Genomic DNA, 142,217 nt, shown 5'->3' on the forward strand with positions numbered 1-142,217 from the left:
TGGCATGCCTTTCTTTGGGTTGGGAAAGTTTTCTTCTATGATCTTGTTGAATATATTTTCTGTATCTTTGAGTTGGGTTTCTTCACTTTCTTCTATACCTATTATTCTAAGGTTTGGCCTTTTCATAGTGTCCCATATTTCCTGGATATTTTGTGTCAGAGATTTGTTGGACTTAAGATTTTCTTTGGTCGATGAATCTCCAAATTTCTCCTGGTGTATTTTCAATCTGAGATTTTCTCGTCTATCTCTTGTATTCTTTTGGTTATGCTTGCATCTGTAGTTCCTGATCATTTACCCACCTTTCCTATTTCCAGTATTCCCTCAGACTGTGTGTGTGTGTGTGTTTTTTTTTTTTATTGTCTCCATTTCAGCTTTCAAACCTTGCACTGTTTGAATTGTTTCTTGCAATTTTTGGTTTGTCTTTTCTTCCATTTCTTAAAGGATTTCCTCTCTTAAGGTCTCTATCATCTTCATGAAGTTGTTTTTAGGGTCATTCTCTTCTGCTTCATCTGTGTTGGGATGTTCAGGTCTGGTGTGGAGTTCCTAGACTCTGGGGGCATCATATTGATATTTCTGTTGTTGACTGTGTTCTTATACTGTTGTCTACCCATCTCTTCTTCCAGTGTGTACTGGTAGGGTCTCTCCCTCTCCTGGTGGGTACGGGACCAAGGTTCTGGTAGGTACAAGTATGTCCAATATTTTCATGGCTCTCCTCTTCCAGTGGGTGGAGGTGGAACTACGGCACTGGCAGACTCAGGACAGGCTGGTCGGTTGGGATAGGTTACCCTGTGCATGCATAGGCTCTAGGCCTCAGGAGGCTCTGACCAGGGCCCCAGAAGGCAGGCCGGAAAACAGGCACAAGCTTACTTCCTATTGTGATTGGAGGTGGGACTAGGATGCTGGCAGACTCTAGATAGGCCAGTCCACCAGGATGCCTAGCACATGCTGCCCAGCACATGGTCTCCAGTCCTCAGGAGGCTCTGAGCATGGCATCAGAAGCTGGGCTTGTGGTGAATATGCATTTTTTAAATATGGTTTTGTCATGGAATATCTTTCTTGTTTTCTTCATCTATAGTGATTAAAAGCTTTGCTGGGCTGGCATCCATGGTCTTTTAGTGTTTGTAGAACATTTATCCAGAACCTTCTGGCTTTCAGAGTTTCCTTGGAGAAGTCAGGTATAATTCTGATAGGTCTGCCTTTATATGTTAATTGGCCTTTTCCCTTTACAACTCTTAATATTCTTTCTTTATTCTGTATGTTTGGTGTTTTGATTATTAAGTGGCAAGGAAACTTTTTTTTTCTCCAGTGTTCTATAAGCTTCTTGTACTTTCATTAGCATATCCTTCTTTAGGTTGACAAAGTTTTCATCTATGATTTTGTTGAATATGGTTTCTGTGCCTTTGAGCTGGGCTTATTTGCCTTTTTCTATACCTGTTACTCTTAGGTTTGGTCTGTTCATGGTGTCTCACATTTCGTGGATGTTTTATGTTAAGGATTTGTTGGATTTAAGATTTTCTTTGGTCGATGCATCTATTTCCTCTGGTGTATCTTCAGTACCTGAGAGTCTCTCTTCGATCTCTTGTATTCTGTTGGTTATGCTTGCATCTGTAGTTCCTGATTGTTTACCCAGATTTTCTATTTCCAGCATTCCCTCAGTTTGTGTTTTCTTTATTGCCTCTATTTTAGTTTTCAAGTCTTGAACTGTTTGAACTATTTCCTTTACCCATTTGATTGTTTTTTATTTCTTTCTTGGCTTTCCTTGCTTTCTTTAAGAGGTTTGTTGATTTCTTGCATTTTTGATTTGTCTTTTCAACTCCATTTCTTCCATTTTTTTTTTTTTTTTTTTTTTTTTTTTTTGCCTTTTCTTCCATTCCTTTAAGGGATTTTCTCATTTCCTCTTTAAGGGCCTCTATCATCTTCATAAAGTTATTTTTAAGGTAATTCTTTGCTGCTTCATCTGCATTGGGATGTTCAGGTTTTATGTTCTTGAATGTGTTCTTATACTGTCATCTTCCCATCTCTTCTTCCAGTGGGTGCAGGTGGGGCCTCTCCTGGTGGGTGTGGGGACAAGGCTCTGATGGCAGCAGATGCTGGATGGTTTGGGCTGCCCCCAGGTCTCTGGCATAAATGGAATTCTTAATTGGTAGTTCAGAGGTTCAGTCCATCATGGTGGGGAGCATGGTGGTGTGCAGGCAGGCATGGCGTTGGAGAAATAGCCAAGTGTCCTACATCTGGGTTTCCCTGGCTACTCAGTCTCCTTCCATGTGGTTTCAGTGTCCCCCTGGTTGCTTTGACCGGTGGCACATGCCATTAATCCCAGAATTTAGGAGCCGAAGCAGGTGGATTTGTATGAGTTCAAGGCCAGTGTGGCCTACATAGTGAGTTCCAGGACCACATAGATAGACCCTGTTTCAAACAAACAAAAAACAAAACAAAAACATAAAAACAAAATCTTTGTGCAGGGATGGAGCAGGGATGGGTGGGGGTGGGGTGGGGGAAATTGGCTCTTCAGGGAAAAGTGCTTGCTCTCCAAGTATGATGATCTGAGTTTGAAACCCTAGAACCCGAGCAAACCTGGCCATGAACACAGCAAGTCTGTAACCCCAGCAAAGCTGGCTATGGCCAAGTCTGTAACCCCAGCAACTCCTACAGTGAGATGAGAAGAAGCAAAAACAGGATTGTCGCTCCCTGAAACATGCAAGCCAGCTAGCCTGCTGTATGCATCAGCAAAACATGCCAGGCAGAAGGTGAAGGCTGGCACCTAAGGCTCTCCTCTGCCCCTACACATGTGCTGTGGCACATTCCCACAGTTTTACAGGAATATGTATACACAGACACATACACTCAAAGTTTTTTTTTTAAATAATAAAAAATAAAATCCTTTTGCCAAACACTTCTAATTGTTCTTAGTGGAATGCTAGTGGTAGCCAAGCATAGCAGTAATCCCACAGTTTGGTAAATGAAACTATAGTTCAAGGTCATTTTCCACACCACAAGTTCAAAGCCAGCCTGGGCTACAAGAGACTCTCTGTAAAAGAGAGAAGAAAGAGAGAGGGGGAGGGAGGAGGAGAATGATAGAATAAAATAAGAAGATTAATGCAAAGATGCAAAACTTTTGCCTCCCATTTCTGGGAGTTGAACCTTATGTCTCCTGAGGCAGACTTGGATTTTCAATACCCTGTGGAATGTTTTCTAAATGTCCTACCAGTTTCTCACTCTCAGTGTGTCCACACCGAGCTCTTTATCTGCCTCATCTCCTGCCCTAAACAACCCAACCTGTTTCCCCTGTTGTGTCATGGTTTTCCAAGCTGGAAACCTTACCTGTGAATATTTCTGCCTCCCTTCTTTCCACTTACTACATACCACCGCATAGCATTCTCTACATTGCCTCCATTTTTATCCTCCCATGTGAGCACACTGCCATTCCCTGGAATGTCAGCCTAGGCCCACTCACCTCTGTCCTAAAACCCTGGGGCAGTCTTCCACTCAGCTTTCAGAACTCTCCCTGGCTTACACTGGGAAGCTGTAGATAACTCTTCCAAATCATTGCCGGCTGATAGCCTCCTCACAGCCTCCTCACAGCCTCCTCAAGGCCTCCTCACAGCCTCCTCAAGGCCTCCTCACGGCCTCCTCACGGCCTCCTCACGGCCTCCTCACGGCCTCCTCAAGGCCTCCTCAAGGCCTCCTCACGGCCTCCTCACGGCCTCCACAAGGCCTCCTCACGGCCTCCTCACGGTCTCCTCAAGGCCTCCTCAAGGCCTCCTCACGGTCTCCTCAAGGCCTCCTCAAGGCCTCCTCACAGCCTCCTCAAGGCCTCCTCACGGCCTCCTCAAGGCCTCCTCACGGCCTCCTCACGGTCTCCTCAAGGCCTCCTCACGGCCTCCTCACGGCCTCCTCAAGGCCTCCTCACGGCCTCCACAAGGCCTCCTCACGGCCTCCTCACGGCCTCCTCACGGTCTCCTCAAGGCCTCCTCAAGGCCTCCTCAAGGCCTCCTCACGGCCTCCTCACGGCCTCCTCAAGGCCTCCTCACGGCCTCCTCACGGTCTCCTCAAGGCCTCCTCACGGCCTCCTCACGGCCTCCTCAAGGCCTCCTCACGGCCTCCTCAAGGCCTCCTCACAGTCTCCTCAAGGCCTCCTCACGGTCTCCTCAAGGCCTCCTCAAGGCCTCCTCACGGCCTCCTCACGGCCTCCTCAAGGCCTCCTCACAGCATCCTCACAGTCTCCTCACAGCCTCCTCACGGCCTCCTCACAGCATCCTCACAGCCTCCTCGCAGAGTAAGGGATACTGCTCAGCTGGGCACTCAGCCCTCCATCCCCTGTGTTACCTGGGTTGCTTTCTTCCCACAGTCTAACCAAATCACTTTCCTGAGCACTCCACAGTATCCTCTATTATTCTATCACAAAAGCATTTATCATGTTATCTTGCATGTGTGGAGGGAAGGCACACGCAGTGATGCCTGTGCTGGGTTCAAAGGACAAGTCGAGGGAGCTGGTTCTCTCCTTCCACCCTGCATGTCCTTGGGATGGATTTGATGGCAAGTACCTTTACCCAGGAAGCCATCTTACTGTCACTCTCTTAACTCATTTTCTGTGGTTGAGAACATCACTTAGAAGGTTTTAGGGGGGGGGGGACTCAGGATTCTGGTGGCTGAAACCCTAACAGAATGATATTGGTGTATGGCAAGGGCACCCTGGCTGTGTCATAACCATAACATGAAAGATGAGATCAAATAGTGAGTTAGAGGTCATGTGGTAAGAAAAGAAAACCACAAAGGAGGCAAGATTGTTCTTTTTGTTTGTTTTCTTTGATAACCTACTCTTAAGTGCAATACCTAACCACTCTCTAGGACCACCATCCCTCACCTTCTCCTCATCCCAGCACCTCACATCAGGTTCTACCTACTACAAGTTCTAGCATTTTCAGTGCCATCACCCCAGAACTAAAGTAGTGGTTTGCATAGCAACAGCTCCCTTAGGCTCATGTATTTGAATGCCTTGGGAATAGATGTGGCCTTGTTGGAGGAAGAGCATAACTGGGGATGGGCTTTGGGGTTTTAGAAGCCCAAGCCAGGTCCACAGTGTCTCTCTATTCCTGCTGCCTCAAAATCCAGAACTCTCAAACTACTTCTGCAGCACCATGTCTGCCTGTGTGCTGCCATGCTCCCTGCCAGGATGATAATGTACTAAACCTCTGAACTGTAAGCCTTCCCCATTTTCTTTATGAGTTGCCATAGTCATGGTGTCTCTTTACAGCAATAGAACACCAACTAAGACAACCATGCTTCCAGAACTAAGTCTCTGGGTTGCAAACCATAGCATCCTCTGTCTTTACCATTTATGGTTCTCTGCTGAGATTCATCTCAGTACTATTTTAGACATTCAATCAATTTTTGTATGTGTGCAACTCTCTCTCTCTCTCTCTCTCTCTCTCTCTCTCTCTCTCTCTGTGTGTGTGTGTGTGTGTGTGTGTGTAGGCTGGAGACTGATGTACGTGTCTTCTTCTATTGCTCTCCACCTTAATTTTTAAGATGTGGTCTCTCACTGAACCTGGCATTAACTTTGAGGTAGGCTGGCAAGACAGCAAGCCATAGAGTCAACCTGTCTCTTGTATGCCCATGCTGAGGTTCTACAGAGATGTGTGTTTCTGCAGCCAGATTTTTACACAGTGCTGGAGGTCACAGTCAGTGCTCACACTTATGCAGCATGCACTTTATCCATAAGACCATTGTAGGAACCCACTACATAGGAGGTGTAATGCTAGATCACTACATGAAAGGTATAATGCTTGACTTGAGAACACAAAAGAGACCAAGATGGCCATGGTCCTGGCTGGTCTAAAAAAAATCTAGTGAGTGGAAACACTAGAAAGGTATTTCTTTCCTTTATGAAACTTTTCAGGGCATTTGTTTGCTTGTTTTTTCAAGACAGGGTTTCCCAGTGTACATCGGGCTGTCCTGGAACCACTCTGTAGACCAAGCTGGCCTTGAACTCAGAGATCCACCTGCCTCTGCCTTCCAAAGGCTGGGATTAAAGGCACCTATCACCATGGCCATCATCAGGACTTCCATGCCAAACAGCCAGCCTCCTCCTGTCTTCTGACCACTGTCCTTGCCATCCCAGGCTACCCATCACCGCCAGCACCTAATGGTGATTTATGTCAACTTCTTTCTGCCTTTCTTTTGGCTAAGACCATTTCTTCTTTAAAGGGTAGGAACTGTATCATGATCACTCATTGTGGATCCTCCAGGAACCGTTGTAGCCCTCTGGGCTGGCCCCTGGGAATACAGAGGAGGAAAGGTCGCAGACAGGTCTACTGCTGTGGGGTGATGCTCTTGTTCACTGTAAAGATTTGTCACTCAAACTGGTTTAATAAAATGCTGATTGGCCAGTAGCCAGGCAGGAAATATAGGTGGGGCTACCAGACTAGGAGAATTCGGGAAGAGGAAAGGTAGAGATGCAGTTTCAGCCAGACGCAGAGGAAGCAAGATGAGAATGCCTCACTGAGAAAAGGTACCAAGCCACGTGGCTAAACATAGATAAGAATTATGGGTTAATTTAAGTTGTAAGAGTTTGTTATTAATAAGCCTGAGCATTAGGTCAAACAGTCTATAATTAATATAAGCCTCTGTGTGTTTATTTGGGAGTGAACGGCTGTAAGATCCAGTGGGGCAGAAATTTCTGTCTGCAGTCTATTTTCCTCTCAAGCCAGGCTCTTCACTGATATACTGGCCAGTACTTTCTTTCTCTACACCTTCCTTCTGGACCACACCAGAGCTCCCATTAACACTTAAATATTAAGTGTCACCAAAACCTCATGATTTGGCATGGTCTGCAGTTGATGGATCAAATCATGGGACTCTGACCTTCCCAATGGGTTAATTTGTTGACAAATCCACAACACAATGGCATTGTTGGTAGAAATGGGTCAGGGCCTGCCTCCCAAGAGCTGGGATTAAAGCTAAAATAGAGTAATATTTGTAATGGGTTAATTTTATATGTCAGCATGGTCAGCAACATTACTGGTCAAACACTATTCACTATTCTAGAAGTTTCAGTGAAGGTAGATGTGTATGAATAAAGCTGATCGCTGGAGGGCTTCATCCCATGGACCAAACATTAGCAGAAAAGACTGACTCTCAAGGCTGGGGCGATGGCTCAGCAGTTGTGGTTGTTTAAATGACATGCTGTGCCAATCTTTTTCTTTTGAGCCATCAATCAGCTCCCAAATCATGACACAGAGACTTATTATTAGTCATAAATGCTTGGCCTTAGCTTTTTATCAGACCAATCAGATGCCTTTGGCAGGCAAGGCAAAACAGCAACACATCTTTTCCTAAATAAACAAGTGCAGCATAAATAAAAGTAACACACCTTTACACAGTCAAGGTAATTTTCCACAGCATAAACAGATACATCTTTGCATAGCTAAATATTCCACAACAAGATGTTTCGCCATAATCTCAGGCATTTGAATATTTGGTCCCCAGTTAACGGCCCTGTTTGGGTATGCTCAGGAGGTGTGCCCTTGCTGGCATGTCACTGGCAGTAGGCTTTGAGGTTCCAAACCCTGTACACATTCGAGCCAGACAGAGTGAAGATGAGGACATGGGCACAAAGTCCCACCCAGCCAAGAAGCTTCTTGCAACTGATAGTTGCTGAGAGGGAAGTCACTTTTCTTTCATGAGTGATACTAGGTATGTTAGCCACACACACTCCAGGGCAGCCCCATGTTCAGGGGTGGCTGACCATCATCAAAGGGGCCCCATGTTCTTGGCAGCTGTCTTTTTGAGATATGGTCTCTCTACATGGCTGTGATGGTCCTGGAACTCAGGACCAGACTGGCCTCAAATTCACGGAGACCCACCTACCTCTACCTCCCAAGTGCTGAGATTAAAGGCATGTGATACCATGCTCAGGCCATTGACTTTTTTTTTTTTTTTAAAGAGAGTGAAGGAACAGGATGTTGAGTACTTGAGTAGGGGACCTGTCTGGGAGGAAGTAGGGGAGGAGAATAAATATGATGACCAAATTATATTGTATGACATTGTTGAAACTTGAATTAAAAAACATATTTTTAAAAATCTGTGGCCTCTTTGCTTGCTGCTCCAGGTGCCATGTGGTCTTGTCTATTGCCACACTTCCGTGATGTGATGGAGGTGGACTCCTACCTCTCTGGAACCCTAAGCCCTACTAAGCCCTTCCTTCTACAGGTTGCTCTTGGTCATGGTGTTTTAACAAAGCAATAGACACCCAACTAGGACAGTGGTTAGCACTTGCAGAGGACTTGGGTTTGGTCCTAACATCCACATAAGAGGCCCACAACCACCTGGAACTTTGGTTCCAGGGGAAATAATGCTGTCTTCTGGACTTTGCACCCATGTGGTACACATATTAACAAACACACATAAATTAATATAAATGAAAATTTAAAAGTAAGAGGAAAAACTGATGGCTCTTCTGAAAGAAGGCACCTGGAGGCAGGAACTGATGCAGAGGCCATGGGTGAGTGATGTTTAATGGCTTGTTCTTCATGGCTTTCTCAGCTTGCCTCCTTACAGCACCAAGGACCACCAGCCCAGGAGCAGCATCACCCTAGTGAGCTGGGCCCACCCACATCAACTGTCAATCAAGAAAATACACTACAGGCTTACAGGGGCCTCTCCCCTCTTCATAGTTCCATTCCCTGGGGACCCTGCCTACTTTTGTGTCAGCTGGCTATACCTAGAACACTCTCCACTGGGTCCCCAGTGACCACATCTGGCTGGGACTCAAGTAGGTAAATCACACTATCCTTCTTGTCCTTATGTATGAACTTTCCATTCTCACCTTCAGTCCAGTAACAACCTTCTTTTAGGCCCCTCCCCCTCCCCTCCTCATAGGCCACTCCCACTCTTATAGGCCCCTCCTCCACCTCAATTGCATTCAGTGGAAACCCCAACTCTTCCTTCAGACCAAGGGTCCCTCTAGCCTTTGCACCCCTGTCTCTCCAGACAATTTACTGCTTTACTGTACCCTACTTGAAGGATCTCCTCTTCCCACCCTTCTTCTCCCTGGGGTCCCTGCCTCTAGCTCTGTCCTCACCCATCTCGAAGTCTTTTCACCGAGCCAACCTCTATTCCTCTCTGCCACTTACAGACCTGCAGAGGCATTCCCAGGCAACCCACAGCCATCACACTTCCCTAAGATCCAGAAAGAAACTGAAAGGAAAGAATAGAACACCTACCCAAAAAAGTCACGACCAGACATCAACACCTAAAATCACCTCATCATCCCAACCTAGAAGCCTAGATACTAGCATAAATAATAATAATAATAATAATAATAATAATAATAATAAATGATCACTAACAGACAGGACAACACGTGTCCCCTAGAACCCAGTAGCCCTACTGAGTAGACCTGAGAAATGTAACATAACTGCAGCAAAGGAAGTGTAGAATATATTCAAGAGCCTTAGGAGGGGGTGAAGTCCGTGAAGACACAAACGGTGGGATGAAATGATGAAAGCAGCTCAAGACACGGCAGAAGAAACAATCCCTGAAGAAAACCCGAACAGATAAACTGGAAATATTTAAGAAGTCAAAAAATCCCAGAGGCAAGCCTCACCAATACATGAGATGGAAGAGAGAATCTCGGGCATTGAAGACATGATAGGAGAAATGGATACTTCCATCAAAGAAAATGCTAAATCTAAAAAAGTCCAGGCACAAAACATCCAGGAAATCTGGGGCACTAAGAAGACCAAATTTATGTATTATAGAAATAAAGGAAGGAGAAGAATCCCAGGTCAGAGGCACAGAAAATATTTTCAACAAAATCATGTCTTGGTCAATGTTCTATTGCTGTGAAGAGACACCATGACAGCAGCAACTCTTATAAAGGACAGCATTTACTTGGGGGCTTGCTTAGAGCTTCAGAAGTTTAGTCTATTGTTGTCAGGCCTGAATGGCACTTCCATCATGGAGTCGGTTATGCTAAGGTCTGAGGCCCTGTTCTCTTTCCCACTGATCTTAGTGAATGAGTTAAATCGTGGACTCATCCTGTTTTAAGGAGGTATAGTTGGCCCTGTGGACATTTGATTTTACTGAACTGATGCATAATTGGCCTTACAATTTAAGATGGAGAACCCCACTGTCAATCCAATCAGAATGAGAATTAAAGGCCCAGTTAGTGCTGATAGCAGAGCTGTTTGCCAGGGAGACTAAGAAACAGAGACTGGTACCAGTTATCTGACTTATATCTCTGTCTCCTTTTCTTTTTGAGGTTTCCTCCAGCCATAGCAAGCTTTTTTTTTTTTAATTACTTCTGATTGATTAACATAGAACAACAGGCTTCTTCCAAAACCATACATAGTTTCCTTTATCTCATGAGAAGTAAGTATAAATTCTTCTCCCTATATAGTACAGGGGTCAAGTGTCCAAGCATAACCAGCAACCCTGCCAATTTCTAGCTGGGAATCATTAACCCTATCGGCAGAGTCCCTTTCTGTAGCATAGAGTCTGATCCCCCAAGCTCTCATTGTTTCCCAAAGGCCAGAATCTTTTCAAAGGATTTTCCCGGGAAGCTTCAGTTTCAGAACCCCAATTTTTTTCAATGGAAACTCTCTTGTTCCTGGGAACTTGGGGACATGCAAAGAATTGTAAACTCTGTATTTCTATCTCACAAGATAGACTTCCATGTCTTTCCTTTCTCCAGGATAGACACTTAATGCAGGCATCAGTAAGCAAAGGTCAAGATGAGTATGAGTCTCTGGTTTGTAGCCACACTACCTAATACCTCCCCTGTATCTGTCTTCCTCGGTTCCCAGGTCCATGCCTGAGGGTGGCGGGTATTGGACCATGACCCTGTATTCACAGCAAACTTAAGACTCAGGAGGACGTAAAGGGCAAGGAGTGAAAGGGCCTGGGGCCTGATGGAACTTTAATTTTAATGGGTCCACAGTCTGGGAGAAAGTCCATTTGGCAGCTGCACTTGCGGCTCCTGCTTTCTTGATCTGGGTGTGTCAGATCCATGGTGTAAAGTTAGCTTCCTTCACTGCTACAATTGGAGAGGTAGAGGCACCTTGCAGGGCCTTTCCAGCTCAGTTCCAGCTCCCCTAGCCAACCTGCTTGACCCAGATGGTATCACTAACTCAAAGAAGGAAAACGAGTGATGCTTGGCTGGGTCACTCAGCCTGTATGGAGGACTAGAGAGGGCCTATGCTGACTTGAGAATGGAGTGACTAAAGAATCTGTCAACTGATGGGCGCTGAACCTGGGAAACAATCGGGGGTCTTCCAAGCACAGTCTCATAGGGGGTAAACCCTTCCCTGTATGGGGCTCAGGGTCCCCGAAGGAGACCTATCTGCCCTTCACTGGACTCTGGGACACAGTCGTTTGACCGCAAGCATTCTGGTGTTCCATGGTGGAGGACCTAAATGATGCAGGGTGTTGTGAGAATATGATCTTGACCCAGAGTTGACTTGGTTGTTTTGTTTGCTTGTTTGTTTTTCATTAGACTAGCAGTAGCTACCACATCTCTTAGACAGGTGGGCCATCCTGTGGCTACCAGATCCAATCATTTGGATAGCTATGGTATAGGGCATTTCCATGGGCCCAAAGTTTGGATTAAACCTTTTAAATAATGTCTTTTGTTTCCCGGGCAAACAGATAAAAAGGTTTTGAGACATCTGGAAAGTGCTAGGGCTGGAACTGAAGTCAGAACTTTTTATAAAGCCTCAAATGCCTTTTGTTTAGTCTCAGGTCAGGGTCTCCGTGTCCCCTCCTTTGCGTTGGTACATCGAGGCCTTGCTATTTCCACAAACTCTGGTATCCAGAGGCAGCAATCCCTAGCAGCACCTAGGAATGCTTGAACTTGTCTCTTAGTCTTTGGAGTTGGGATTTAAAGGTTGGCAGCAATCCTACTATGAAACAGGCTCATTTTGCCTCCCCTCAGCTGGTAGCCTCTGATGAACATAGTTGGGCTTTCCTGGCCGGCATTCTGTAGCCCAAGGTCTGTAGCTCTTGCAGCAATCCCTCCGTGGTCCTTTCATAATCTATTTTTCTAGGAAACCTCTGACAGAAGGGCAGAAGGACAGCATTTAATATCTTATCAAATGAGGTGGGAGACTTTTTAAAACTTTGGGGCAACCTGGCCCGTGTAAGTTGCCTACTGTAACGGCCCTCTGGGTCTGTCCATTTACACACAAAGATGGGTTGACTCTCGTCTGCCAATGGGAGGCTGAAGAATGCATCTTTTGGTCCATGACAGTATGCACCTGTTTTTATGGAAGAATCATGCTCATGAGAATCAGAGGTCCCAGGTTTCTTCACAGGCAGGAGAGGTGTATTTCACAGTGTTTGGCAGACACCAGGATGCCAGTCTCTCCAAGGCAAGCAACACGAACTGCAATGTTCACTTTTCGTATCCAGGTATTGTTTAATTCAGATGCGGGTAGCTGAACTGATTAGTTGAGCAATTATAGGAACGTGGGGTTAAGCCAGACCTGTAGGGATGGTTTCTGCCTAAAACCCTGGGAATCTTGCTGTCAATCTGAGAGCTAATCCAGTTCTGTCTTTGAACTGGGGACAGAACTTTGAGCTGGGAGATTTTCTTCCTACGGGGTGAGACACCAAAATTTTGCTGGGTATCTGTAAGCCTAATTTGTCCTATGTCAGAGAAGGTGATGATGACTTTCAGTTTATGCAAAAGGTCTTGTCCCAATCAGTTCTCTGTTGTTAAACACACTTTGAGTGTTCAGCAACACTAGCAACTCGGGACCTATGTACACCTTTAAAGTTTTCTAACTTTTACAACCCCCCCCCAATATCTGGGGCCAATTGGCTGGCAAAGGAAATATCTTTAGCAACTATCTTTAATCCTTCTAAAAAAGGACCTAGCAAAAACTGTTTAACGTCTCCTTGGTCAGTGTTGGACATAGTGAAAATCCATTCTGTTCAGGCTACATTGTCCAGCCATGACCCCCCCCCCCGCCTTGCCCTGGGGAGGTTTTTCTACTGTTTTCAGAGAATGATAGTTTTCAGTTTCCAATTACATGGATCATTGGTTGCAAAGGTGGCATAAATTACGAAAAAGGGAGTAAAGCTTCTCTCCCCCTTTCCCAGGGTTGCTTGAAGCGGGGAAGGAGGGGGGACAGAGAAACTCACTTCAGGTGAACTATTTCCCCTGTGTGCATTCTGGGATGTGGGAGGGGCTGGATGGGAGACCCAGCCCTTCCCCACCTCCACACAGGGACCACCCATAACTGTGAACAGGAGTCTAGCAACAAAAGAAGCAGGTGCTCCTGCTCCCAGAGTGGGAAGGTAGTAGAGGGTTTTGTTTGTTTGTTTGTTTGTTTTGTTTTTGTTTTTTGATTTTTGTTTCTCTGGGTAACATGGTAGAGCCAGAAAGATTTGTGTGCCCAACAAGAGGGGCACAGGTCTTAAGCCAGAGAAAGTCACTGGTCAATATAGAAGCAGAACTGACAGAAATATGTAGAAGCAGACACACAGTAAAGACAACCAAGGGTGTCCACCACACATTCATACACCTGTACAGGTTGGGGAATCTAGTGACATCTCACATGGGTCTGGGACCCTGGGTCCAAACAGAAGGCACTTTAACCAGACTTACCTCGGAGGTGACAGACTTCCTAATTGTTTCCTTTTAGGGTAGAAGTATTGTTTGGAAGTAGCAATTAATTGAGGGGAATATTGGAGACCTGGAACATCCCAGGTTGCACATTCCAGAGGAGTCCCTTGACCACCACATTCTTCCAGACTCTAAGAGGCTTTGAGATCCACCAGTGTCTTGGTGGGGCCTCCAGAAATGTTGTGGGATATCCATCATGGAAGACTGCTTGAACATGTATTTAGCCAATAGAAAGTCTTATTAGCCAGCTGGTGACTACAGTGGGTATTTGGGGTTGGATGTAGTCCCAAGCCTTTCTCAGACTTCCTCACCTCTCTCAGGGTGAGCTTTTAAGCACAAAAACTGTGTTCTGGGTTGACATACTTCAGTTAACAAGAACAGTTAGCCCAAGGTGGGACTATAGAAGCCAAATAAAACAGGTTAGTACATTTAGAGACTTTCCCAGAACTATGGACTTTGATGGATTAGACCTGTGTTTTAGTTTTGGCAGGTGGTGCTGTCTATGTGCTCAGTTTTACAGCATGAACACTTCAATTATGGAGTCAGATATGCTCAGGTCTATGGGCCTTCTGGTTCTGGGGCCCTGTTACAGTTCTATAAACTCTTTCTGGTGTCCCTGACTCTAAAGCCAGAACCATGTGGCTGAATCTGCCAAATTCTGTTGTTTTCTTGGGCTGGATCATGACTCCCTCAATCACGTCTCATGAGCATTCTGTTTTTGGTGGCTTCCTTCACTGCTTAAGCTTTTCTTTTATTCCCTTACACAGGTTGGAAGCTCAGCTGGGTGTGGTCTTGCCCTGAGCTCACTGCTCCCTTTATTACATTTAGCATTAGGCCTTTCTTTAAAACTTGTTATCCCCTTGGGTCCTGGTCTTAGCTCCATTCTACCTCCTGATGCTGCTGCCTATTCATGCTGAATGTTTTTGTATTTTTCTTTGCTCAGCTTGCTCCTTTTCAATATAGATCTGCCTAAGAGTGAACACTGATATCACACGGCACAGTCACTGCTAGGTTGCCTTGAAATCTTGCCTTCTAACATCATTAAGCCAAAATTCTCCACTTTAGCCTCAGACAGATCCTTTGGAAAAGAACAGAAAGCAGCCACATTCTTCTCCAAAATATTGCAAGAACAATCTCTAGGCCATTTGCTAATATCCGTCTCTGAAACCTCTTGACCTGGACCATCATAATTTACTTTGCTCTCAGCATCACTGTCTGTCTCCACACTCCTACTAGTATGGCCCCATTAAACCACACTTAAAGCACTCAGTTGCTTTCTTAATCCATCTTCCCAGGCTCCATATTTTGCCAAAAAGCAGCATGGTCAGGTCTGTCACAGAAATACCCCACTCCTAGTACCAACTTCTGTCCTGGTCAATGTTCTAATGCTGTGGAGACACCATGACCATGACAACTCTTATAAAGGAAAGCATTTAATTGGGGCTGGCTTAAAGTTTCAGAGGTTTAGTCACCACATCATAGAAGAAAATTTGCCTAACCTAAAGAAGGAGATGCCTATCAAGGTACGGGAAGCATACAGAACACCAAATAGATAGGAAAAGAAAATAAATTCCCCCAAACATATTATAATCAAAACACTAAGCATAGCCCGAATCCCAGCCTTTAATCCCAGCACTTGGGAGGCAGAGACAAGAGGATCTCTGTGAGTTCCAGGCCAGCCTGGCCTACAGAGAGAGTTCTAAGACAGGCTTCAAAGCAATACAGAGAAATCCTGTCTTGAAAAGAAATAGAAATAAATAAACACCAAAGGGAAAAAAACTAGGCATACAAAACAAAGAAAGAATGTATTTAAAGCCTCAAAGGAAAAAGACCCATTTTATTAACATCTGAAATCTCAATGGAGACTCTAAAAGCCAAAAGGACCTGGACAGATGTTTTATAAACTCTAAGAGACCACATATGCTAGCCAAGACTACTATATTGCCAGCAAAACTATCAATTACAGGAAACGGAGAAGAAAGACATTCCATGATAAAACCAAATTTAAGCAGTATCTGTCCACCAATCCAGCTCTTTAGAAGGCACTGGAAGGAAAACTTCAATCTACATCGGTTAACCACAACCAAGAAAATGCAAAGAATACATAATCCCAGACCAGCAAAAAGAGAGAGAAAACCCACACCACAACAACAAAATAATAGGAACCAATAAACACAGCTCATTGATTCTCAACAGCAATGGTCAAAATCCCTCCAATAAAAAAGACACAGACTGATAAAAAAACAGCATCCAACTTTCTGCTTCACCCAAGAAACCTACCTTTGCATCAAGGATAGACATCACCTCAGAGTAAGAGGATGGAAAAAGATATTCCAAGTAAATGGACCAAAGAAACAAGGTGGCATAGCCACTTTAATATCTGGCAGGATTAATTAGCCATTTTAATATCTGACTTCAAACCAAAACTAATCAGAAGAGATGGGGAAGGACACTATAATACCAAAGGAAAAATCCACCAAGACAATATTGCAATTCTAAACATCTATATACCCCCAAACATAAGGGTACCCAAGTTCATAAAATAAGCACTATGACAGATAAAATCACATATTTACGCTCACACAACGATAGTGGGAGACTTCAATGCCCCACTCTCATCAATAGGCAGTTCATCAAGGCAAAAACTACATGCTGCAATTAAATAATGCCATAAATCAAATGGACCTAGCAAACATTTACAGAACTTTTCACCCAAATACAAAGTAATATACCTTCTTCTCGGCAGATCATGAAACTTTCTCTAAGAGTGCTCAGACATGTTTTTTTGTTGTCGTTAGTTTTGTTTGTTTGTTTGTTTGTTTGTTTTGAGATAAGGTTTCTCTGTGTAACAGTCCTGCCTGTCCTGCAACTCACTTTGTATATCATGCTGGCCTCAAACTCACAGAAATCCTACCTCTGCCTCAAAAGTGCTGGAATTAAAGGCATGCGTCACCACTGCCCAGCCAGATGTGGGTTTAAATCAATAAAAATATTTTATTATCTGGCCAGCGACTATACTAGCTGTTTAGGATCCCAGTGTAGCCCTGAGCCTTTTTCTGGGTGAGCTTTTAAGCACAAAAACTATGTCCTGGGCTGACATACTTCAGTTCACAGAAACAGTTAGTCAGAAGAGGAAATGAAGAAGCTAAAAAAGGCAAGGTTAGGTCATCAGAGACTTTCCCAGAACTCTATTGGCTTTGATGGATCCGGCCTTTGTTTTAGTTTGGCAGGTGGTGCTGTCTATATGCTGATCTTTAAAGTTTGAGTCAGTTGTGGTATGGTCTGAGGCCCTGTTACAAACTGACCACTTACTTAGACACAAATGTCTCAACAGATCCAAGAATATTGAAATGACCTCCTGCATCCTCTCTGACCACCACAGATTAAAGCTGGAAATCAACAACAACACAAAATGTAAAAACTCATGGAAACTGAACAACTCACTGCCAAATGAAAAATGGATTAAGACAGAAATTTAGAAAGAAACTTAAAATCTTTTTAGAACCAAATGAAAATAAAAGCACAGAATACCCAAATGAAGGTGGTTCTAAGATGCAAGTTCATAGCACAAGTGTCTACATTAAAACAAAAACAAAAGCCAGAAGAGACCTTTATATTAACAACTTAGTGCACACCTGAAAGACCTAAACAAAATGAAGAAATAACACTCAAAAGGAGTAGATGGCAAAGAATAGTCAAATTCTGGGCTGAAATCAATATAAAACAGCTAGAAAAACAATTTACAATCAATGAAATGGAGTTGGTTTTTTGAGAAAGTCGGTGAAATTTATAAACCTTTAGCCAAATTAACTAAAAGATGGAGAGAAAAGATCCAAATTAATAAAATTAGAGACAAAAGAATATCAAAACAGACAATGAGGAACTATAGAAAGTAAGGACATACTTTAAAAATCTATATGCCACCACACTGGGAAACCTAAAATAAATAGATAATTTCTTTGATATATACCACCTACCAAAGTTAAATCAAGATCAGGTATGCTATTTAAACAGACTCATAACCCCAGTAAAATAGAAACAGTAATTATAAGTCCTCACCCAAGCCCCAAAAAAAGCCCAGGTCCAGATGGATTCAGTGCAGAATTCTACCAGAATGTCGAGGAAGAAATAACATCAACACTCTTCAAAAGAGAAAGAGAAGGATCATTGCCTTTTTCTTTCCTTTTTTAATAAGGCCATAATTATCCTGATACTTAACCACTCAAAGACCTAACCCAAAAAAAAAAAAAGATTATTAAGATTATTTCAGACCAGTCAAACCAATTTCCTTGATGATTATAGATCAAAAAGGGGGAGCTCATGGACCCCAATCTGATAGGTGGGAAACCAGCATAGGACCAACCCAGACCACCTGAAGGTGGGTGTTAGTTAGGAGGACTGGACAGTCTATGGACCTCTGGTAGTGGATCAGTATTTATCCCTAGTGTATGAATGGACTTTGGGAGCCCATTCCACATAGAAGGATACTGTCTCAGCCTAGACACATGGGGGAGAGCCTGGGCCCTGCTCCAAATGATATGGCAGACTTTGAAGATCCCCCCATGGAAGGCCTCACCCTCCCTGGGGAGCTGAAAGGAGATGAGATGGAAGGTGGGGGGGGGGCAGGGGAGGAAAGGAGGGAGAGAGAACTGGGATTGACATGTAAAACAAGCTTGTTTCAAATTTAAATGAAAAAAAAGGGAAGAAATGAAAAGACAAAAGAAAAGTTTTCTCAATAAAATTCTTGCAAACAAAATCCAAGAACACATCAAAAAGATCATCCACCACAACCAAGTAGGTTTCAACCCAATGACACAGGAACATTTCAACATCTGTATATCAACAAATGTAATCCATCATATAAACAGACTAAAGACAAAAACCACATGATCATTTCATAGGTGTAGAAAAGACCTTTGAAAGAAATCCAAAACCCTTCATGATAAAAGTCCTGGGAGACTAGGGATACAAGGGCCATACCTCAACATAATAAAGGTGATTTATAGCAAGCCCATAGCCAACATCAACTTAATACAGAGAGTCTCAAAGCTTTTCCCCTAAAATCAGAGACAAGACAGTGTCCACTCTCTCAACACCTATTCAACATAGTACTTGAAGTCTTAAAACATTAAGACATCTGAAAGAGATCAAGAGGATACAAATAAGAAAAGAAGAAGTTGGGTATCTTTATTTTCAGATATGATTGTATATAAAAGTGACCCTAAAAATTCCACCAGAAAACTTCTACAGTGAATGAACATTTTCAGCGAAGTAGCAGAATACAAAATTAGCACGCAAAAACTAAGAGCTTTCTTATTTACAAAACTCAAGTGGGCTGAAAAAGAAATCAGGGAAATAACCTTTCACAATGACTTAAAAAAATACATCCTGGGACAACTCTAACCAAGCAAATGAAAGACTTGTATAATAAAAATTTTAAGACATTCAAGAAAGCCGGGCGTTGGTGGTGTGCACCTTTAATCCCAGCACTCGGGGCAGAGGCAGGCAGATCTCTGTGAGTTTGAGACCAACCTGGTCTACAAGATCTAGTTCCAGGACAGTCTCCAAAGCTACACAGAGAAACCCTGTCTCGAAAACAAACAAACAAATAAAAAAAAAAAACCACATTGAAGAAGGTATCAGAAGATGGGAAGATCTCCCATGCTCACGGGATTAGTATGGTGGAAATGGTTATCCTACCAAAAGAGTCTACAGATTCAGTGCAATCCCCATCAAAATTCCAACACTATTCATCACTATTCATCTTGCGAAAACAATGTTCATCTTCATAAGGAAAAACAAGAAACCCAGGATAGGTAAAATAATCCTGAGTGATAAAAGAATTGCGGGAAGTGTTACCATCCCCAGTCTCAAGTTTTACTCCAAAGCTATAGTAATAAAAACAGTATGGTATTGGCCAGAAAAACCAGACAAGTTGATCAGTAAAGAACCAGAAGGGAGGGAAGAATCCCCCAAGGAGGTGAAAATAGAATATATAGAGAGAAACGGGGGGGGGGGGTGGAACAAAATTAAATGGAGTTGGGGAGGGTGGAGGAAATACAGGGAGGGACAGGTAACATCAAGGCCATTTGAGGGCAGTCGTATGGAAACCTACTACATTAGAAGCTTCTTCTTTTTTAAAATTTAGGTGTACATGTCTGCATGTGTATGTGCACATCTGGGCAGATGTTGGAGGAGGCCAGAAGAGGGTGTTAGATCCCCTAGTCATGGGGTTACAGGTGGTTGTGAGCCACCTGATGTGGGAACTGGGAATTGAACTCAGGTCCTCTATGAGAGCAGCAAGTGCTCTTAACCTCTGAGCCATTTCTCCAGCCCCCAGTAGAAGCTTCTTAAAATAGTATTCATTGCACTGGAAGGCACTTTGCACCCTGCCAGAGAAGAAAGGAAAACGCTGACCTAGCTGCAAACCCTTCTGTCTACAGTGGTGACCTGCCTGCACCATACATGGGTGCAATGGTGACATAGATGCTCTTGGAGTCACCAACCACCCACTCCATGAGATGGAACCCATGCTTGACACTGTGTAGGTGGCCAAGAACCTGAGACTGGATAGGCCATGGATGTAGACGAAAACCAAATACTATTGTTCTCCCAAAGCAATACAATGTATCCTAAGAACATTCTGCTGTACCCACACATCAGTGTCTCACTCAGCTATCATCAGAGAGGTATTCTCCTGCAGTAGATGGAACCTAATACAGAGACCCATATCTGCACAATGTGCAGATAATGAGAAACCTTTGAATACTCAGTCCTAATTGGAATGTCTCCAAGAAATTCCTTTCCTGGGGCTCAGGAACTCTGAGGAAAGGGAGGCACAAAGATTCTAAGAGCCAGAGGAGAGGGATGATACCAAAGAAAGTGTCTTCCAGGCATAACAGGATTGATGAAATACAAATTCACAGTCTGTGACAGTATGCATAGAGTTTTCATAGATCCAACCAGATGGGGTCCCAGCACTGAGATGTGGAAGTAGGCATGGCCAGCACAAGACAAACTCAAAGGTATCTCTGGAGATTTATTTATTTATTTATTTGTTTATTTATTTTTGGGTCTGTTATTACTTTGTTTGGGCTTTTTTAAAAAAATCTTAATGGTTTTTGCTTATATATTAATTAAGGTTTCCTTAATTTTTATGGGTTTTGTTTGTGTTTCTTATGCTCTTTCTTTCTTTTTGTTAGTCTGTTCATTTTGTTTTATCCTTGTTTGTCTTTATTTTCCTGTTTGTCTTCTTAAGAGTAAAAAGGGGTAGAGTTTGAAAGGTGGGGAGTACCTGGGAGATGAGGAAGAGGAGCCATTATCAGAGTATATTATATGAAAGTAAACTTATTATTTTGATTAAAAAATAAACTAACAGTCGGGTGGTGGTGCTCAGAAGGCAGAGGCAGTCAGATTTCCGTGAGTTTAAGGTCAGCCTAGTCTACAAAGAGAGTTCCAGGACAGTCTCCAAAGCTATAGAGAAACCCTATCTCAAAAAACCAATGGGAAAAAGAAAAAAGAAATTACTACAGACTTTTCTACAGGAAAATCTTCAGAGGCATTTCCTCAGTTATAAAATTAGCCTGCACCCTTTCATGGCATTCCCTGCCAGTTTTACAGGGATGTTCCAAAAGGGAAATACTTCATATGTCATTATCTTTTTAGTTTTTTGTTTTGTTTTGAAATCATCTGGCCTGACATCTGTCTTTGCTATGTAGACCAAGGTAGAAGGTAGCCTCAAACTTACATGTTCCTCCTTGTCTTAGTCAGGGTTTCTATTACTGTGATGAAACACCCTGACCAGAAAGCAAGTTGGGAAGGAAAGAGTTAAATGGCTTACACTTCCATATTGCTATTCAACATGGGGCAGGAATCAAACTGGGCAGGATCTCAAGCAGAGGAAATGGAGGGGTGCTGCTTACTGGCTTGCTCCCCATGGCTTGCTCAGCCTTCTTTCTTATAGAACCCAGGACCGCCTACTCAGGGATAGCACCATCAGTAATGGGCTGTGTCCTCTCCCATCAAGCACTAATTTATAAAACATGCCTTAGAGCTGTGTCTTATGGAGGAATCTTCTCAATTGTGTCCCTCTCTTTTCAGATGGCCCTAGCTTCTGCCTCTGGAATGCTGGCGTTACAGATGTGAATTAACTTTCCCCAAGCTTTTTTTTTTCTAAACTTTTCTTTAAAATTTTGTTCTTACATTTATCTGTGTGTACTGTGTCATGAGTGTGCAGATGCCCACATGTGATTATGCTGTGGTAGCCAACTCAAGTCATCGGGCCTGGCAGCCAACACCTTTACTAGCTGAGCCATCTTGCCAGCCTTCTAAATTTCTTACATGCCATACTTAAAATGGCTTTAGAAAGCGTGGGGATATAGTTCAGTGATAGAGGACTTGCCTAGGAAGTGTAAAACATCAGAAAGAGGTGTTTTATGTAGTTTTTAATAAAAACAAAACATCAAAGGCATGCGTATTAAAATACACAGAACTGGCGAGATGGCACACTGGCTAAAGGTGCTTGCCACCAAGACTGGTAACTTGAGCTCCATCCAAGGAATCCACATGTTAAAACTGCATCCCAACACGTTGGCCTTTGATCTACACAACACATTTTAAGTAACCATAATTTAAAAAAAAAAATAAAACACACATGGGGTTGGTTCTTGTTCGTTTCTTTTTAGGACGGTGGCAGTAAAAGAAAAACATACTTCTCTTGGCCTATGTATCCATAAAAATGTCAATAATCCAGGAGGGAGGCACTCTGGGATTCTTTTCCCTGCATTCCAGGAGAGGACACCGAGGTTCAGGAAGGCAAAGTGCTTGCGTCTCGGTCGTGTATTCGGGAAGAGCTAACATCAATGTGTCCCACGCCCCCTCGTGAGGTTGTCCCGGGGCCACTCCCGCACGGTAAATCCCAGCTTTTGATCCGGTGGCACTTCCGCTCGCTCCTCCCTCCGCTCCCAGTCACGAGTTGTCTTTAGGGCTCCGCCCCTTCGCCAGCTGATTGGGTACTTCCCATTCGCCGATTGGCTATTCCTTTTGCGGCTCGCCAATCCAACCGGATGTAGAAACAGGGCTTCCGCTTCCACCTTCTCCCTCCTCTCGCTCGTCCTCCGGTAGCAGCCGCTAGCAGTGTCCGCTGCCGGACGCGGTGTCGGCGGGTCGGTCGGTTGGCGTCGGCTTCGGTGTCACTGCGGTTGAGTTGGGCCGTCATGGCTGAGCTGGATCCATTCGGCGCTCCCGCCGGTGCGCCCGGTGGCCCCGCGCTGGGGAACGGGGTGGCGGGCGCCGGCGAGGAAGACCCGGCCGCGGCCTTCTTGGCGCAGCAGGAGAGTGAGATTGCGGGCATCGAGAACGACGAGGCCTTCGCCATCCTGGACGGCGGCGCCCCGGGGCCGCAGCCGCACGGCGAGCCACCGGGGGGTCCGGGTGAGAGGGTGACGGCGTTCGGGCGGGACGACTTGCGGGTACACTCGGGCCAGGGCGGGTCGGTGCGGTTCCCCGGGACTCGGCTTTCCGGCTGAAGCTGGAGATTACAGAGGAACGCAAAGAGGAAGCGAGACCCCGCTTGGGTCATGCACACACCTCCGCTGCTGCAAGGCTGCCGGCATTGGCGTGCCTGAGTGCAGGGGGGCCGGGACGGAGGGAGCGTAGAAGCAGTGACTGTTAGGATGCGGGCCCGTTCAGTCCAACTTTTCACTAAGCACTTGGTGCGCTGGGAACCTGGACTCGGAAGCCACCGCATTGGCGCAGTTTGGCCAGACTTACAGACATGTCTGAGTCCACCCAGAAAGAAGTGCTTATTGGAGAAAAGTAAGACACACATGCAAACAAAAATGGCAACACAGTTCAGAAGTTAAGGTATATAAAATGTTGGGTTGTGGGGAGAAAGGAAAACAAGGAACTCAGAAAAAACGGGCTAGCCGTGGAAAAAGAAACTGGCCTAGACGGATAGGTGTCACATTGTTGAGTGTATGGAGGCTAGGACTCCTGGCGCTTTTCTTTGAACAGCTCTGGAAGGAAGTGTAGATTCAGCAAAAGCCTGGGTTAGTCCGGACCTGTCAAAGAGGGGGAAAAAAAGATGAATGTAAAGTGCAATGTGGGTCTTTCCACAGCAAAACTCGAGCAAAAGAAAAGGCGCCCAGATAGAATGGCAATTTGGCTTTTGAATGCCATAATTGTGTGATGCTTAGGACTGTGGTGTGGGAGCAAAGATTGAGGGAAAAAGAGCCATTCAATAGCATAAGGAAGTAGGAAATTAGCTAGGGAAAAAAAATGACAGTGGCTTTTCATTTAAAAAAAAAAAAAAAAAATGGCTTGGCCTTAGGACCATGCACTGCGGTATTTGGGAGGCTGGTACCAGAGGTTCACCACCAGCCTCTGTGACATAGAGTAAACCCTCAATCAACAAAAAAAAAAAAAAAAAAAAAAAAAAAAAAAGCAACATAAAATGAAAATGTCATTCCCTGGGCAAGTAGGAATATCTGCTACACTCTTTGACTATGAAGCCAGGTAACAAATGCCAGCAAACACCACTGAGACAGGTGAGCGCTGCGGACCTAGGCTTTGGTACACCAGGTGGCACTCTTTGTAATTGAGGCACAGGAATCTCACTCAAATTACCATCCTAAGCAAGCAGGATATTTTGGGACAGAGGTGCCCCTAGTTTGGATCCTTTATTTTGTTTTTGTTTTCCCCTTAAAAACAGAACAGGACACTGCTATCTCCTGGACAAGCCAGCCCCAGTAGGAACATGTACTGGGCCCAGGTCTGCTATTTACAGCTAGCTGGTTAGAGCTGAAGCTGATTTTAAGTGGCAGGGGCTGTTTTCTCTGGGTGGGCTTTTGCTTTTGCTTGAGAACATTTACAATTTGCTTTTCGGCCCGCTCACTTCCTTCCCTCATTTAATAGAAAACAATTGTAGAGAGAGGCGTGACTTGATTAAGATAAAAGGCCGAGCCTCAAGTTTATCCTACTGCATTCTGTTGCAGATGTTTTAGCAGGGTGTGCCTGGGTGGAAGAAAAGCTCAGCTCGGTGGGTGTTTTGGGCAGGCAAGAACTGGGAGAAGTCAGACCTCTATCTAGTTAGAAGATTATAGTGATTCTACAGACAGTGTTGTATTCAGTGTCATCACAGTTGGATAACTTGACAGTGTCTGGCCTAGAGTAAGTGTTTAACAAGTAAATGGGCAAAAAGAGCCCTGCCTGTACAGAACACACAGCTTTTGGGGGTAGGCAGTTTGGGAAAATAAGGGGGGGGGTGACTAGAGCTGCACAACTGGGCAAAGGGAAGGAAAGTGGGGATTGCTGACTTAGTTCCTGGGAAAGACATTTTTATGAAGTAAGCATTTAATGACTTAATGCCAGATCCTGACAGTGTGTTGAGGTTGGTGATAGTGCAATCTCAGCACTTGCTTTGGGATTAGAGAAGTTAAATACTCAGTCGTGGTTGGGGTTTGGGGCTATCCTCTGCTGCTTGAGTGTGAACTTGGGTAATGTTTGTGATTACCATTACTACCCAGCCTGCTTTCTTCTCTACCAAAGGCCATGATATAAACTGCGTGGTATTTTAGGGTTATATTGTAAAGCGCTCACTGGTGTGTAGTGAGTGAACACTGAAGTCTAGCTACCATTCCTGGGAGTAGGAAGGCGTTACATAGACTTGAGTAGGCCGGAGCTCTGGAGACCTAAACTTCCTCCCTCTGGGGAAAATTCTCACAGGAGATGAGCACAGGTTAAACAGAAGGCTGGGCCAAGATGTAAGCTTAGAAGGAGGTGGCTGGGTGAAGGCACAGATGGTTAGGAAGGAGGCCGAACAAGTCCAAGTACTGAAAAGTCTTGGGGTGGGGTGGGGGGTGGCCTTCAGGAGAGGGATACAGAAGGGATAAGGAAGTACAGAGAGTGGTCACAAGGTACTGCGTTTCTCACAAGTTCTTTCTTGGAGATGAATTAATAGGATGTTTCCTGGAGGGAGATTAATTTTATTGGTAGAAGTGGAAAAGAGAATTATTTAATGATATTTAAATACAGTGTACATTTACTGCATGCCAAATACTCCTTATGCTTCTGGATCCATGGAGTAACTGCCAGCTAATCAGAAGCATCAACATATTATAGATGAGAACTGATGAGTGAACAAGTTAAGCAGTGTCCTAAGGTAGCAAGCTACTCAGTGGCTCGACTAGGATTCAACCTTGCTTCATGCTGATATATGTAAGTTAAAGGTGTTTTGCTCGATGGAAGCCTCACTCTGGCCCTTGATTCTTCTTTTTTTTTTTTTTTTTTTTTTTTTGAGGGGGGGAGTGGTTGTTTTGAGACAGGGTCTCCCTGTAGCCTGGGCTGACATGGAACTTGCTATGTAAATCAGGCTGGCTGGACTCAGTCTCCCAAGCCCTGCAATTAAAGTTATGTGTTGTTGTGTCTAGCTTGGCCCTTATTTGTTTGTGGACTGCTTAAGGTGCCTGAGAACGCTTTCTTCGGGATCGTTGGAGTTAGCAGAGCTGTCCAAAATCAAGGGCCTTAGATAAAATTTTTGTTGTTTCTATAGCAATAGATTGTCCTTTGACTTCTGCCATTTGATTGATGAAAGAATGCTAGAATAGAACTGGAGAGATGGCTCAGTGGTTAAGATCACTGACAGATCTTCCAAAGGCTTTGGACTCAGTTCCTAGCATCCATAGTGGCTGTAACTCCAGTTCCTGTGGGTCTGATTCTCTCTTCTGGCCTTCGTGGGCATTGCACACTTGGTCCACAGACATACATATAGGCAAAACACCCATAGCATAAATAAGTCTTCAAAAAAGAATCTCAGAAGAATAAATAATAAAGAGCTCAAAGCATGTGCCAGAGGGTCTGGGTAAATCCTCAGACCTAAAGGACAGGACACAAGCATTTCATGAGGCATGGAGTGTGCATTCCTCTGGTTTTATATATGGAATAATAGCCCTAGCCTGGAGTGTATTAACTGGCTACTGTGTTAGCTGTAATATATAACCATACTGTAGGACTGGCCAGGCTAGCCATGGGAGGCTCTCAGGTTTAAAACTGTCTCATTCTTCTACCTTACACAAAAATAATTCCAGGTGACTTAGAGAGACATTTTAAAACTACTAAAAGAGGGCTACAGAGATGGCTCAGAGGGTACAAGTCCTCTGCTGTCAAACCTGATGGCCTGAATAAATAAAGTATAATAGTTTTTAAGTACTAGAAGAAAAATACTTTTGTGGGATAGCCTGCAGCATAAAAGCCCATACAGAAGTCACAAAGGAAGACTTGGAAACATTTAGCTACAAACTAAGCTGTAGTTCTGAGTATCAAAGGACAAGTGGGGTGTTGGGATGTGACTGAGTTGCTAGAGTGCTTGTCTGTGGAAGTCCCCTGGGTTCTGTTCCCACTCCGTGTAGATGGAGTGTGGTGTGTGTGTCTGTGTTCCCAGCACCTGGGAGGCATAGTATTAGTTTAACATAATGTGTGAGGCTAGCCTGAGCTACATTGAAAACCTTTGTTGGTTGTTTTTTAAAAACTTAAAAACAAACAAACAAAATAGGGAGCTTGGGAGATGGCTCCGCTGGTAAAGTGCTTCTTGCACAAGCTTGAGAACCGAGTTCAAATCAGATCCCAAGTGCTCCTGTAAATCTGGCTGCTATGGTACATGCCTGTAATCCAGCCATTGTCTGCAGAAGAAAAGGTGGAGAGCCATTGGGGAAGGTACCCAGCAAGAACCTGTGACCTCCGCAGGCATGCACACCTACACTGGTACATAGGAGCCTGGGGAGGAAGGTGAACAAAAAGAGGAATACTTACAATGTAATAGAAAAGTTAGAGTCCAGAAGACAGTAAAATAGGCAAGTCTCAGTTCAGTAAAGAAAAACTAAAGTGTCAAATACATTATCACTTCACAGGGAATAAGGACCTTCCCAATAATACATACCCTGTGTTTCAGCAATTCTGCAACAAGGAATTTAGGTGGGGGGTAGTTGGCTGTACCAGCCAAATACTTTTATTCACTGTTTAGTAAACTTCATTAAATGGTTAGGATGTATACTACCTACCTTTTAGTTTCTTGCTATATGGCTTAAGTTCACTTGGAAATTGCCTCATAACCCTTGGTCCTCCTACCTCAGCCTCTGAGTGTTGGCAGTACAGGCATATATCACCATGCAAAGTTCAACACACATGAGAGAGGGGGAGGGGGAGGGGAGAGGGAATGTGTGGGTTAGAGGAAAGCTTGAAGGAATCCTCTTGTCTCCTACTATTTGGGTCACAGGGATTGGACTCTGTGTCAGGCAATGTTTTTAAAAATTTATGTGTGTAAGTGTTTTGCCTGAGTATGTTTCTGGACCACTAGGATGCCTGGTACCCATGGAGGCCAGAAGGAGGGTGTTGGAGCCCTTGGAACTGGAGTCACACATGGTTGTACACTGCCAAGTGGATGCTGAGAATCAAACCTGGTTCCTCCAGCTGAGCAGCTAGTGCTTTTTACCATGGAACCATATCCCCCCCCCCCCCCCCCCCCGTCAAACTGTTTTGCCCATGGATCGCAGGGCTTCACTAGGCATGCATGCTAGGCAGGCTGTCTGCCACTGAGCTATACTGTATCCCTGGCATCACTCTTAAAGGCTATTTAGTAGCTCATAGTCTCTACAGCACACTGTACTGTATTCTGCTATATAGTCCTTAATCAAACTTTGCCCTGATTGACAGGTTGAAACCTTATGTCTTGCAGATGCTGTTGATGGAGTGATGAATGGTGAATACTACCAGGTACAGAGTTACTTTAACTATATTAAATGATAGTAAACTGGAATCCTAACAGTGATTTATATTGATTGACCTAAAAAGAGACCCCAGTTCTCATACATATCTATCAAAGTTGCCCTGGCTAGCCTGTAACTTGCTATGTAGACCAGACTGGCCTTGACCAGGCTGCATCTGCTCCTGAGTGTTGGGATTAAAAGTCTGAGCCACCACACATGGCTTTCATTTTGTTTTTTCTAGGACAGAGTCATATTGTGAAGTGCAGGCTGGCCTTGAACTCGTGGCATTTCCTCCTGGCTCAGTTTTCCAAGTGTTTGGATTCTAGGCATAAGCCACTATGTGCATAAGCCACTATGTCCAACTGAGAGCACTGTCCTGTCTTACAGTTTAGAGTTTTGTTGTCTTTTTTTTTTCCTTCAAGAACTGATCAAGATGATGATGGCCAGTTTAAACACTGTGAGCCATGTACCGTGTCACACATTATAAAAGTCACTAGTCCTTTATTGTTTTTATTTTTGTTTGTTTGAGACAAAATATGTAGCCCTGGCTGTCCCAGAATTCACTAGGGTAGACTAGGTTAGGTAAACGTCCCAAACTTTGCCCACCTCTGCCTCCTGAGTGCTGGGATTTGCCACCAAGCCTGGCAATCACTAGAACTTTAATCCTCCTTTTGTCCTAGAGTCTAAGAAGGTTAAGCTGGTAACAATCCTCAGTTGGCCAATAGTGTAATTCTCAAATCAGTTAGCAGCTGGGAGGTTTTGTCAGCTTGTTCTTAGCGCTCAATCTTACCCACTATAGAGAAGTATTTGTGTGCCCCGTGACTCACAGTTACCGCCTTTTTATCCCCTCCCTGATTTGACTATAGTCGGTATACATTTTCTTTTGGGCTCTTTCTTAGAATTTACTGTTTTGGTTAGATGGTATTAACTTGACTTTCTTGCATGATAAAATAGCATTTGGAGTCTTCAGCTCCTGGCTTGGCTTTGCTGTGCGCTTAGCTTACTGTGGAGATAACACGTAATCTCTTTGTCAAGTGAAAAGACAAACCGATAAGTTTCCTAATAGTCCCTTACCCATGCAGCCTCAACTTTCCTATCACCCACTTGTGTTCCACTTGTTAACAGATCCAACTCCCCCATGAGAGTGCAAGGATTGGTGGTAGTAACATTGTAAGGCTCTGTTGTTGCTTTAACAGTCCATTACCGTCTTATGCTGTGCTCTGTGGCTTGAGGTTCTAATTTTTATGAAAAGCATTTCAGGAAAGCTGAAATGGGGCACTGATAGACTGTGTTTCTGTTTTGTGTTAAGGAGAGTAATGGTCCAACAGACAGTTATGCAGCTATTTCAGAAGTGGATCGATTGCAGTCAGAGCCTGAAAGTATCCGTAAGTGGAGAGAAGAGCAAACGGAGCGCTTGGAAGCCCTTGGTAAGGAATCGCCTTTTGTCCTTAGGTATCTGTTTCAGTGGAGTAATTGACCTGGGCTCTACTACCTTTTTTCCTGTTAAGTTTAGATTAGCTATAATGTCCTTGTCTGGTCTTTGGGAAGTTGTATTTTCCAGCCTAAAACTCACAAGGTCACAAGGCCACTGACATGGATATGCTTTATCATAGACTATTACAAGAAGAGCACAGTAGTAGGGAGACAGCTCCCCTAGGAAGGAAGAGCCCCCAATTTGAAGTGAAAGGCTAAGTTAGGATTTCATCTTACTGACTGTGGGCACTTGGTTCAGATCTTTCATTGTGTTAGCATCTGAAAGGTAGTGTTACTGACCTCAAGCTGAGTGCTAGTTACAGGCTTTATGGAAACTTGAGGTACCATCCTGTGAGTGACAGTCACAATTCATTCATCATTTGAAAGATGAATCAATGTTAGGAAATGTGTTAGTAACTTCCTGTTGCTGTGGTGACACGCTATAAAATCTGTGTAGAGGGGGAAGGTTTAATTTGGCTCACAGTTTCAGAAATGAGCCACTGGCTCTATTACTTTAGGTCTGGCAAGATGGAAACATCATGACAGGATGGACAGAGGAAATCTGTTCACCTCATGGCAGCTAGGAAACTGCCTGGGAAGCCAAAGACAACATAGACCTTTACAGGCACTCTTTGTAACCACCACCAGGCCTCACCTTTCACTCTTACCACCACCTCCCAGCGGTCCATTCAGTTGTGAATCAGTGATGGATTGGTCCATCAGTTGAGTTAGATCTCTTGTCCAGTCACTTCCTAACTGATAGCCCCATGAGCACCCCTCACACTTTTTTTAAGTTTCATAATTGAATTTGTGTATGAATGTTTTGGCTACATGTATGTTTGTACCACCTGTGTGTCTGGTGCTCAACATGTACACCAGGGTTGCCTAGAACTCACAGAGATCTTGCCTGCCTCTACCTACTGAGTGTTGAGATTAAAGGCTGCACCATTGTGGTTATATTGTGTATCTCTGTGTGTATGTGTGTACTTAACTTATTTTTTAGATTTGTTGTATTTTATGTTCATAAGTGTTATGCTTAGATGTGTGTACATGTACCATGTGTGTGCCTGGTGCCTTCACAGGAAAGAAGAGGGTGTGGGGTTCCTTGGAACTGAGATGGGTGGTTGTGAGCCAGCACATGGGTGTTATGAACCTCACATGGATGTGCTGAAGGAGCAAGTGCCTTTAACTGTTGAGACATTTCTCTATAGTCCTGTGTGTATGCTTTATAGAGATATTTGCACATACTTTTGTTTTGGCTGATATGCTCTATCATACAGACATAACTTCCTATCCAACGTTTTTATTCTATAACTCTAGAAATACTGCATTCTTCATATACCCACACCAGTAATAGGTTTCTTTCTCCCAGAACACGGACCTAGTGAAAACATGACTCCTTATTTTTCAGTTGGGGTAACTGACACCTGGAAATAGGAAAGAACTTGACCCAAATAACCTAAGCAGTTAATGCCAGATCGTTTATCCCTAGCAGTTTTCAAGCTTTCATATCGAAGAATGACCCTGCATAGCAGTACTTAGATACCTGCTATCAGTACTGTTGACCAATTTGTGCTGTGTCTATGGCAATACATGATATAGTAGCCATTCAATAAAGTGGTGTGTGTGGGGGGGGCGTACTCCTTACAGATCCTTATTTACCGCAATAGGGGGGGGTAATATACCATATAGTAGCCACTGACCACATGTTGGGTATTCAGGTGTTTATGACTGGAATTCAAAAGCTCAGTCTTAACACTTTGTTCAATTTTAGTAAGCTTATACTCCAGTAGCAATGTGTGTCTGTGTCTGGACGCTACTGTATGGGAAAGTGCAGTTTTAGGGAGATCCAGACAGGTTGCCGGGTGCCTGTGTCTTTATTGAAGAAGAGTTTTATTGAAGAAGAGTTTGTCTTTACAGTCAGAAGTCTCCTTTTTAAAAAAAAAAAAAAAAAAAAAAATTGCCAAGTTTGTGTGTTGAACCGTTTGAAGAGGTTTTTTTTTTTTGTTTGTTTGTTTGTTTGTTTTTAAACTCAGGTCTTCTGCCACCTTCACTACAGAGCCTCACAGTGTAGCCCTGCTTGGCCTGACATCTGTTGTCTAAGCCGAACTGGCTTTATACTTACGATCCCCCCCCCTCGGGTCGAGGTTGCAGATGTGCACTGCCACTCCCAGCTCAGCTCAAGGTAGCTTCTTGAGGGGAGTCAAGTATTTGGCCTTGTATTCCAGCCAGTTTGTTACAGATGAGGGGTTTCTACGTTTTATCCTTTTCTCTCTCTCTGCAAGAACTGAGAAGGCACAGATGTCAAAATAGAGGACCAGTGACGGCCAGTGAGCTGGTGGCCATGTTCTCTAATCATCTTGCTGTAAGGAGCAGGGAGGGTGGCCGGGGAAGAAGGTGTCTATCAGTGTGCCTTGCTCTGTGAGGAGACCCTTCCTTTCTCCTCTACCTCATATTTTTACATCTCTGGCCCATCAGGTTAAACCCTGAGGGTTCTGAGTTACTTCTAGCGGTAGTCCTAATCTGTAAAGGCCGGAAAACAACTGTCCTAATAGATGGGTCACAGTTTTTACTTAGGCAAATCCTTAGAAAAATGTCTGTCTATTCTAACCCCGACATCTAGTAATATAGACTGGCTGTGTGATATGTATCTCTAATCCTAGCACTTGAGAGACAGACAAGTGTGAGGCCCGTTGTATAGCAAGTTACTGTCCATTTTGGGTTACCAAATGAGATCCTAGAAAGAGAAAGGTCTTTTTGTTTGTTTGTTTGTCTTACCCCCTAAAGACTGATGCTGTCTATTATATATCTCTTGTATCTCTGGCTGTCCTGGAATTTGCTGTGTAGATTAAGCTAGTCTCAAACTTCAGAGATCTGCCTGCCTCTCTTCCCCCAAGTGCTGGGATTAAAGATGTGTAACACCATGCCAGCCCTAACAAAAGCAATTTTAATGATCATTAGAATACATGGAAAGGATATATATACTCCAATCTAGAGGCACTTAAATTTAAAAAAAAAAAAGTTCCTTATTTGTTGGGGAATCTGCATAAGACTGAACTAGACTCCCTTAATGTAGGTGACAGTGGTGTGACTGGGACAATGAGTGTTAGGTCCAAGACCTAACACTAATGCACAGATTTAGTGATATATGGAGAGATACCTTGCTCAGCGGAGACACGGGTGTGGGGAGTGGAGAGGTGCCTTGGTCCTGCCCCAACAAGATGATGAGACAGACTTAGTAGACTTATTAAGGGAGGCCTTACCCTCTCAGAGGAGAGGCGCGGGAGGAAAGAGAAGGGAGGGGAACTGAGATTGAAATGTAAAAATTTATTTTTTCCCGTGTGTGTGTGTGTGTGTGTGTGTGTGTGTGTGTGTGTGTGTGTGTGTGTGTTTGCTATGATGTGCATGTGGAAGCCACAGGATAGCTTCATGGAGTTGGTTCTTCTACTGTGGGGATCCAGAGACCGAACTTGGGCCATCAGGCTTGCATATAGGTGCTTTTACCCACTGAACCATCTTGCCAGCCCAAAAGGGCTTTTTGGGAAGTAATTCCACTTTGCATCTAGGTTTGGTAGTGGTTTTCTAGTTCTTTGAAGCTCACATGGCTTCATCAACTTCTAGCATCTGGTAGCAGTATAGTTTATTCTCTGTTCTGTATGTGCCATGCACAGGATCATCAGAAGTTTTCTGGCTATATATTAGGGTCCTTGATGGAAACTTCAACTAAATGAGCCTCCTACAAGTGCTAGGCATCTTCTAATGAGTCACACAACAAAATGAAGAACTTACAATAATGTGAAGTTTGGTGGTGACTCCTTAGATATAGCCCTGTGCTGATTATTAGTGCATTTCTTGCAAAGGTCATAAAATGCCCATGAATGCTTTCTGTTTCTTGCTTTCTACTCTCCTTCTCCAGGATACTAATCACACTTGGGTTCTTGCTCTGCATTTTTAGAACTCTGGATTACTGGTGGCCTTGATGGTCACATCATGTGATTATTTCCAGGCTTGCATCATAAGGAAGGCAAGTGTGAGCTTGAGAGCCGACAAGGTCTTTGCTCCTCCCTTACCTGTGCCAAGTCCACTCACTTCTGAGGTGGTTTGTTCTTTTGCCCTCATTGCTGAAACTGTGCTAGATTGATCTTGGAAGTTCTGTACAGACTGATTCATGCAGAGCGCCTGCTGGTGGAGGTGTCCTTGAGAACATGTGACCAAGCACACCACACCTTGTGACAGATGATCGTCAACTAAACACTTTAGAAAACCATATTTAATCTTAAGAAACTTCACATTGGAACTGGAAAGATGGTTAAGAGTACTTGTTGCTCTGGTAGAGCACCCACATGGCGGCTCGCAACTGCCTGTAACTCCATTTCTCAGACTGTTGTGCCTTCTGACCTAGGTACCTGCATTCTTGCATGCACACACAATGCACACATGAACAAAAAATAAAAAATGTTTCATGTTTGAGAATCTAGAGTGGATAGCCTGCATGTGTGAATTTTCACTCTTGGATCTTGAAGCTTCTGGGTAATTGTTAAACAGTGATCCCGTGCCCTTGGCCCTGCAGTTCCCTCTCTTCCTGCTTTCTTTCACAGCTGCCTGTGTTACAAGCTAACTGCAGTCTGAGCTGGAGTAGATACTTTGTGGTTCTGTGTCCTGCCATTCTTGTATTCCCAAGTCACTTCTACCTCTGCTAATTTTTCTCTTAGTGTCCTGCCTCACACAAATGTTTCCACCATATTTATAGTTAGAGTAAATTAGTGTTTTATAAAAACATGAATGAGTACTGTACAGTTTGTGGGAAGAGTAGAAGATACTGTTCAGTTGGGACAGTGCTCATCTAGCATGCACAGCCTCCTGAGGCCAGTCCCCAGCACAGCACTAGATGGGGCGTAGTTATACATGTCCGTAGTCTACTAGCATTTGGGCAGTAGAATCAGGAGAACCACAAGTTCAAGGATGTCTAGGTTCAGGGTCGTCCTGAACTATGTGAGATACTGGCTCAAAAAAGAAAGTTGTATGCATGCCTGCACACCACATATGTGTGATATACTTGCAGAGGCCAGAAGAGAGTGTCAGATCCCCTGGAGCTAGACTTAACGTGTGGTTGTGAGTCATGTGTGATATGGGCCGTGGTTCTCTGGAGGAGCAGAGCAGCCCTCCCTCCAGCTGCTTCCCATCATTTTCCCAATACATGTGTACACATACATCCCATACCAAAATGTTACATGTTGAATTGAACTTAAATTTTGCTTTCCCTCAGTTGTATTCTTTCCTCTCCTTTAAAAGATGCCAATTCTCGGAAGCAAGAAGCAGAGTGGAAAGAAAAGGCAATAAAGGAGCTGGAAGAATGGTATGCGAGACAGGATGAGCAGCTACAGAAAACAAAAGCAAACAACAGGTCAGTCCACTGTGGTTCTCTGTGATTAAATCAGATCCATTTTCCAGCACACAGTCTAGGTTCTTGGCTGTGTTTGCCTTCGTATAAAGGCCTTGGCCAGTTTGGAAGAAACTGCTAGAAACAGAGGCTGCAAGTCTCCTGGGTCTTAAGAGCATAATTCAGCCTGGATTGAGTTAGGCTATTAAACTGGGTTTGGTTTCATCGACTGTAATGGTGTGATTCAGGAAAGCCAGCACTGGAGGACCCTGGGATGAAAGGTCAGTTGCAGAGTCTCATTACTTGAAGACAATTACAGACTAACTTATGCCACATTCCCTAAATGTAGCCCTGCCCTCCTAAGGGTCCTTAGCATGGGCATGCTCTGTAATTAGGTAGCTCAGGATGTTCCAACGTGGACTACAGAATTAAGGGTTCTCTGGCTACTACCTATGCTTAAGGAGTCTTGAATAGGTTTCCTAAAAATGCTGTTTTCAGAATACATTTTTCACTTACTGAAAGTTAATAATGTAGGGAGAAAACATTCATTTTCCCTGTCATTACCATGCATTAACTGTGGTATGCACTCACTTCTGAGGAGCCCTTCCTTGGAATAGCTTAGAGAGACACTTGTAGTATAGCTCCCTGCAGGCAAGACATATTAGCTTGCTTTCTGCTGGATTCAGAGCCACCTTTTACTGAGTAGGAGGCATGCCACAAAAATTAAATCCAAGGCAGAGTAGGGTAGGGCCTTAGGTTGGTCTCTGTGGGCTGGTCTGGTATTGCTTTTTGGGCAGCTCTTAGAAATCTGTCAGAAAATGTAGCTAACCCCCTCACCAGCCAGCTGACACATTGTGAGGTCTCTGACAGAATACATGGGTTCTTTCATATGGCAGTCCTATAAAATTCCCTTTGCTCTTCTTTGGCATGGTCCTTTGGTGCCAGGCCCAGACCTCTTAACCTGGTCATTTCTCTGAGGGATACACTCTAGAACAGTGCCTTCAAGTTCCATTTGAAGTTTTGTATCAGTTAGGGTAGAAACTACTGTATGGACAGGGTTGGTTACCAGGGGACAGGTGCCCCAAGATTCTGCTGGGCTGGCATGAGGCGCTGAGGAGTGCCAGGCTTGTGCGCTTTTCCTCCTGAGATGATTGCCCTCCAGGTCCAAGTCTAGCTCTGTAGTAAAGAAGGATGCTGTGGTGATATTCCCCAGCAAAAGCTGCCTGGGCACTTGATCTACTCTGAAGTAATTGGGCCAAATGCACTAACTCTTCCTGTACCAGGTCCTCAAAGCTTCACAACTTGACAAATAGATTTCAAATTTAATAGTGAATATATTGGGAACAGGCTTCCTATTGTAGAAGGTTTTGTCTACTCCCTATCTAAAGGAGTACCCCATGTCTGCTGTAGGACTTAACCCTAGAGACTGAGGTACTGATCATGCAGCCAGACCATAGTTTAGTACTTTATTTTTCTTGCAATTGTAGAATATTGAGTTTCCTGATCCCCTCACATCCAGAGAGAAAAGATTCTCATGGAGTTGTTAACATAATGCTGTTACAATCCAGCTTCAGTGCCTGTAAAACCTGCTCACAGGCTTGAGTCTGCATAAAGCTGGAGGTATGCTAGCCAGCCATCCTCGCAATCCTAGGATAGAAGATAAGTTTTCACTCTTTATTCCAGGCTTTTTATTATTTCTTTGAGACGCTCTCTTTATGTAGTCCCAGCTGTTCTGTAGCTCACGGTGTGAGCTCTATCTGGTGGCTGACCTCCAGCTCACAGAGGTCCCCCTGCTTCTGCTTCAGAGCACAGGATTAAAGTTAAAGGCATGTGTGCCGCCGCCACTGCAGCCAACTCCACCACCACAGGCTTCCAGTGATTTCTTCAGAGGGTCAGAGGATGGTGGTTAAGAGGCATTGCAGATCATTAGAAGGGCTAGGAATGAAGAAAGCTCTTGCCCACCATATGCAAAGCCCCCTGTCCCGCCCACAGCCCCACAGTGAAGTCGGAGAGATGGAGGACATCAAGCCATTTGTGGTCCCACACTCTTGAAAGCCGAGATGGAAATGAATGTTTGAGGCTAGCCTTGTATGCACAGACCTTGTCTCAAAAAAAAAAAAAAAAAAAAAAAAAAAAATGCCTCACCAAGACATTGGGAGCCAGTCCAGGCTGTGTCCTGCAGAGGGGTGTGGGAGAGCCAGCAGACAGGAGGGGCCTTTGTTCCCATGTGGATGGCACTGCATCTCTCTTTATCCCAAGTCAGTCAGTAGTAGCCTGTGAGAAAGAGCCCCCTTTTCAGAGAGTCACAAGAGTGTTGGTCTCCTGCAGTGTCCATGGAGGACAGCCCTAGAACAGCTCCCTCCCCGAGCAAGAACATTCCCTGTGGTACAGGGCTCTTGTGGGACCCTCAGTTCCACCGCAGCCTGAAAACATTTGAGGAATCTAATTATTTTTAGTACTGGTAGACTTCTTTTTCCCGTGTCTACCCTGGAGCCATTTATAGAACCAAGTTCAGAATTGTTATTTTAGGCCTATGGAGCTTGTCCCTGGTCAGGCATCCCTCTTTCCCTTTCCTAGGCTTCCCTGAGCTCTCTGACAGTTGCTGATTCCAGCTCTGTGTTTGCTGGGTATAGTTTTCTGTTTGTCTTTTAGAGACCCTGCTTGTCATCAACAAGCTTTTTAGTTTTGGGGCTAGTTGCAAATGCAAAGAGACAGAGCCTGATGTAGAAGCCATGCATTGATGGGGAGGGGGGCATTAAACCTCTGTTCTCCTCCAGTTGAAGGGAAGCAGAGTTGAAATGGATCAGGCTAAGCCCTGCTGTAAACTAAAAGGATTGGAGTGTACACGCTGCCCGCTCTTCTGAACCTCCCACTTACTCACAGCAGCTGTTTTCCTCACTGAGTCACAGCCAGGCTGCTCTTTTTTACTTTCTTTAAATTTGCACTTCTGTGTAGAGAAGTAAGAAAGAGTCAAGGGTGTGTGTGCATTGTGAAAATGAACTGAAACTCCACTGAAGGTGTAGTTCAGTCAGTAGCGATTGCAGAGAATCTGAGGCCCTGAGCTTGATCCACGGCACAGCATAAAGTGATGCCATGGAGAACACTCCTAATCCCAGCATTTCTAGGACTGGGGATGTGGAGGCAGGAGGATCGCAATTCCAAGGCTATCTTCATCTACTTACCAAGTTTAAGGCAAACCTGAGTTACATGAGGCCCTGTATGTATCAAAATGAAATAAACTGAAATGTAAGTTACTGGAGTTTGCCTTCAGATAAATGTGTGCTTAAGTTAATTGATTGAGAATGATGGTCCTTGAAAAATGACCTAGCCAGTCACTGTCGCCTTACTCTTGGCTAGCCAGGGCTACAAAAGAGACCCTGTCTCAAAACCAGAAATTTCCAGTTTTTCATCCTAAAACAACCTGGCAAAGGACAGGCTGAGATTTAGGTTGTTTGTGATGTAGCTTCTTGACACCTGGTATCCCTGGTTAGTCCAAGTCCTGTCTTTTGATCCACTCCCACCTCAGTGTCTTTAAGATTGGTGAGGTTCGGGATTTTAAGCTACGCATTGTCAAAGCCAGCCAAGACATAGGTATTTAGAAATTGTCCCAGCTTCCTGGGCAGAAGAGAAACCCAGGGCCAGCGTCCACACTAGCTTCCGTTTCCCTAGACCACTTCCCCTCCAGCCGCTTTTATCTCTAAGGCTGACAGTTTGCAACAACCACAGGCTATTTCGCCCACCAAGCCAGTGTGGGGAAGCAGTGATTGGGGCCAAGATTTGGGATTGAATTTTTGGAATTGTGCCCATCTGTTGCTTGGCAGTATTCATACCCAATGGTGTTTACTGAGGCTGGCGGAAAAGTGGCTTGCCATCTTGAGCTTGTAAATGACTTTAATTTATAGTAAGTAGAATATATGCACTAAAGCCACACTGATACTGCTATAGCTGACCAGGACTTTGTCTCTGAGCCCCAGTCATCCTACCCTTGGAGTAGGTTGAGAACACTGCGGCGTAGGTGGTGATGGTTGGAGTGTGTGGAATGGCATGTAACCCATAATAAGGTTGTTGCTGGTCTTGTGGAGAGCCCATGAAGACCAGCTTCCAAGACGCTGCTGCACTGGAGTGTCAACTAACTGCTGGACCCCTGGGTTAGAATGAAGCCTTGGGAGCAGCTCCCCAGGCGCTATCACACCTCTATTGTGGATTTTAGATGTTCTGCTTCTCAATGTTTTCTCTTTTTTCCTGCTGCTTGCCTGCCTTTTGGACTTGTTGCTGTCTAGGGTGGCAGACGAAGCTTTCTACAAACAACCCTTCGCTGACGTGATTGGTTATGTGTATGTTGCAAAACTAATTCCTTCTTTTGTTTTGGTTCTTTTCGTTTAGAGTTAATGCTCCTTTTTGTCACAAGTTGCTTTGCTTTTTAAAATATTTCTCATTGGCTCTGTGGGGCTGCTTGAGAGTTGATAAGCTAGATATGACCATTGCTAACCTTGCAGAATTATCACTCCCCGCACTCCCTGGTGACCATTTGCATACTTGAGATCCTGCAGAGAAGCAAGCTTTCAAAACATGGTCCTTCATGCTCTGTCTGGAAAGGGCCTGGGGCTTGGATGGGTCTGACCTCTTGTTATTGCTGCCACTGGTACTGCTCCCAGACCCTGTGGCCTGCCTAAGGTGGAAATGAGGGTCTCCCACATGGAGCAGGTGATGACCCAAGTAAGTTCAGTGGACAGCAGCACCATATATTACCAGTCAGAGCTAGGGAGTTTGGGGTGGGGAGGGAATGCTCTTGATCCTTGAAGGATGTGAGGTGAATGTTACTCAGGCAAAGTAGGTGTCTGTCACTGTTTTCCTCTGGTCTTAGATATCAGAAATTGCCAGTTTAGTGGCCAGCTTTTGGTGCCCTATCTCCCATCCTAGCACAGATGTCCCCACTATGAGGTCAAGATGGTCAGACGTGTCCAATAAGAATGTATTCATTTCCCCACACACATACACAAAACTGTCTTTCCTGGAAAAGCTTTTTTGTTGTTGTTTTTAATAAGGATCCTTGCTAATGAAAACTATATTGCTGAGGACTTGAAAATAGTCCTCACTGATCTCCCTTTTACAATGGAATTAGGGGAAACAGCAACCACTTGTGGAAGGTGGGTGGTAGGCGGAGAGTCTCATGGGGACCATGATCCTGAGGTGACTACATTAGAAGACAAAAGTGGATGAGTTTGCAGTGAGACTTGTGGAATGCTGGACTTACAGGTGGTGTTTTAACTTACACGTCCTCTGGAGTAGAAATGGGTTTGCTGGACAGCAGGATGGCCCAGCAAAGCCAGCTGCACGTCCCCAGGCACAGGTAGAGCTGCAAGGGCATGTCTAGCTTACTGACCATCTGCATTGAGCTCATTCTCATTTTCTATATCTGACCTAAAGTTTCTCCTTGTTTCTTTTCTTCTCTTCACCTTTAAGCACAAACATAAACCATCCTTGCTACAGCCTAGAACAGTTAAGTAAACCTTTCTCACTGCCCCTAACTGTGTGTGCCATGAAGTCGCAGTGTTGTAGTGGCTCTGGGCTTCAGCAGTGTTTGCCACGGCCATCCCTGTGATAGTGCCACCCTTGTTCCCACAGACCGGTCATCTCCATCGCTTTTGCTTTGCCCGTGATGCTTGTTGGAATAGATGAAATACATTGTGTCTACCACTGTCCTTTTGAGCTTTTTCTCCTGCCAGTTAGTTCCCCACTGGGGGTGGGCTGATCTTGACCTGAAAGAATGTTGGAGTGGCATCCTGCCAAAAAGCAGCTCATGTTGGCTCTCCTGCCAGGGTATATTTATTCCCTGAGTGGCACCAGGCACCTGGCTGGAGAGAAAATGGCAGACTTTTGGCTGAACTGGTGAATGTCTTAACAACCCCTTTCAGAATGGCTTTAGTCTCTAGTGCCTGCTAGCATGGGAGCTTGGTCTTGAATGCCTTTTGCTCTGCCCTGTTTCTCTCCAGCCTTAGGAGTAAGTTTCAGGCTCTTAAGCAATGACCCAAGGGCTTTTTAAAATCTCATTTCCCTTGAATCTCAGTATAGCCAAGCACAAACTACTCTGCAAGGCCTTGATCAGCCTGCTGCTTTGCTCTGTGCATAGCTGGCCAAGGACTTGCTTTTTCATGCTCTACTGAGCAAAGATAGCCGTAGGGATGGGCTGAGCCCTGAACCAAACACCTGTATTCCACCATTTCATACAGCAGCCTGGGTACTTGTACCGAGGAGAGCTGGCCTCGTGTCTGCCCCTGCCTCTGACCTGAGCCAGGGACTGATACTCTCTGAAAAACCAGAACACCCTAGAGTCAAAAGAAACAGTCACTTGGTAGCAAGGCAGCCACCAGATTGCTCAAAGGGTTTTTGTTTTTTACATTAAACCAACATACTTTGTTATTACTTCCAGGGCAGCAGAAGAAGCCTTTGTAAACGACATCGATGAGTCATCCCCAGGCACTGAGTGGGAGCGGGTGGCCCGCCTGTGTGACTTTAACCCTAAGTCCAGCAAACAGGCCAAAGATGTCTCTCGCATGCGCTCAGTCCTCATCTCCCTGAAGCAGGCCCCCCTGGTGCATTGAAGAGCCACCCTGTGGAAACACTACGTCTGCAATATCTTAATCCTACTCAGTGAAGCTGTTCACGTAATTGGATTAATTATGTTGAGTTCTTTTGGACCAAACCTTTTGTCTTTAGAGTTGATCATTGTTTGTGATTGCATGTTTCCTTCAACTGTGTTCTCCCTGGCATTCAGAGAAGAGAGGGGAGGAGGAAGGGAGGGATGCTCCCAACAGTAGCCTCAACCTGTGCTTTTGTGCATTATTCTGAGAATAAATTTCTGTTTCAAACAATATACATGAAGCATCTTTATTGATGGAAAAATGGTGCTGCAGCTTGGGGGCAGGCTTAAAGGGGTGAGCGATTCTCAATTACTTCTGGGCTGAGGGCACAGCCACTGCGTAGCCACCCCTCCTTAACTTCTGGAGAGTGAACCTGGGGTCATGCTACCACAGCCCCATCAACAGCCCTCTTTGACCTCTTGAGACGGGGTCCAACTTAACCAATTTAAAGGTCCCTCCATAATGCCTTACTCTTCCCCCCTGAACTCCCATGATCCTAGATGAAAAATTAGAGGACAGAAGTGATGGCGTGTGAGTTCCAAGGCTAGGTCGTAAAGAGCAACACAGTTTATGGTTGACGTGTTCAAATTCTCTACCTGGTAACCCTGAGCCACCATACAGCCAGGAAACCCAAGTTCTGGAGACTACCTAGGAGACCCATAAGGAGGAGCAGTGCTGACCCACAGACATCAATGATGGGGTTACTGTTGCTTGGAATCCTTTACCTCTTTCTTTGGTTACACAGCATTTACAATTCTTATTTAACCACATGTAGCTTCATAAGAGGAGAAAACGGGAGGGACTAGGCTGGCCTTTAATCCCAGGACTGGGGGGGGGGGGAATAATTGGTCCAGCGTGTCCGTGAGTGTTCAACATTTAGTATTGAGCTTCCTTCTTAGGCTACCTTTTCTTTGTCAAATACTAAGTGCAAGCTTAATAATGCTTTCTATTAATAGCTTCCCCCCTTGGTTAAAGCAGCGGTACTTGATACCATAAATTATTACCTAATGCTAAAAGGAAAGCAAGGCAACAAATACAAATCTCCTCTGGGAAGAGTAATGTTTTCAGCTGAGTTAAAGAAAAATAGCATATTATAATGGTGTTAAGACTTGGACAAGGAAATATGTTTTTTCTTTTAATAAGGTTTAGAATTGAGACAAAATATTTTAAGATGTAATTAAACCATATATAATAATTTATGTCAGGAAATTTGACTAAAACTAAAATTGGCTTTCAGTTAGCCTAGAACTTGGTAGCAGTGGCGCTGTTTGGTGTGCAGTATTATGGATTTAGCCAGGCTCTGCCCCAGATGATGATGATGATGTAAGGCAGCAGGTCACCTGTGGGTCACATTACCCTTTCATGGGGGTTGCATATCAGATATCCTGCATATCAGATATTTACATTATAATTCATAATTAGTTATGAAGTAGCAAGGAATTAATTTTATGATTAGGGGTCACCTGTGTCAGGGTGGCAGCATTAGGAAGGTTGAAGAACCATTGACTTGAGGACTGGAAAAGTCCTCAGGGTCAACCATCTAACCCTTTCACATAAGTAGCCCAAGAAAGACAGCAAAGCTGGAGGGACTGAGTTATCTCAAGCCCTCTGACCCTGATGTGGCCATCAGGTCCAGACATGAAGCTGCAGGACCTAGAGTCTTGTTGAGTTTGGCGTTTTTATGTCCAGAGTTCTCATTGTGCCTGTACTCCTCCCTGTCTCTTCCTTGCTGTGCCCCGTCCCTCACTGCGTCCCTATTCCTGTGCCCCAGTTGCCGCCTTTGGAAGGGGAGTGTATATCCTGCCATTGTGGGTTGTAGTTGAGAGATTCCCTTGTATCTCAGGAGACACTTAGGACGTTTGAATGGTGCTGAGACTGTCACAGACTACGGGACTTTAACAGTGGGCTAACTGCACTTTGACTTGTGGTGTCCATGTGTTTATGGGAGTTGGGGAGTGGATGTGGTCGTTTGAGAATGTCCTCCATATGCTTGAGTTGGTGCTGTTTGAGTGGTGCTTGCTAGAAGTGTCCCTGGGAGATGGGGGACGATGTTTTGAGTGCATAGCCTTCCCTGACTTTCAGTTCATTTACCTTGCTTTTTGCTTGTACTTGACAATACAATTTCTCAAGTTCTCTGCCCTGGCCTCCTGTAGCTGTGCCTTCCCTGCATGGATTCTCTCTCTCTAGAACTGTAAGCCAAATGAAACTTCCTTCTGTAAGTTGCTGAGGTCACAGTGTTAGCACAGGAGAAAGTAACTAATACAGTGGCACTTGTTAGCCTTTTGTCATCAATGAAAGAGCATATTTTAAGCTGGGTGTCTATAATCTCAGCACTCTGGAAGCTGCAGCAGGAGGATTGTCCTGAGTTCAAGATGAGCCAAGGTTCGGGGTGAGACAAATGAGATTCTGTCTCAAAACACACACACACACACACACACACACACACACACACACACAGAGAGAGAGAGAGAGAGAGAGAGAGAGAGAAAGCACAGATTCTAATTTAGTCAGTCTCCAGATTTGTGGCTCTGAGCTTCAGGACAGACACAAGCACTGACATTCTGGGTCATGGAATATCAAAAAGCAGAAGAGGCGGGAGGATCTGCTGCTTAGAAGCAAAGGCACTTCTAGTCCTGCTTGCTTTCTCTGGAATGATAAGACAGTCACTAAGGCCACCATGATTTGGACCCCAGTCTAAATTCCCATAAACTTCAGGGTAGCCAGGCTGTGGTGCTCACCTTTAATCCTGGTACTTGGGAGGCAGAGACGGGGAGGATCTCTATGAGTTCCAGGATTGTCAGGGCTATACAGAGAAACCCTGTCTTGAAAAACAAACAAAAATCCTCTGAAGCAAATCATCTTTCAGTGGACACGGGGTGTGACGTATCTAACTGCCCAGCCCCTTGACTCTGGTAGCTGTTTCACAAGAGTATGCCTATGGAAAAGGCTGTGAAATGTATTTCCAGGTGAGCTTTTCTTCATTGTGTGACAAGATCTCTTTCTGTGGTCTGAGGAAGGACTGTTAATCCAAACCTTCCCATGATGCTAGCATTCCAAGGTCTACAAGGAGTCCTAAGGCTTCAGGGTCAGTTGTCATTGCTCCTTGGATGCAGGAAGTGTCTCTGGAACCCACAGCATTTGCATAATGATGAACCCATCAGCACAGCCTCTGCAAAGGCTCATGGGAAAGGTGTATTTGGAAGGTGTGATGCTATTCTTGGTTGTGAACTTGATTACACCTGGAATTAACTAAAACCCAAGAGGCTAGGTACACCTGGGAGGGATTTTTAATTAAACCATTTGAAGTAGAATGAGCCACTTTAATCTAGGCCACACTTTCTGGTGACAGCCTATATAAAGGACATGGAAGAAGGAAGTGATTGCTTTTTGCCTGGTTTCCCTCACTCCATTCACTGGTACTGGAGGCTACTTCACAGCTTTGATGTGTACTAAGACTAGCTGAGACATCCAGCCTCATGGACTGAACTACTGGATTTCCTTCCCTTGGGAGTCAGACACTTGTTGGGCTGGCTGGACCTCAGTCTGTGGGCTATTCTGGTAATCCCCTTTATATAGAGAGAAATTCATACTATCAGTCATTCTATCTAGAGAACCCTGACAATACAGAAGGGAAGACAAAAAGCAAAGATACTCCTACTGGTGTTACTGGAGATTAAATATCAATTTTGCCTTTTAAAAAATAAGATTTATTTTTAATTATGTGTTCAATGTGTTCAGGGGGGAGGGCTATGTACATTTGAGTGCAGATGCCCTAGGCGGCTTAGGCATAGGATCCGCTGGAGCTTGGCTTTCAGGCGGTTGAGCTGCCTGACATGAGTGCTGGGAACTAAACTGGGGTTTTATTCTGCAAGAGCAGTTCAGGCTCTTAACCACTGAGCCATCTCAGCAGCCCCCCAAATTTGCCTCTGAAGTACTGATCTAAGTAGCTCTTGGGTCTCAGTCCATGTCCACTCCCAGGAGCCTAGTGGATCCTGCGGGTTGTGTAGTCCAGAACCATGCTGGCAGCACCAAGCAGGGCAGGGTCAACCAAGTCTGAAACCACGACGTCCACATCCTGCACGGAGGACAAGGCTTGCTGGCGGATGACATCCTTGACGATGTGGATGTAGTGACTGGCCAGAACTCCAGACAGGATCACCAGGGAAGGATTCATAGTGTGGAGTATGTTCACAACCCCAAGTCCCAAAGCAGTTCCAGCTGGAGGAGAGCAAAGAGCAGAAAAGTTGCCAGGAAAATGCTAAACCAGACACTGGCAAGTGCTATGTTTAAAAGCTGTCCATGAAGGCTGGGTGTGGTGGTATACAGCTTTAGTCCTGCCACTCAGGAGACAGAGGCAGGTGGATCTCTGTGAGTAGGCCAGCCTGATCTCTATGAATTCCATAGAGAGACTCTGTCTCAAAAATCAAAAACCAAAACAAAGCTGTTCGTGACTTCCTCTTTCTTACATCTTTTTGTTTTCTGTTTAGAGACACTCTTATTGTGTAGTCCAGGCTGCCTTCCGCCTCTCACCAACCTTCCTGCCTCAGCTCCCAAGTACTTGAATAGAAGCTTTGAGCTGGCCTTTGTTTTGAGACAAGAGTCTTGCTACATGGCTCAGAACTCCTGGGATCAAGCAATTTTCCTACCTCAGCCTCCTGAAAAGAGGCCTCCAGGAAAGTGCTATGACTTACTCTTTTTGAGACAGGATCTCATTCTGCAGCCTAGGCTGGTCTTGAATTCACTTAGTCATGCAAGCTGCTACCTAGATATCTAGAGCTGATGTTCTGTCTTCCCTAGGCCACTCAGCTCCTTCCTTCCTTCCTTCCTCCCTTCCTTCCTTCCTTTCTTGGTGTCAGCATAGACAACAAAGTAAGATGACATCTGAGAAAAAGAGGAGGAATGGGGTCTAGCTTAGTGGCAGAGTGCCTGCCAGAATGGACACAGCCCTGTGCTCATTCTAGCACCACAAATATAGGTAAACAAAACTTTATGTAAACTGTAAGATGTAGTCTTAATTATGTAAACATTCCAAGAACAGACAGACTGGAAAGACATTCTAATAGTAGGTGATTCTGAGTGGTAAAACTCAAGATAGCTTTTCTTACTACTATCCTACACTTCTCTAAATACCTATAAAGTGAACAAGTATTTTCAGTATAAAACAAGAATCAAAACACATTTAAGGCACCTTCAACAGGTTTCCCTTTTCTGTCAGTAGGAAAAGTGCCTCTGAGTGCACAGTGCAGAGCACTGCACCTTCGGGAAACCGAGGCTCTCTGTAGGAGCCCTGGGAGTCTGGGACCACAGGCTCACCTGTTCGTAGGATGCTCTGGGCCTTCACGTTGCCAAGCTTGGCGGCCTGGATGAGATGGAGGGCACCCACAGGTTCGTCTTTTGGCACTGACATCCCTTCCACCAAGAGCAGATCCTCTGAAGGAACAGGAGGAGCCGTCATTAATGAGGAGTGAGCAGCCCTGAGGAAGGCTGTGCCCACTGCAGCCGTTACACCCGTGCCCACTGCAGCCACTGCAGCCGTTACACCCGTGCCCACTGCAGCCACTGCAGCCGTTACACCCGTGCCCACTGGCAGCAAGCTCTCCAGAGATGTTTCTTTTTACAAGGCAGAGCTATTTATCACTAGCAAACACCCATACATTGCCCCAAAGCCCTTTGCCACTTTGACTATCAAGCCGTGACAGTGTGCCTACTTGAAAGCCACTGAGCCGACCTGAATCTAGCCTCTGCAGCCGTTACACCCGGCCCACGCAGCCACGCAGCCGTACACCCGGCCCACGCAGCCACTGCAGCCGTACACCCGCCCATGCAGCCACGCAGCCGTTACACCGGCCCACGCAGCCACACCCGTGCCCACTGGCAGCAAGCTCTCCAGAGATGTTTCTTTTTACAAGGCAGAGCTATTTATCACTAGCAAACACCCATACATTGCCCCAAAGCCTTTGTACTCTTTGACTATCAAGTCTGAGTGTACCTACTTGGAAGACTGAGATCTGAATCTAGCCTCTCTGCCTGCCACTTCCCTCACTTCTCACTTGCAATATTAGACCCTCGTTATTCTGCCTGTGCCGCTCTTCCCTCTCATCTCCACCCTCATTCACAGACACAATGCTGCATTCCTCACCACAGCTCTGAAGTGGTTTACAAGGTACCAACAAGGCTCAGAGGACAGAGCGACAGGCCTGGCTAGTACCAGCTCAGATCTGTTCCAGCTGTCTCTACTGGCTGCCCAGGCCAGCCCTCGCCATTTCATTTCTATAGATTTCTCTTTTCTAGAAGACTAGGATAATACCTAGAATTATTTTGGGTATTAAATATAGACAATGGACATGGATTGGGTACAAAGCTGGCTAGACTAAGTGCTAAATAAACAGTAGATGTTTTTTTGTGTGAGTGCTGTATGTGCTTGTTTAGGTATGTACATGTGTCCATGAGGGTGTGTATGTATCTCTGTGTGTGTGTGCAGGGAGGTGTGTGTGAGTGTGTGTATGTGTGTGTGCAGGGAGGGGTGTGTGTGTGTGTGTGTGTGTATGTGTGTGTGTGTACAGTGAGGGGTGTGTGTGTACAGGGAGGTGTGTGTATGTGTGTGTGTGTACAGGGAGGTGTGTGTGTGTGTGTGTGTGTGTGTGTGTGTGTGTAGGTCTGAAGTGGACTTGGGTTCCTTAACCCCTCTCCACCTTACCTACTGTGTCACGGTCTCTCATGGAACCTGCAATTCACCACTCTGTCTAGACTGTCTGGTTTGATGTAGGTGCTCAGCGTCCTAATGAAGTCCTCATGCTGTGAGGTGGCCACTCTACTGACTGAGCCATCCATCCTGCAGCCCCAGCAGTGGACATTCTGCTGCTCTCTGTAGCCCTTGTCTTCCTGTCAGCCAGGAACTGCCGTGCTTGGGTAAGGGAAGTCACGCAGACACTGCCTCCGCAGCCCTACCACCTCCCCGCTCCTCCTGTCCAGGGAGTGAACAAGCCTCTGCCATGCACTCCTGCCATGACGCATTGTGCTGCTGTGGGCCCCGAGTATCAGGGATGACTAGTCAGACTGAAGCCTGAAAGTATCAAGTTTTTTCTTAATTATTTTATTTTATGTGCACTGGTGTGAGGGTGTCAGATCACTTAGGATTGGGGTTACAGACAGTTGTAGGTGACCATGTGGGTGTTGGGAATTGAACCCAGGTCCTTTGAAGAGCAGAGCCTCGTGCTGTGCTGGCTGGGCCTCAGTTACCAGCTGAATCCCGTTTCCCACCAGCTCCCACACACCTCTCAGACGAGGCACACACCTGCACATCTTCCCTCCTTCCCGCTCTTGATCCTCTAGCTACTTTGTAACTCTTCTCTTCCCACATTCCCAAAGACTTCACTCCCATTCGCTCTCTGTCTCTCCTACATGTGATCACAGACGATTCTGACGTGGTTAAATCTTACTCTTTTCTGTACAAAACACAACATAGACAGACATTGTGTCTGGGGTGTGAAAATATCACAGCAAGGAGTGACTGGGGGGGAAAGGTTCATCAGGAAGTTGATAATGAAAACAAGGCTCCAAAGCCAACAGACTTCTGACTTCATACTTCCCCTGCAGCCTGACACATCCTCTCTGAACCACCTTCCCTTGTGCCCCACCCCACACTCAAAGGTTGACCCTTGACCCTCTAGTGCCTCAGTCCCTGTAACCCTCACTGAATCACCTGCCTCCTAAGCATTTGCACGTGGGTAACCCACAGCACCCCACGGTCACCTGCCGCCTACCCCCCGTTTCTCTTAATATTCCCAACTCCTAGAGGTCCAATCAGAAAAATAAAAGTCACTCTATAACTACCCTACTTAATCCCCTATTCAACTACCATTTTCCTCTCAGAAATCAAGACATTGGCCAGCGGTGGTACACACACCTTTAATCCCAACACTTGGGAGACAGAGGCAGTGGGTCTCTGAGTTCAAGGCCAGCCTGATGTACAGAAAGTTCCAGGACAGCCAGGACTATACAGAGACCCTGTCTTGAAAAACAACAGCAAATCAAAAGGGTATGTTCCACTGAAGAATCTGAACTTCAGATCAGACTTCCCTGAAGGAATTCAGTGGTTCCTCTGACCCAAGGATCCTCCTTACACACTGGGCCATGTACTCGGGTACCTCTGTCTCCACCCTCGAAGACTGCCTTTGGCATCAGACTTGCCTTCCTGATTCACATATTCTCTAATGCTCAGCTCCCAGGATGGTGCCCAACATTCCTCCTTTCCCTGTATGGAGGGCAGGAAAGGGACTCAGGCGTCCTCTGTACAGCCATTGTTCTTAGCGCATTTGGCACACTAAAGCTGTAACAAGTCTGCTGTAAATGGAGTTGGGCCCTGTGCCATCTAATGCCCGAGAAACAAAACCGAAAGAAGGTTTCCCTGCTGTCTCAGAGCTGTGGCCCTTTGTGCCTCTCTGCCCAGCTGTGTGCCTCTGCCCAGGACCAAGGGTGCCCTAGCTGAGGACAATGTAGAGTCAGGGCAAAATCATGGCTCCCAAGCACTTGTGCGTTTGGTTAGTCACTAGTGAAGGGGACAGGTACGAACCATCGTGGAGCTTCTTTGCTTCCCTCTGCAAGGCCATCCCAGAGGCGTATGCTTCAATACAGCCGTGGCTCCCACAGGAGCAGTCAGGCCCATCCAGAGACACCACGAGGTGGCCAAGCTCTGCCGCACAGAAGGAGCTGCCATGGATCAGCTCATGCTGGTGGATGATCCCGCCACCAATCCCTGCAGTGAGAGACAAGGCTCTGTGTGGCACTACCTGAAACAAAGCTAGACTGTGGCAATCCCCCATCTGTTTAGCTAAGCTTTTGGGTGTTTATAAAATGCCCACTTCTCTAGATGGCTGAGGCTCACTAAGGACTGAGACTTCAGTGCCGCTTCGGAAGGAAGCAGCTGCTGCGAACCAGATGTCTTGTTTCCCATCTGGAGGTTTATGACTTCAGGCCAGCTGTGGCACCTGGCCCACATTGTGGTGGTGGGTGGTCCCTCAAGCACACACTGCCTACTCTGTGCACTGAACTGAGAGGCCATGAGCTGGCAGACTGGTCCCCAGATGAGACGGGAGCCAGTGGGAAGCAGACAACTCCAGACAGTGCTGTGGGAAGTTTCTTCGGTGTTCTGGGAGATCTCAGCCTTCCTGCCTTGATGGGACTTGGACAGTACACCCTAAGTGGCGTCACCCCATTTCCACCACCTCCCCCCTGCTTCTCAGGGCCACCTCCACACGAAAAGGCCCACACCTGCATCCTTGTGCAAGCTGTGCTTCAAGGGATAGCAAGATAAGACAGTCTGTCTAGTTGTGTTACAGGGCTTGCTTCCAGAAGCACAGAAGGTAGAATATGAATGAGGCCACGTCTGGAAATCTATCTGAAATAGCAAAAACAAATGACTGTCTTATCATGGAGTGCTAGTGTACTAACTCTCTCGCTAAGGTTAAAGGCCATTTTACCTTAGAAGCCTCCATTTTTAAGAGCTGTCTTGCCATTTATTACTTTTTTAACTTTAAATTTCATGTGTATGGGCAGCACATATGTGCCTGGTACCTGCAGAGACCAGAGAGTGCCTGGAACTGGAGTTACAGATGGTTATGAGCCACTGTGTGGTTATGGGAATCAAACCTGGGTCCTCTGGAAGAGCAGCCAATACTCTTAACTGCTGAACCATGTCTCCAACCTCCATTTATTACTTACTTTTGGCACTTACTCCTCAATTCTTCTCCTTCCCACCATAGCTCACTGACTGCTCTGAGCTAAAAAATGGTATCCAGATTTTTTAAAAAACTGTTCAACATAAAAAGAGGACTTGAATGAAGAAAACACAAGCTTAGTCAGGTGCGATGGTAAGCCATTTGTACCCCAGAGTTTGGAAGGCTGAGGCAGGAGGCTCAAGTATTCAAGGCCAGCCTGGACTACATGAGATCCTTTTCAACCAAGACGCCTAAAAGGAAAGCGGAATAATACAGAATTTGAAAGCTCTATAGCCCTGGTTAACCTGGAAATTTGCAGCAATTCTCCTGCCTCTGCTTCTCAAGCGCTGGGATTTCAGGTATAAGCCACCATGCCTGGCTAAAATTCTTTATTCTCTTTCTTCTTGGTAATACTGGGGTCAAAACTCAGGGATTCACATGTGGTGGACACATGCTCTTACCACTGAACTACCCGCTCATAAAAGGGCTGAGGGGGCCCTGACCTAGCTGTGTGCATCACCTTAGTGGTCTACTTCCACTGCAAGGTGGAGGAAGGCATGGCTGTCGGTGCATCACTGGGGGCTGGAGCCAGTTCTGAAGTTCTTCCCTTCTCACCTGTCCCTGTGATGAGTGTCACAAAGTTTTCTTGTCCTTTTCCTTGGCCAAACTTCCTTTCTGCCATGGCAGCACAGTTGCCATCATTGTCCACCCACACAGGGAGATGTAAGGTGTCAGAGAGGGGTGTTCTGAGGTCCACAGAGTTCCATTCCTGTATCAGTTTGGTTGAATGCAGCACAATTCCTTCCTGGGGATTCACACGGCCACCTGTGGAAATGCCTGAGCTCCACCCCAAACAGGGAAGACAATTTTGATTACCCATTTTAGAAAAGCCTGCCAGTTTTCTTGGCTCCAAACATAAATCAATTCACCCATCATCTCCTTGCAAATTACCAAGGACTGCATTATGACCCTTTAATGAACTATTGCCCAAAGACCAATAGAACCACTCGTGCTTCTCCCAGTGCTTGCTGGCATGAGGCATGCTTGGGGTCCAAGTAAAACCTGGAACCTAGTCACAGGCAGACACTGGCCTGGGGCACAGTGTAAGAACTAGATGAACAGTGAGCACTGACAGGAGCATTTCTTGGGATCTGTAATTTAAAGTCTCACCTACTCCCAGAATTCTGCAGTTGAGTTTCACAGCCTCTGCTGCAGCTTCCACACACATCTGCAGGATTAAACTAATCCTCTCTTCATAGGTTTTCGGATTGAACTGAGTGTACTTCTTAACTATTTCACCCTAAAAGGAGGGGAGAGAAAAGCAGAACACAAGTCTGTCTCAGTGGCGGTAGCTAAGGAGCATGCTCATTCTGTGAAAGTTAGTTAGCCTTTCCAGGGACAGTCAGTGGAGACTGTCCCTGACATAAGCCTAAGTGATTTCCTGGGAATCCACCCCAACACAAGTTGCTGGAACAATGACAACTCCACAGCCATCAAGGAAGACTCTATTAGGCTTGTAGCCAACAATGGGCAATAGTTCATTAAAGGGTCATACTTCCTCTTTTCAGGTTAATAGAATTATCTAATTTCAATACTGAGACAACTAAATGGTTACCCTATTATTTGCATTTTGGTCATCTAAGTCAGTAATAGTATAACAAATTTATGTGTGGACTGGCAAATCACTATACTGTGCATAGAAAGAGCACTGTACAGTATACTGTGACTTAATACAAAACAGAGATAGTCCTTCTTAATTATTCTTAGTATTCTAGAGTTTGTTGTTGTTTTGGGGTTTTGTTTTGTTATTTACTCACCTCAACTCTGAATTATTTTGTTTCAGAATATTGTTATTAAGAAATCCCAAGCCTGGCAGTGGTGGCACATGCCTTTAATCCCAGCACTTGGGAGGCAGATCTCTGAGTTTGAGCCCAGCCTGATCTGCAGATCGAGTTCCATTACAGCCACTGCTACACAGGGAAACCCTGTGTCACAAAAACAAACAACCAATCCCAATGCTTATCATAACTTATGGCTAGCAGAGGGAAGGTAGATGTGGTACTCTGAAGATCAGGCTTGTGGAAATGCAAAGTGGAGGAGCGCATAGCCGACCATGCTCTAGAAGAGACCCATTTCTTCACCTCTCATCTAGGCACTCTCATCTAGGTGGGGAACTGACCATTGGATTCCACTCCTTGTGTCCTCAACAACAGAATTTCTGTCCTGAGTGGCAAAGCCCTCTCTCATGTCTAAAGGGGTTTCCCCATTGCCAACTCAAGACTTAACACACTGGATTCCCTAATGTTATATTTTTGGTTTTTGAGACAACGAGTCTCATGCTGTGGTCCAGGCTGGCCTCAAACTTGCAGGAATTCTCCTGCCTCAGCCTCCCAAGTCCTGTGATTATGAACATTAGCTACCACACCAGCTTGAAATTTTAACAACCAGTAGATATGAGACAAACATTGTAATGGATCCAAAACTCAGCACTATGGGAAAATGATGACAAACTCCCTTTTGCGTTTTCTAGTTCTACCTTCTACTTACACATTAAAAAAAAAAAACAAAACAAAACAATCACTCAGCAGGGCAAGGTGGTGCACACCTTTAATACCAGAACTCTGGAGGCAAAGGCAGGTGGATCTCTATGAAATTGAGGCCAGCCTGGTCTTCAAAGAGAGTTCCAGGACAGCCAAGCCTGTTTAAAAAAAAAAAAAAAAATCAGCTACTCATGTGAGATGTAAAGTCAGTGCTCTGTGGTGACTGTACCTTCATGCTAACTATCGCCACTCTGAGATTTGTTCCCCCAAGATCAACAGCCAAGGCACTCAGGGTTTCAAGAATATGGTCAATATCTTGAGAGATGTTCTCCTTCACAGGAGGGAAGCAGAATTTCTTCTGAAGTGGCTCTTGGAGGTCAATAGATTTGAGAAACTTTAAAATCCTTGGAACAGCATTTCCATCCCCATATATCTTTGAGCTGCAACATCAAAAAAGTCAGTTCAGTAATATGCTATTGCCATACATGGCAGATGATACCAAGGGCACTGAAACTGCAGTCTTCAGGTAGAAATACTTTGTACTTTTAAAATAACCTCTCTGGGCTAGAGGACTGGTAGCTGTGGCAGAGCACTTGCCTGGCATGCATGAGGCTCTGACTTCAGTCTCTTGTACCACACACATACACAAAATAAAACATATCCAGTGTGTATGTGCTAAAATGTAATATACATGATAAATCCCACTATATATTTATTTTATGTCAAAAAATTAAAAAAACTAAACAAAAAAACCCAAAAGCTACAGCCAGGCATGGTGACATACTTTAATCCCAGCACTTGGGAGGTAGGGGCAGAGGGATCTGTCTGAGTTTGAGGCCAGCCTGACTTACAGAGTGAGTTCTGTGAGTTCTAGGACAGTCAGGGCTACACAATAGAGAGATTCTGTCTCAACACACACAGACACAGACACACACACACACACACACACACACACACACACACCAAAACAGCCACAACCCCATAAATCACAATTACATAGAACTAATGATCTAGACCTTTTAACAACTTTGTAACTTAGTACCTGAATTTGGGATTTTCTGTCTTGGTTTGGGTTTTTGCTATTTTAGAAGTTTTTTCTTTACATTTCTGAGAAATCACCATATTGAAATAGAAGGGAGAATAGCCAAAATTAAGTTTTAAGGAAAATCAGATACATTATTTTCTAATATGTAGTCAAATTATACCAGAGAAACAAACATACTGTAGGAGTAGTACCATTGTAATTAAAGAGACAAATTTTAAAATTTCTCATCAACTTTAAAACTTCTTCATCAAACATGTTTAGCTCTCCTCTTTGGAGAAAGGCCCCTCACTTCATAACTTCTCCACTGGAACCTAGGCAGAGCACTGAGGGGTGTGACATCCTTGCCTTCCCTATTAAGATGGTTAAATGATGATAGTGATGGGCCAAGCTTCTCTTGGTGCCTGAGGTAGCTTCCCTTTTACCTACTCCAAAATGAAAGGATGTATACTCACCAGGGGTACTGTTTACCAAACTGAAGGTGGAGCGCTTGTAATATTTTATCTTGGGTATCAGCATCCCGCACATGAAGAACATTCTCCCCTAAATAAATCCACAGACATGTTAGAATGACTTGAAGTGTGACTGTCCAAAGAAAAACAAATAGCAGTGTGTCAGATTCATAACTGAGTCCTGAAACCCTGCTGACTAAATGTACCCCTGATAAGACTTCTTACAGCACATAAGTTCTCTTAATGAATCAGACAGACGAATGTTTGCATGGTTTTGGTTTAAGAGATACGGTCTCACTATGTTGACCTGGCTGACTTCTAACCTGTGGCACTTCCCGAGTCTCCCCTAAGTGATAAGATTACAGGTGTCTGCCACCACACCTGGATAGGGTGAATTAATCTAACATAGACTGTTTGCCAAGCCCATTCTCAACTAGGCAGTCATTCAGTCAGCAGCCAGACAGGCCAGCTGCAGGGCAGACATTTTCTCTTGGCTGGTGTGAGAGAGTAAACATGAACAGACAGCTTTCCAACAAGTTTTACTGGGAGGAGTAGAAGAGAGGAGACTGGAGAGAAATAAGGGGCCAAGGGAGAGAGCCTTCCCCAGATAGGAGAGTCCAAGCATGTGTGACATTAAATACACACAGAAGAGAAGGGTTGATTGGGGGAGGGCAGAGGTCCCAGAAGAGGCAGGAGGAATAGTGATTTTGAGTGTAGGTAAGATGATGAGCAGTAGATATGCAGGAAACACATTCATCTCCGTGGTCCCTGGCTGCACGGGAGGTTAGAAGGAAGAGGGTCCTGATGCGGCACCTACATTTATGTAAGCACGGTGACAGGGAAGTACAGACCACACTGCCAAATCCATCTCCAGAGTTCTGGGACTACAGGCACATGTCACCAGGCCTGTGCCATAATGCCTAGTTCCTTTCACCTCTTATTTTGGCACACAGCAGCTTTCAACAGCATCTCCTGGAAGTTGTTTCCTTCTGGATTCTAATGATAAAAGTTTCTGGCTTTCCTATGACATCACTGAAATTTCCTTTTCTGTTTTCTTTTCTGCCCTCTATTTCATTGTTGAACAGTTTCCAGGTTGGTCTTGGACTACATTTTTCTGTCCTATTTAGATATTCTCCCTGGGTAATGTCATTAGTAGGCCCTTGGTTTTAAATACCTTGTTTAGCACAGGGCTATTATGCTCTTTTTTTTTTTTTTTTTTTTTTTTTTTGTAGTACTAGCTATGGAAGTTTTAACTAGGAATCTGATATGAAGAAAAAAAAATCTAGCTTCCTGCTATTTAGGGGTCTCTGTTACAGCAAGTGAACCGATGTCCCATTACACACCATCTGTAACCACCAATTCTCAAATTTATCTCCATCTTTAAGTCCCTGACACAGTCCAGCTCCTTGTCTTCTCCGCTTTGATGTTTAACTGGCATCAACTGAACATGGCAACAAGAAAACTCTTCCATTCCTTCCCCAGTCTGATTTTCTTCAGTGTCCCCATGTCATGAGAGTACGGTCTAAGCATTGCCATTGCCTCTCTTCCTCCATTTGCTGCTCGCAGGCACTAGTAAGCTTGGTGACACAGTCCAGATGTAACTTCTCTATGTGTAATACCCACTGTCTTTCTCTGGGTTACTACTGCTATGATGAAACACCAAGGAAGAAAGCATTTATTCAGCTTAGGCTCCCACATCACAAAAGAAGTCAGGACAGGAATGCAAACAGGGCAGAAATCTGTCTGAAGCAGGAGCTGGTGCAGAGGCCATGGAGGGAGCTGCTTACTGGCTTGCTTCCACAGCTTACTCAGCCTGCTTCTTATAGAACCCAGAACCACCTACCCAGGCATGGTACCACCCACAGTGGCCTGGGCCCTCCCCCATTGATCACTAATTAAGAAAATGTCCTGCAGGCTCACCTATAGCTGATCTTGTGGACACATTTTCTTAATTGAGGTTCCCCCCCTTGGGCAGGAGGTCCTAGGGTGTATATACAAGAAAGCACTCTGAACAAGCCATGAAGAGCAAGTAGTTTTCCTCATGGCCTCTGCTTCGGTTCCTGACTCCAGATTCCTGCCCAGCTTCTCTTCATGGTAAACTATAAGCTGTAAGAAGAAATCAACCCTGTCCTCCCCCAAGTTTGCAAAAGAAAGCAAACTAAAACATCAACATTTTAACTTATAAAAGTCTGTCTCAGTTGGGGTGGTAGCTCATGCCTTTAATCCCAGCACTTAGGAGACAGAAGCAGGTGGATTACTGAATTTGAGGCCAGCCTGGTCTACACAGTCTGAAAGTCAGTGCTCCATAAAGAGACCCTGTGGGGGGGTACCTCTCATTTTGGGGGTGGAGGAAAAGAGTCCCTCCATGTAGCCCTGGGGGTCCTGGAGTTTGCTATGTAGACTAAGCTGGGTCTCAGCTCACAGCAATCCTCCTGTCTCTGCTTCCAAGTGTTGGCAGTAAAGGGGTGTGCCACTCCACCTGGCTCTGGTCTGCTTCTTAGCTAATAGTTTACGATCAGGCTGGCCCTTCTGTTTCCCCACTATCAAGATTGATTGTACCCTACATCCTTGGCATGGGTGGCTCATCTGCTTCTGCCTGATCTCAGCTCCAAGTGCCACCTTTTAAAGAGGTCTTTCTTCGCATTTAATGTAGCCCACCCCATTACCCTGCATTACAGTCTACATGGCACCTAGAGATCCTATTATCTTCCTTTTGGGCTGCTTATTTATCTTCCCTACCCCACTAAAGTGTCAATTATACAAGAGCTCAGTACTTGGCAGTCCCTACAAATTGCCATGAAGTTATGTTGGGGCTGCCGGTCCTTCTGAGTTCTGATTCAGAAAAGCATGTTTCCCTTTTCCTCCTTTTCTGTTTCTTTTGGATGCTAGCTAGAGCCAAAGCACCTTTCTTCTGGTAATTTGGGCTTCCTCACTCCTTTTTCTAAAGCTTTTCTCTCACCATGAGACACTGAGAACTCTTTCGATTGCTTCTGCAAAGGCAGGGTTTCACATAGCATAGGCTGGATTCGAACTTGCTATATAGCCAAGGACACCTTGAACTTCTGAATTTCTGATCCCTTTTCTGAGTTCTAGGATTACAGGTATGCACCAGCATGCCTCAGTGCTGGGGACCAAATCCAGGGCTTCAGGCATGCTGGGAGCACTCTACCAACTGCGCTGTGTCCTTAGCTCCTTAGTCTGATCTGCCATATCCCAGTGCCTTATACATCTAAGTGCTTTCCCTCTCTCTCTCTCTCTTTCTTTCTTCCTTTCTTTCTTTTATTTTTTAGTTTATGTGCATTGGTGTGAAGGTGTTGGAAGCCCTGGAACTGGCGTTACAGACAGGTGTGAGCTGCTGTGTGTGTGGGTGCTGGGAATTGAACCCCAGTCCTCTGGAAGAGCAGCCAGTGCTCCTAACCTCTGAGCCATCTCTCCAGCCCCCTGTATTTTCTTAACAGATCTGAAAGAATTTCCATCCTGCACTTCTATTTTCCCTATAAAAAACAGGAAGCAAAGCAATGTTCTTGGAATGACGTAAAGACAATGGAATCATAGGGTGGCGATGGAAAAGAACGAAGAAACAGCAGAGCTGGAACTAATATCCTTAGTTCTAGTCCAATTCTTTTTCCATTAATGACATTCACTTCCCCATTAGCTACAGATACATATTTGCACATATACAGCATTAGAGCCTGACTAATGAATGATAATAACACACATAGATCAGTTAGCATATGCATTAATAAATCTACTTACACTTTCATTACTTAGGGCTGTCACTGAAAGGACACTCACCAGGCTCTGAATGCAGACTATCATTCATACACTCAAGACACATTCAACTATGGTCTCTCTTAATCAGAACCAAAGACCATAATTAGAACCATCTGGTTCTAATTGATTTTACAAAGCAATAAAAATGCAAATAGAGCTACGAATGTGGTTTGTGTTATTTGTAGATATTAAGCTACAATTGGTTATTCACTTCACTCACCTACATGTTCACAAACATGTGGCCAGATATACCTAAGTATATAAAGAGAATCAGTTTTCCTTGATAGGTTGTCTGATCCCAAGTGGTCAGCCCTGAACACACAAGCAACAGTAAATGGACTCAATGTGTGTGTGAAACAATAAATCAGAAGTCATGAACTTGAGAGGGAGTGGGAGAAACAGGAGGAGTTGGGAGGGGAAGAAGGTTAGAAATGATGTAAGTACAGTACTCATCTGTGAAGTTCTCAAAAAATGAAAAAAACATGAATTTTAAAAATGTGATCAGGACCAGTCCATCACATGGATACAGAGATGCTACTCAGCTGAGATATAGGCAAAGGTAAACACCTGTTTCTCTCCCGATCTGGCGTGTTCCCAGATTGATCACAGGTGTTCCAAAAGCGCCAACCTCTCGAACTCCACAGCTGCTATTGCCAATCATACAACCAGCATGGGCAACCAGCTGTATAAACTGGTCAAATGGGACATGCTTGACTGCACGAAAATTGGGATGATGCTCAATGCCCTTCTTCCGCATCACTCGAACCATCTCCTTGCTCCCTGTGAAAATGAAAAGAACGACTGAATGCAATCATTTAATGAATGATACAAAGATGTCATTTTTATTGGCAACTATATATATTTTCTAATAATATCAGTGATTGGGGAAAAAGTCACTTGGACCACTCACTCACTCATCTTTCCAACTTTTTGGTGCAGGGTTTTCATGAGTAACACATAACATATGTGGTCAGCTCTCTGCATCTCACACAGTAGCAGCTGAGAGCTTCAAACAGAACTTAGCAAAGTAAATATATTTTATTAATACCTCAGTATAAACTTTCACCTTAATTAAGAGGCTAAAAACAAGCCAGCAGTTTGGGGTGGGGTTTTGTTTGTTTGTTTGCTTGCTTTCTTGCTTGGTTTGGTTTGGGTTTTTTCAAGACAGGGTTTCTCTGTGAAATAGTCCTGGCTGTACTGGAACTCACTCTGTACACCAGGCTGCCTCAAACTCAGAGATCCACCTGCCTCTGCCTCCCTAGTGCTAGAATTAAAGGCATGTTCCACCACTGCGCAGCAAGCCAGCAGTTTCTAAGCAGAAAGACCACAGACCCCATACATGAGCTGATTAGAGTAGCTTTGCCTAACTCTGCTCACATTTTCAAAATATAAACTCCTGCATTTGTGAACCATACTCCAAGGCAGTGTGGACAGGGTCGGATACCACAGCTGGTATTTCATTTTAAAATACAGCACTTTAAAACAATTTAAAGCTATGAGAAAAAAATTAATCTCCCCTCCCTTCCTCATTTTTCTTTTTTCGTGGGGTGTGTGTGTGTGTGTGTGTGTGTGTGTGTGTGTGTGTTGTGTGTGTGTGTGTGCGAGCGCGTGTTCACATCTCTGCCTTCCAAGGCTGGAATTACAGGGAGGCTACCATGCCCTGCAGGCATCTGCTGATGCACAGTGGACCTAAATTCCTGCCCACTTGTACATGGCAAGCTCTTAACAACTGAGCCATCTCCCCAGCTTCTTCCTTAGTTTGGGGGTAAGAATTTCTTTAAAAAAAAAAAAAAAAAGGCTTATTGACTTATGTATGTGTACGTGTCTGTCTGTCCAAGTTTATGTGTACTTTGTACATGCTAGAGCCCATGGAGGCCAAGAGAACATCAAATCTCCCTGGGACTGGAGTACAGACCACTGTGAGCTGCCATATAGGAACTAAAGCCGGGTACCCTGCATAAGCAGAACACTTTTAGCCCGAGCCACCTCTCCAGTTCCCCTTCCTTGATTTCGGAAACAAGGTCTCATTATGTAGACTAAGTTGCCCTGAAACTTCTCCCCTAGAATTTAAAACAAAAAGATCTGTAGTTTTATTCCTTTTTACTTATGTGTATGTATGGGCGTCTCTGTAGGGTATGTTCGTGTACATGAAGGTGCTTATGGAGGTCAAAGGAGTTGGAGCCACCTTGGAACTGTAGCTATAGGTAGTTGTGAGCTGCCCGACAGGTGTGCTGGGAAACAAACCCAAATACTCTAAAAAGAACAGCACAAGCTTTTAACACCTGAGCCACTTCTCCCCCTGGCCAGGAGCTGTTGGCCCTTCTGCCTCTGCCTCCTAAATGCTAGGATCACAGGTGAGTGCAACCACACCAGGCCCTGTGTTCTATTCATTCTCTGCTAGCCATGAGAGGACAAGTGGTTCACCTGACTTAAGGCAATGGCCACACAACACTCACCAATGGATAGAAGGCATTGAGCCAGCAGAGCTGTTTTTTAGAACTTTCTGTGTGGCAAGACAGGTAGACAGGCTCAGGATTCCAGGCCCCTGGAAGATGACTGGCCACTTCCCTCCCTAAAAGCCAACCCACATCTACACTTAGGGGAGAATATGGGGCTCCAGGAGATCTTCCTATTCAAGGCTTCACTTTGGTTTGAAGCCTGAGTCACACGCACTAATCTAGTCTCCCTCCCGAGAACTGCAGGCACCCTGGGGCACTGAGCCAGACAAAGTTTGGACGCTCCATGGACAGCAGAGGCACGTGCAGGGACATGACTCCAGTAATTCCCCTTTAAATCTGAATGCTTTTTTCTTTGAGTCAGTGTCCCAAGGGATCCTTCCCTTAGCTTTGAGTACCTGTGCCTCCAAATGCATACCATACTACACATGAGGGTCCATTTTTTTAACAGAAGAAAACTATCTCTAAGTCTAAAGTGTACACAAAGTTACCACAAAGAGAACACATCATCAGGAGGTAAGCAGGCATATTATAATTATCTATACAGAACTTAAAAGTATCCAAAAGAACTATAAATGACTTTGAAATATTGCTGTATTAGCTGATCAAAATCTGGGTTGAGAGTCCTATTTCTTCTAACAGAAAAGGTTCATATGGAGTAAGAGGGTAATATCTTATTAGCATTTCAGAGCTCTGTTACCAGGGAAGCCTAAGAGCTCTGTAGGAGTAATGTCAGCTACAATAACCAGGACTTGACAACCCCCTAGTGCCTGCCCCTGCCCTAACATCTGTCTTCTGTATCTCACATCCCTCACTTGCCTCAGGTCTCACTTAGCACTAATGGTCACAGCTATTAGGCAGGTGACCAGCCACAGCAGGCCTGAGGATTGACAGGCTAGGGACTTCAGATCCAAACTATTTAAGATCAAGATTCTTCTTTGAAGCATAGCTAACACAAACAGGAAAGAAAACAAAAATCAATAATAAAGGTGATCTTACTGCAGCTAGTGGCATCATTACTTGCCTAGAGACACTCCTTGACCTTAACCTCTAAGGGTTATGTCTCACAGCCCTTAGAGTTTCTTTCCAGTGAAAACTGGAGGGAAAGGACTAAGCATGAGGGCAAACTGCAGATCGGTGAGATTCTTACAAAATATTTGCTTCCCATTGTTTCTACTAGAGTTAACTACAACAAAACATTTTGAGCTACAGTGAGATAGGTAACCCTTTGCTAGGAAGCATTTCCGAAGGGCCTTTAGTGACAGAATGGGCAAGAAAAAGGTGACAGTCATGAAAAGAGGTGAATAACAGAAATTAAGATTTGGAAAGGTAGATGGCATGATTTCATTTGTGAGTTCTATTACCTGCATCGATATTTGGAAACAGAACTAGGGTCCTCTTGTTAAATGAGATGAGTGCGTCCAGTGTTAATTCAAACATCTTTATGGAATGCTTAATGTCAGTGGTCACGGGATGCTGCAGTGCAACAATGTAGTCTTTACATTTTACATCATCACCTGTTTAAAGACATCGGAGCACAGTGCTTCATTAGTTAAGACTCTGCTTGTTGCTGTTGCTTGCTTCGTGAGGCAGGGTCTCAGTATGTAGTCTTGGCTGGCCTGGAACACATTTTCAAACGTGAAAAGGGAGAGAGCAGTTCCTATGATGACTAGCAGAAGTCTAAAGGATGAGCTAATGCAAGCACAAATAATCTAAGGGCTTATACCATACCTGATAAGGCAATACAGTGCATAGCTACACTCTAAACCTCAGCGGCAACACACAGGGCTGTAACATGAAGATGCTACCCTACGGTAGTAGCCAGAGCACAAATGTCTATGAATCAGTAAGCTTATGAAATCTCCTCTCAGGGTCTCCTCACCATCCAACCCTTCATCTTCATTCTTTGTCTATTATCTTGAAAACAAATAGAAGGCAAGTCTCTGATCTCTGGGCTTTTCAGAGGATTTTTTTTTTTGAAAGTGAAAGGATCCCCCCAACACACACACACACACATTCAGGAGTCTAGGAATTAAACCCAGGGTTCACTAATCAAGTAGCCAGCCACATCCTTAGCCCTGAGGGTTGAGATGTTAAAGAGCTTCTCTAGTCCCATGCTAAGGGCCATTCTATACAATTTATTGGTAAGGAGTAATCAGAAGCCTCAGGGGAAGAATTCTAGCACTTCATTCCATGAGTGATTTACCTTCTACTTTGTACCTTTTTTTTAAAAAAACTTTGCTTTATTTATTATCAATGTTAGTGAGGGGTCATATGCATGCTATGACTTGTAGAAGATAACTTGCAATAGTCTCCTTCCATCATGTACGTTATTACTCCAGGGAACAAACTCAGGCTTGGGGTCAAGTGCATTTACCAGCTGAGCTATCAGCCATTTTTTTTTTTTTTGAGACAGGGTCTCACATATTCCAGGTTGGCCTTGAACTCAATACAGCTAAAGATTACCTTATACTCTTGATCTCCTCCAAAATGCTAGGATTAAGGCATGTGCCACTGTACCTGACTAGATATATTTTTGTTGTTTATTGTTTTGTTTGTTTTTAATTCTGAGAAAGAAAGCTTGAGCCAGAACTGTCTATCCTGGCTGCTGAGACTGACATTTACTGTTGGGATGCCTCTCATTATGAAGAGCTTAACGTATCTTTTCCACCTTGCTAATATTTTCATTGGGATCATATTAATGTTCAGGTGATAAAGCTGCATGTGATAAGTGGCCTGCACTATTTTACTTCCTTGTTAACAGAATAAAAGCATAAGAAGTTGCTAGGAGAGAAGTGAATTGTATCATTTACAAAATGAACTGTTGCCAGGTACAGTTTTGGTTCACTGTCTAGTGTTTTATTTTTCATCAGTTTAAAAATAAAACAAGAAGCTGGGTGTTGTGTGCACACCTTTAATCCCAGCACTTGGGAGGCAGAGGCAGGCAGATCTCTGAGATGGAAACCAGCCTGGTCTACAGAGTGAGTTCCAGGACAGTCAGGGCTGTTATACAGAGTAACTCTATCTCAAAAAAAAAAAAAAAAAAAAAAAAAAAAACCCAAGAAAAAAAAATAGAAAAAAATAAAAGTACCCTAAGGTCACACTGGAAAAAAATATAATAAATTAGTTTTACCTACTTTCTAGCCTTTCCACTATTAAAGCTTTTACAGGAATGGGTAATATTATAGCACACCTCCCCCAACACTGTGTGCCTGTAAACACACATGCATGCATGTGCACATGTGGAGGCCAGAGGGCAACACTGGATGTCTCCCTCTGTTGCTCTCCACCTTACCAAATCCAAAGCTTACCAATTCAGCTGGACTAGCTAGGCCTCCTGTCCCTACCTCACTCCCCCACCCCACCCCACCCCACCCCACCCACGCCATGCCAGGGCAAAGGCATACCACCATAGTTGGTTTTTTATGTGGATTCTTAGGGATCAAATTCAGGTCTTCATGCTTGTATGCCAAACATCTGAACCAGTGAGCCATCTCCTTTCCCCCATGTTTGATAAAGTAAGAATTGTGCTCACAGACAGGTATGGTACCATATGCGTATAATCCTAGAACTTAGAAGGTAGATGCAGGAGGGTCAAGAGTTCAAGATTATTCTGAGCTACATAACAAGTTTAAAACCAGACGACACTAGATCCTGTCCCAAAAAAAGAGAAAAAGAAAAAGAAAACGGAAGGCCAGCAGGTTAAAGTGCTTAAGTCTATTGACCTGGGTTCAATCCCTAGACTACAGTGTAACTCCAGAAGCTTGTCCTCTGACCTCCATACATACACACACCACGTTTTGAACATATACACATATGCTCACACAATAATAAAACTAACTTTTAAAAAATTCATCAACACATGTATTAAAACTGTTAGGGGATGGAGAGATGGTGGCTCAGTGATTAAGAATACTAATTGGTCTTCCAGAGGTCCTGAGTTCAATTCCCAGCAACCACATGGTGGCTCACAACCATCTGTAATGAGATCTGGTGCCCTCTTCTACAAGAATATATGCAGACAGAACACTGTACATGTAATGAATAAATCTTTAAAAAAAAAAAAAAACTCTTAAAGAACTTATCCTTATCCTTGTGAATATTACTCACAAAAAATATTTAGTGGAGTAAAAGTATTCTGCATGTACAAACACAGCATAGATTTTAAATCAATTCAGTGTTTTTATTCTATAGAGAACCTTGGAGGTAAAGGAATACCACAAAACAAGAACCGTGAAGTAACACCTCAGCTCTCTGGTTTCTAATGGAATATTGTGTCCATGAGTTTCCAAAGATACCCAATACTTTCTGACAAAAACAACCATTAGCCTGAATAAAGTTTGGCACACATACCTAGCCACATCCGAATGATGCTCATATAGTCTTTATTCTTGGCTGAGAGCAGTTTGTCATAGGAAGGGCAGCCTGCCAAAAGGATGCGGTCGTGGTCCTCACACATGGATATCAGGTGCTGTTCTGCACTTCTGGTGCAGCACACGTGGTAATGAGCCAGTTTTGTTATGGCATGTCTGATAGAGTCATCAATAGTCCCACTGACCTCTCCTCCTTCAATGTGAAGGATTCGGATATTCATCAAGGCAGCAGATGTAGCCAGGGCAAGGGCATCAAATCGGTCTCCGTGAACAATCATGATGTCAGGCTTCAGGCGATTAAGGACATCTGGGAGCTTCACTAGAGCTAGGCCTACTGACTCTACCATGGCTGCTTCATCTTCCCCTCTAACGATTGTGTGTAGCCTGGTGTTAATGTCAAAGTCATCTTGCTCAATCATGCGATACGTGTTTCTAAAGCAGGAGCAACAAGGACATAACACATGTTCTTACAAATGAAAGCAGTAATACTAGCCCTCAAGGGAGACACCTGTTTACATTTTTGCTTGCTAAAACACGTAATTAAATTGAAATATAAACTACAAATAAAGAGCAAAGACCACACATGTACTTCTACCTGATTCACACTGTTACATGGTGTATCTATCACCCAAATCAAGATAAAGCCTCCCTTGGAAGACTCAGCTGTGCCCCTCCCAGGCAGAGCCAGGAGGGAAAAACAGCGAAGGAGACATTTTCTTTAGGGCAGACAGAAATCCAGCTTTTAATAATGATCAGGCCTTTTACTTTTTATCATTCACATATTTTTTTAAAAGAGGAAATTGACATTTTAATGGGGAGAGAGGTTAACAAAACTAAGGTCTTTTCCTAACCAAAAATTAATTAATTAATTAATTAATTAATTAATTAATTAAAAAGCAGGGAACCAGGATGCCTGGCATGGCACTATACTATACATTTCTTTTAATTTTTTAGTTAGTATGCAAAAAAGGAATGGGTCATCACGACATTTTACCCATACATACCATTGTATTCTGTCCTTACCGCCCCACCCTTCCTCCTCCCCACTCCTTGGGAGTCCCTTCTGCTTTTGTATCACAGAGTCCATGGCCCTCTCCTGTCCCTCTTCCCTTTGGACATCGTCCACTTTCTACTTTTGTGTCTATGTATATGTGCTTGTATATTAATTTAAATCTATATTCTCCATGAGAAAGTAAACAGGCAGTCTGTCTTTCTGAATCTGGCTTATTTTACTTAACATTCTCAGCAGTTCCATCCTTTTTTCTGGGTCATAATTTCATTTTCTTACAGCTGGACTACATTCCACTATCTATGCACACCACATTTCCATTACCTATTCATCTACTGGTCAGAATCCAGGCCGATTCCATTACCTGTCTATTGTGAACAGTGCTATAATAAACATGCAAGTATCTGCAGTGAGCTGACTCAGATTCCTGACAAGTGCCGTGTTTAATTTCCAATGGTTTCATTCCTAGTTGTCTTTTTGTGATTGAATGAGTGACTATTTCTCATCCCTCTGCCGTGTGTGTGTGTGTGTGTGTGTGTGTGTGTGTGTGTGTATGACTAGGGACTGAGCCCAGGCCCTCCTGCATGCTAAGTAAGCACCGCTATATCAATGCACTATTCTCCAAGTGCTGGTTTTATTCTTTTTGTGAGACAGCTTCACTAAGATGTCTAAGCAGTCCTGAACTTAAAATCATCCTACCTACATCTTGAGAGTAGGTGGGATTTATAGGGCTGCACCACTACATCCAATATTTTAAGAATGTTTTTCCAGAGCTTGTCGGGGGGTAGTTGTGAGAGAACTAACCTCATCCGAGCTGTTCTGAAACTCATAGAAACTGTACTTGTTTTTCTCAAAGAGTATTTTGTAATTTGAGTTGAATATTTACTCCTAAAGTTCCACAGGAATGACAGCACTACATGCCATAAATTTATTTCTTATGGTGTAAGAAAATGATACATGAAATGACCCCTTTAGCTTCTGTATTTTATTACTTCTATGGGGATCATCCATTTCCCCACCAGAACGTGGGGCCTTTGGGGGCAGGGACTTTGTTTTTGCCACTGTGCACAGTTCATGCGTATAGTAACTACTGCTGAAAGGACAAATGAATACAAGCATGCTGCTGACATTCGTTTGATTTCTTTTCACACTCAACCCTTTAAAAATTTTTTTCAGATTTACTCTTTAAATTTATGTGTGTGAGTATTCTGCCTGAATGTGTGTCTGTGAACCATGTGTGTGCCTGGTGCCCACGGGGCTCAGGTCTGGAGTTACAGACGGTTGTGGGCCACCATGTGAGTGCTGGACTGAGTCTGGTCACTCCTAACAAGTGCCCTTCATCGATGAGTCATCTCTCCAGCTCCTCACACTCAACTCTTAGAAAGTGTGAGAATGCTGGCTGAAAACAATCCTGAGTGAGAGTAAATCCTCACAACCTCACTGTAAATTAAAGCTCTCAAACACTGAAAGTGCATTCAGGCTGTTGTTGGAAGTCAGCGTCTGCCTGCTGTTACATTTGGAAAGCAGAGGCAGAAGGACTGCTGGAAGCTCACACTAGCCTGGCCCACACCAGCCCTAAGCCAGCCATGCTCCATAATGAGGAAGTGTCCCAACCAAACAAAACAAGCAGAAATGCATTTTATATACCTATTCTACCAAACACCCTGGCTTACAAACACAGTATGGGCAGAGTCCTGGCGGAATGGTAAGCTCATGCAAGTTTGTGTCCCTTTATATCCAGAGTTCCTTACCGAATATTTCTAGCCCAGGAATAAATCCAAAGTAGAAGCATAATTTCTACTGAATTCCTATCCCCTTAGATTAATCATTAAGTTACAACATTCTAAAGGTGAACCAACATAAACCTGGGGATGTGTAAGTTGAAATAGAAAGTGGCTTATTTTTACTACTGATTTATTCCACTTTTATGTAGGCTCCAGGTACTGAACTCAGGGCATTAGGCTTTTTGAAGAGTCATTTCACCAGCCCACATTGGTTGGGTTTCTTGTTTTTTGTTTTTTGTTTTTTGTTTTTTTTTTTTTTGGCTTTTCAAGACAGGGTTTCTCTATGTAACAGTCCTGGCTATCATGCAGCACCCTTTGTAGACTAGGCTGGTCTTGAACTCACAGAGATCTGCCTGCTTCTGCTTCCCAAGTGCTGGGATTAAATGCGTGTGCCACCACACCTAGCTCAGTCCATACTGTTTTAATGCCTTATAAAAGTACATTATACAAGCCAGGCATAGAAATGTTCCTAAGTCCCATCTATTTGGGAACCCGAGGCAGAAGGATCAGCTAAGTCCTAGACTTGGGAACCAGCCTCAGCAGCAAAGCCTAAGGAGAGTACAAGGCAGCATGGTGATGCATGCCACTACTTGGGAGGCAGAGATAGGAGGATCACCACAAGTTCAAGTCTAGCCCGGACTATCTAGTAATTTCCAGGTTAGATAGACTACATGGACAGACTCTGTCTCAAAATAAATAAATAAATAAATAAATAAATTCAACAAAAATAAGCCAGGCATAGAGACATATGTCTGTAATTTCAGAAGAAGGCTATACTTCTTTTGAAAATAAATAATATTTGTAAAATGTATTCACATAGTTTAAGACTAAAAAGGTATAAGATTATGCTAAATTTCTTACATTCTTGTCTTTTGTTATTGAGTTCCTCAAGTTGGAAGGAACATAGCATATATTTTCCTAAGTACTAGTTGATTTTCTTATTCAATAGTCTCACCATCAAATATTACCTTTCTACCTCAGTTGCTGTAGCAACTATCACTTCCTAGAGAGAGCCTCCTTCCCAGAAGCCAGCCTTCCTGTGCCAGCTCTGTCACAGAAGAGAACCTATAAGCATCCTATCACTCAAGTGATTGACTGCCTTAGATAGCCAGACTCATTTCAATTAAAAAATAATCTATGGTGGTACCTATACGCCTCCTCCCCACTCCTTAACGGTCTCCTACAGCAAGCTGCCACATGGAGTTTAGGAGACAGCGGGTATTCTGCTCACTGCTCTTGCCATTCATTTCTCCCCGACTTAAAAGTACTTTGAAAGTGAGTTTGACTGAGCGCTAGCTTCTTTCATATACCATGTTCCAAGTCTTTGGCGGCTGCATGAACATTTTCACTCCACAAGGGTGCGCTAAATGTATGCAGAGAGCAAAGCCAAGGCTCCTTCCTGGTGTATTCACTGCTCTCAGATTACCCTTCAATTTTCAGATATACCCTGCTTACAGCACAGACCTTAATGTACACACATAGGGAATACATCATTTTAATTTACCATAAAATAAATGAGATTTTTGTAAATCTTGTTTCATATATATGACTTTATATGTGCTTGGCTTGTAAACCAGGGTTGGTTTTGTTGTTTTATTTCTGTTTGGAGACAGGGTCTTACTTTACAGCCCCCACTTGTAATTTGGGCAGGCCTCAGACTCAAAGCAATCCTCCTGCCTCTGCTTCCTAAGTAGTACAATTATAGGCACACACCAATATACTCAGTTCCATAAACCATTTTGAAGAACAGCCATTGGAACTCACAAGCCACCTTGGTGTGAAATAAGGGTGCCCTGCGGTAAAGCACAGGTTTAGCTTGCTTGAGGCTCTGGGCTCAAACCCCAAGACCAAAAAAATTATGTCATGAAGTCATGTTATTATAATCCAATTTTATATATACAATTACATACACAAACGTTTCTTCTGATTGTAGTAACAGGTAACAATACTTCCAGCTGTCAATTATCAGGTATCTGCTAAAACAGCATCACTGTGACAGCTTTCATCACCATGTTGGTTTTCACCCTGATTTATAACTGAACTAACAGACTCTGAGATGCTTCCCAAGTTCCCCAAGGTCCATAGAGACTAAGAAAGAACTGGGGTTTGATAGTAGGTCCATAAGCCTACAAAACCCAAGCCCTCCCACGCACACTGCTGAAGGAAGAGCATGAAAACACTGGTATTCTCACCCATAGTCGTCTATCAGGTGAGAGCCCAGGACCACCACATCCAGCTCAAAGAAGGCAGGCTCTGTCTTAATCCCAAACATGATTGGGGCCAGTTTGGAGTAATCTGCGCGGTTGCAGGTAGCGACGCAAACCCGAAGCTTTCGGTTATTCCCATTCTTCTCCATGACTTGCTTTTTTTTAGTTGAGAGTTTCTTAAAATAGAGTTCCTAATGATACAAATAAATAAATAAATAAAAGTTACTGTTTATAACTGGAACAACTATGAAGCAGAAAAACAAAACTTTTCAGCTGAAAGTAGTTGTTTAGTACTGAGGCTTGTAATCTTTGCTCCACCCCACTCCTCCTGCATGACACCCCCACTGGAGCATCAAGTGATGAAATTCCAGCAGGCTGAACATACGCCATCCACTTCTCTCACCAGCACACTGAAATGCAATTTTCATTCAAAAGATGAACAAATATCAACTCTTTAATTATTAGTTCAAAGGACTTACTAAAAATAAAAAAATAAAAATACTTGGTATACTCACAAGTGAGCCCAACATAGTAGACTGTTAGAAAACTTGGGTAGAGAATCATCTGTCTGGTTAACTCCCTCATTTTACAAAAAGGGAGACACAGGCCTAGAGAGAGAAAATTACTTCCCCAAGATTCAAGATTACATCTTCAAAGAGCATGTCTTTGCCCTCACATGACACTTCTTTGGGAAGACAAAGATGCTTAGGAGGAAACTCTACTTCCAAGACCTGGTCTGAGCCTACATGCCAGGCCTCAAAGTCCGCTCCAAATGCCCATAGACTTCCCCAAGGCACCTGAAAGTCGGTGTCCCAAACTGAACTCATTTTCTCCCACAAACCTGTGTTTCCTGGTTTGTTCGCTAACTCAGTTATGTACAACTCATCCAAATGCCCTGATATCTTGCCGCTTCCATTCCTCAACAGTACCTCCCTCCTAAGCCCTACTAACTCACCTATGAGCTTTCACATTCTCCCAGCACTTCCCTAGCTGAGCCTCGGCTGTCTTGCCTCTGAGAGAGTGGTCACAGTGGTGTACCCTTCTCCAGCCCTGCCCTTCTCCCACAGACTTTCAAAGTGACATAAGTTTCCAGATCTGATTGTCACACCAATCAGCATACCTCACCATGGAATAAAATCCAGATTGCTAATCTGGACCTCGTCCCATTTTTGAAACCGTGTCTCTCTGACCGTTACTAGTATCAAGCACATCAGAAAGCCTGTGCTTCCAACAGTAGACTGACGGCAGCACCTGGACCTCAACTCCTTTCCCCTTGCCCAGACTCCTACCCAGGCTTCAAACCTGGCTAAGTGTCACCTCTTCCGGAAAGGCTTCACATAAACCCCAGGTCCTTCTCACCCCACCCTTGTAGATGCCACCCTCCCTTTCAGCACTGTGGCCTTGCTACAGACATGAAAACACTTCCTCTGCCTACCTATCTCCCCATCTGCCCTCACCCCACACCCTTCACTTACACAGGCAAAAGTCAGAGCAGGAGATGCTTGGTGTAGGGAACTTGTCTCTAGATCCCAGCACTTGGAAGGCTGAGGTAGGGGGATCCAAAGATCCTGAGTTGGAAGCCAATCTTGGCCACATGGTGAGACATGAGATAAGGAAGAGAAAAAGAGATGGGAGGAGGCTACAAGAAAAGGGGAGGGACTTGTTTTATGGAGCACTTTAAACTTTCCAGTAGCAATGTTAAGTTTCACCTCAAGGACTCTGACCCCAGTGCTCAGGTTTGAGGAAGCACAGCAAGATTTGGAACTTGAACTAGGAACCCAGGATGTGACGGGAGTGGTGCTGCCCTCTGAGGCTCAGCAGTCAGACCATCGAGAGTCTTCTGATGTGGGTACACTTCAGTGGAGTCCCTGACCATGCAGCCTGTCCCATGATGAGGCCCACTCTGAAAGCATAATACCCAGAAAAGGCTAATTCTATCCAATGAAAAGCAACTGTCAAATGAGCATTCTGACAAGAGTCTAAAGTACTACTTAATCATTAGAGACAAAACTATTCTTCTAAAATGGCTGTCCTATGTGTTCCTGTATATAACCCTCCCTCCACTGGCCAAATGTGAGCTGACTAATTGTTCTGATATTTAATTTGCTGGGTGAGGCAAAGCAAACGATTGGAGTTGGTCTTTTTATTTTATGTGGAACAATAAACGTGCCGATTAATGGGTGCTTTGTGTTTGCCAAGTTACTGAGCTGTTATACTAACTAATCCGTTAGCTAGCTGTATAAACTATGAAAACACAAGTGTTCTTTTTTTGCGTTTTTTGGTTGTTGTTGTTTTTGTCTTTGTTTTTTAAGACAGGGCTTCTCTGTGTAGCTTTGGAGACTGTCTTGGAACTAGCTCTTGTAGACCAGGCTGGTCTCAAACTCACAGAGATCGGCCTGCCTGTGTCTCCCAAGTGCTGGGATTAAAGCCATGTGCCACCACCGCCCAGCATCAGTATTTCTTGAATTTTAAAAACTAATTATTTCATACTGGACATGGTTGAGCACACTCTCTCTGAGTTCCAGGCGAGCCTGGACTACATGCAAGTTCCCGGCCAGCCAGAGTTCTACGGTAAGACCTTGTCCCAGTAAATAAACAGATAAATAAATAAATACACAAATGCATGATGAGATAGTATATTCACAAGGCCTCAAATGAAAAAGTCACAACACACCTCAGAATGAAAATCTGCCAGGCTGTTCTTTCAGCCGTATGGCTCTTCTCAGTGGTTCACAGTACTGATGCTCTTTCCTCTCCTTTCTCTTCTTCCATCTCCTCTCCTCTCCTTGTCCCACCATTTGTTACTTGGTCTTATTTGCGGGTTTTTGTTTGTTTGTTTGTTTGTTTGAGACAGCCTTACACAGTCCTGGCTGGCCTGTCCTAGCACTCATTACATAAGCTTCCAACTCATGACAACTCCCCTGTCTAAGCATCCAGAGTGCTGGAGTTATAGGCATGCACCATTCTCCTATAAATGCATATTTATTTATAAATATATATAATACCTATTATGCAGTTGGTAACATTTTACAAGCTATTGCTATATTCTTTACTTTTTAAACATTTATAATTATATTTCTGAATTAAATGGGAACATGGAAAAATTTAAAGATAATGGAAGTAGCAAACCACCAACAAAGGTTCTAAAAGCCTTGGAAATAAAACATGAAGTGAACAAGAACTGCCGAGTCTTTAGTCTGTGCAGGGCACTGCATAGAACATTGAGATTGGTATGGAGCTGAAAAAGGTCTCATTTCTGATTTCAGGAATGAACGTTGTAGAAGCTGGCCCCAGAACACAACAGATCCCAACCAATCATTTTGTTTCCACAAACAGGAACAACAACAGAAACCAGAAACTTTAACAAACTATCTGTTATTTGTTCTGGATAAAATATTCCCAAAGACACTTTTTTTAAAAAAAAAAAAAATCTGTTTTTTTTATATTTTTGAGACAGGGTCTCTCTATAGACCCCTAACTGTCCTGAGATTTTTCTCTGCAGACCAGGCTAGCCTCAAACTCACTGATATCTGCCTGCCTCTGCTTCCTGAGTGCTGGGTTTATAGACATGCACCACTAAAGACACATTTTTATACTGAAGACAGTGACCAGCATTTTTATCATTAATATGGGATGAGTAATGTGACAAAATGGACTTAAACGACATAAAGGGAATTTATGTTTCATAGAGCACAAGTAAAACAAGATAAAATTTGCTTCTTTACATAGTGGATTAGACAAAAATTAAAATCAATCAACCGTATCTGTATTTGTCAGTGCATACTGTGTATCCCAATCCAAATGTGTGGGGCCCCAAGTGCAAACGGCTTTGAGCACTGGGGCCAGTGAAATGACTGCTGCGTGGGTCAAAGGGCAAACTGCAGCATCAGTCCTCCAAGGTGAACAGGAGTGCAGGGGCATGACAGTAACACCCAAACAAATGAAAACAGCAGGAAGGAAAGGCTGCCAGGGTGAACACTTGGATCAGTGGACCAGACAATAAGGGAAATGCCCCACCCAGAGCCAACCTGCAAGGACTTCCAAATCTGAGGCCCATCCCATCCCAACGGGAGCTGTCAGCTTGCTTCAAAAGAGCTTTTCGCTTCTCTTTCTCTGCCAGTAATTTGCCTGCCTCCCAGAACAATCTCATCAACTCCCGGCTACACTCACCTTGTTAAGAGGCAGGCAGGCTCTCTGTTGTCTCCATGCCTCCCTCCCAGGATCCCAACGTTTCTGGCTGCCGGGATTACAGCCACTCGAATCAAAAGACTGATTTTTACCAGGTTCTGAGAACCCAAACTCAGGTCAAGTTTTCGGCTTTACACCTTCCACCAGACATCTCCCCGGCTCTAAGAAATGGCAGTGTTCACATACAACAACAGTCAGCTCCATCGTGCTCTATACATGCGGTAAAGGCTGTAATGTAATGTCCCAACCATGGGAAAGTGTTTTCTATAAGTATATTTGTGCAAGCAGTCACCAGCAGAGTAACCATAGTAAACATTGCTAAGCACTTTCACCCAGCACTGTGCTAACATAGTGTTGTAACCATCATGGCACCCTGTCTCATTCACTCCACTATACGGACAGGGTCAATGAGGTATAGAAAGAAAATCCACTTGCTCTAAATCGGAGTTAAATATATATAGTTAATGGCTGACAGGACCATCTTCCTGCACTAAGGTCACTGCCCTGCGCACTCTCTGCCTTGTGTGTACCTTCCACAAACATGTCGAGTCCAAGCTTTTCTGGAGAACTTAACACACACCTTCCTTTCGCGCCGAGCGGATGGAACTCACCGCAATAAAACGGGCTGCAGAGTTCTCAGAACCCCACTGCCCCTCTATAATTCAGTTTGGCATTCCTTCCAGAGAGAGCCTCTGCAGTTGGGCCAAGCCATTATCTTTGCGGTTAAATTGTACCCCCGCCACACCCCTCCTATCTGAGGAGCAAAGCCCATCCCTGAGCTCTAACCATTTTACAAGCTTGTTCAGGGATGGATATAAACGCCGACCACATTTCCTAGGAGGCCAAGAGTCCAGATGGTCAGTGTTGGGCGGGCCTCCAAGACAGTCTTCCAGAGCAAACCCCCTCCACCCCAGGGCAGTGGTGCTCAGCAGCTCTCACACCTCTGCCCCGGGACCCGTGGCTACGCTCCCCTCTGCTTGCGGGGATGGGCAGTAGCCGGGCCAGGCCTACCTCTGCACGCCCCGGTCCCCATTCACCCGCACGCTGAGCCTGACAGCTCCGGGATCACACACAGCGCAAGGCCCACAGCGGCAGCGGGAGGTGTCGGAGTCTGACACGATGCTCGTGAATCATCAACTGACTCGTGGCCCTCGCCCGGTTCGTCCCCTCCGGCGCCACCTCAGCACTCAGCAGGCGAGCGTCCAGCCGGCCTACACAGCAGGCCCGGGCAAGCGCACCCCCAGGCTTCCGCTACTCTCGCGCCGCTCGATGACTCGGCGCTCCACCAGGCAGACGTCTCCCTACTCCCCATCCCCCCCACCCCCCCACTCCCGCGGAGCGCCGAGCCGTCGATCGCGGCGCCCGGCTCCACCCCGCCCCCTCCTCGCGTATTTCTGTTAGCCGGGGCTGTTGTTTGCCGCGCCTTCCGCTGTCGTGTCAGCTGGAGCAGTGACGTACACTCGGTTTGCTGACCCCAGTTCTCGCCTGGGGGTGTTCTTCTCCGGCGAAGACTACAGTGAAGCTTGAGTTTTCCCATGAGATGGTTGTTTTAGTCTTGCACTCGAGTTGAGAGTCATCTCACGGACCAAGCACGGAGGCAATGCTATGTCCCTGTTCCCAGAGTGGTCTCTGGAATTAAGCCTTGCCACGCCAGCCAGGAGGCTCTGGTGGAGTGCCCAGTGACAAGACACGTACTAGCTGAGTGTAACAGTCAGCTGCCAGCCTCCGACCACTAAAGGGAACTAGGCAATTCTATTACCGAATGTGGGTGTCACTATTTGTGTCCCTGAACCAGGTTCAGCCACCTGTCTCCATAAGTCAACGAGAACAGCTGAATTAGTATAATGATAATGATAGTAATAAATTCAATGTGACCATATTGGGAAGAGGAACAAAGAGATCCAAAGATGCACTCCCCCGGATTCATTTTGGAAGCCCTAAATTGAGGCTAAAATATATAGAGTTTGAGACTTGCATGTCTAAGCGATCCAGGTCAAGTAGTCCTGTGTATCGTTGTCTGGATTCCAACCTCTCCAGTAAAGTGTCTTGTGTGAAGTCTGTTTCCAGCACCAGGATTCAGCCTCGTCCTTCTGCCAGCATGAGATTCTTGGGGAAATTACAGTTTTTCCAGTCCATTGTTTCAGTAGTCTAATAGAGGGACACGGATGTCTCTCTAGTCTCTGCCAGGCTGGTTGCAGCTCCAAGACCCTGAAAGGGGAAGAGGCGCCTGTGCAGATGCCCTAGGGCTGGATGGAGTTTCAGGCACCTGCACCTCCTGACATGTAAAAAAAATGATCACAACTTGGTGCAGGAGACTGAGGAGCTGGGCAGTGGTCTGAGCAATATAGCTGCACCCATGTCCCAAAAAAAGAAACAAAAATATCACAAGTGAAGCATTTAAAACTATTTTTTAGTTTCTTACACTGTACCCAAATAGCTGAAGCTGGCATATGATTCACTGTGTAGTGCAGACTTTGTCAAACTCATGTTAGTCCTTCTGCCTCAGCTTCCAGGTGCTGGGATTAGAGGCTTGGTCCACAAACCTGCCTAAGTGACACTATTTAAACAGTCTTAGCAATCCACTGGGGTTTCTTGATATGATTGCAAACTGCATTGGACTTTTGCAGCTTGTGATCTGCTTCAGATCTGGTTTGTATGGCATTTATGCAGCCTTGTTGGATCCAGCATGGATCACATCATCCTGGAAGTACGTGAGTGATTTTGTAGGTAGAGGTGCATGCCATCGTCTACCTTCCTTTCTGAGGTCAGAGTGATCATTGCTCTGTAAGTTAACCAAGTTGTCATTCATGTCTGCTCTGCTAGCACATCAACTTCTAACACAGTTCAGATCTCATCTTTTCTAAGTACCACTTGGGATGCTGGGTGGAGAATGGGTTAACCAAGCATCAAGAATTAGTGCCAGTGAAACTGGACTGAAGTAGATATGTACATGTGTATATGTATATTATGTATGCGTGTATATGTGTATGTATATTACATATGTATATGTATAATGTATTTGGATATAAAATTGATGAAGCTTATGATTGATTAGTTGTAAGGAATGAATAAAGAATGACTTCCAGGTTTCTAATTTTAATAATTGGCTAGATGGTTGTGGCACTTTCTAGAGTGACTAAAGGTTAGGGTGATGATCAGGTTTGGGAAGGAAACATAAAAGCTTTCATTTGGAGTGTTCGATATATTTGAGAGCCACAGGTGGCTACCAGCTAGCTAATAAAGAGATACATGCCTGGGCATTAAACTCAGAAGCCCCTAGACAAGAAATGGCTTACTAGTTTCCTATCATTGCTTAAACAAAGTGCTACAAGCTACAAGTGAGAACAACATACATTCCTTATCTTATACTTCCAGAGGTCAAGAGTTAGCATAGACTTTTGGGGCTTAAAATCCAGGTGGTAATGGAGAACCTGCCTTTGGAAGGCTGGAAAAGAGAATTCCTTTCCTTGCCTTTTCCTTGTGAAGACTGACAGTATTCCTTGGCTTTTGAGAGCTCCCAGGAGGTGTTTCCTAGGCTGAAACTCTTCCTGCTTTCCTTTCACTTAAAGAGACTCTTAGGGTAGCAACCTTGAGCCTCCCCAGTGGTCCAGGGTTAGCTTCCTGGCACAAAATTCTTTGTCATGTCTGCAAAATCAGTCTCCAAAGAAGGGATATGGACATTTCAAAGGAACCACTATTCATGGAAGATGTTCAAGAAGGCATCTATCTGGCTTTTAAAGTTACATACTACATTACTACATAGCCAGTGTATAAAGTTAAAACAAATTAACTAAAAAACAATGTTTGTGTGGGCATTGTGGCCCACACTGTCATCCTAGCACTTGAGATGCTAAGGCAGGAAGATTGCCATGAGTTTGAAGTCAGTCTGGGATATAGAGAGACCCTGTCTTATGAAACAAACAAACAAGAAACAAGATGGTTCAGCAGGAAAACAGAGGTACTCGCCACCAAGCCTGACTACCTAAGTCTGATCCCCAGGCTCCACATGTGGTAGAAAGAGAAAACCGATTCCCACGGTTGTTCTATGAACTCCAAGTATATACTGTGACACATGCGCGCACACACAAACTAAGTGTAACAATTTTCTTAAAAAAATACTTAGTGTTTATTTTTTATTTATCATGAAATCTAGAAATGAACATCAGATACAAAAAGAGGGACTAACAACAGACACCAAGGAAATCCAAAGAATCATCAGGTCATACTTTAAAAACCACAAAATTGGGAAATCTAAAAGAAATAGATAATTTTCTCAATGGATTCTACTTACCAAAGTTAAACCAAAATCAGATAAACAGTTTAAATAGGCCTATAACCCTTAAGGAAATAGAAACACTTACTAAAAGTCTCCCAATTAAAAAACAAAACAAGCAAAAAAAAAAAAACACCCAGGGCCAGATGGGTTTAGCCCAGAATTCTACTCTACCACACTTTCAAAGAAGAGCTAACACCAATATTCTTCAAATCATTTTTTTAAATAAAAACAAATGGAACATTGCCAAATTCATTTTATGAGACCATAGTCACACTGATACACAAACCACACAAAGATTCAACAAAGAAAAAGAATTACAAATAAATTTCCCTCATAAACATAGATGCAAAGATACTTAATAAAATATTCACAAACTGAACCCAAGAATGCATCAAGAAGATCATGATTAAGGAGGCCTCATCCCGGAGATGCAGGGATGCTTCAACATATGAAAATCAGTCAGTGTAACCCACTATATAAACAAACTGAGAGAGAGAGAGAAAAAAAAAAAACATGATCGTTAAGGTTGAAGCTTCACCCAGCCCTTGGCATCCATATCCCCAAAGGGTCTGGGATGTTATTGTGGAAGTTCCACCCAAGTCCCCTCCCTTATCTCCCTCCAAATCCTGCTGCATCTCAGAAAGTCCACCAAACGATGACCCCTCCCCGAGAGATGGTGAAGGCCACTTCCACAGGGTCTTTAAACTGTCCCCCAGAAAATAGATTCATAGTTTTCTGGTCACTCTTTCCCATCTCCTCTCTGGGGGGGGGGGTGGAAGGCCATCGAGGAGCATTGTACCCATTAAACTTGGGCTTTTTCTAGTTTGGTTTGATTTGGTCTGATTTGGATTGCTGCATCAGTAGAGAGGCTTATGGGGTGTAGAAACTTTTTAGTGATCATTTCATTAGATGATGAAAAAAGCCTTTGACAAAATCCAACACCCTTTCGTGATAAAAAGTCTTGAAGAGATTAGGGATAAAAGGTACATGAACATAATAAAGGCAATTTACACCAAACTGATAGCCAACATTAAATTAAATGGAGAGAAACTCAAAGAAATTCAACTAATATCAGGAACAAGACAAGGCTGTCCACTCTCTCCATATTTATTCAAAATAGTAATTTAATAAGGAATAATAAGACAATGGAAGGCAATCAAGAGAATACATATTGGAAAGAATACAAAGTGTCGTTTTTTGGGGGGGGTTTTGGTTTTTTTTGTTTTTGTTTGTTTGTTTTTTAGAAAGTGATATACTAGAATATATAAGTGATCCCAGAAATTCTACCAGGGAACTCCTACAGCTGATAAACACCTTTAATGAAGTGGCTGGATATAAGATTAACTAAAAATAAATAAATAAAAATCAGAAGCCTCTCATACACAAATGACAAATGGGCTGAGAAATTAGGGAATTAGCACCCTTCACAACAGCTACAAATAATATATTTTGAGGTGACTTTAACCAAAACAAGTGAAAGACTTATATGATGAAAACTCCAAGTCTTTGAAGATAGAAATTGAAGAAGACATCAGAAAATGGAAAGACCTCTTGTGTTCATGAATTGGTCAGCTTAACATAATAAAAACAGCCAACCTACCAAAAGCAATCCACAGATTCAATGAAATCCTCAACAAAATTCCAATACAATTCTTTACAGACCTTGAAAGCCCAATACTCAACATGGAAAAACAAAAACCCAAGAAAGCTAAAAACAATTCTGTATAATAAAAGAACATCCCAAGTCATCACCATCCTTGATTTAAAATTGTACTACAGCACTATAGTAATAAAAATAGCATGGTATTAGCACAAAAACAGACAGGTTGACCAATGGAACTGAATGGAAGACCCAGACATAAATCCACACACCTATGGACATCTGGTTTTGATAAAGAATTCAGAAATACACAATGGAAAAAAGAAAGCATCTTCAACAAATGGTGCCAATCTAACTGGATGCCTGCATACAGAAGAACACAAATAGATCCGTATCTGTGACCCTGCACAAAACTCAAGTCCAAATAGATCAAAGACCTCAATATAAAACCAGATACATTGAACCTAATAGAACAGAAAGTCGGGAATAGCCTTGAATCCATTGGCTTAGGAGATCACTTCCTGAACATATTTAGCGCAGGCACTAAGGTCAATAATCAGTAATAAATGAGACCTCATGAAACTGAAAAGCTATAAGGCAAAAGACACCATCAATGGGACAAAAATGCAGCTTACAGATGGGAAAAGATTTTCTCCAGTTCCACATCTGACAGAGGGCCGATATCCATATACAAAGAACTCAAGAAAGTAGACATCAACAAATCAAATAATCCAATTAAAATTGAACAAAAGAATCTCAAAGGGCAGAGAAACACTTAAAAGAAATGTTCGGGACATCCTTAGCCATCAAGGAAATGCAAGTCAAAATGACTATGAGATTCCTTCTTACACCTGTCAGAATAGCTAAGATTAAGAAAACAAAACAAAATAAAACACAAGTGACAGATCATTTTGGTGAAGCTTTGGAGTAAGGAGAACACTCCTCCATTGCTAGTGGGAGTGTAAACTTGGACAGCCACTTTGGAAATCAATACAGCAGAAAATTGGGAATTGACCTACCTCAAGATCCAGCTATCACTCCTGGCCATATACCCAAAAGACATTCCATCCTACCACAAGGACACTTGCTTAACTATGTACATAGCATGTTGATTTATAGTAACCAGAAACTAGAAACAACCTAAGATTCCCTCAACCAAAGAATGGGTAAAGAAAATGCAGTACTTATTACACAATGGAGCAGCTGTTAAAAACAATGACGTCATGAAATTTTCTGGCAAATGCATGGAAAAAAAAATTCTAAGTGAGGTAACCCAGACCCATAAATGCATGGTATGTACTCTTTTATAAGTATATATTAGCTGTAAAGTAAGGGGTAATCATGCTACAATCCACAGACCCAGAGAAGCTAAGTATCAAGAAGGGCTCAAGGTAGAACACATGGATTTCCCTGGGAAGGGGAAATAGACTAGATTTTCAGGTAAAGTGAGAATGGGTGGGGATGGGAATGGGAGGGATGTGGAGGGATGAAGGGAGGGAGTACTGGGAAAGATGACTGAAATTGGGGGGGCATTTAACGGGATGTGGAAACCTAGTGCAGTGTAACATCCCTGGGATCTAGGAGAGTGACCCTAGCAAAGACTCCTAATAAAGGGGGTGGCGGGTTTACAGAGCCTGAACCATCATTCTTCTATAATCAGACAAGGCTTCAAGCAGTGGGACTGGGACATCAACCCAGCCACAAAACCTCTGACCTACAATCTGTTCTGCCTGCAAGATGTGCTGAAGTAAAGGTGCTGGAGAACTTGTGGGTTTGGCCAGCTAATGACTGGTCTATTAGAGTCCCAGTCCACAAGAGGGATCCCTTGCCTGACACTGCCTGGATGGCCAGGAATCAGAAGCTGGGCAGGATAGAATTAAACACAACTGTCAAATAAAATAAAACAATAAAACAAAATTAAAAAGCCAATGAAGTGATTCCTGATGATATTCTGCTTTACTCAGGTCTGTGCTAGCCCAGTTGTCATCAGAGAGGCATCATTCAGCAACTGATGGGAGCAGATGCAGAGACCCACAGCCAAACATTCAGCAGAGACAGAGGAACCCTGCGGAAGAAGGGGAGGAAGGATGGTAGGAGCCAGAGGGTTCGAGGACACCACCACAACACGGCCCACAGAATCAACTGAGCAGGGCTCATGGTGGCTCACAGAGACTGAAGTGACAGTCATCAGCTTGCATGGGGCTGAGCTGGGTCCTCTGCATATCTGTTATGGTTATCTAACTTGGTGTTCCTGTGGGACTCCTAACAGTGGGAATGGGGTATGTCTCTGACTCCTTTGCTTGCTTTCGGGACCCTTTATCTCCTACTAGGTTGCTTGGACCAGCCTTTCTGTGGGGGTTTGTGCCTAGTCTTCTTGTAACTTGTTTTGTCATTTTCAATTGATATCTCTGGGAGGCCTGATCTTTTTTGAAGGGAAATAGAGAAGGAGTGAAGCTAGGGGAGAGAGGAAGTGAGGGCACTGGGAGGGGTGGAGGAAGGGGAAACTTCAGTCAAGATGTAATGTATGAGAGAAGAATAAAATAATGTTTAATATTTATTTTTATTTATCACGAAATCCAGATGCTGCTGGCATAATGTTTAGTTTTGCACAACTTCAAATTGTATACTTAATATGAGTGTGCTTAATATTCATGTGCTTAATATGCATGCATTTTGTATGTAAGTTACACAGAAATATGTTCCTATAATGTTAATGCTTAAGATTGTGTCTAGAAGCCAGGCCGTGGTGGCGCACACCTTTAATCCCAGCACTCAGAAGGCAGAGGCAGATAGATCTCTGTCAGCCTGCTCTACAGAGTAAGTTCCAGGACAGGTTCCAAAACTACAGGGAAACCCTTTCTTAAACAAACAAGCAAACAAACAAAAAAGTCAGGTAGTTTCAAGAAAGAAAAAAAAAAAGAGAGAGAGAGAGAGAGATTGCATCTGGACCAAGGTGTGGTTACACCTGTAACCCCAGAACCAGCAAAGGCAGGATGATCAGTTAAGGTCATCCCTAGCTACATGGTGAATTTGAGGCCAGCAGGGGTTACATGAAACCCTGTCTTTTTTAAAAGACCAAAAGAAAGGAATAAGAATAAGAGAAACGGCTGTGTGCAGGGGGATAATGTAAATGTTAGCACACTTTTCACACCACAGGATATGGATGTAGCTCCAAGGTGGAGGGCTTGCCTAGCATTTGTGAGGACCTAGATTCAATCCCAGCTCTGAAAGAAAAAATGCATTTTTAGATTCTGTATATACTTAAGACACTTGTAAGTTTTTTTTGGGGGGGTGTTTGTTTTGTTTTTGCTTAACCAATGTTAAAAATCTTGTGTTTCTATAGGTAGGCAATTAGTAAGGTGTTTGTGGAATCATTTAACATTAAACAAAATTACCTCATCTCTTTAAGTTTTGAGTTTTGGAGCTGAGCAAGGCACTGTCTCCTGATGTTTGTAGATCACTTCCCTATGTGCAAATGAGACTACATTTCAGGGCTTCTGCTGCTTTTCTAGTCATCTATGGTGTGAACTGGCATGTCCACAGTCTTCCCAAGTAGTGTCATTTGTTTGCTTTCATTTGACTCTAAGAACTTACAGTTTTACAATATATTAAAAACAAGATCTTTTTATAGCCAATCCATCAGCTGTAGCATAAGTGAAAATGTCAAAACACAGCCTGTAGAGAATATTAAGCCTTCTCATAAAAGGCGAGCCCTTTCTAAGCTGCTTCTGACAGATACTTAGCTGGCCATTTTGGCAATGTTCCATGCCGCAGGGACTTGTTTTGTTCTTTTATTTGGTGATTTAATAAATATAAAGTTCTCCCCTGCTCTGTATATGCTACCCATTGTAGTAGTAACTGCTTGTTATCTGTGTCCAGGGCTCATAATAATCTCCAGGTGTCTGTCCTAGTACTCCTATTTAATTTATTGATTGTTTTGTTTTTTTGAGACAGGGTTATCTGGGAACTCATTTTGTAGAGCAGGCTAGCCTCAAAATTCACAGAAATCCACCTGCCTGTACCTCCCAATGCTGGGCTAAAAGGCTGTGTCACCATGCCCTGCAGACATGTTTTGTAAACAAACAGATCAGAATCCCAGAAACTCAGCAACAATCACAAGTTGGAGGGTACCTTGAGCTATGGGAGATGCCACCCCAGAAAACAGGACAAGTATTAGGGATGTTGGTTCAGTTGGTAAATACTTACCTGGCATGCATGAAACCCTGGGTTCAACCTTTGGTATCATATAAAATGTGACAAGGTAGGGCCTGCCTGTAATTCCAGGATTCAACAGGTAGAGGCAGGAAGGTCAAAAGTTCAAGGTCAGCCTTGGAAATACAGTAAATCTGAAGCCAGTCTGGAATACATGACACTCAGTCCTCATTTAAAAAAAAAAAATAATAATAATAGAGATAAAAGGGACATAAAGGAAATGTCAGTTGGAAGTTTATCTCAGTGTTAGAGTACTTGCCTGGGCTCAATGCCCAGCACTATGCAAGAGATTTGGGAGGGGGGTACGTGAGATCAGCTTAACAAAGCTCTTGGATGTGTGTGCAAGTATTTGTAGATCAGAGGTCAACCCTGGATATTATTCCTAGGAACTGCTCACCTTTTGGTTGTTTATTTTGGAGACAGGATCTCTCATTGGCCTAGAGCTCAATCATTAAGCCTGGTTGGCTAGTCAGCAATCTCCAGAGATCCGCCCATCTCTGGAATTACAGGCTTGTGCCACGGAACTTAGCATTTGGAGGACAGAGGTATTGCATTTTCATTTATTTACTCACTTAACATAATTTTTATTGATTCTTTGGGAATTTTACATCATGCACCCCAATCTCACTCATCTCCAAGTTCTTCCATTCCCACCCTCCACCCTTGTAACCTCCCCTGAAAAGAAAATAGAAAACAAAAGTTTAAACTTGAAAAAAAAGTCTTATGTGCCCCTCTGGGCACGACCTCCTCCTCTATCAACCGCAGCCTTCTCTCACACTGTCACAGTTAGAGTCTCCAGTTCCACTGTGCATTCACCATCCTGCTCCTCCTTTTACCTGCCTCCCCATCATATAGCCGTTTGTCACTGGAAGCCTTGTGCCATGCAGTATACCTTTTTGCCGATACAGCTTTACTTGTAAATGTTCATTACAACGAATCATTGTCTGGCTCATGGCTTCTGCAACACCATCTATACTGGACCATCACTGAAACTTCTCTCAGATATCCAGCTGTTGGCCCTGAGTCATGGAGACCTGTGACTGTGGTTTGGCAGGAACAGCCCCTTCATGTGCTTCAGCAGCTCATGGATGAGGTGGATGCTGGGTTGGGCCAATTCAAGGCCCTGGATGTGGGCCTGGGTGGTAGCTGAGTTGGTCAGCCCTCCATGCCACTGGGGCCAGTTCTCCTGTGCTGCCCAGGCAAGGGACAGAGCCAGCTGTCCTTCACCCACACCTCTGCCTCTGCACTGCTGATGGTGGGGGGAGGGCTTTAAGCTGCAGTGAAGACCAGAGACATCCATATGGCTTTTGGTGATAACACTGGCCATGGGCATCAATACAGACCCTAGCTGCAGTAGGGCCACAGATCCAGACATGGACCTTGGCAGCAACATGGGTCCAGACACTAACATGACCTCAAGAGGCAGCATAGGCCACCACGTCTATGTGGCTACCTGTAACAAGCACAGACTACAGACATCAACATGGCTTCAGGCAGCAGCACAGACCATGGACATCTGAGCGGTCTTCAGTGGTAATACTGGCCATCAACATCAACACAGACCCTGGCTGTGTAGATCACAGACATAGCCCTCCAAGCAGTATAAGCCTGGGCATAGCTATGGCCTCAGGTGGCAACCCAGACCTCTCACATTAGACTGTTCCTCACCACCAGCATGTACCCGGTTCTGCCTCTCTGCACACCATTCCACTTCTCTTTCTCTCCCCTTTCTCCAACACATACTTGCTCTCTCCAAACTTAGCTTTCTTAATGTAAGCATTATGTATCTAACTCGGGTCCTTACGCTTGCCAGAGAAGCACTTACCAACTGAGCTTTCTCTCAAGCCCATGAAGCTAGTGTTCTCTCTCTTCCTCCCCCTCCCTCCCTCTCTCTATCTCCCTCTCCATATATATGTGTACACAGACACACACACACACACACACACACACACACACACATTAATGAGTTGTCAATAAAAGCTAAATCAAGTGCTGATTTAGAATTGTCCTGAAATGGAAACTGCCATTAAGCTAAAGAAAGAACACATTGGGCTGGACGTTGGTGGCACACGCCTCTAATCCCAGCACTCAAGAGGCAGAGGCAGAAGCAGGTGGATCTCTGTGAGTTCGAATCCAGCCTGGTCTACAGAGTGAGTTCCAGGACAGGCTCCAAAGCTACACATAGAAACCCTGTCTCAAAACAACAACAACAAAACAAAAACAAAAAACAAAAACACACTTGTCAGTGCCTACTCAGAAGGTGCCTGTCTATAATCTCTGAAAAGACATAGTAACAGGGCTGTGCTTAGCAAACACCTCAGTACCAGCTGGGTGGGCTACACTAGCTCTCTGGAGCATTTGGACAGGAGGAGACAATGACTGGCCGGTTGGATATGCATGGGAAGGGGAAGCATATTTTTTTAAAAAAAATCAGATACAGATATTACATAAAAGGCAAGAAGCTGGAGCATGAAGAGGGAGTCCAGTGCCTGGCTTGGGGAGGGTTCTGAACAGCGTTCTGGTTTCAATCGATTTGGAAGCTAGGCTTATTTTTCTTCCTTTTTCTATTGTTTGTTTTGCGGCAATGCTAGTGCTCTGCCGCCATGCTACCTTCTTGACCCTGATGCCAATGTTTTTAATCATTACAATAAATCTTTCTCTTCAAATGCCTGTTCCGTGCAGTCATGCAGTCAGAAGTTTCAACAAAGCTGAAAGTCAGGGAGAACCCCAAAATTAATTATTTTGATCCCTGATTCCAACTCACTGATGATGGCTGCCTGGAGATCTATGTCAAAATGACTCGGGTTGAAAAGAGTGTGACTGGAAAGATTGTGTGTCTGCTGGGCTGTTTGGACAGGGCCAGGAGGAAGACAAAGGCGCTCTTAGGAATTTTCCGTCTCTGCTTTGAGTCATGAAAAAGATAGTCAGCTGGGCATGGTGAATTAGGCTTGTCTGGATGCCAGCCCTCCAGAGCCAGAAAATCAACATGGGTTTGAGGCCAGCCTGGGCTACAGTGAGCTGAAGAGCATCTTGAACTACAGACTGAGTCCCTGTTTCAAAAGCAAAAACAAAACAAAAACCCAACTCTGATAACGAGTTACCATATTCATTTGAATATTCGTATGTAGTAAACATCCTTCATTTAGTTTGTCTCACTTGTAATACTTTGGATTGACAGGGTCTAGAGTGTCTAGGGGTAAAGCATGCTGTACACTATTGTTCATAATCTCCTCGCGAGGTAAAACAAGGCAGAAAAGACCAGTTATTAGATGCCGATCTGTTGTATATTTAGTGATTCACTTATAGCACTGGCTGTCCTGCCTAGTACCGAGCATGACTCCACTTGCTTCACCTGGAACAGAATGACCCAGAGGAGTAGCTGAAACAATGAGCTGTTGCTCTTAGCAACCTGACTAATCTTGCTTGCTTTTTTTTTTTTTTTTTTTTTTTAACCTCAGCTTGTAAAATGAGAGCACAAACTGGACCCAGTACTGGAGCTTTTCAGAAGCTGTCCTCGAGCCATCCACCGGTGACACCGCCCCACTTCCACACTCATTGATGGTGGAGCGTTTACTCCTGAAAGTTTTCATAGCTCTCAAAACAGAATGGCTCCTATTGCACTAAGTGGCTTGTGTGGCAATGTTTCCCCCAGAAAAACTGTAAGGATTAAGATTCCATTGTCTGATCACCCACCGCTTAGCCCACTCTGGGGAGTTCCAGGTCAGTGAGACGGCCTCAGAACAAGCTAGAACATGAGGAATGACATCTGAGGGTGACCTTTGTCCTTTACACATTTGCACACAATGTGCAAGTAGACCTTTGTGTGTGTGTGTGTGTGTGTGTGCTCACACACATGAATATACACACACTTACAAGATTATGTTGCCTGAAAGAATTCAGAAACATCCTAAAGTACCAACTTCAGTTTGAGTTGGAAGATAGGCTTGCAAAACACTCACATGCATTTAATGATTCTTCCTAGCTGCAGTTACTAATCATCATGCTTTTCAGAGTTCCATGACAGCAAGCTGACTCTATGCTGGTATCCCCAACATCAGAAAGGACATGCAAATAAATACAACATTGTTGTATTTGTTTCTGTGGAATATTGTTCTTTATTGGGGATTCTTTTTTGTTTTGTTTTTTTTGAGATAGGGTTTCTCTGTAACTTTGGAACCTGTCCTGGAACTTACTTTGTAGATCAGGCTGGCCTCAAACTCAGAGAGACCCTCCCAAGTGCCAGAATTAAAGGTGTGTGCCCAGCTTTTTATTGGGATTTTAAAAAGCAATTTCACTATGAACTATGAAGATAAATTACTTTATCATCTGGATATTAGAGAAATGGTATAAGCAAGGAAACACTCAGCCATCCCTGGCTAAAAGTTTAGAAATTGGTACTTCCTGGAAAAGTGTGGGGGGAAAACCTAGTTTGCTTTTAACTTTGACTCCACAATATAAAGTTGAGTCAACATAATTATTCTCTAAAATAGTGTCTCCCTGAAAATTATACAAGTTTGTTCTGTTGAACTTCCTTGTATGTAGCTATGGTCAACATCACTCAACATCAACAAACCTTGGGAGAAACTTTATGCTTTCCCAACAGAGGCTAAGGAAACGATCTGTAACTGGTCCTCAAGTCCTGGCTGAGGATCAAACAATGTTTGTTGTATAAATGTCACGTTAATCAGTTGTACTCCTGGAGCGTCCAACTCACGTTTGTTCATAAGCATGAAGCTAAGGATGAGGAAAGGCCCCACGGGATCTTGCTGTGTAGTCCAAGTTGGCCTCAACTCTGTAGCCCAAACTGCCATTTTAACTTGCTATCTTTCCACCTCAGTCCTTGAATGCTGCGATTACAAGAATGTGGTACCAGGCCTGGTAGTACAAGCAGGCTGTTTAACATCTGCATGAAACTGAATATAGTGGCTCATTCTTGAGTCCAGGAGCTCAACACTAGTCTGGGCTATATCATAAGGCTCCATCTCAAACAAAATAATGCTGTATGAATGTTTAAGGCATATCCAAATACACATAGTTAACATCTCTAAAGCCTTGGGATGAGCATAAGGCCTCAACTCCTGTGTCCTGCATCTCCCATGCCCCCACTGGTACAACACCAAGTCTATGTTTCAGACCATCGCTTTATCTTTACATCTTGCCCTGTCCCTGATTGTGAGCACTGTCATGACCCTGCCTCTGCCCTTCCATGGTCCTCTAAATGATACGTCTTCAGAACTTCTTAAGTTTTCTATTTTGACTTCCATGTAGATGAAGCCCTGGTTACATACTCCCGCAGCAGCCTCCCCAATCTGGGTCCACACTTACAGTGCCTTCAAGGTAACCCCCCACTTCAAACTCAGTACCCAGAGATATTAGTTCTATTTTTTCCCCTTCCCTATTTTTCTCTTCTCCTTTTTCTTTCTGCCCTCTCTTCTCCCCTTCCCACCCCTCCTCTCCTCTCCCCAACTTTCTTTCTCCAGGATCTCATGTATGCCAGGCTAATCTCAACATTCACTGTATAGCAGAGGACAACTTTGAATTTATAATCCCCCCTGCCTCACCTCCACAGTGCTGGGCCGCTTCGCCATGCTCAGGTTTATGTGGTGCTGGGAACTGAGCACAGGGCTCTGAGGACACTAAACAGCACTGCGCCAACCAAGCCATATCATAGCCCGCGCCTCTCTGCCTTGGCTGCTTCCTATGTTTGTGCTGAACATTTGCAAGACTAAGCCTTGTCTTTGCTTCTTGTGTCTTACCTGAGTTTCAGATCCTATCTGTTCTGAAACTTAATTTCTCTACCCAAAGATAATCCTATCTCCCATGGACATCTGTAGCATCTGGCTTGAGTACCCACTTCATACTTATTAACTAGCGGGTGCCTTAACGTGGATATACTTATAACTGTGAAATTAAATATCACAGTTGATATTCAGTGAAAACCAGTCATACTGGCTACTTCCTCATCTGTGACCTAATTCTCTAATCAGATCCCAAATCCTAAATGCTTCTCTCTGATATCTCCCTGAGTCAGTACCTGTGTGGGAAATGTAGTCAATAAAAACTGAGACAACATCTCTTGTTTTCCTCTTTGGCCCATATCATTCTGTATTCCGCCTCCTTAGTCATCTTCCATCAATTAGGCTTAAATATCCTTTTCTAAAAAATAAAAATTATTATCATGGAGTGTGCATATATGTTTGCACACTCATGTGTGTTATGACACACACGTGGGAGTCAGAGGACAATTTTTGAGATTTGATTCTCTTCTTCCATTGTGGCATGCGGGGAATCAAACTTTTGATTGTCAGGCTTCCGCAGCAAGCACTTTTACCCACTGAGCCCTCTTCTAGCTGGCTCCATAGTACTCTTTATCGCTTTGTCTTTATAATAATCTAGTATGAAAAATAGTAACAAGCTGAAGAACGAGGAGAAATTCAATGCTGTTATAAGATATATGTGTGACGGCAGAAAGTAGCTGGAGATATGAGTGAGATATGGGACAAGGCCATGTCAGCAAGGGCCATGCATACTCTCCATTTAAGGAAGCTGGGCATTCTCCTCTCTGTATGTAAAATTATGGGTGGTGGGTTAAGAGAAGAAGGGATTAGAGGAAAATAACATTTCCAAGTGATGGCAGCAGGAATTAAGAAATAGAATCCTGTTGGATGTGGCGACACACACTTGTGATCCTAACTCTTGGTTCTGAAATGGGAAGATTGCTGTGAGTTCCAGGACAGCAAGGGCTGCATAGTGAGACCCTGCCTCAAGAGAGAGAGGAGTGAGTGGCCGGGGAAGTGGAGACAAGAGGGAGGATGAATCCTGGGGAGTGGGATCAAAAGAATGTGGAGAAAGAGTGGATAGAACCAGAGGTAGCATTGATAGTGGGGGTGGGCGACCAACGTTCCTGTGGGTGATTGCCAGTGCTGTCATCTGAACCTAAGGGAGCCAGGCTTGGGGATGAGCTCTGGGAGGGAAGGTGGATACTCTTGTTTCGGATTTGCTGAATCTGTAGAGCATTAGGAGAACTTCATGAAGTTAAGGATCTAGAGGAAAGCATGGGTTAGAAATTCAGATTTGGCATGGGCACGATTAATTCCACTACCTGATACCTATTTGTTTGCTTGTTTTTAGACACACTGCTCATTCTTAGTCCAACTATCTTTCTGGTTTTGTTTTTATTGTTGTCGCTTTTTGCAGTCGAGTTTCCCACATTTGGGCAAACCTCAGGAATCAGTACATCTAGAATGCAATGGATAAACCGCATCCCAAGAGAGCCACTATACTTTTTACCATCTCCCATTTCTCTGCCTTGACTCCCAATTAGTGTTGCTTTATGTCAACTCTTCTTATAAAGTTGCCTTCCATACTTTCAAGTTCCACATCCGTGGATTTAAAGAGTTATTAATAAGGATATTTGGGAAATGTATGTTTGTACTGGAATGAATGGACTACTTTCCTTGTCATTATTTGTTAACTAAAACGACATAAAAACTGCATAGTGTTTCTACTGTACTGAGTATTGTATGTGAGTTAGAGGAGATTTAACTGTGCAGGGGTATGTGTGAAGGTCATCACTATATGAAAATACCCTCATTTTCAATAAATGGCTTGAACATCCACAGCTATTTGATAGCCTGAGGCATTCTGGAGCCAACCCACCACCCCCACCCCATGGAGGAGACCAAAGGCTGAATACTGTTGATGTTTGTTTGTTACATAGTTTGATGTCTGAGTCTCAGACAGCTAGACTCAAACACTATGAAATTGAATTTAATGAGGTACTGTGGAAACCGCACCTCACTATGATGCTTTGTCCCGGATATAAATGGTCCATTTCTGAACATGTCCAGCTCTCTCCAGCTCTCTGTCCCCACACCCAGCAGCTGTCCTGTCTCTGTAATCTCTTCACTCAGCATTTCCTTTACATTTCCTAAACTACTACTTCTTTTTTCTTTTTGAGACAGAGTGCCATACTGACCTAGAGCTCATTATGGGGTCCAGGATGACTTAAACTCCGGTCCTTCTGCCTGCACCTTCTAAGTGCTGGAGACTGCGTGTATACACACAAGTCAAGGTTCTTCCTCATTCTGGAAACATTCCACTTCCAGGACTTCCCGGACACCTGCTTCCCATCTGTCTCTAACCTCTCTGGCCACTGCATTTCCTCAAATCCCTGTGTAAAAAGCTGACTCCCGGGATTATGTATCTCGCCTTCTTCGTGTGTCATTTCAATACTTATGCTTAATCTCATTTGCTGGTGTAGCTTAGCCGTCATTTAAAGTGATTCCAAGTCTGTAAAGCTAGCTGAGGCTTCTCCTCAACCACAGCTCCCAGTGAATGGCATTCTAGCCTATCCAATAACCAGAGAGACACAGGCAGAGTAGTACTTAGGCGGACTCCTGCCCTTGTAATTACAGACAACTAGTGCATACTAGATCTCGCTGAAGACAGGAGAGAGGGGGAAAAACAAAACCAAAAAAGCTTCATTTTAGCCAAAAGCTCAAAAAGTCTAAACTTGAATTTAACTGCTAAATGATAAAAATAATATATTTTCATTGAAGACAAATTGAAATTGGCCCTGGCTGCCTCAGTAGCACAGCTGTAACCAGGAGAGGGGGCAGCTGAGCTCACCACTACACCACTGGCCTAACTACTGGAATGAACCACACCACAGAACTGAAATGCTCTTTTTAAAAACATGTTTCTGATTTCTTTCCTTAAAAAAGAAAAAAAAAATTACTGGCACATACTCACAAGACAGAGAAACGGGCTTCATAAAGATAGTTTCTTTCCAGCCTATCTTGAAATTTGGCAAATTTACCCCACCATGCCCACACACTCCCTTCCTTCCTTCCTCTGGCGGCTGCTTCTCAGTCCTTGCCCTGATAAGTTCTTCTGTTCCTTAACTCTGGGTGATCTTTACACTGGCCCATCCCATGACACAGATGGTGCCTACAGCATCCGATGACACAGATGATGCCTACCGCATGTAGCTGCTCATATGCTTCAGTCAAAAGCTTAGCTTAAATATACATCCTAATGTAATAGACGTGTGGTGGATCTAAACATTGACAAACACGGCAATCCCTTCTCATTTTGGCTTAGATACTAATTAACTTAGAGAAAATGTGCCCCCCAATATGGTCATTTAATAACTCAGGCGCGGGGATATCAATTAAGGCGGGCTTACGTGTCATGTTTCAAAACCAAAAATTAAGTTACAGCAAACACTGTACCTTTGGAAAGAAACAATATTTATGAAGTGAGGAATTCAAAGTAAAAGCAAACTTTTTTTTTTTTTTTTTTCCTTTTTCAGTCTGGTGAAAGCAACAGGAATTGGGAGGAGCGGGTGGAGAGGCAGAGAGGAGTTGCAGGGAGGGACTGGGAGGAGAGGAGGGAGGGAAAACAGAGGCCAGGATGTAAAAACAATTAAATAATAATAATAAAGACTTGTCTTCATCTTTCTGTTTGGAAGTACAGAGCCCATGAGTGCCAGGGCGATGGCAGAGAAACAAACCAGAACCGTTCAGTGAGGAGCCAGAATGAGCTGGACAGAGACGTTTAAAAATTAAAGATGTGACAGATTTAAAACCAAAGCTTTCCCCTTCCTGCTTTTGATGGCTTTGGTTTCCGACAAAGTCACAGTGCTGGAGGGGCCCTGCTTTACTCACGTGAGGTCCTGGGTAGCACAGTTCCCTGTGAAGATGCCTATGTGTCTCCATCCTGTGGCACAGCTGTCTGTCCTCCTGGGTTAGCTGGCACCAAGTGCTCATTAGTAAGCACCTGCTTTCCCGACTAACTCTTAAGCCCCGCCTCTTTAAAAAGGGGGTGTGTGTCTCTGAACTCTTCCTGTGTTCCTGGACAGTGAGTTTGAAGTAGGAGAGCAGGAACCTGATGGCCACTTCCCTGTTCCTGATATGTGACTCAACTCAGTGATTTTATTTCCAATTAAAAAAAGTTTCTGACTATAAACCCAGTGATAATCTATCATGAAAATCTCTATTGTCCTTTTCATATGGTTTTCACACTGGTATTCAGTTCTGTATTCAGAACATCTACTGATGCAACTCTGAACAGAGCAAATTAGAGAATTATTAGGATTCTTTAACAACGACAAACTTCTCTGTGTTTAGAAGCTTTAGCTTCATTAGATTGGAGGAAAATAAAATCACCTTCATCCTAGCTATGTTAGAGCAGAACATATGCTTCAGCTTACAAAGAATGCAGTTTGTGCCTTTAGTGTCCAGGGATCCCCCAAAGGGATTCAAGCTAATGATCTACTTGTTGCCAAATACAGCCTACCATTTCAGTTATCTACTGTACTCTGGCCTTATCTGCTGCAGGACATTATGTTCCACTTAAGAAAAACTAGAATTAAAATGTAATGGGCCTTGCTGGGTGCATTGGTGCAGGTCTCCGTCTCAACGCTCCACAGTATGAAGAGGACCTTGAGTTTGAGGGCAGCTTGGAAACAGTCTGAGCTGGCTAATTTTATGTCAGCTTGACGTAGGCTATAGTCATCTGAGAGGAGGGAGCTCCACTTGAGAATATAACTCCATAAGATTGGGCTGTAGGCAAGCATGTACAGCATTTTTAAAATTAGTAGTTGATATTGAGTCTGTTTGTGGGCTTGCTGTAAATTGTCTTTATTATATTGAGGTATGTCTCTCTGGGACTTTTATCATGAAGGGGTGTTGGGTTTTATCAAAGACCCTTTCTACATCGAAGGAGATGATCATGAGGTTTTTGTCTTTACTTTGTTTATATGGTACATTACACTTACTGATTTTTGTATATTGAATCAGCCCTGCATCTCTAGGATGAGGCCTGCTGAATTATGGTGGGTGATTTTTTTGATGTGTTCTTGGATTTGGTTTCCAAGTATTGTATTGAGAATTTTTGTATCTTTGTTCATCAGGGAAATTGGTCTGTAATTCCTTTTCTTTCTTGAGTCTTTGTATGGTTTGGGTACCAGGGTAATTTTGACCTCATAGAACAAGCTGGGCAATGTTCCTTCTCTTTCTATTTTGCGAAATAATTTGAAGAGCATTTGATTTGCATTAAGTCTTCTTTGAAAGTCTAACAGTTTTCTGCTCTAAAACCGTCAGGCCCTTGTTGTTGTTGTTGTTGTTGTTTTGTTTGGGAGACTTTTAATTGCAGCTTGTATTTCACTAGGGGCCATAGGTCTGTTTAAATTGCTAATTTGCTCTTGATTTAATTATGTTCTCAAAAAACCAGCTTTTGGTTTCATTGGTTTGTTTGTTTGTATTTTATTGATTTCAGCTCTAAATTTGATTATGTCTTGCCTTTTATTCCTTTTGGGTGTTATTTTTTCCTTTTGTTCTAGAACTTTCAGGTGTGCTTTAAGTTGCTAGAATATTTCCCTCCCTCCTCCTTCCCTCTCCTTCTCCCTCTCCCTCTCCCTCTTTTTCTCCCTCTCCCTCTTCCTCTCCCTGTATGTTTTTAGAGACAAGGTTTCTCTGTGTAACAGCACTCACTGTCCTAGAACTTGCATTGTATATCAGGCTGGCCTCTGCCTCTCCAGTGTTGGGATTAAAAGCATGAGACACCACCACTGGCTTTTTTTTTTTAATAGCACTTAATTCCATGAACTTGCCTCTTAGAATTAGCTTAATTGTGTTCCTTAAGTTTGAAATGCTGTGTATTCATTTCATTGGATTCTAGAAAGTCTTTAATTTCTTTCTTAATTTCTGTCTTGATCCCGTTTTCATCCAGTAGTGAGTTGTGCAGTTCCCATGAGTTTGTAAGCTTTTGATTGGTTCTGTTTTTCTTGATATCTGGTGTTAATCCATGGTGGTCAGATAAGATCCAGAGTGTTATTTCAGTTTTCTGGTATCTGTTGAGACTTGCTTGTGACTGAACATGTGGAAAATTTCTTGAGGTGCTGAGAAGGTCTACTCTTTCATACTTGGGTGAAATGTTCTGTAAGTATCTGTTAGGTTCATTTGGTTTGTAACATCAGTTAGCGCCAGCATTTCTCTATTTAGTTTTTGTCAAATGACCTGTCTATTGGTGAGAGTGGGGTATTGAAGTCTCCCATTATCAGCTTGTAAATGTTGATATGTGGTTTAAGCTGTAGTAGTGTTTCTTTTATGAACATGAGTGCCCATGTGTTTGAGGCATAATGTTAAGAATTGAAATGTCCTCTTGGTGGATTTTTACTCTGGTAAGTAGGTAGTGTTCTTCCCTATCTCTTCGGGTTAATTTTGGTTTGAAGTCTGTTTTGTCACATATTAAAATGGCTTCACTAGCTGCTTATTAGGCCTATTTGCTTGGAATATCTTTTTCCATCCTTTTATCCTGAGATGATGTCCATCCTTGATGTTCTGATGTGATTCTTAGACACAACAAAAGGATGGATCCTGTTTTTGCATCCATTCTGTTAGTCTGTGTCTTCTTATTGGGAGACTTGAGACCATTGATGTTGGGAATTATCAGTGAGCAGCATTTGTTGATTCCTGCTGTTTTCTTGTGCTATGCACCTCCCCTTGATTTGCTAGCCAGGATTATTTATTCCTTGGGTTTTCTTGGGCATAGTTAATCTCTTTAAGTGAGAGTTTTCCTTCTAGCATCTCCAGTAGAGCTGAATTTGTAGATAGGTAATGCTTAAATTTGGTTTTATCATAGAGTGTCTTATTTTCTCCATCTATTGTGACTGCAAGTTTTGCTGGGTACAGTAGTCTGGTCTGGCATCTGTGGTCTCTTGGAGTCTATAGGACATCTGTCCAGGAACTTATGGCTTTTAGAGTCTCCAATGAGAAATCAGATGCTATTCTAATGGGTCTATCTTTTATATCTGCTTTGGTCTTTTTCTCTTGCAGCTTTTAATACTCTTTCTTTGTTCTGTACATTTAGCATTTTGATTATTATGTGCTGAGGGCACTTCCTTTTCTGGTCCAGTCTATTTTTTTGTAATCTTTATGCTTCTTGTACCTTGATAGGCATGCCCTTCTTTAGGTTAGGGAATTTTTCTTCTAGGATTTTGTTGAAAATAGTTTCTGTGCCTTTGACTTGGGTTTCTTCTCCTTCTTCTATTCCTAGTATTTATATATTCAGTCTTTTCAGAGTGGCCCAGATTTCCTAGATGTTTTGTGGCAGCATTCTTTTTAGATTTAACGTTTTCTTTGACTGGTGTGTCCATTTTTCCTGTTGTCTTCTATGCCTGAGAATCTCTCTTCCATCTCTTGTATTCCATTGATGGAGCTTGCCTCTGAGATACCTGTTCGAATTCCTAAATTTTTCATTTCCAGATTTCCCTCAGTTTGGGCTTTCTTTATTGATTCTATTTCCATTTTCATATCTTGAATGGTTTTATTCATTTTGTTCCACTGTTTGTTTGTATTTCATAGATTTCTTTAGTGGGTTTCTTTGTTTCCTCTTTAAGGGCTTCTATTATTTTCATAAAAGCTATTTTGAAGACCTTGTCCTATGCTTCATCTATATTTCATTTCTCAGGGCTTACTGTAGTAAGGTTGCTGAGCTTTAGTGGAGATATGTTGTCCTGGCTGATGTATTTTTATGCTGGTGTCTAGGCACTTAGGTTTGGGAAGATTGTAATTGTAGGTGCTAATATCTGATCTGATCTTTATTGGGTCAGTGTTTATTCTTTGGTTTCTGTTGCCCTCTCTGGTTCTTAGGTGAGTGGGGTGTAGGAGCCTACAAGTGACTCAGTTTCCATCTGGAGTCTATGCTTGCTCCAGTCTCCTTGGGAGATAATTAGCCCATTTCAGTCTCCTTGAGAGTTGGGAGAAAGTTTTGATTAAGCTCATGAAAATGAACACAGTATCCAGTAAAGATGCAGGCTGCTGATGCAGCTGGAGTTACCGCGTGATAGAAGATAAAACTTCAGGCTGCTGGAGGCATGTGAAGATATAGTGAGACTGCTGATTTCTTGACTCAAGGACAGGATAAGGTGGTGGTCAACTGACAATGCTGTGCTTTGTTCTGCCTTTAATCTGTATATAACCAGGTTCTGAAATAAATTCATGGCTGTTCGGTGTGCTGAGAGGCATCAACCAACAGTCCCCAGGACTCTGTCCAGTTGTCTTTGTCTTGTTTGTCTTAACCCCCCTGTTTCAGGTAACCCAGCTGACTTGTTGGAGCAGGCTCGGACAAGTGGATCCCAGCCATGAGGCCTGACTCCTGGGGATTCTGAGAGAGTGCTCAGTGTGGTGAGTAACTCGGGGGGCGGCAGCGTAATGCAGAGCACCTGGTGTAAATATAAAAGCAGTGCCCAGTGTAAATGCAATGAAGAGACTGGAGTATAAACATGGCCCATGGAAACAGTAAACAGCTGTTTGTACATTTGCTTAAGAATATTTTGAAAGCTAGAGGTACTAAAGTTGAACATCATTTTTAGAATTTGCAGAGAAGATTTGTCCTTGGTTTCCTGAGCAAGGAATCTTGAACTCAGATACTTGGGGCCATATAGGAGTTAAAATACAACAATATTATGATGAACATGGTCCAGAAAAAAATTCCAATAGATGTTTTTAGCCTCTGGACACTTATTAGGGACAGTCTGGATCTTCATTCTGACAGGGAAAAGACATTTTCTAACTTATCTAAAACTCCTGCTCCCTAGGAGGAACAGCTTTATGCAGAGACTCCCTCAAAGCTGATGAGCAGTCGGATACTGATGATAAGACAGAATTAGAGGAAGAGGCTGCTGAGTATCATAATGCAGATTTTTCTTTGCACTCACTTTCTACTATGAATGTTGAACAACAGCCCTGTGAAGCATCTATGAAGGAAGAAAAGGGACTGAGGAAGTTAATGGCTTCTTTAACTAAGAGAGTGCATATTGGCCATATTGAGCCTTCTAATTCTCTTTGGAACTCTCCAATTTCTGTGATAAAAAAGAAATCAGGCAAGTGGAGGCTGTTACAAGATCTTAAAAAAGTGAATGAAACAATGCAATTAATGGGAGCTTTACAATTAATGGTTTACCTTCTCCTACTATTCCCAATAATACATATAGAATTGTATTAGCTCTAAAAGATTGCTTTTATACAATTCCTTTGGTTCTTCAAGATTGCCAAAGGTTTGCATTTAGAGTTCCATCTATAAATTTTAAAGAACCCAGGGAGAAATATCAGTAGAGAATTTTACCTCAAAGGATGGCTGATAGCCCTACATTATGTCAAAAATTTGTGGCTCAAGCCATACAAAAAAATCAGGATTATATGGATGATATTTTGCTTGCTTATAAGGATGAAAGAATTTTATTGGCTACTTACCATAAATTGCAGCAAGATTTAACTTATGAAGGATTAATTATAGCCCCTGAAAAGGTTCAAAAGGAACCACCTTCTCAATATTATATCCTAAGGAAATAAAGCCTCGGAAATTGGAAATAAGAAAAGATGGGTTAAAGACTTTAAATGGTTTTCAAAAGTTGTTAGGGGACATTCAGTGGCTGTGGCCTTACTTAAAATTCTCTCCTGGAGATTTGGCACCTTTAAGTGAAATTTTACAGGAGATGGTGATCCTAATTCACCCAGACAATTGACTGAACTAGGTGGGCAGGTTCTTTTGCAGGTTGAAAATGCTACTCAAAAACAGCAAGAATATTATGTTAATCATAATCAACCTTGGCAAGCATTTATTTTGCCAACAAGACTTACTCCTACAGCAATACCTGGCAAAACAGTCCTCTTCTATGATTACATCTTCCTGTTTCACCAGTTAAATCCATGTTACAACACTGTAGCATGCTTGTGTAGAAATGGGGAGTAGAATCTCGAAGGTACTTCAGAAAAGAGCCCAGTGCTATAATGTACCTTACACTAAACAACAAGCCGATTGTTGCATTTGCACAATTTACAGAGCGATTTGATAATTATTTTCCTGCTGATAGGTTATTGCAGTTTTTACAAATGTATTCTTTTATTTTTCCTAAAGTTATTATCAAACATCCTGTGAGAAATGCTATGTTAGTTTTTACTGATGTTTCTTCTAGTGGAAAAGCTGCTTATGTTATTAATGGTAAAGGGTATGTAGTGCAAACAACTCCAGGTTCAGCTCAAATGGTTGAGCTATGAGCTGTTACCATGGTTTTTAAACTCCTTGTGAATAATTCATTTAATTTATATACCGATAGTCATTATATTTTTAGAACCCTTCAAGTTACAGAAATTGCTCCATGTATTGGGACTAGTAATATTCAAGTTAAAATGTTATTTCAACAAGTTCAGGATACCATGTCTTGTGGGTCATATAAGAGCACACATAGCTCTCCCTGGCTCATTTGCTTTAGCTGATAAGTTTACTCGGTTGATTGCTTTATCTCAAGTTGAGTTTGCTCAACAATCACATGTTTTACATCATCAAAACAGTAAAAAGCTTAAGGGAGCAGCTTGGTTTAACAAGAGAAACTACTCATTAAATTGTAAAACCCTGTGCTGTGTGCCCACAGCGTTTGCTGTGCCCCCTTACGGAGTAAATCCTTGAGGCCTTCTTCCTAATCACTTACAGCAAATGAATGTTACTCCTGTCATAGAATTGGGAAAATTGAAATATATGACAATTGACACTTACTCAGGATTTCTGATGGCCAGTGTACAATTTGGTGATTCCACTAAACATGTAATTGCTCATTGTCTAGAATGTTTTTCCTATATGGGATAGCAAAAGTTGTAAAAACTGGTAACGTCTCTGGATATGTTAGTAAAACATTTCAACAATTTTGTGCTCAATGGAAAGGAATCATGGGATGTGCCCATGGCATTCTGAAGGTGCAACTTCAAAACAAAACAAAGGGGGGGAGGGGAATTATACCCTTGGTCACCACATAATTCATTGAATCATGCCTTGTTTGCTTTAAATTCTTTTCTTTAAATGTGAATGCTGCTGGAAAGCCTGCAGCCAGTTGATTTTGACATGAAGGTACCACAAAAAAAAATTTGCTCTGGTTAAATGGAAAGATCCATCTATGGGCTTATGGAAGGGCTCTGACCCTGGTTTAGTATGTGACGAGGCCGTGTTTGTGTTTTTCACAGGAAGAGAATGAAGCCGATGGCTGCCTGTGCATCTGGTGCAATGTGTGGAGCAGAGGAGCACCAGCCCCAATGGTGGTGTGGCTGCTGGTGCTCCCCGCAAGCGCCAGAGTGAGGAGTATTGGACCTACCTTCCTGATCCTCCAATATTACATTCTGTAGCCTGGGAAGGGAAAGAAATAATGGTGACAGTAAATGATTCTTGGCTCCTTGATACTTGATAGACTAGCTGCACAGATTTCTCAAATTTCTGTGGGTTTTAATGATTCTGGGTCTAGGCAAGGAATACCTATTTGTTTAAAAAAAAAAAAAAAGACTCTGCCACAAGATGTAAGATATGTGTGTGTGTGTGTGTGTGTGATCTTTTGAGTTTATGTAATCCAGTCTGGTCTTATACTTCTGGTTCTCTTCTGCCTCCACCTTCCAAGTGTTGGGATTAAAGGTGTGCACCACCCTTCCTGGATCATCATCTTGCTTACTGAATTATATTTTATAGTGTACATTTTGAGAAATATGGTCTTGCACTACAGTCAAGGCTGACTCAAACTCTTAGTAATCTTGCCTCTGCCTCCCAAATGCTGGACTTAAAGTAGAGAATTATCACGCCCAGCTTCTGTGTAACTTTTGTTGTTGTTTTTTGTTTGTTTGTTTTTGTGTTTTTATTTTTTTGAGACTGGGTCTCACAATATAGTCCTGGCTGGCCTCAAACTCAGAGATCCACCTGCCTCTGCCTCTCCGGTGCTGTGATTAAAGGTGTGTACCACTACACAAGCACTAGTATGATTTGTTTAAGAGTTAGGATTTGTTATGAAGTCTGATGATCTGAGTTTGAAGTCTGGAACACACATGGTAGAGAAAATCATCAAGGTGGTGTGCTCATGTCCACACACATAATAGATAAATGTAAGAACATAAATAAAAATTTTAAATGGAGTAAGATTTCAAGTCAGACTTAACCTCACATTTTTGGGGATTCAATGTTTAGGTAAATTTTATATGTATAACTTCATTGTTCTCTAGCTTTTCTTATGGTGACAGTGTGTCCAGGGCTGAGCAAGCTTCTTAGGCCCAGAAGACAGAATCAGGGCTAATCTTTGCAGACTAGCAGCTGGAAGAGTGGGGACTATAGAACCAGGGTGCTGAGACACGCTAGCCAATAGTGGGCAACAACAGGGCTCCTTTGGCAAAATAGGATTTCGGCAGGAGGTGAGAGGAGACAGAAGAAGAAACCCTCCTGCGTGCAAGCACATGCCCACACAAGTCCATGGTGTGACTAGCCAGGGTAGGGGAGTGAGGAAGGTGAGCCACTTGACATCTCCCAGAAGTATCGGCTTCCTCGGGAACATTATTCAATCATAAAGCAGAACAACAGAAATTTATTCTCACACTCCTGATATCCAGACTCTAAAACTAAAATGCTAAGCAATCTGTGCTCCCTTTGCAGGCTCTAGGGGACATTTTCTGTTCGGCTCCTCCAGCTTCTGGTGACTGTTGACATTCCTTGGCTTACTTAGCCTGTGCCCTGTCACACCAGCATCTTCTGGGCATCCAAAAAAGTTTCCTTGTCTTCTGTACGGCCCTCTGTGTGGCTTTTAAGGACACCAGTCATTGGATTTAGGAATTACCTAGGTAATTAGATTAGTTACTCTTCTCATTGTTGGAACAAAGACCTGACCAGGCAAAGCAACTCAAAGGAAGCGTTTATGTGGGCTCAGTTCATCATGGTGGGGTAGCCACCGTAACAGGAGTTTGCGGCAGCTAGGCCACATTGCATCTGCAGTTGGGAAGTGAGGAGAGATGAACACTGACCCTCCGTTCACTTTCGCCTGGTCTATTCAGTCTGAGACTCCAGCCGAATGGTTCTTTCTGTAGTTAGAGTGGATCTTCTCATCTCACCCCAGGCTAGACGCCCCTCACAGGCATGCTCAAGGTTTATCTCTTAGGCCGTTCTAGATCTATCTGTTGGTAAGTGTGGAAATTTTATATGTTAGTTTGGCTAGCCCACCATACCCAGACTTTTGTATTGGGGGGATGGGGCAGTGCTAGGGACTGAACCCAGGGTTATAAAGTTTCTAGGCATGTATTCTATTATTGGGGTAACCATAACTCCAATACCCACATATTTGCTCAAACATTATTCTAGGTGTTTTCCTTGGGTGTTCATGGATGAGATTTGAAGGAATGGGTTTCAGAACAGTAGATTGCCTTCCATAGCATGGGCAGGTTCCATCCAGTCAGTCCAAGCCTGAATACAAGAAAGGGCTGACCTCCCCCAATCAGGAAGGGGTCTATAAGTCTGCTTCATATTCATCTGCAATATGAACACTTCCTGGATTTCTGGCCCAATTGCCTTTGAATTTGAACCACAAGTCTTTCCTGAGTCCAAACAGCCTGCCACCTCTGGCCATTAGGTTTTAGATGCAACAAGCTACTATGATCAATGTCTTGAGATAAATCTTTATACAAGTAGGTGCAGTTGATTTGTGTCTCGGGTGAATCCTGGCCAGTGCAGGCTGTGACAATCTCTGTGGACCTTTTTTTTTTTTCCAGAGCTTTAACTCTTTGAATTTTCTATCACCTTTGGGCTAAGCTTTGATGGCCTTGCAGCTTTGCCAGACCCTGTAACCCAGAGCTTCACACTCCACTTTAACTAACCCAGGGCTCCAAATTCAGTGTGATTGTCCAAGCCTCCTCCCCGCTGAGATTTGCCTCTGTCAATTTCTTTCTTTGTCTTTTATATGTTCAAGGCTCTCCTTTCTCCTGGGGCCTTCCTTCTGTGTGCTAACATGGCCTTCTGTACCAAAAACAAAGTCCACCAACCCAAATCCACTTTCTCTATTCTCCTATCCTTCCCCTCATTCCACAACACCAACACAGTGATCAGGCTCTTCACCCTTGCCAGCTATTCAATTCTTAATCTTTCCAGACTGAGTTCAGTCCCACCACCTTCCTGATACTACTGTCCTCAGAAGTAGTAGTGGCCTCTCATGGACTCGGTCCACTTCTGTAGCCAGTTACCCTGTGACCCTGCCTTAGCAGTGGCCCCAGATAGCCCTACACTGGCTCTCCAAGGCTATTCCTGACTTATCTTCTCCCTCTGATCCTATGAGGTCATGGAACCATATTCTCTGACTTATTTCCTTATCTCCTTACACTCATCCTGTCTCAGAGAGGCTCTTGTGTGTCATCCTGTGTCTCAGCGGTGTGACATACCATCTGCCTTCCAGTTAAAAGGACAATAGCATAATTCATCTTCACTCTCTCTCAGAGTCCAGAGCTCACAATAGGAAGTGGAAAGCCCCAGTGGGAGCGGTTTAGGTGGCTCAGAACAGACATGTAGAGGGGACCCGCAAGTGCAGCCAGCTGGTCAGGGGTCCGTGCAAACCAGAGGCCCCTGGAACCAAGAGCATTGTCAAGCAAAGGCTGCCACAGTAGCTCTCTAGACAAAGACCCCAGGGCAGGAGAGACAGGTAAATCTCTCTTTCCCGAACCACTCTCCTGTTTCTAAGAGGACTCTTCACTTCAGTCAGCTTTGACCCTGGAGATGTCTTCCGGCCACGGAGCACACAGACGCATGTCTTAAGAGGGGGAGGTGCTGAGGGGGAGGTTCTGATGTGAACTCCAAATTTGCTCTCTTGCTCAGGAAGGTAGACAGTGGAGGGTGTGTGTGGAAGGAGGGGATCCGCTCTGAGGTGAGGGCTCTAGAAACAGGATCTCTAAAGGAAGCAATTAAGAGCACCACCCAAGCCTTGGCACTGGTTTTTCTGGTTTATGGTGTTAATCTTGCTGACTGTTCTTGCACTCATCTGCTCCTTGTATTTTATATTCTGCCTTCAGCACGCCCTTTTAACCGCTGGCACGAACTCTAAGTTTCTACTCACATGACTATCTGTGCTTCCCTATCGATCTGCAAAATTAGGGCAGTATCTGATTCAAAGTCCCCCCTCCTCCAGAAGCTAAGCTCAGAGGGTGGCCTGCACCTGTACCCAGCATTTGGAAGCTGAGGCAGTAGGATCACTGAGGCATGGGTTCTAGGCTAGCCTGGTCAGCATAGTGGATCCCAGGCCAGCTAGGGATACTTAGCAAGACTCTGTCTTGACAAAAGGAGACTGGGAGATGACTTATGGGTAAAGGTGCTCACTATACAACTGGGACGTGAGCTCGAATCTGCAGAACTGACATAAAAGCCAGATGCAGCCGAATCGCACATCTCCTGTGGGGACATGGGAAGTGGGGACAAGAGAATCTCCAAAAGCTCCTGGACCGGCTCGCCTGGCATACACAGCAGAAAACCAGCAAAGAGATCCTCTTGTCTTAGACAAGGTAGTTGCCTTCTGAACTCTACATGAATATGTCTGAATACATACCCATGCACGTGCGTGTGCACGCGCGCGCACACACACAACTTTATCATAGGTATATGGAGTGAATATATAAAATTCACGACCCTCTGTGGTTTCTGGCTCCCGCCAGGAGTCTTAGAACATATCTCCTATGGAAGCAGGGAACGCTTTATCTCTGTTACCAGCGTCCGTATCTTGGACTGCTTGTTTCTTCTGATAACAAAACACTCTTCTGTGGGGCCACGAATCAGTCTAGTGCTGCGTGGATCCAGACACACTGGGTCTGTCCTGATAGGTTTATTACTCCTGGTCACTGACTGTAGGGGTTCTTCTCTCATTAGCATTAGTTGTGGAGATTAAGGAAGGTGCTTAGGCAGCCATTTGGACATTTACTATTTCATTCCTGTATGAGGCAGCCTGGGAGCTGCTGTCCAGGATTTAAAGTCTTCCCTCAGAAACTGCCCCAACTGGCTCTGCTGACTTCTCTCTCCCTTGCCAACTCTTCACCTTTCACCCTTGCAAGCCCTCAACACAAACCAGAAAAAGAAAGTCACCGTAACCCTCAATTTGCAAACCATGTGGCTTGTTGTGATCACACTTTGCCTCAGGGCTGTCGCGGGTGTCATGTTTTCAGCTCCTCGACAGTTATGAAGAGCCCTTATTCCTTATGTCTTTAATTGAGATGTATTTCTTTGGAAGCAGAAACAGTTTTCCTCTACCATCAGCTGACATGGCTGTTAAAAGACATTTATTAAATCACAAGTGATGCCACAAACCTGTAATCCCAGCACTTGGGGAGCAGAGGCAAGAGGGTCAGAAATTCAGGTTGGGGCTGGAGAGATAGCTCAGTAGTTAAGAGCATATATTGTTCTTGCGGACGAGGACCTGAGTTCAATTTCCAGCACCCACATCAGGCTGCTCATAACTGCCTCTAACTCCAGCTCTGGGGGAACCCAACACCTACTTCTGGTCTCTGCAGATACTTTCATTCAAAAGCACAAACCCACACACAGACAGACATAGACACACACACACACACAAGAAACAAAAGTCATCCTTGGCTACATAGTGAGTTTGAAGCCAGCTTGGAATACATTTGACTAGGTTGGGGGTTGGGGTGAGAACACACTGGGCATGTAGCTTAGTTGGTAGAGGGCCTACTTATCATGCATGAAACCCTGGGTTGGCTCCTCAGCACCTTGTACTGTGGGCATGGTGGCACATGCCTGCAATCCCATCCAGCATTTGGAAAGTGGAGGCAAGAAGATCAGGAGTTCAAGGCCAACCTGGACTGAATAAGACATAACCCTCCCCCAGATTAATTCAGTAGAGAGTTTCACAATAGAATTCTTTCTTTCTGCCTTCCTTTGGAATAATGACAGCTACTAGAGAAGGCCCCCACTTGTACAGTAGGCGTTTGTGTTATTAATCCTGGTTCTTTCTCTCTGGTTGAATGACTTTTGTTATTAGGGACCCCATGTGACTAAAAACAAGACACCTATGTTAAATCATCCATGCCTGATTTTCTAATATCGAGCTGGGGGGGTGCATTGCTCCCACCATAGAGTATTTATGAAGAAGAAAAAACCGGTATGCGCAAGGTCTTAGAAGCTCCAGACACACTGTGAGTGCTAAGAAAGAGCAGCCCAGTCCCTCTTTCTGGAGTCACCCTGAGCTAGTGACTCACAGAGCTCACATGCTCAGTGCATTCTGCCTTGTGTACATTTCAAAAACCAGACACGGGGGCTCATGACTGTAATCCCAGCACTTAGCAGACTGAAGCAGGAGTGTTGCTGCAAATCCGAGGCCAGCTGAGGCTACAGAATGAGACACTGTCTCAAAAAAAAAAAAAAAAAAAAAAAAAAAAAAAAAAAAGATCAAAACAAAATAACAAAGGCATTTTGCTCATGCTATATGAAATCTTTTAAAACCACGAACTCTATGACTCTGGCATTCCCAGGCATGTTTGGTCTGTAGTGTGACATTTGGTTAGCACTGACCTTGTGCTAAAGCTCCAGGATCTTGACTTCATCCATCATCTTGGGTGTGTTTATCTTCTGGGTGGAGGTCAAAGCCACCCCAAGATCCATTTTGCCCAGCCTCCTAGAATTCACAAAGATGGTACTGCATGCATGGCAGTTACCACCTGCAGGTTCTGTGACCTTAGACAAGCCAGTTCCACAATTGTAAGCTGTTCCCTCATTTTCGCTTGTGCTGGATTGGCTATGTGGCTTCTCGGTGCCTTACTACATCCTTTGTGTCTGGTGTGGCAAGAGTGGGCTGGACTCCAGGTTAGAGTTTCCCCAAGCATGGTGGTGCATGTCTTGATCCCACCACTTGAGAAGCAGAAGCAAATGGATCTCCGTGAGTTCAAGGCCAGTCTGTTCTACATAGTGAGTTCCATGACAGCCTGGGCCAAAACCCAAAAACAACCAAATAAACAAAGCCCAAAAAAACCCAAGTGAACAAAAGCAGTATAGGGAAAAAAAATTTTTGTCTGTTAGAGGCACCTGCAACTTTGCCACAGCTCAGACACTTTCACAGCTCTCTCTGTGTGTTCCATAAACCTCAAAATATCTACCTTCATTTCTTCAAAACCTGCTGTCAGACCTATTGTCATAAAATGCATTAGGGAATCACTATTTCTCTTCCACACTATTGCTGCTTATATTTGGGTAACTGCGTTTCAATGTATATGACCTTATCTAGAGTCCCTTGTGCTTGCTTATTTTATGCCTTAAAAGCTGGTGGAAGGTCTCAGTTCACAGCACACAGACCGTTAATTGCCGAGAGCGGCAGCTGCCTAAGGGGAGGTTCTAACAACAGGAGGCAGATGAAGTTCCGTTTCCCCATCCTTTTTAGAAGACACAAGCCTTTTGTTTCTCATCTCTGTTGCCCTTTGGATTTGATCAAGAGCCAGCTTGGAAAATACTGAAGCTGTGGGAGAGGACCGCCGATGGGCCACGGCTGCTGCCGTCCCGCCCCAACACGAAGCATGAGGAGGATAAGACCCTCCCTCTGAGGCCTGGACCAGGGGCACTGCTCCTTGTGGCATTTTCCAACCTCAGAGGCTCCCATCTCCTATGGAGAGCTGCAACGGTACAGATGAGTTTTGGCAGTCTCTGATGATACGGCCATACAGAGGTGCTATCAGTGTGAGTCACCAAGTACCCCACTCCCACTGGAGCATCACAGGTAGATCCCTGTGTCATTAAGAAGCATCTGTGGGGACAGGAAAGATGGCTCAGTGGTGTGAGTGCCAGCTGCACAGCATTAGAACCTGAGTCCAATCCCCAGCGCCTATGTAAGAGAGTTAAGTGTGGCTTCATCCTGTTGGCCTGTAACCCTAGTGCTGAGTAAAAACCAAAGTATTGTTGGGACTTGTTGGCCACTGGCCTAGCTCTAGAGTCAGGGAGAAACCCTATCTCAAGGAAATAAAGCCGAGAGTGACAGACTAGAACACCAGTATCCTCCTCTAGCCTCCAAGGACAAAAGCAACCCTACACAGATATGTATGTCCACACACAAATGCCACAAACACACACACAGCAAAAAAGAAAGCTATTGTGAACTAGGTGTGGTTGCCACTGCCTATAATCCCAGGATTTAGAGAGGCCGAGGAAGGTCAGCCTCTCAGGATCATCCTAAGTTACATAGCAAGTTGGAGGCTAGCCTGGTCTGATGCATGTGTGTCTGTACTCAGCAACAGACGGCTATTGTGGAGTCTAGCCACGTGTGACTCTTAGGACAGCCCCATGTCTTCAGTGGTTCAGAGTGATAGGAAGATGGAGTGAGGCTGGACTAGATGCAGAGGCTTTGAGCTGGCTTGCTTGACTCGTACCTGACGTGAGAGGGAAAGACTTAGCACAAGAGCTCTGTTACCAAGTTTCCTGCACCAGACACCTTTGCCTAGAAAGCTCAAGATCTGAAGGCGAAGCAGGTGTTGTAGGGAGATAACTGCACTTGTGAAGCTGATATTTACATAAGGCATGGTAAAGAGGAAGTATGAGCCCGTCTCCCTCTAGAATCTAGTGTGGTAAAAGAACAAAAAGCCACTGACTTGCTGAAGAGCAAACATTATGTTACTGGTGGAGGAGTTAAAGATGCCATACCTTTGCTTCTCACCACCCAGCAACATTTCAAAGCAGTTTCTAAATGGCCGGTGGTCACAGTGGTCAGCATAACAGAACATTCATGTGATGGCTATAGGTGCAGAGGCCCACACCAGTGACAGAGGGCAGGAATATCTCCACACTGGTGACAGAGGGCAGGACTACCCCCACACCAGTGACAGAGGGCAGGACTACCCCACACCAGTGACAGAGGGCAGGACTACCCCCACACCAGTGACAGAGGGCAGGAATACCCCACACCAGTGACAGAGGGCAGGACTACCCCCACACCAGTGACAGAGGGCAGGAATACCCCACACCAGTGACAGAGGGCAGGACTACCCCCACACCAGTGACAGAGGGCAGGACTAACCCCACACCAGTGACAGAGGGCAGGGATACCCCACACCAGTGACAGAGGGCAGGAATACTAAACTCGTTTTCACAAGAGGCTCACTGAAATTAAGGAATTGATTCTTGACACGCTCTGCCTTCTAATTTGATTTTTGTGAGTTTAAGCTCCTTTGTTTTTGGCTTGAGTGTGTCATATATTAGCACAGGGAGCCAAGGACAACAAGGCTTTCTCCTGTGTTCAGGCTTTTCCTTAGGGGAGAAGACTTGGAGGCCATGGGTCTAGGTGTGAGTGGAGCTGAAGTCTTAGCAGAGGGGAGTGGAAAGCTGGTCCCATGATAGTATTAGTCCATTTATTTCTAAAACCCTATCACATATTTTTTTCTGATTCTAAAAATAAAATGTGATTAGTGAAAAATTCAAACTTAAAAGAACAATCTGAAAGCTGAACACGATGACATGTGCCTACAGCAACCTGGTCTTTGGGAGGCAGAGGCAAGAGGATTGCCCAGTTGGAGGCCAGCCTGGTCTACCTACAGTCTTCTGCCTGCAGGGTTTACAGGCAGCCCCAGCCAGGGTTGCCCTCCAGCTGTTTGCCACAACTCTCCTTGGGAGAGGTCTTGGGGATCTTGCAGCCTTTGAAACTTCCTGAATGAACTTAGTAAGCTTTACAGCAGGGCAACCCTGGAAACTCTGTAGCTGCCTCTGTTTTATGAGCTTACCCAAGGATGGACTGTTATAGCTCCCCAGGCAACAGCTCCACAGCGCTGGGCCAGTGAGCCTGGGCTCTCTATCAGACCATCCGATCCTCTGTTATTTTATAGGTGGATGGCGCTGTCAGCAGGTCTGGTTTCATACACCTTGGTATGTCCTGCAAATGTGGCCCAGCCCCTTTCTGGGGATGTAGGGGAGCTAAGTACCTATTAGATATTCTCAGACTCGAGGGCTCAGCTGAGATGGAGGACTCAGGCATGCAAGTCCAGCCACATTCAAATGAGCCATTCCTCATCCTTGAACTTGTCTACTTCAACTGCTGATTCTTAATACGCTGTCACCTTGTCCTCCCTGAATTATCTAACTAGTTCCCGAGCAGGTTCCCTAGCCCTATTTGTCAAACTGGGAGTAGCTTGCCACTCACTGTACAGCTTAGTGTATGCCTCAGGGCTATGAGAGCTTCATGTTTACTTAATGGTTTTGGTGAAAGGGTTAATGCAATTGTCAATCCGAAAATTTAAGAGGAAAAATCAGGATCCAACCAGCTGGAGAGCTAGTATAGGTCTTTGGTGCCAAACGACCCCCCCCCAGGCCACACCCTGATGGTTCTCATGTTTCAAGTTGGGTTCTTGTCTTGCCCTCTTCAAGAATGAAGATGGTAAAGAGTTAAGAGTAAAAAAACACCATCATCCAGTTGTACCAGCACCATTTGTTGATGATGCTTTCCTCCTTCCATTGTATACTTTTAGCTGTTTTGTTAAAAATCAGGTGTTCGTAGGAATGTGGGTTTTCGATTGGATTCCATTGGTCTACTTGTCTATTTTTGTGCCAATACCAAGATGTCTTCAGGACTAGAGCTTGAAGTCAGGGATGGTAATGCCTCCTGAAGTTCCTTTATTGTACAGGGTTGTTTTGGCTATCTTTGGTCTTTTGTTTTTCCATGTAAAGTTGAGTATTATCCTTTCAAGGTCAGTGAAGAGTTGTTCTGGGATTTTGATGGAAATTACATTGAATCTGTAGATTGCTTTTGGCTAGATTGCCATTTTTACTCTTTATCCTACCTATCCAAGAGCATGGGAGATCTTTCCATTTTCTGGTATCTTTTTTAATTTCTTTCTTTAAAGACAAAAAGTTCTTGGGCTGACCTGAACAAGGGGGAGCTAATGGACCCCCAGATTGATAACTGGGAAACCAGCATTGGCCAGTCTCAGACCCCCTGAACTTGGGTCTCAGTTAGAAGGCCTGGCCAATCTAAGGGACCTCTGGTGCACAAAAGGACTTTGGGAGCACATTCACCATGGAGGGATACTCCCTTAACCTAGAGGCAGGAGAAAGGGCCTAGTCTCTACTCCAAATGACTTGACCGATTTTGTTGATCCCTCCTGGAAGGCCTCACCCTCCCTGTGGAATAGGAGTAAGGTGGGAGGGGATGGGGGGGAGAGGGAGAGGGAACTGGGATCGATATGTAAAATAAGAAAAAAAAAGTGAAAGAAAAAAAACAAACAAAAAAAAAAAAAAAAAAAAAAAAAAAACCCGAGAAGGATTTCATGGACAGGAGAGAACAATTCAAACAGCCAAACAGAAGGTCACCATGTGGGCGTGGCAACAGGGGGTGGAGAGTAGAAGCCCTGAGCCATGGGATGCTAAGGACAGTGCTGTAGTTTTGAGCTCTCAGGTGGCCTGGGGATGCAACTGAGAGTAGTCCTTGAAGAGCAAGTCTGGAGAGCAGGTTGCCAAGGCAAGAGCAGTAGGGTCTTCTCCCAAAGCAGGAATGTGTCCCCTGTCTGCAGCAGGAATGGCAGGTCTCAGAAGGATCTGTTTCTAGTGAGTCTCAAAAGCAGAAATCTTTCCCTCTTCCTTGTCCAATGAGAGGGCCATCAGAGTCTGATTGAAAATCAAGAAAGAATCTCCCCTCTCCCCATCTGGCTGAAGTCTGAGTCTGGCCAAGAGCCAGAACAACTGATATGCTTGCTCTGCCCATAATTTTATAGGAGTTCTGAGGCGATGCTTGGTTACATGTGTGTATGCAAATGAGGTGAAGAATAAGGACCAATCAGGAGAGGATTTGTCAGCCCCAGATGAGAACCCTAAAGCTTTTCATAATTGGGATGGATTCTCAGACACATCAATGGCTTTATTTCTTTGATGCTGTGGTGGTTGCAGGGATGTGGGTACTTGGCTGTCAGCACTGGGGAGGGGGTGACAGTGTGCTGCGGGATTTTCTCACCTGTTCCTGTCCATCCAGATGTTTGCTTGCTTCCTTCTAGAGGCTGTCCTACTGCGGCCACCGGCTCTGATAGTTGGGGGCTCCTCCTACCCCATCTCGCTGTCACATTCAGGCTGATTCTCCAATCAGGTCCTTGCATTGCCCTTACTTCAAGAATGGAGTGAGTGGGCTGGCAGTGAAAGGAAAGCAAGGGGGGGCGCTTCCAATTGCCACACAAGAGCAATTTAAGCAAGAGAGTGAGAGCTCCAGTGGGGGAGTGGATGCAGAATGTCAGTCAATCAAGAGAGGTTGGTAGTGTTCTCAGCAGGCTTCAAGATGCCCAGCCAAGAGGCCGCAGGAGGACAGTGCCTAAGAGCAGGTGTGTAGATCTGCAGAGGGAGAGCTAGGAGTGTCCCTTCTCTGCAGGTCTCAAAGGCTGGGGCAATCCCTCCATTCTCACAACTAACGCTGCAGACATTGGCTCCTCCGGAGGCCTTTCTCTGGAGAATCTCCAAAGCATTGTTTATTTAGTCATTCATTTATATTATGTGTAGGGGTGTTTTTGACTGTGTGTATGTTTCTGTACCACACTTGTGTCTTGTGCCCTTGGAGGTCAGAAGAGGTTTCCAAACCCCTAGGATTAAAGACAGTTGTGAGCTGCCATGAGCGTGCAGGGAACTGAACCTAGGTCCTCTGTAGAGCAGCCAGTGCTCTTAACCGCTGAGCCATCTCCCGAGGCCTCCAGTAAGTCTTATGTCTTCTTCCTTCTGAGAGTACCTTTGCAGCCTCGCCCCTACCTTCAGCCACCTGAACCGTAAGAAGCCCTAGGGCAACCTGTTATATAGATCCAGATAAGCCCAGATTGGCTGTGTGTACACAGATGAGGTGCAATTAGGCAGCAGCTCTCAAACATGGAAGGCAAGGGTCTCATTTGAACCAAATGGTCTGTTACCCTTCCTGCCACAGGGTAGACGAGAAGCAGGTACTGAGCCCTTGAAGGCTCCCACAAGACAGGCTTCCCTTTCTGACTTCTGCCGTGATGCTCTGGTCACCTTTGCACACTGGGCTGCCAGGATCTCTATCTGGAGCTGTCCTCCTGCTGTCATTAGCTGTTCCAACAGGATCTTCACAGAGCATCTGATCTCTGACAGTGATTGCAAGCTGCCAAACAAGTCTGCTCCTGAATGCAATTGCCCCTAGGGTTTATCTGTCTGTTTTTTCTTCATTTCTGGCTGCCGCTTTGATGACATATGGTCCCCTCCTCCAGTGCTCTCTGGATGCTTTGATAGGGCATCTTGAGATGTGTTACCATGGCAGCCAGCCTCCAAGATGGCCCCATGATTCCAGTCTTCCGGTGTTCGTACCCTGAGTTGTTCCAAGGTTGGTCTGTGTGACGTGACCAGTAACATTTGCCAAAAGGGATGCATCTTTGTCTTTCCACTGCTACAGCAAATAGCAGAAACTCGGTAGTTGATACCGATGGGGGTTTACTTAGCTCCTAGTGCTGGCCTTGGCCTGTGCCAGGCTCTGGTGAGGGCCCCTCTTTACATCATAACATGGCACAGGGTAGCTCATCAAGTGTGCCACTTTGGGTCTTTCCTCTTTTCACATGGACCCCATGGTGGGGTCCCATTCCCATGACCTTTTCTAAACCTAACTTCCTCCCTGTCTTAGTTAGGTTTCTATTGCTGCAAAGAGACACCATGACTTTTGCAACTCTCATAAAGGAAAACATTTAACTGAGGTGGTGGCTCACAGTTTCAGAGGTTCGGTCCATTGTCATCATGACGGGACATGGCAGCGTGCAGGCAGACAGGGTGCTGGAGAGACAGCTGAGAGTCCTACATCTTGCAGGCAACAGGAAGGGTGATCTATCTCCCTGGGCGTGGCTTGAGCACATATGAGACCTCAAAGCCCACCCCCACAGTGACACACTTCCTCCCATAAGGCCACACCTACCACAACAAGGCCACACCTCCTAATAGCGCCACTTCCTTTGGGGACCATTTTCTTTCACACTGCCCCATCCGAAAATGCCATTAGCAGCGTATGACTTTGGGAAGTAAATTTTCAGTACATAAACTATGGGTGACAAGTATTCAAACAATAGTTTTGATCTAGAGCACATCATTTCCAAGATTGGGTCAAGGTTACTGAATTCTAAAATATTTGAGCTCTGGTGTGTGTGTGTGTGTGTGTGTGTGTGTGTGTGTGTGTTGGGTGTGTGCATGCATGTGTGTGTTGGGTGTGTTCTTGCATGAGTGTGTATTTGTGTGTATGAGTTTATATATGTTCATGAGTGCCTGTGTGTGTGCACCCATGGTGTGTGTGTATGTGTGTGTGTGTTTTCTACTTTTGATAATTTGCTTTGGAGAATGAATGCAGGGGTGTGACTGGAGCCGTTCAAGAGGCCATAGGTTAAAGAACTCACTGAGCTTGGAAGCACACAGCCCAGCTGAGGGCCTGAGAAGATGCTCCCCAGAAACCCTCAGCAGAATGACCCACTCCAGCTACTCCTAGAGCTCTGCCCCTAGCACAGTGTGGTGTGCTGTTTATTCCTGTAAGCTGCTAAGTGATTTGTTCTGCAGCAAGAGCATGAGTCCCCGCCTTCTCACTGGGCTTCTTGCTTAGGGCAGGTAAACTGGACACAGGTGGTCTTTCTCTTGGCCTCCCTCCCTCTTAAAAAACATTATCCTGAAGTAATTCCAGCTGCCACAGTCTCCACAACACGCAACTGTTTTATAGAAAGGAAGGAAGGAAGGAAGGAAGGAAGGAAGGAAGGAAGGAAGGAAGACAGAAAGATAGACAGCCAGACACCAACAGGATTTCTTCTCAGGTAGTTTTAATACAAGGCCAGAGGGAAATGAAGCATCATGGGACTTGGCTGGCTCAGCCAGGTGGACATGTGAGCTAATGAGACCACGGATGCTGGGTTTGGGGAAGAGGTGAGTGCAGGTCTTGCCTTGCTGAGCTGGGCGGCACTCATCCCCAGTCAGAGGCTGCAGGGACTGGAGACTTGGGTATTGTTGACCTATTATCCAACCATAGCTAAGCCAAACATTTAGAGGAGTCACCTGGCAGAAAGGATGCTTGCTGAGGAAAGGGTTTGATTCTATTTTATTACATTTAACTTATTTATTCATCCATCCCGTGTGTGCGTGCCACCAGGGAAGGTGGAAGAAGAGTGTGAAGTTGCTCCTCTTTCTTCACCATGTGGATCCCAGGGCTCAAACTTGGGATGTAAGCCTTGTCTGCAAGTGCTTTTACTCACTAAGCCATCTTGACAGGCCTTTTCCCCTTCCTTCTCTCCTGCCCCTCTACCTTCTGAGACAGTGTCTCCTGTAGCACAGGCTGTCTTCAAACTCATTATTAGCCAAGGATAATCCTTGAGCTTCTCCCCCTGCCTTTATCTCCCAAGTGCTAGAGTTAGAGCTCTCCAGCATCACACTTGGTTTAACCTGTGCTGGGGATGTAAGCCAGGCCTCCAGCATGCCAGGCAAGCAAGTGCTTGTCTGTAGTCTGTATCAGAGTAGAGCTGCTCTGTTGAACACCAGGCTCTGTTGTTGTTGCTGTTGTTCTGAGACAGGGGCTTGCTGTGCAGCCCACTGGCCTCCAACGTGGCCTTTCTGCCTCAGGTTGCTAAATGCTGGGATTATAGGTTTTTTTGCCATCCCTTTCGGCACTATCTAACCAGGGAGCTTCTACTTTTGAAAGCAACAGCCTCCAGGGACATTTGCATGATTATGTAAATTGGTTATGACTCTTTGTTCTGCCTGTTACAGAAAGCTAGACAGCTAGACGTATCCACACAGGTGCTCTGCTGGCTCGCATGAGTCAGATGAAGCATGGATGCTGGTGTCCCTCAGTGCCTGGAGCAATGCCAGGCCCATCATTTCCCCTCTCCTGTGCTTTCCTGCAGGCAGTGTTGACTTGAGGCCAGCATCTCTCATGAAAGATGGCTATAGGTAGCTACCAGGATTATATAGACTCATGTTTGCACGTAGAGAGCAAAAGAATTCTGGCCAACATTCTAAGTAAATCTCGGAATATTCATTTGCCCTGTGTAGCTCACAGGGATGCCCCCCCCCAGGCCCCAGCTGTGCCCAGGGCAATGGATGTGCCTCATTGTCTTTAGCTACCAGGCTTGGGGTGCATTTCCTCTTAACACGTAATGCATTGGGCAAAGTGCCTGGAAACTTTTAGGAAGAGGGCCACAGGGGATGGATACGTGATAGGCAATGAAAGAACCTATCAAGTAAGATGTTGCTCATTTATTTATTTATACAGTTACTTTTAGAGACAGGGTCTCATGTAGCTGAGATTGGCCTCAAACTCACTGTGTAGCTGAAGCTGACCTTGAACTCCTGACCTTCCCGCCTCCACCTTCTGAGTTCTGGCTTTGAAGCTGTATCTCACTATGCCTGGTTTCCTGAGGTGCTGGGGAGAAAACCCAGGGTTTCCTGCATCTGATAAGCACTCTACCAACAACTTTAGTCCACCATCTTAGTGATCAAAGAAACTGAATGCTCTCATCTTTTTTAGGGGATGGGGAATTAATTGTTCACTCATTGCTGAGTTTCGACCATCTATCATCAATACGTGATTCCTGAATCTTCTCTCCAGATCTTCAGGGTCTGGTGTTGTCCTCTTGGGGGTGTCTGCACTGGCAGACATCAGCCAGAGCTTGGCATAGGGTACCTCAATAGTCATCACTGTCATCTGCACTGATCTAATTGTAGCTCTATCATGCTGCCCAGAGCCCCGTCATCCAGCAGAAATCTGAGGTAATGGTACCCGGAGTTCAGCAAATTCATACAGGCCGGTTGCTAAACAACGGAATCAACTGGGATTCTCCCACTGCAGCTAAGTTAGCTGAGTCATACATGGGGACTTTGTGCTAGGATCCAAGGAGCTCCAAGGTAGGGATGCAGGTTAGACAGGAGCCAGACTGAGGCCAAGCTTTGTGCCACTCTCCACCTGTCTCACACTCTCCCCGTCTTTCCCTGTCCCCAGAGGATTTCCTATAACCCCATCTTGGCCTTGACTTCTCTATGTAGTTGAAGTAAACTTTGAACTCTTGACTTTACCTCCCAACTTCTGGGATTACACAATGAGCCACCAAGCTCCACTAAACAGCCAGAAAAGGCCTTTCAAAAAAAAAATTTTTTTTTGATACTGGGGGTCAAATTTTTTTTGATACTGGGGGTGGAAACCAGACGCCAGGCACGTCGTCCACCCCTCGTTCCTGCTTCCTTCTCCCTGACAGGCAGCTTTTCTGATTTGTCATTGCCTTTTCTTCCTCCGTTCCACACTCTGCAGGAGACAGCCATTAGCAATGTGCGCCCAAGTGTGTGAGTGTTGCTCCAGCCGCATTCTGAGTGGATATCATGAATTGAATGGCTAACCCTTGAGAGCACTGGCACTGAAGGCCAGCCGCAGGGAACAAAGCTATGCGACCTCCTTAGCCCACTTCCAGCTATGATTTCTGGGAAGGAGCCTAGAGACAGCAGCTCCTGCCTGCCTGTCCCCACCCCCACCCCAACTTCACAGTCATCTGTCCAGGCAGTGCCTCAGGCTGTTGGCTGTGCAGGTCACCATGTGATCGTAGAACCCTGATTAAGTAGCCACCTGAGGCCCACACTTTAACTCCATCTGGGGTGTTTCTTTCCAGCACGGCTGTGGTTCTGGCTGGGATCTGGGTGGTGTATCTAGAAGAGTCACGAGAAACCACCCCGGGGTCGGGACACACAAGGTCTCTGGGGCAGTGGCCTCTGCGAGAGCCCATAGGAGAGCTGACAGCATTAACACCCTCTGCACCGGCCACACTGGCTGCTGTCTTGGTGCCTTTGAGGCCATGCTGAGTGTGTGGGTGTGGCTCACCCCACCTGGATTAACACTAACCTGGACCTCACTGCTGGTCCCACAGATCTGAGAAAGGCCATGGGGTCCCCAAGCCTGATGCACTGCTGTAGTCCCGGCCTCCCATCTGCCTAAGCAGTGTTTGTTGACTTTCGGTCAGGCACGGACCCACCCAGAGCCATGAAGCCTTGTCCGGAACAGTACGCTCCAGTTCCTCCGGAAGGTAGGGTTGCCCCAGGCCTGAGCCAGCTGTCCTCCCAGGAACCCATCTACAGCCTTCAGGGCCTCTCTTAAGAAGTCTTGGCCTGGGATCCAACCCGCAGGAGGGAATCTTTTTCTGAGGGAAAGGTGAAAAGGTGCTGTGTCTCAAAGTCAGCCTTAATGAAAATGTTGCTAACCCCAGGGTCCATACTTCTCTGAGCTCACAAGTCATCCAAATTGTCTGCTGGAAGATGGTCATGGTGGAGTCTGTAATCCCAGCACCTCAGAGGCTGAGGCAGGAGGATCTCAACTGGTAGGCCAGTCCAAGGATGGGCTACAGTGAGGCTTTGAGTCCAAGCGAACCAGCCCCACGGACCCTGGACCGTCAGCCCACTCCCTGGCCTCCAATATTCACTCCTCGGGTGACTGTCCCCACCGGCTTAGCCACTCAAGCCCGGGAGTTATTCCTCTTTTTTTCCTCTAAGACTCATCTATTCAAACACTCCCTTGAGTTGGGCCCTACTGCTAGGCCCTAAAGTAAAGCCGTGAGCAGGCTCAAGGGGCCTCGCTGCCTAAAGCAAAACACACAAGCACACGCATGTGCACAGTCCAGAGAGAAGCCACGCTCAGCAAGGGCTTTTCAGCTGCAAGGGCAGGAGCGGCCCAGTGGCTGGCTGGCAGCGGTCAGGGAAGGCTTTCAGGAAGAGGGGGCCAGAAGTTGAGTCATGAGAGAAGAAAGGGCTACAGTGCCCCCTACAGGCTGAGGCACAGGAGTCTGTAGAGCTGGGGCTGCAGGCGTCCTGGAGCAGGTTAGATGCTTAGACAGGGAGAAGTCGTCTAAGATGAGGGGATTTTGTCCTGGAGGCGGTAGAGAGACAGCAAGGACTTGGGGTTTGGGTTAAAGTGGATGTTGAAGGCAGCCCTAGTCAGAATGGTTCATTTTGGGGGCTGTGAAAAGCTTGGCCAGGTGTGGTGGCACACACCTTTAATTCAAGCACACCAGAGGCAGAGGCTGTTATCTTTGTTTTAGGACAGTTTGGTCTACATGAAGTTTTCCAGGTCAGTCCGGGACATATAGTGAGCCCTGTCTTGAGAGAAAAATAAGAGAGCAGAAACTTGACATCCTGGAAGACAGAACCAGCAATAGGGCAATAGAAGAATGGTAGACAAAGGCCCATTCACCCACAGGTGATGGCACAGGCCTGTGACACCAGCACTTGGCAGGAGAATCATTGTTTGAGGCCAGCCTGGGCTACAATAGTAAGTTCCAGGCTAGCCTGGACTACATGAGACCCTGCCTCAAAAACAAACAAACAAAAAGCAAGGTGGATGACCTGAATTTGAACCTTAGGACTCAGCTCCCACCAGTGCCCTCTTTACCCACTACACACATGCACACACATTAGTACACACGTGAGCACACACACATACAAAGTACATAAACGTTAAGAGAGAGAGAGAAGGAGAGATGAGCAAGCCTAGGCTGATGTCCACCTGCACAGGGAGCTAGCTGGGTGTGAGGTAGCAAAGGAAGCAGTTCATATCCCGATACTGAGAGAGAGTGAGTTTGGGTATGCAGGGTGTTCAGGGAGGGATGTTAGTGAAACTGTGTGTGTGTGTGTGTGTGCCCATGCTTGCTCCCATGGAGGCCAGAAGTCAAAGCAGAGCATCCATCTGTATCACTCTCTGTCCTGGTGTTTTAGACAGGGACTCTCTGCACTTGGCACCTGTGGATGAAGCGACCCTGGCTGTCGGTGGGCACTGGGATCCTTCAGGGCCTTCCCAACACTGGTATTATGGATGCACAGCCTCCACAGCTTTTTACATGGGAACTGGAGATCCAAATGTCACAAGTCCTTCACTCACTGAGTGATCTATCTCCTCACCCTACTCCCCCTCTGGTGTTTGGGTTTTGTTGTTATTGGGAAATGATCCCATGTAGTCCAGGCTGACCTAAACTTGCTGTGTAGCCAAGGATAACTGAATTTCTGATCCTTTTGCTGGAACTTCCTGAAGGCTGGATTCTGACCTGTGACAACATGCCCAGTTCGTGTAATAATAGAGACAAAGCCCAGGGCTTTGAGCAAGCTAGGCAAACACTGTTTCCAGCTGAGCCTCATGTGGCTTTGCAGACACAGGAAATCGGAATTGGTTCATTCTTGACAAATTCGAATGATCTCCTGGAGTTGCATTTCCTCTGTGAAAGTGGCTCTGTGAAGTTCTCACAGTCCCACTGTGTAAGAACATAAATCGCTTTTCATATACATAGGTGGGAACACCAAGTAGGTGGGAGTGTCTCTGCTGTAGGTTTCAGAGACTATGTTAGGAGCCTCCATTTTTGGTTGGTGAGAGCTAGTGGTGTGTGAATTTAATACATTCTGAAAAGTTTTACCTGATAGTTACAAGAATTAGGTCAGACACAGACGTGAACAATGAACGGCTACTATCAAGGGAACTGAAGACAGCCATGTGTAACTTGGCTCCATATCTGTGGCATACCAACTCTACACAACTGGGAAGTTCAGTCAGTCAGACTTGTAGAATCTTTAACATAGCTATGGCATTTTTTCTGGGAACTTCAGCTCACACCATGTACCCCAAGCTGGCTTCAAACTTGTGATCCTCCTGCCTCTGCTTCCCAAATACTGGTACTACAGGTGGTGCACCACAGTGCCCCATCCCACTTAGACTTTAAAAACCACATCCATCCTGACCTGTGCAAAGTTTATTCTTGGCACTTGGTAGTGTATAATGGCGCCCCCTGGTGGATACTTCATGAATTAGTACCTTTCCTTAGCCTGGGCAGTTAGAAATATCTGTTAATCCCCTACCCCTCCCCTTTTCATGTTACCTTAGTCAAATCTTTGTCATTAGTTACAGAATTCAAAATAAACACTTCAAAATAAAATATAGCTACTTTTAATGTCAACACATGCTCCATGACCTTCCCAACCTTCTCATACTGAAAACTGCCGGTGTCCAACTTCAGATGTGCGGTCCTTACGCCTTACAAAGATAGATCTCCCACCCAAGGTTCAGAGAACACTGCAGAGGAGTAGTCAAGAAAAAATGTGAAATCCATAGGAGAAGGACGTGAAAGCTTGTCTTCCTGATATGACGAGGCGGATGGACACCAGCTTCGGCTTTTGCAAAAGGGCGGCATGACATGAAGCCAGACAACTTTTTTTTTTTTTTTTTTTTTTTTGAGACAGGGTTTCTCTGTGTAGCCCAGGCTGTCCTGGAACTCAGAGATCCACCTGCCTCTGCCTCCTGAGTGCTGGGTTTAAAGGTGTGCAGCATTCCCCACCTGATTTAGACAGTTGAAATTTTAACATGGGCTGGGAAATACTAACCCAAGACCCTACTTCTGACTGTAGAGCTATTGGCAGCTGATGGCTGCTGAGGAAGGGAGAGTCGCTATGTTCTGGAGATGTGGTCACAGGTAAGTCGCTCATGCCCCTGTGTATGGCCTATATCCATTCACATGTGGCCAGCACTAACTGGGCTGTGAGTAAGGCTAATAATAATAATTTCCCTTTTTATTGAAAATAGTGTTTTTTTCTCACATAATGTATGATTATGGTTCCCCTTCCTCTACTCCTCCCAGCTCTTCCCTGTCTCCCTGCCATAAAAATTCATCCCCTTTCTGCTTCTCACTAGAAAAGAGGACTCTAAGAATTAGTAAAATTCAATATAGTAAGATAAAACAAAATCTAACATATCAGAATTGAACAAAACAAACAGAGGGAAAAGGGTCCAAGAAAAGGCAAAAAACAAAACAAAACAAAAAACAAACAAACAAACAAACAAAAAACACAGACTCACTCACTTGCGCTGGGGAATCCCATAAAAGCACTAAACTGAATTTCAGCCCTGAGTTTATCTCTTGACATCTCCTCCTTTGGGGCGTGATTTCTTCATTTTGTTATAGAACTTTCTGGTGTGCTGTAGTTAGAATGAGATCTCCAGTTTTTTATTAGTTTACTTATGAATGTTCAACCTTAGCTCTTGTTTCTTGCTAGCTCTTATAACTTGAATTATTCTGTTTCTCTTCATCCACACTTTGCCTGGGGCTTTCACATTTCGTTCCTTTTGTATGTCTTACTTCCTGCTGTCTCCATGGCTGGCTAGTGACTGCCTGGCTTCTGCCCCCCGGCCCCCCCCCCGGTATCCCTCTCTTTCTCCCCTCGTCATTCCTTTTCTCCCCAGCCAAGATTTCTCCTCCACTTTCTCTCTCTCTGTTTGCCTGCCCCACCTCTCCCTCTCCTGCCTAGCTATTGGCCATTGGGCCGTTTGTTAGACCAATCAGGTGCCTTCGGCAAGCAAGGTGAAACAAAGGCAACACATCTGTACATAGTTAAAAATGCAGCATACACAAATGTAACGCACCTTCACATAGTTAAGTCCCATAAGTTTGAGTTTGCTGTGGTTTCATTTTCATTCAGTTCTAGAAAGTTTTCTCTTTCTTAATTTCTGTCTTGATCCATTTTTCATTCAGTAGTGAGTTGTTCGGTTGCCATTAGTTTGTAAGCTTTCTGTTGTTTTTGTTGTTGTTGATATCCACTTTTAATCCATGGCGGTCAAATAGGCTACATGGTAATATTTCAATTTCCTTCTGCCTGTTGAGGCTTGCTTTGTGACTGAGTATGTGGTCAATGCAAGTGTTACAGCTCTGGAGGGAAAGGTACCCTGACTTTTGGAAGCTGTGAAGAGGAGGTATCCTGGATACCTGCAGCTGAGAGGAGAAGGGCATCCTGACTTGTCGGGAAGTTAGGCTGTACCTGAAGCTGGGTTCTGGTGTGGGGATGGTCACCCCCACAGGGTGTGGCAATCCTGCTCCTCTCCAAGAGGGAGCCACTACAGCTGAGCTCTGCCCCACCCCCTAAGGGCGGTTCCCAGCAGAGATTCTGTTCCACTCCAGAAAGGTTTTCACCCAAAACTCTTTCAAGAGAATTATTGGGAGGGAGGATCCAGGAGAGTGGCTGCCTCTGCCAGGGTGGAGAAGGGCAGTTGCCAACTGAACAGGCAGAGGAGCTCATACAGGACCACTTAGGGGTGGGGTTTTTCAAGGGAGAAGAATTTCAGGGTGAAAATTGGTCAAATTTCAAGTCCCTGAGCTTGAGTAACTCAGAGACTGGCTAAATTTTGTGCTTAGGAAAATAACAATACTAGGGTAGGCAGGAAGTGTAAGCGTGCAACTTCCAATGGTGCAAGCAAAGACAGAAACAGCAAGCTACCTGGACAGTCACCCAAGGTCTCACAGCAACATTGGGGCAACCAACTTTGGCTGAGGCCTAACGTATCAGACAGACTGTCTCAGAAGCAGGGAAAATGAAAAACTGTCTTACCCTGACTTGGCAGGGTTCAGCAGTCTCTAAGTTTATCTCCTGTAAGCACAGTAGGACAACATGTCCAAGGTTAGTGGTCAAGGTGGGGGTAGTTCTTTGCCCAAGAGGCCAGTAGCCAAGGAGAGAATGAACTCCAGAAGGAGAGACATCAGTGCCCAACATATTCTCAGGAATAGCTCGGTGCTGTCAGGAACAACTGTGTCTCATGTCAATGGAGTACTAATATTAAACATTTAAATGCCATATTTGCAAGTCTTTAAAGTGTTTGAAGATCAAATATCTATGTCTGACTCACCTCATAGGTATAAGAAGCATGGGTAACTATAATCTGTAATTCTCAGAAACATAGTTGTTCAATGGCTGAACCTTCTCAAAATAATTTAACAGGGATAATGACTTAAAAAAATGTAAATATATATATGTGTATATATATATATGTGTGTGTGATATATATATGTGTGATATATATATGTATATATATATATATATATATATATATATATATATATATCAGAACTGAAATGTCTTGACTACAGGTAGAACTTTAAAGTACAATATGATAAAATATCCTGGTATATTAATATACAAAATATATACATATAGTTTTATATTTGTGTGTAAAACATAAAGAGAGAGAAGACCCTATTCAGTCAACATACAAGAATCTAATAATTTATATTATCTATAGCTAATAGTTGCTCAAATGAGTTCTCAAGAAGATATGTTAGTCTACCTATATTCCATCCTAACCATACCCTTCCTATCTATACCCTTAAACTTTTCTAAAAAAGATACCTGAGTCTGACCATCGCCTTGCATACCCAACCCTACACAACTAAAATCCAACCCTAAGCAGGTGATAATTATCCCTTTTTCAGCAACAAGAGGAAAAAAAAAAAAACCCAAAATACCCTTAATACCAACTGTAGGGAAAGGGGCCATTGTTTTTCTTAGAGTTACTTCCTGCTGAAACGGTGTGATGGTGACTCTGTGGGCTCCTGTAGGAAAAAAATAAGGCAATGGAAAGTCTCAAGAGGACTAGCTGTAACATTTGTAGTGACAGGAGATGCTTGTCTGAAGTGTTATAAGAAGGTGACCTCTCAGCTAGCTAATCTGGAATTGTCTAGAGCAGTATTAATCCTGAACCGGTCCCTGAGTGGTGTTTACTGGTTCAAAAACATCAAGATGAATCAAGTGGAATTGATGAGGTGGAGTCCCATCTTCTTTCTGGAGATTTCAATGATTGCTGTTAGGAAATGTTACTGTTCATTGTGAAAGACTTAAACATTAATACCAACACAGAAAGTTAACATGAATAGGTATGCATACCAGAGATGAGGAGAATTCTGGGAAAGATAACAATAAGAATGAAAATAAATATGAGTGAAATTAGAATATTTGAGAGATAACAGAGTTTAGACAAATGACAGTCCCTAGATTTTGCTTTCTACTGTCTTACACCAATTGGCTTCTTGATATAAGACAGAAACTCTGAGTTTTATTTTAACAACATGCTTGAATTTAGAGGAGGAGAGCCAAACCCAACTCCAAAGCCAGCACTGATTTTTATGAATTAGACTACGACTGTACTGGAAAATAAGGAGTTAGAAGTTTTTAGGTAGCAGGAAGGACCTTACTAAGAATAGACGTTGGTACCATAAGTCATATTCGTCTTTGTTTGATGGTTCTTTCTGAATAGCTATCCTTTCTTTTTTAGTCTTCTACACATCTAGTGTCTTTTGGCTTCTTGAAGATGTGTGTTTTCTGTTTTTCTATAAAGACAAGAACAGAAACTCCTCCTACCTTTGTGAGGTCTCCATACAACTCGTGGGATATGCCTTGGTGAATGACCTATTATTTCTCCTCATCAAGAGGTTTCTCCTGTTCAGATCAGATCTTGATCAACTTTGATGGTATCCAAAGCGTTTCTTCTTTTGTAGAGATAAAGGTGTAACCTCTACCCCAACGTAACACATATCCTGGTTTTCATACTGAGGTCAATACATCCTTGAGGTACACTGGCTGATTTAGCTCAGAAGTTTTATCTATTGTTCATTGTCTTTCTGTGACTGTTTTTCCTTTTTCATTAGCATTAAGAAAGTTTAAGGTTAGTAAAGCATTATGTAATCTTGGTTCCCACTCCTTTCAAGTGCAATTAGATCTCTCAACAACTGCTTGACCTGTAGGATTGTACCGTATACCAGTAACATGCTTTATGTTATAATATTTAAAAAACTGTTTCAATTTACTGGAGACATGCTGGAGGATTGTCAATTTATATTTGTGCAGGTATACCCATAATAGCCATTACCTCTAGTAGGTGTATAATAACAGAATCAGCCCTTTCAGAGCTCAGAGCAGTTGCCCATTGAAATCCCAAAAATGTGTCTACTCTGTGGTGTACATGTTTTAATTTTCCAAATTCTGCAAAGTGAAACACATCATTTGCCAAATTTCATTTCTATGTATACCTTTAGGGTTACTACCTGCTGGTAAAGGAGTTTGGTTACAGAAGGAAGTTTGTTGTTAAAGAAGTTTGTTGCCAAGTAATGGAAAAATCCTTTTTTAAACCTTTGCTATTTACATGGTGCTTTTTATGAAATTGCAAGGCCTCCAGCATACTTCCTATTAATAAACAATCAATTTGATCATTGCCTTGTGCTAGAGAACCCAGCAGATCCGTATGGGATCTGATATGTGTTATATATATATATATATATATATATATATATATATATATATATATATGATGAGTTCTATTCCTGATTATTTCTTGTAATTGTATAAACAGTGAGGTTAATTCTGTATCATCAGGAATAAATTCAGCAGTTTCATTGTGTAAAACAACTCTCTGCATATTGAGAATCGGTAACTATATGGAGAGGTTCTGTAAAATCCATAAGTACTATGAGAATGGCATACAATTCTGCATTTTGTAGAGTTATAAGGGCTTTGAACCACTTTACTTATATTTCCTGATTTATATCCTGCCTTGCCTGATTTGTTTGTATCGGTGAAGAATGTAGGGATTCTAGAGATTGGTGTTGTCCTTACATTGCATGGAAGGATCCAAATGGTTTCCTTTATGAATTTTATTTCCTCACTTTTGGGATAATTGTTGCTAATCATTCCCAAAAAGTCACTGCAAGCTCTTTGCCAATATTAATTATGTTTTCATAAGGAGGAAATTTCCTCATTCGGTGAAAGTGCTATAATTTCTGCTGGGTCCACTCCTGTCAGTTGATGAAGTCTTAATTTTCCTTTTAAAATCAAGTCAGAAATCTTTTCTATATATGTTTTTTAATTTTCCAATCTGTTTATGTTGTAGAAATATCCATTCTAACATGGTATCTTCCCTCTGCATCAAAATCCCTGAAGGGTATTCCCTAGATGGTAATATAACCAGAATGCTATTGAGCTTTAGATCCACACAGTCCACATGTGCCTCTGTATTCTCTTTTCTACCCATTCTAATTCTTTTTTCATTTCAGTTTCAGCTGATAATATTCTTGGACTATTTAACTCCTTGTCTCCTTTTAGGGTCTTTTTCAAATTTTTTAGATCATGTCCTTCTACTCCAATTGTAGTCTGTAGCTAGGACATATCTCCTAGCAAGTTTTGAAGATCATTAAGAGTATGATATAGATTCCTCCTGATCTGCACTTCTTGTGATCTAATTTTTCTGTAGACCTGTTTTATATCCTAAACAATTGATAGAATCTCCTCTCTGTTTTTTTTTTTTTTTTTCGGGGGCAATTTGTAATCCCCAGTGAGGTAAAACTTCCTTTACTTCCTCAAACATTTTTTTTTCTAACATCTCAGCCTTAGAATCAGCCAACAATATATCATCCATATAGTGGTAAATTATAGATTGTGGAAACTGTTTACAAATAATTTTCAATGGTTTTTGCACAAATTATTGTCACAGGGTGGGGCTATTTAACATTTCTTGTGCAAGACCTTCCATTGATATCTCTTGACTGGCTGAGAATTATTGTAAGTAAGCACCATGAAAGCAAATTTGTCCTTATCCCTTTCTTGTAAAGGTATAGTGAAGAAACAATCCTTTAAATCAATAACTATAATAGGCCATTCTTTAGGTATTAGAGAAGGCAAGGGCATTCCAGGCTGTAGAGAGCCCATTGGCTAAATTACTTTACTGATGGCTCTCAGGTCTGTAAGCATTCTCCATTTTCCATATTTCTTTTCCCTGGTTCTTGAATCTTATTCCAAGCATTCAAGGCTGCTGTATGGCCCAGGGATAAGATGTGTTCATCATATGCATCTTGAGTCTGCATTAGCATAAAGACCCTCACCAAGAATTTTATCTTGGGGAGCCTTATAATCTTTCTTTTGGCCTTGACATTCAAGTGATTTGGCCTCTTCCCTCCAAAATGCACACCATTCAATTTGAGGCCCAATTTCAAGGACAGCTGAGACTAATTGGCCCCAATCATTAGGGGTCACCCTATATCTTTTTGCCCATGGCTCTACTAATTACCTCACATATGGTGAATGCGTGTCATAAGAGACTACTGCTTTCTTTATACCTTTTAAATCTTTCATACATATTGGCTCCCAATGACATTCAACGAATCAGTAACAGGGTAAGTCATAGTAGATGACATTACAACCTTTGGTAAGTCATCTCTGACTCTGAAAGGTACTGGTATTGTTAAATCCCTTTCATCCTCTATTGTTTGTACCTCTGCTTCTGGTGTATCACTTTTAAGGTTTTCTATAGCCTATAATCTATTCATTATTGTTTCTCTGAGTGTTTGAATTTCCTGGACAGTATAAATTTCTAAGGATTTCTAAGGAAATCAGTCGATTTCTTGTTCTCTTCATTTATATATGATTCTAAAGATTTAATATTCTCATCCTTAGAGATTATTTGAATGGCATCTAAATTGCCTTCCAAAAACAATGTTTTATCTGCTAGCTTGTTATTAGTCTCAGACATGGAACAAATTCTTTTCTGTTAGTTGGTCAGTTTTATGTTCCATATTTTGCATTCTGTTTGTTGAATCATCACTGTCATTTTCAATGTTCTGAATCATTTTTTCTAAGCTCTCATCATTAGTCTGTGTTTTCAATGATATGAATCCTTTTTACTAAGGTCTCTTTACCAGTCTGTAAAGTCCGTATGATTTCTATAAGTTCCTCATTCTTCACTCTATTATTAAACCATTTCTTTAAGGATATTATGTGGACAGGGGTGATCTTGGAGGGGGCATGGGAGGATGAGAGGGAGAGGGAACTGGGATTGATATGTAAAATAAGAAAAAAAATTGTTAAAAAATAAAAGTACTAAAGGGGGAAAATAGAATATTATATAGATTATCAAGTTAATAGCCACCATGGATAATAAATATATTCCAGGTAGGTCATAAACTTCTTCCAAAATCCCATCCATATAAGATACTAAAAGGTTTTTTTTTTTAACCTCCTTATGGTAATATTATCTGCCATTGCTTGGGATAGTTAATTATACCTTAAGTAGATTTCTGGAATGTGGAGATCTGGGTGATGGTTGTCTCATATGGAAACTTGTGGCCATGGAGAAAATCCAAGGGAAAAGAAAAATCTGCTGCAACTCAAAGCTTTGGGCTACTTTCCACAGGTGTGCACCTGCAAATCCACAGTGTGCAAAAGGCAGAGCCAAGTGCTGGTCTTTCCCAGGACAGGACACAGACTCAGCTACAAGAACCAAATGCAAAAGCGTAGGCTGTACAGCCAGCCAGATGGGCAGTTTCAGGGACCTACCCAAGTATACCAGATGCTAAAATGAAGGCAAGGTTGTAATGACTTCACTAAACCCAAGATAAATGATAAGTGGGTGTTTATTGGGTAACAAATACACAGAAAAATGCAAAGAACCATGGGAGCATTTACCTGCTCTTCCCTGACCCAACCTGGAAAACCAAGGGAAGAAAAGCCATGCCTCAAGCTTCCCCCCTTCAGCTTCCATCCACCTGAAGCCAAAGGTTCACAGACCAGACACCTACAATTACTGAAGGTGTTTATTAGTTGTAGGAGTTCCCTGGTAGAATTTTTGGAGTCACTTATGTATACTATCATATCATCAGCAAATAGTGAAAGCCTGTCTGACTTCTTTTCCAATTTACATCCCCTTTATCTCCTTTTGTTGTCTTATTGCTCTAGCTAGAATTTCGAGTACTATATTCAATAGATATTGAGAGAGTGGAGAGCTTTGTCTTGTTCCTGATTTCATGGGATCTCTTTGAGTTTTTCTCCATTAAGTTTGATGTTGGCCGTTGGGTTACTGTATATTGCCTTTATTATGTTTATGCTCCTTCTATCTCTGCTTTCTCCAAGACCTTTATCATGAACGTGTGTTGAATTTTGTCAAAGGCTTTTTCAGCATCTAATGAGATGATTATGTGGATTTTTTTTCTGTTTGTTAATACGGTGGATTACATTGACAGAATTTTGTTTGTTGAACCATCCCTGAATCTCTGGGATGAAGCCTACTTGGTCATGTGGATGATTTTTCTAATGTGTTCTTGGATTCAGTTTGCCAGTATTTTATTGGCTATTTTTTGCATCAATGTTCATGAGGGATATAGGTCTGTAGTTCTCTTAGTTGTGCTTTGGTGTGGTTTGGGTAGCCTCATAAGAGTTTGGCAACATTCCTTCTGTTTCTATTGTGTAGACCAATTTGAGGAGTATTGGCATTAGCTCTTCTTTGAAGTTCTGGTAGAATTCTGCACTGAAGCTATCTGGCCCTGGAATTTTTTGGGGGGGAGGGGGTGGGAGACATTTGATGACTGTTTCAATTTCCATATGGCTTATAGGTCTATTTGTTTATATGGTTCTGATTTAATTTTAGTAAGTTGTACTTATCCAGAAAACTGTCCATTTCCTTTGAATTTTCCAATTTTGTTGAGTACAGGTTTTCAAAGTAGGACCTGATGTTTCTCTGGATTTCCCCAGTATCTGTTATGTCCCTCTTTTCATTTCTGATTTTGCTAATTTGGATAGTCTCTGTCTTTTGGTTAGTTTGGATAAAGGTTTGTCTATCTTGTTGATTTTCTTGAAGAACCACTCTTTATCTCTTTCTTTGTGTTGTTTTGTTTCTATTTTTATTGACTTTAGCCCTTAATTTGATTATTTCCAGCTGTGTATTCCTGGGTGAGTTTGCTTCTTTTTGTTCTAGAACTTTCAGTTGTTCTGTTAATTCCCTGGTGTGCAATTTTTCTAGTTACTTTATGTAGCCATTTAGTGCTATGAACTTTCCTCTTATCACTGCTTTTATCGTGTCTCATAAGTTTGGGTATATTGTGCTGTTATTCTCATTGAATTTTAGAATTCTTTCTTTATTCCTTGTCCCAGTGTTGATTCAGTTGAGCAGTGTTCAATTTCCATGAGTTTGTAGGCTCTCTGTAATTAATGTTGTTGTTGAATTCTAACTTTAAACCATGGTGATCCAATAAGACACAGGTGGTTATTTCAATTTGGTTTTTTTCTGTTGAGGTTTGTTTTGTTATTGAGTGTGTGATCAATTTTAGAGAAGGTTCTATAGGGTTTTTGGAGTGGAATGTTCTATAGATGTCTGTTAGGCCCATTTCAATCATAACATGTTAATTCCTTTATTTCTGTGTTAAATTTCTGTCTGGCAGATCTGTCCAGTGATGAGAGTGGGGTATTGAAATCTCCCACTATTAGTGTGTGGGGCTTTATGTGTGATTTAAATTTTACTAATGTTTCTGTTACAAATGAGGGTGCCCTTGTATTTGGGACATATTTAGGATTGAGACTTCATCTTGATGGGCTTTTCCTGCATCAAATATGAAATGATCTTCATCCTTTTGACTAATTTTAATTTGAAGTTTATTTTATTGGATATTAGAATAGCTAGCACTAGCTTGTCTCTTAAGTCCATTTGATTACAAAATCTTATCCCAACCCTTACACCTGAGGTAGTTGAGGTGGTTTTGTTGTTGTTGTTCTGTTTTTGTTTTTTGAAGACAGGGTTTCTCTGTATTGCTTTGAAGTCTGTCCTAGAACTAGCTCTGTAGATCAGGCTGGCCTCGAACTCACAGAGATGCACCTACCTCTGCCTCCTGAATGCTGGGATTAAAGGCATGCACCAACAACCAGCCAAGGTATGTTTCTTGTATGCAGCAAAAGGATAAATTCTGGTTTTGTATCCAATCTGTTGGCCAGTGTCCTTTTATAGGTGAATTGAGTCCATTGATATTAAAAGATAATGACCACTGGTTGCTAGTTCCTTTTATTTTTGTTTTTGGTGGTGGTATTGTGTGTGCATTTCTCTTTTTAGGGATTTGGTGGTGTGGGATTTTTTTTTATTGTCTGTGTTTTTGTGGATGTAGCTAACTTCTTTGGGTTTGAGTTTTCCTTCTAGTACTTTCTGTAGGGCTGGATTTGTGGATAGGTATTGTTTAAATCTGGTTTTGTCCTGGAGTATCTTGTTTTCTCCATAGATGGTGATTGAAAGCTTTCCTGGTTATAATAGCAGGCATCCATGGTCTCTTAGTGTCTGTGTAACACCTGATCAGAACCTTCTGGCTTTCATTGTTTCCACTGAGAAGTCAGGTGTAATTATGATAGGTCTGCCTTTATATGTTTCTCAGCCTTTTTCCTTTGCAGCTCTTAATATTCTTTATTCTGTATGTTTAGTGCTTTGAACATTATGTGGCAAGGGGACTTTTTTTGGGGGGGGTCCTGTCTATTTGGTGTTCTGCATGCTTCTTGTATTTTCATAGGTATGTCCTTCTTTAGGTTGAGAAAGTTTTCTCTATGATTTCATTGAAAATAGTTTCTGTGCCTTTAATGTCCTATTCTAAGGTCTGTATGAACAACGAGACTTTCAGTCTATGTCTAAAGTTTTAGCTATTAATTGAGAGGTTTTAGGTATGGAAGCTGGGCCATTGTTGGACCCATTGCTAGGCAGGAGGCCAAACCAGGGCATCAGTTGCTGGAGGAGCTTTTAAACTACTGTTTGAGGAATTTAAGTCTGCCCACCCAGAAAAGATATCTATAAAAACTAGCAAGTACTTGTATCCTTCCACATCAGGCAGGATCTCAGTGAAATCAGTTTTCCCAGAGTTCACTAGCATATTGGTCTCTCATTCCAGCCCCTCCCTGGGTAAGGAGTCTCTGCTTTGAATACACGTGAGCACAAACCTGGCACCTGGCTGAGGCATTCTGCACTAGGCTGTCCAGTCTAGGTATAGCATACCTTGCTCTGAGCAACTCGGAAAGTTTCATGAACCCCTGATAAGCCTGGTGACGGTCAGTTGTTTCTGGGAGAATGATCTTTCCCTGTAGTGAGAGATCCATAGAGCCATTCCCTCTGACATGAATTCTGGAGTGGCAACACCTAGGCTTTGAAGTAACCCTTTGTCTAGTCAGTGGTTGCTATCTGAGTTGCTCTTCCTGAAGGAAATTTCAGAGTCTTTGCATAACTTAGTCTTGAGGCTTTCACCAAGGGAGTATCTCAGAAGTTTGCTTACCGCTGTTAAAGCCATTAAACATCTGGAGTGATTCTTTTCGACTGACCAGTGCAACACAGAACACTGATGTTTCCCTCTAGCGTCCTCTGTCTACCTGTGGGTTTGAGCTGCCCATTTCTTGTTTACCATGGAGTTCCAGGCAGCACCAGATCATAGTATGTCATCAGAATACTGATAGCCCCACTGGTCTAGGACCATTTGTCTGGCATCCAGGTCAGAGGCCTGGCAATGGAAATTAGTCACTCTTAGAGGAAACCAAGCAATCTCTAGGAGGGCCAAGGTTTTTTGTCTTAATATCCTTTCCCTTTCCTCCATGGTGAGGAGCCTTCTTTCTCTATAGATTGTACTGTGGACATGTGTGGTTGTAACGAGTTCGGTTTTTCCGCCCGCCGACAGGTCTTGTCCGGCAGCTGTGCCTGCCCCAAATAACGCACAGAGACTTTGTATTAGATATTATACTGTTGGCCAGTTACTAGTTTCTTATCGGCTAGCTCTGTCTTAATTATTAACCCATTTCTGCTGATCTATGTATTTTCACATGGCCTTCTCTTACCGGGGAGGCGGCTGGCGTCCAGCTCTCTCCTGACTCTCCATCTTGACTCCTCCTTCCTACTTCCTATTTCCTCCTTGTCTCCTAGTCCCTCCTATCTTCCTTTCCTATTGGCCAACAGTGCTTTATTATTAACCAGTATGAGAAACATATACAGAATGACATCTCCCATCATCTCCTCTTTTCTAAAAGTTTAAATAAAAAGAAGGGTTTTAACCTTAACATAGCAAAATATATCACATAACAGTTATCCAATAAGAATCACAGTTAACAATATTTAGTCCATTAACATTTAGCAAGATTTGAAGAAAATATTCCATCATCTATTTTATCTTTGTGAGTTAAAGTCCTATATGTAATTTATCTTTAATCCTAACTAAGGAAAACTATAATCATTACTATCTGTCTTCAACTCTTTCAAAGACCACAGAAGGATAATATATAAGCTCTAGAAATGACAGAGACAACTCATTGCCTGGTCACCCGAAGTTCTTCTGTAATCTTCCATCTTCAGCCCATAGGCCATAGTGTGTCTGGCAGACTCTTCAGCAACGCAGGAAACTTTAAACTGTCTTCTTGTATTGGCAGTTTGTCAGTCACTTTCCTCTGTGTCCTGCAGACTGTCTGGCAGACTCTTCCATGAAGCAGGAACTCTATAGCAATGTCCATCTTGAATCAGCAATCACTTTTCTATGGGTCCTGCATGTCCAGTTTATATAGCACAAAGTCAAACAGTCCAGACAAGAGCAGTATCTTGTCCACATGGCTAGTCTTGCCATATTGAAAGCAAACTCCATAACGAGTTTCTTTAATGTCCATCTTCCTTTCTGTTGCAGGTGGTATTGCCAAGAGCAATTATGTCTCACTGTCACGAAAACCCTAAACCATTTTAAATGGCATATTCTGTAGGTCTTTGAAAGGTTTGAAGAATGCCTATCTATCTCAAATACATCTCTGTTTATCTTGAAAACCTAACTAACTTAACTCTAAGCTTTGACTATCATAGGTAATTATCTATAATCTGTATTGAATTATACATTACATTTTAAATGAGCTATATAAACACAATACCTAAACAAAAGGAGAAATATATATCTCACAAAATTGACATTAAATTGTATCAATAAATGAAAATCCATTCCAAAACACAGTAATCATATCTATACCATAATTCCCTTTTTACCTTTAAAAAGAATTGGCTATGATCATTAACCATTTATAACCAAGTCCATTTAAATGAAAACAAACATTTATAAACAATATTTGGGAATTTGGGCGTCGTTCTTTCCAAACTACTTCCTGCTGATAAGGGGCGCTGTCATGGGGATCCTAAGAGTTGTAGAAATCTTGGCTGTAGTCTGCAAGGCTGCTTTGTCCAAGCTGTTTTGAATGTTGGATCACCAGCGACTCTGTTTCAGGGGGCCTGGCTTGATCAAACCACATTAGTCTGGAAGGAATCCACAGCTTTTCATTTTTTGTGGAAACAAAAATAGAAATCCTTTTCCCCAGTAACTTGTCCTTGAACTTAAATGTTGGAGTCAAAGCATTTTTAAAATATATAAGTTGAATTAATCCAGCAGCATTTCCTTTATCAGTTGTTGTTATTTTTTCAGCAGTCAAACAATGTAGAGACAACACAATAGCATACAGTAACCAGATTCTCTCTGAGCTTTTTATCTTTTTTTTTTTTATATGCCTATGTATTTTTTAAAAACACACTGTAAACTTTTAGCACATTTTCTTAATGTGAATCTGTCTTTACTGTAAATCTTTATCTTTTTCTGGCCATGATCTTTATCTGTTAAACAACAACATTGTTAAAATCAAAGTCATAGCTGTGTCAGCCGCGGTTTACCAAAGATGGTGGCGGGTACTTTTACCGCCAGCACGGAAAGCTGTGCTCACCGCCTTGGACAGCGCTGCCACCCAGAAAGCATGCTGCCGGCTTGGAGATGTGGTCACTGCCATTGCCATCTCTCATACACACCAACAAATTATTAGCAGAGTTATTTAAAAGCTGTGCGGTTTTTTGCCGTTTATGCTGAGTCAGGAACCTTCCCTTAAAGGAGCCGTGCGAATATCTGCTTGTCTCTAGCAAGTCAGAGTCCAACCGAGAAAAATGATGTTACCAAGAAACCTTGCTTGTCTCTGTTCTTTTGTTTGTAAAACCCTTTCTTAAGCTTTTGTTAAATTTTAATTGTAAGTTCTTATTAGCCACGTGGGCGCCATTTGTAAGGAGTATGGTTTTTCTGCCTGCCGCTTGGTCTTGTCCTGCTGCTGCGCCGCCAGCCCCAAATAATACACAGACTCTGTATTTGATACAATACTGTTGGCCCGGTTACTTGTTTCTTATTGGCTAGCTCTGCCTTTAATTATTAACCCATTTCTGCTGATCTATGTATTTTCACATGGCCTTCTCTTACCACAGAGGCGGCTGGCGTCCAGCTCTCTCCAGATTCTCCATCTTGACTCCTCCTTCCTACTTCCTATTTCCTCCTTGTCTCCTAGTCCCTCCTATCTTCCTTTCCTATTGGCCAACAGTGCTTTATTATTAACCAGTATGAGAAACATATACAGAATGACATCTCCCATCATGTGGTAATAAAAGCATAGCCACTGTCTGTGTGAACTTTTCTTTTTCCCATCTGAGAGCCTAGGTCAGATCAATCAGTTCTGATCTCTGGACTGAGGTACCTAGCTTGGACCCAAATCGTTTCAGTTCAAGTAACTGCTGCAGCTCCCACATACCTGGTTCCATCTTTCCTGATAGTTGTGGATGAGCACCTGCAGGTAATCGTCAGGCAAGAGGGGTAGCTGGATTGGTGGTGGTGGTGGGCTTCTCAAATCAGAGTCAAGGGTGGTCTAGGAATAGGATCTGGTACTGGGTCACACAGGTATTAGACAGCCAGCATTCTGATGTCCTCAGAGGAAGGCCTCTATGGCACTGGGTGCTGTATTCTTGACCCAGATAGAACTCCTTGGTTTTTATTAGACTAGTGGTAGCTGCCATATTTCTTAGACAGGTGGACCATCCTTTGGCTACAGAGTCCAATCATTTGAACAGGAATGTCACAAGGTGCTTCCATGGCTTCAAAGTTTGGGTTTAAACCCTTTTGAAGTTTTGAGACATCTGGACTAGAGCTGGAGCCAAAGTCAAAGCTGTTTTAAAACCCTCAATTTCTCTTTGTTTAGTCTCAATTCAGATTAGCTCATTGCCCCACTTTGTAATAGTTTAGAGAGGCCTTGCTATTTCCACAAACTGGTATTCAGAGGCAGCAATATCTAGATGTACCTAGGAACTCTTGAACTCTGGAGTTGGGATCTGAAGGATGGCAGAAATCCTGTGCATGGACAGAATCCTTTTGTCCTGTCCTCATCTCATAGCCAACATAGGTAGGCTCTGCTGAACAAAGTTGGGCTTAGCTGACATTCTGTAGCCCAAGGTCTTTGAGTCTTATATTATAGTTCCTTAGTGGCCCTTTCATGATCTATTTTTCAAAAAAAAAAAAAAAAACCTCTGATAGCAGGGCAGAAAGGCAGCATTTATTGTCTTCTTAAACAATATGAGAGTTTTTAAATCCTTGGGGTAACGTGCCCCATGTAAGTTGCCCACTGTAACTGCCCTCTGGGTCTGTCCAGATGGGTTGACTCACCTCTGCCAAGGGGAAGCTGAAGAATCTATCTTTCTGGCCCATGACAGTGTACACCTGTTTCTCTCAAAGAATCATACTCATGAGAATCAGAGGTCCCAGGTTTCTCCACAGGCAGGAGAACTGTATTCCAGGGTGAATGGCAGAGCTCTGGGATGCCTGTCTCCAAGCCAGGCAATATGGACTGCATTTCCTTTTTTTGTTTCCAGGGTCACTGGGTATTGTTTAATATAGGTGGGGATAGTTCAACTGGTTAGTTGAACAATTATAGGAAACTGGTTTGGGTTAGTCCTCGGGGTGGGGGTGGGGGTTGTCTTCTGCCTATATTCCCAGTAACCTTTGTTGTCAATCTGAGGTATAGTCCAACTGTATCTCTTCTGGTTGGAGGCAGGATAAATGAACCAAACTCAAGTCTCCTGGCAAACACAGCAATCTCTTAAAAGAGCAGTCACCTCTCCAGCCCTGACCACGGCTTATTTCTCTTATATACTTACTTTTAAAGATGTACTTACTTATTATGTATAGAGCATTCTAACTGCATGTACACTTGCACACCAAAAGAGGGCACCAGATCTCATTACAGATGGTTGTGAACCGACATGTGGTTACTGGGAATTGAACTCAGGACCTACCTCAGGAAGAGGTGCTGTGCTCTTAACCTCTGAGCCACCTCTCTAGCCCATCTTATATATTTAAACAGCTGGGTATTCTAAAGGTGCTAAGCAAACATGACTTGGGAATTTACTAACAAGGAACCCTGATGTTTTTGACACAGACCTCATACAGCCACCCCCTAACTATGAAGGCAACACTACCCTAAACTCCTAACCCTCTTGCCTCCCAGGTGCTGGGATTGTAGATAGGTGCCATCACACTCAGGTTATGTGATGCTAGGAATGAACCCAGGGTTTTATGCTAGGCAAGCATTTTACCACCCAAGCTACATCCCCAGGCCTAGAACTTTGTTCCTCAGTTGTACCAGGGTGGCATATTGTTACTGGAATCTTCATACCATAACAAGTTACATTAGCTATTCAAAGTAAAGGGCTTTTTAATTTCACTATAGTTTGGGAGTGATAAAATTTAGCAGTTTGAATCCATATCCTTCTCTCCCCTAAGGCTCAGGACCACGTGGAAGAGGAGGAAAAAATGTAGCAGGAGTGTTGTGAAATGCTGTCTTCTGGAGAGGACATGCAAAACTCACTGCATCTATGGGTACCTGTACAAAATTCAAGCTAGCATTGGTCAACATCCAAAAGGCAGCAACTAACTGGACTCAATGAGTATTATGAGTCAGGCTTCTTCAGAGGAACAGAACTTGTAGAATGAATAGATATAAAGGGGCTTTATTAGATTTGCTTCCAGGCTGTGGTCCAGCTAGTCCAACAATGGAAAAGGCCAAAGAATTCCAGTTTGTTCAGTACATGAGGTTGGATGTTATAGCTGGTCTTCAGTATACACTGGAATCTCCTTAGGCATTAATCCAGTGAAGGAATGGACTTGCCAACAAGAGCAAGAGCAAGCTTCCTTCTTCTCTGTCCTTTAGATAGGCTACGAGCAAAGGCATGGCCCAGATTAAAGGTGTATATTCCCACCTCAAGAGATTCAATCAAAAAGAAAACCCCATACAGGTATATGCAGCTGCTTGGGTTTATTAATTCTAGATGTAGTCAAGATGACAATCAAAAACACAGTGGGTTATGGGTTATAAAAAATGGAGAATGGAGGCATATTGGAGGTGCTGAGGGAAAGGGAGGGGCAAACTAGGATGCATATGACTAATATACATTGTTTACATGTATAAGACTGTAACAATAAATATAATTTATTTTGTTAAAAGCAAGTTGGGTCAGGGGAGATAGCCAGTTATGTACCTACCTTGTAAGCACAAGGACCCAAAGTTTGATCCCCAGAACCCACATTAAAACAAAATAAAAACAGGAGATGGTGGCACATACTTGTATTTCCAGTGCTAAGGAGATGGAGACAAAGGATCTCTGGGGCTCACTGGCCAGTCAGCCTAGCCTACTTGCTAAGCTCTAGGTCAATGAGAGACCCTGTCTCAAAGAACACCCTGAGTAACATCCAAAGTTGTCCTCTGCATACATACACATAAAAGAAGAGGAGGACAAGAGTGAGGTCCATTTAAAGATCCTAAACAGCCCAGGCTGATGGTAAATCTTCAAGTATCATGTGTCAGGATTACAGGCATACACTACCCATCTTTAGCTCGCAGTTCCTTAGAAACCAGATAATATGGCACAGTGGTATAGACCTGAGCCATCCATTATGACAGCCACTTCCATATGTAGTTATTGAACATTTAAAATGTGACCAATTTAAATTAGATGTGCTATAATAAACAGGATTTGAGAAAATACTAAAAATCTCATTCTTACTTACTGAAAGGATATGTGCTGGATTGAATAACTTTTTTTTTTTTTTCCTTCCAGCTGGGGACTGAAGCTAGGACTAAGGAAGCACTCTACCTGACCAATTCTTCTGCTTTTAAATGTGGCCACTAAACTGCCTTATACAATTACACTTCTATCAGACAATATTGCCAAAAGACACTTGTGATCTGACCACATTTATCAGAATCTTATTCTGTAGTGTAAATAGGGGCTTCTGCTGTTAAACATTGTAGCCAGGGATGTTTGCTGGCACATTTGAGATGCCTGTGATACACCAAAGCCTCTTAGAATACTACTGTAAATACTGGTCAAAAGGGAGAACAAATTAGCAAAGATGAAGCTCATACAGTATCAGCAGCAATACTTCTACTTCCTATTGAAAGAAGAACAATAGTTCTTTTCCAAGTAATGACTTGTAACTCAGGATTTCTCAATGCTT

The 142,217-nt window shown here is 43.7% G+C and overlaps 2 protein-coding genes across 7 annotated transcripts; one reads left to right on the top strand and one right to left on the bottom strand.

Moving 5' to 3' along the window:
• Positions 1 to 22,705: 22,705 nt before the first annotated feature.
• Positions 22,706 to 42,116, top strand: Clta (clathrin light chain A). Of its 4 annotated transcripts, XM_051187686.1 has the most exons (7): positions 22,706 to 23,062; positions 28,359 to 28,396; positions 29,699 to 29,816; positions 35,155 to 35,266; positions 39,523 to 39,576; positions 40,706 to 40,741; positions 41,673 to 42,116. In XM_051187686.1, exons 1-7 carry the CDS (start codon positions 22,846 to 22,848, stop codon positions 41,842 to 41,844), a joined length of 747 nt encoding a protein of 248 aa, XP_051043643.1. In that variant the 5' UTR covers positions 22,706 to 22,845; the 3' UTR covers positions 41,845 to 42,116. The 4 variants fall into 4 exon arrangements, with proteins under 4 accessions (XP_051043643.1, XP_051043644.1, XP_051043645.1 ...); XM_051187687.1 differs by lacking the exon at positions 40,706 to 40,741; XM_051187688.1 differs by lacking the exon at positions 39,523 to 39,576.
• Positions 42,117 to 45,567: 3,451 nt separating this feature from the next.
• Positions 45,568 to 95,242, bottom strand: Gne (glucosamine (UDP-N-acetyl)-2-epimerase/N-acetylmannosamine kinase). Of its 3 annotated transcripts, none has more exons than XM_051187681.1 (12): positions 95,184 to 95,242; positions 71,222 to 71,427; positions 66,217 to 66,668; positions 63,228 to 63,380; positions 59,975 to 60,187; positions 55,637 to 55,724; positions 54,369 to 54,579; positions 52,770 to 52,899; positions 52,215 to 52,436; positions 50,456 to 50,638; positions 47,197 to 47,313; positions 45,568 to 46,101 (listed from the first exon to the last, which is right to left on the bottom strand). In XM_051187681.1, the coding sequence occupies exons 1-12, from the start codon at positions 95,232 to 95,234 to the stop codon at positions 45,866 to 45,868; spliced, it is 2,262 nt and encodes a 753-aa protein (XP_051043638.1). In that variant the 5' UTR covers positions 95,235 to 95,242; the 3' UTR covers positions 45,568 to 45,865. The 3 variants fall into 3 exon arrangements, with proteins under 3 accessions (XP_051043638.1, XP_051043639.1, XP_051043640.1); XM_051187682.1 differs by lacking the exon at positions 95,184 to 95,242 and adding an exon at positions 76,436 to 76,710; XM_051187683.1 differs by lacking the exon at positions 95,184 to 95,242 and adding an exon at positions 76,005 to 76,024.
• Between the last annotated feature and the right edge of the window lie 46,975 nt (positions 95,243 to 142,217).

Source organism: Phodopus roborovskii, unplaced genomic scaffold (genome assembly GCF_943737965.1).
Source record: "Phodopus roborovskii unplaced genomic scaffold, PHOROB, whole genome shotgun sequence".
Lineage (NCBI taxonomy): Eukaryota > Metazoa > Chordata > Mammalia > Rodentia > Cricetidae > Phodopus > Phodopus roborovskii.

What these genes read in the sequence shown, in the direction of transcription:
- Gne (XM_051187681.1), bottom strand. Translation starts at nt 95,234, where the DNA reads ATGGAGACACATAGGCATCTTCACAGGGAACTGTGCTACCCAGGACCT. An exon ending in CCAGATCGGGAGAGAAACAG is followed by an intron (nt 55,725 to 59,974) that starts GTGTTTACCTTT and finishes GGATTTATTTAG; the next exon opens with GGGAGAATGTTCTTCATGTG. An exon ending in CTGCAGAATTCTGGGAGTAG is followed by an intron (nt 52,437 to 52,769) that starts GTGAGACTTTAA and finishes GGTGGAGCTCAG; the next exon opens with GCATTTCCACAGGTGGCCGT.
- Clta (XM_051187686.1), top strand. Translation starts at nt 22,846, where the DNA reads ATGGCTGAGCTGGATCCATTCGGCGCTCCCGCCGGTGCGCCCGGTGGC. An exon ending in TGAATGGTGAATACTACCAG is followed by an intron (nt 28,397 to 29,698) that starts GTACAGAGTTAC and finishes TTTTGTGTTAAG; the next exon opens with GAGAGTAATGGTCCAACAGA. An exon ending in CCTTGCTACAGCCTAGAACA is followed by an intron (nt 40,742 to 41,672) that starts GTTAAGTAAACC and finishes TATTACTTCCAG; the next exon opens with GGCAGCAGAAGAAGCCTTTG.